Below are 144179 nucleotides of genomic sequence, written 5' to 3' on the forward strand. Positions count from 1 at the left end.
ACTGCCAAAAGCAATCTACAAATTCAATGCAATCCCCACCAAAATACTACCATCATTCTTCACAGAATTAGAAAAAAATTCTAAAATTCATATAGAACCAAGGAAGAGCCCGCATAGTCAAAGCAAGACTAAGCAAAAAGAACAAATCTGATACAAAAAGAACAAATCTGGAGGCATCAAATTACCTGATTTCAAAGTATACTATAAAGGCCATAGTCACCAAAACAACATGGTACTGGTATAAAAATAGACACGTAGACCAACAGAAGAGAATAGAGAACCCAGAAATAAACCCAAATATTTACAACCAACTGATCTTTGAAAAGGCAAACAAACACATAAAGTGGGGAAAGGACACCCTTTTCAATAAAAGGTGCTGGGATAATTGGCTAGCCACATGTAGGAGAATGAAACCGTACCCTAATTTCTCACCTTATACAAAAGTCAACTCAAAATGGATTAAGGACTTAAATCTAAGACCTGAAATTATAAAAATTCTAGAAGAAAACATTGAGAAATCCTTCTAGATATTGGCTTAGGTACGGATTTCATGACCAAGAACCCAAAAGCAAATGCAATATAAACAAAGTTAAATAGCTGAGACTTAATTAAACTAAAGAGCTTTTGCACGGCAAAAGGAAGAGTCAGCAGAGTAAGCAGACAACCCACAGAGTGGGAGAAAATCTTCGCAATCTATACATCTGACAAAGGAATAATATCCAGAATCTACAAGGAAATCAAACAAATCAGTAAGAAAAAAACAAACAATCCCATCAAAAAATGGGTGAAGGACATGAATAGACAATTCTCAAAAGAAGATATACAGATGGTCAACAAACATACGAAAAAATGCTCAACATCATTAATGATCAGGGAAATGCAAATCAAAACCACAATGCGATACCACCCTACTCCTGCAAGAACAGCCATAATAAAAAAAATCAAAAAACAGTACATGTTGGCATGGATGTGGTGATCAGGCAACACTTCTACACTGCTGGTCGGACTGTAAACTAGTATCGCCACTATGGAAAACAGTGTGGAGATTCCTTAAAGAACTAAAAGCAGATCTACCATTTGATCCAGCAATCCTGCTACTGGGTATCTATCCAGAGGAAAATAAGTCATTATGCGAAAAAGATGCTTGCACACGCATGTTAGTAGCAGCACAATTCGCAATTGCAAAATCATGGAATGAACCCAAATGCCCATCAATCAACGAGTGGATAAAGAAACTTATCCATAAGGAAAATCAGTGCGTTTTAAGCCACCAAGTTTGGAATGATTTTTGACGTAGTAATAATGCTAAAATAAAAGGTTTGTAATATATAGGAATCCTATTAATGTTTGTGCTATTATTTTTTTCTGGTTAACCTCAACCATCCTCTCTCCCCAAACCTAAGATAGAAAAACTAAAAGGTGAAAAGAAATCTGATTCTTAGCAATACATGAATTTTGCATAAAATCTATTACCATGTGAAAAAATATTTCTTTAACAATAATATATTGAGAGGCAGAAGTTTCTATTTCTGCTAATTTGCGTATGCATAGATATATCTATACCTATATATTTAAATCAATACCTGTATACAGATCTATATTGATAGATGAATACATAATTATTTTCTTACTTCAGTTTTGCGCTTTTGTTCTATAATCAGGATAAAATAGTGATAACTTTTAAATGATTGAATTAAAGTATGTTCCTGTATTTAATAGTAGTTTAACAACTTAGGCAGCATAAATATATTTTCTTATAACAATAAGCATCAATAGGAAGGTAGACACACAAATCTCTAACTCTGAATTTTATAGTATGTAAGCCCATGATTTTTCTGTCCAGATAGAATAAAATTTAGAATGAACATCTTCCTTTCACCAAAGCATGGCACATCTGCATCTTTTAAAACAGGTAGTTCTCTAAGTTCTTTGTAAACACTCACTGAGAGTATTCAGATCACCCAGGAATCCATCTAAGAACCAATAGCAGGGCTAGAAGCACTGGGTGTTCCAATCACTGTTCTGAGAACCTCTCATTTGCATGCCTACTAATAGTGACCTCGTATTTTCATTTTTCAACTAGTTTTGACTATTTTTATTATTTATTTATTTATTTATTTTTATTTACTAATTTTTTGAGACAGAGTCTCGCTCTGTCACCCAGGCTGGAGTGCAATGGCACAACCTAGGCTCATTGTAACCTCCATCTCCCGGGTTCAAACAACTCTCCCACCTCAGCCTCCTGAGTAGCTGGGATTACAGGCATGTGCCACCACACCCAGCTAATATTTGTATTTTTGTAGAGACGGAGTTTTACCACGTTGGCCAAGCTGGTCTTGAACTCATGATCTCACGTGATCTGCCCGCCTCGGCCTCCCAAAGTGCTGGGATTACAGGCATGGGCCACTGCGCCTGGCCTGATTTTTAAGAATAAAGGCTATGATCATTACTGAGACTGTCCCTTCCAAATAGCATTGCCATTGTGCTTTACTTAATGTAAAAAATAGAAATAAAATTCAAGTGGATAGAGATTTTGGATTTTGAGTTACTCAAGTCAAGATTCCATGGGCCAATTGCAGTGGCTCTGTGGGTCTAGGTTAAAAAAACATAAAACAAAAACTAAAAGACTCCAAAGTTCTTCAGCTTTTCCAATTGCTTAGGTCACTCGTGGTCATTAATGCTCACCAAGGTGTCCTTTCTGATTCACCATTCTTTCTAAGGTTCAACAAAGATCCTTGTGTTATTTGCAGGATCTCTGTCTCTCAATCTTTTGCTTTCTTGTTCAAGACAGCAAGTTTACCCATGTTTCCTGCAACCTGCTGTTCACCAAATTCAAAGCCTATCTTCATACTACTACCATATCCATTATCTGAAATGATTCCTGAACTCATTTTCCAATTAGCTCTAGCAATTAAGTCTCAAGGTCTCTGAGAGCAGAGATCTATAGACCCAAAAGAAATATTTCTGAGTGAATATTTTTGCAATGAGATTAGGAGGAAAAAAGACTTAAATATAAAAACTTTTAGGCCCATACTTGAAAATACCAACAATCTCCTTATAAGATTTTCAGCTGTCTGAAATAGTAATAGTATGCATTTTTTTTACTTCTTGTAATGCTTTCTTTCTTTTTAACTTTTAAATTCAGGGGAACATGTGCAGGATGGGCAAGTTGCTACATAGGTAAATGTATGGTATACAGATTATTTCATCACCCAGGTATTAAGCCTCATATCCATTAGTTACTTTTCCTGATCCTCTCCTTCCATCCTCCTCCCTCTGGTAGGCCCCAGTGTGTGCTGTTCACCTCTATGTGCCCATGTGTTCTCATCATTTAGCTCCCACTTGTAAAAGGGAGCATGCAGTTTTTGTTTTTCTGTTCCTGAGTTAGTTTGTTAAGGATAATGGCCTCCAGCTCTATGTCCCTGCAAAGGACGTAATCTCATTCTTCTTTATGGCTACATAGTATTCCACAGTGTATATGTACCACATTTTCTTCATGCAGTTCTATTATTGATGGGCATTTAGGTTGATTCCATGTCTTTGCTATTGTGAATAGTGCTGCAATTAACATACACGTGCATGTATCTTTATAATAGAATGATTGATATTCCTTTGGGTATATACTCAGTAATGGGATTGCTGGTTCCCCAGCAATGATAGTTCTGCCTTTAGCTCTTTGAGGAATCACCACACTGTCTTCCACAATGGTTGAACTAATGTATACTCCTACCAACAGTGTAAAAGCATTTCTTTTTCTCCACAACCTTGTCAACATCTGTTATTTTTTGAATTTTTAATTATAACAATTCTGAATGGTGTGAGATGGTATCTCATTTGCATTTCTCTAATGACCAGTGATGTTGAGCTTTTTTTCATGATTTTTGGCCCCATGTATGTCTTTTGAGAAGTGTCTTTTTATGCCCTTTGCCACTTTTTAGCAGGTTTGTTTGTTTTCTTCTTATACATTTGTTTAAGTTACTTATAAATGCTGGGTATTAGACCTTTGTGAGATGCATGGATTGCAAAAATTTTCCTCTCGTTTTGTAGGTTGTCTGTTTACTCTGTTGATAGTTTCTTTTGCTGTGTAGAAGCTCTTCAGTTTAATTAGATTCCATTTGTCAATTTTATTTTAAATTCCAAGGCACACTGGTGTTCCTTCAGGGCTACACAAAATTATTTGTTCTCGTTTTGCAATTATCTGATTTATCAACTTTTTCGCTGGATGCCCAGAATTACTGTGGACCATAGCAAATACGCAAAGTCATTAAATTCCTGATTTCTTCCTGATACCGCATTATGGTGTCTCCTTGCTGATGGAGAGTAACAGTTTGCTCAGTCCGAGATTCTACTGCACTGACATAATCTCATCATCTTTCAAGGGGACATTTAGCTTCAACAGTATTTCTCGACTGTGTAGCTCATTTCCTCATCAGCAGTAGCCATTGAGTCTCCAAGTCTCTGTTAGCCGAGATCCGTAGCCCCGCAAAAAAAAAATGGTTTTATGTGTCTTGACATTTCCCCAATGAGAAAAGAAAAACCTAAATGTGCAAATTTTTAGGCACATAGTTACATTTACTCATTTAGTTAAACCTATTCTATCACTGTATTATAAACAGTTAGAAGTGTTGCTTTTACTCATTCTCATATTTCCTAAAGCCATTTACTTAAACACATGGTATGTATATCATATGTATATTTGACATCAATATACTTTTCACTCTTGAAACACTTGTCTAATGCAGTTTTCCAGAGCACATTTGTCAAGTTGCTTGAGATAGAACACAAGCTATATTTACTTATGTTTTATGTTTTGCCTGGAAATTTTATCTCAGACCACCAGTGCCTATTTGCTTAACCTTAGGATATTTATTTTTTTCCTTGTCAAGTGAGTACACATAATCACAACAAAATAACTTCAACATTATTTTATTAAAGAGTTCTTTGGATGCCTTGTAATGTTTAATGCTCACAGTTTTAAATTCGTAGCCCTAAAAATAGCTGCTAAATCTTTGTTAAATATTGTTATTGCTATAATTTTCTTCTCTTCCTTCTCCTCCTCTTCATCTTGGTCTTTTCACTTTCTTATGTTCTTTTCAATCATTTTCTTTTTTTCTCTTCCATCCTCTTCCTTTCCTATTTCCTCTTAATAAATGGTGTTGGGTGGTTCTGGGTCAGGGAAACTTCTGAGGTTGCTGTTAAGATGTCAGCCAGGGCTGTAGTCCTCTCAAAATCACCTAAAACTGGCTCATGTGATAGTTGCAGACTTGAGGCATTTGCCATCTCAACCCCTCAAGAGAGCTACCTTGTGACAGCTGCTCTCCTCCAGAAAAAATAAGAAATGACACCCCCAATGAAAGCCACAGGTTTTTTGGTCTTTTTTTTTTTTTTTTTTTCTTTATAACATAATCTCAGAGCAGATACCTCTGAGATTTGGCCTGTTCTGTTCATTGGAAGAGAGTTCTTCAATTCAGCTCATGCTAAAGAAAAAGGGATTCCACAGGGAGTGGACACCCTGAGACAGGGGTCAGTGATCACCATCTTACAGGCTGCCATGGTCACCACCTGCAAACCTAGGGAAACTTGGGAGAGCAGCAAGCCAAAATAACAAGTATTTGCATCAAAAACCAAAAAGTAATCCCTTGAAGTAATTTCAGTAGTTGAAGCTAGAAACAGATAAAGGCACATACAGTGGTGACTAAGTAAACCTTTCATTTCTACCAAAATGATGAATCAACTCAAAGAATATCCTTATGTATTTGTTATAGTTGTAAGAATGTCGCAGAGGTGTTTAAAATACCAAAGTGTTCTCCATTACCAAAGTTATATGACTGAAATTAGGTTACCTGTAGGTTTTTTGTTTGTTTGTTTTAGTTTTTCTAGTAAATTTTGTTATTGTGAATGTTGCTGTCAGCTGTATTTTGACCAGTATCTTAGGGTGTTGTGGTAGACGTAGTACTGACTGTTTCTGGGATATGTTTCTGCTCTCAGTATAATACTGAGCCAACAGAGAAGACCTACATGTCCTGTGGTGCCTGATCCATCATGGAAGGTAAGATTGTAGATAGCTGCTGTCTCTCTTTTTGGTAAAGACTTTGCTACGCTAACTAATAATCTGAGTTATAATAGTCCAATGAGAACACAAGAGCCCTAGTACGTCACGAATCGGCTTGATTTTCTTGAGTTTCCCCAGCTTGTTGTCCTGTGGTAGCCCCACCCTAGAAATCCGAGGCCAGCTCCCACACGCTGTTTGAGTCAGACTCCATTCCAGGCAGACGAAAGCAGCCGATGTTGGAGAACAAGGCAAGCCAGGTCTTGTGAAGTCAAATGCAGAGAGGTAAGAGAGGTGGAGAGAAAGACGTAGCACCTTAGCACAATAGGCATGCGGCTAGCCAGCCTGTACTCCATTGGTTTCCAGGCTCCGAGACCAGGCGGGACATGTAACACCAGCCATTCCTCTTCCCAACCCTGTGTTCAACTCCCAAGTGCCTGCAGTCACAGAGCAAGGAGCCACGGCTTGTGAGGTTCCATTCCCACACACCGTTCTGTGAGTTAGAAAGAGAAGGCCAGGCGTGGTGGCTCACGCCTGTTATCCCAGCACTTTGGGAGGCTGAGGTGGGCGGATCACGAGGTCAAGAAATGGAGACCATCCTGGCCACCATGGAGAAACCCTGTCTTTACTAAAAATACAAAACATTAGCTGGGTGTGGTGGTACACACCTGCAGTCCCAGCTACTCGGGAGGCTGAGACAGGAGAATGACTTGAACCTGGGAAGTGGAAGTTGCAGTGAGCCGAGATTGTGCCACTGCATTCCAGCCTGGTGACAGAGCGAGACTCCATCAAAAAAAAGAAAAGAAAAAAAAAAAAAAAAAGAAAAAGAAGGAGAAAGAGCAAGGTGAGGAGAGAATGCATTGATATCCTCCTGGGAGGGGCAAGAGAAGTTTACATGAGACCTTCTGTCCTCTGGAATGATGTAACAATGACCTTTGGTGTTTTTTGCTCAGTCAGTGCCAATTTCCCTGAACCAAAGTGTTTGAAAGAGGCCCATAAAGGCTTTTTACTTCTAAAATAGCTTGTCAAAGAATAGACTTTGATGGAGGAATCAGTGATATGTCCAAGCTTAAGATGATGCAAATGTAATCATCTGAATTGAATCAGAGTCATCACCAAAGGAAAGTGGCTCATTTTGTGGTCAGTATCATATTTCCAATAATATCAGTTGGGTTTTACCCATCTTCACTGGAAACAGCACACAATAACAGATAGTCTATAGGAGGTTGTCCTGCAGTGACCTTGATGGCTGAGAATAATTGTCCAAAGCAGCACAACAGATTTGGAGGAGACCTGGCGAATGAGCCCAAGTCTCAAGAATCCTAGAATACTCAAATCACTTATCTCTGCTGCAAGCAAATGTAACCAGATTGCTGCAGTGGTTCAACTATGATTTTCCAGAGTCTTAGCATCCTGGCTGCTACAAGCAAAGTGAGGACATAACAGGGGAGGTGAGGAGGAGGCTTCATTCCGTATCGTTTTTATATAACTCAATCCTTGGGTTCTCTTGATATACACCAAGCATATTTTAAACTTTCCCTGGCTTACTTTCCAATTAAAGTCATTGTTAGTTTTAGAGTAATCTCATTTGAAAATCAAAGATCTAGAGTCATCACCCACTATTCTGGGCCATTCATTGGTAAAAATCTAACCCTTTTTAAACAAATTTATCATAAATTCTTCATGATGTTGGTTGTACTAAATAAAATTCACTATGAGTAAAATCTGAATTTTCTCTGTAGGTGCTTCCTTCATTCACTCACTAATTCATCCATCCATCTATCCAATCCATCCATCTATACTTACACAACCCATCCATCCATCCATCTATCCATCCATCCATCCATCCATCATCCATCCATCCACCCACTCATTCAATCATTATTCCATTCACCTATCCACTCATCCATCCACATGTCTACCCATCTACCCATCCATCCACCTACCCACCTATCCATCCATCCTTCCACCCATGCATCTATCCACCCATCCATCCACGCACCCACCCATCCACCCACCCATCCACCTACCTACCTATTTATCCATCCATCCATCCATCCACCCATCTATCCACCCTTTCATTTATTCATTCACAAGCACCTACCATGTGCCAGGCTTTGTTCTAAGACCTGGGGATCCCATGGTGAATGTGATTCACTTCCCTGCCCTCATCATGGTCACATACAATGAAGGATTCAAACAGTGTGCAAGAAAACAAACAAACACGATTTTTGGTTATGATAAAATGCTATGAAGATAATAAATGGGTGATTTAATGGAGGGAGACTGGAATGGGAGTGACAGAGCTACCTGAGATGAGTCAGGGAGGGCTCCCCAGATGAAGACCAGGGGGTGCTGTCCTCTAAGGAGGGAAGGTGCAAAGCAGACAGGCCAAGAGCAGGAGCTGCAGGCACAGGACCGAGTGAGGGAAAGTCCTAAGGCAAGAATAAGCTTAGCTAATTTCAGAAACAAAATGGGCATAGGTAGATGGTATGTGTATTTGCTGCCTGAACACATTTCAAAAAGTTTATAGGTCAGGTTTGAAGCATTTAAATTCAAAAATAATCAATGAATATACACAGCATTTGAAGGTGATTTTGTGTGTGTTATTTTTATTTCTAGTAAGTTTTACCTGATCAATGTAAGGAATGCATGAAGATTCACTGATGCCATAGGAAGATCAATTTATATCACAAAAGCAGTTAGGCATTTCTACATCTGTTATTCTGCCAGGAATTCCCCCAAGTACAACTTTTGCTTGACAGTCTTTCCTGAAACCATCTGAAATCATGAGTCAGTATGCACCAGTTGTATTTAAGACCAAAGGCTTAATGTATCCACATCTGGGGTAGGAGTCAGATGTAAAGGAAGCCCAACATTGCCTTGGAAGTTGTATAGGATAAGTAGATGCTAACATTCACTTTCTTGCCTCAGTGGCTGTGGTTCTTCTCACCTCTACTACTGTAACTAGAAGCTTAATATTCACTTTCATTCTTTGAAAAGGTGATAGTGTTTCTTCCCATCCAATAATGGAACTTTCCACTAGATTGGTAACACAATTCAATTTTTAAGCCAAGCTAAGCCTGGTTTTGTCTTAACAATTGGGTTATTTAGCTTGACTCCTATAGAAAACCAAGCTCTTTCATGATGGGATGTGCAGCTGTGAATAGTACAACGTGGATGAATGTAATTATGGGATTTGTTAAGTTTGGTGAAAAGAAAGTGGGTTGGAAGGCTGCCATGTTTATCTATGGAAAGAAAAAAAGGAAACATGTACAAATGATATATTAGAGGTTTAAAAAAGGCTCAGACATGCAAGGAAATTTGAACATTGACTAGATATTTGATGATATTTATATTTTTAATTCCATTTGTGAATGATTATAGTATTACAGTCATATTTTAAGAGTCCTCATTTTTTAACATGCATGAAAAAATTTACATATTCTATGAAAAATACCTCTCAGTGGGGCTTTTTTTAACCTTTGTAAAGTCTTCTGATCATGTTTTGTTTCCAAATTTTGTTCTGTTTGTATTGTTTGTTGTTGTCATTGTTGGTAATACACCGACCTAACCACCATGATATTTGGAATTCAACTCAGAATTTCCACAATCATAGAGAGAGGTCGTATTCATAATGCTTTATTCCTAAACGATTGAAAATTTCTCCTTCAAGAATTTGCTAGTATTTTGACATTTAGCCAAGAGTTTTCTTCTAAATCTACAGCAATGGACTCTTTTCATGTCTAGATTTGAATCCCATGTACAAGAGAAGCTTCCAAATGTGTTGTTTGGCCACAATGAAGAATCCTTATTGAAAGATCCCTTGAATGGCATAATTGAATAGACGTAATTGCAAAGCTCTGCGCCATGTAAAATTGTAAATAGCACTGACAAAATAATTTATGCTCATTTATGATACAGTAGCACATTATGGCTCCAATTTTCATTTCCTTCATTAGCTAAGCTCATTTGTTTCTCTGGTAGACATTCCTTTTGTCTTATCTACAGTCCTTTTCCCAGAGAAATACTTGTGCATGTAGATGAGAAGAACTGAGCATAAGAGGGTGCTGATGACAGGGGATGTAGGCACCGTATAACCTAAACAGACATTGACACCACATCAAAAGAGGGACAGGTACTGTAGAACAATGACAGGTAAATATTGACTTAGAATAGTGCCTATTGCTGCTTTGGTTTCAGGAATGTCTTATAATGAATGAATAAAGTGGGTCACCACTACAATTACAGCAATAATGATAATGAGTTCAATAATAACATGAAAGAACAAGAAGCTTGCAATCAAGTCCCATATTCCTTGTGGGTGTGTTTAAGGAAACGTCATGTCATAGATTTGTTTTACTTTAATCACTTCCCTTATCATCTAGTTTATTACTTCTCTCCACCTTGTGTCAGGTTAGAAACCATCACTTCCCTCTGTCGCCCATCCTTAGCTGCAATATTCCTTCTTTATCTTGAGCAGCGGGAGATCTCTTTTCTTTCCACTTGTTCCAGCTGGAGACCATGACACAGAAGCCTCTCACTTTCTGGGATTGTTGGCATAAAACTGAACCCCTTTCCCACTTTACTTGTTCAACCTAGAGGGAGGCTGAAGAACTGTGGAGCTGGCAGGATGCTTGCAGTATTTATTCTCCTTTTTCCAACTAGCAAGGTTAATATGTGAACATTGTAGTCATGTGTGACTTACTTGTAAGGTTCCTGGATTCTCTGTGTTTGGCCAGGTGAGAAGTGGCCCTGGTCCTCTATACCAGTGGGTCCAAAGAAAATCTGTACTTATCGAGTACAATGTAAAGGATAATTTTACTAAAGGCCCAACCATGTCTACTAAACCAGCAATAGGAGTAATAAAATTGCTCTGCTTGTCATATTTTAATATAAATATGCCTCTACTTTTGTTTCAGTTGGTTCCAAACTCAGAGAGGAATGAGGTAGGGTTAACTGTTGCCCTCCTAAAACCCAAAAATGAACAGTAACATTATATTAAAAGGGTGGGCTGTTGGCTAAATATGGTTTTTTAAAGTATATTAAGACAGAGAACCTCATTAAGGTGTGTGGTGTCATGTTAATGGCACAGACATGTTTTGTTCATCCTCACATTTAAAACATGCGGTATTTAGTTGGTGGGTCTCAACGTTTTGTCTGAAAATTTTATCAGTTAAGAATAGTGTTCATTTGAAGTACAGGCTAAAATATAGCTGCTTAGATGAGAGAGAGGTTTGTTTCTCTCTCATGAAAACATCTTAAGAAAGGGGTCTGAGGCTGGAATAGTGGTTTGGACCTAAAGGTCATCAGGAACCCGGGCTTCTTCCAGATTGTTGCTCTGCTCTTGATCTCCATTCCTCTTCATCTCGTTAGCAAGATGGCAGCATCAGCTGCAGACACCATGTCTACATTAAAGCATATAGGAGAAGACAAATAAAAAACCTAGGTTGCCATCCATAGGAGGAGCATGTCCTTGCTATGCTTTGGAAGTTGTCATATGACACTTCTACTTTCATCTAGAATTTAGTTAGTCACCTGACATTCCCTTGACCCAAGGTGTGCTGGGTAATGTACACATTATTCTGGACAGCTACCTATGAAGTCAAAAAACACAAATTCTATTCTTATGGGGGAAATGCATAGGGAGAAAACGAGTAGTCTCTTCCATAGGAAATACAGTTGCCTTTAAATGGTGAAGACTAACATTTAATATACCTGCAATTCTGAGCTCAGGTCAAGGTGTGCCATGTGGTCTGTGGCAGTGTAGGTGCATGATGGCACATTTTCAACACCGCAGCCAACTGTATGTTTGTTCAGATGGTAACAAAGACATTGAATAGAAGCAAATGCACCTGAACTTCAGTGGCAAAACTTCTAAGTACCCTGCGGAGCCTCAGTTTCCTTCTTTCTAAAACCAGCATAATATTATGTAACATTGTGATTATAATATTTGCCATGCCTACTTTCAAAGGTGTTATAAGAATCAAATGGCCAGGCTTAGTGGCTCACTCGTATAATCCCAGCACTTTGGGAGGTGAGGCGGGTGGACCATCTGAGGTCAGGAGTTCAAAACCAGCCTGGCCAATATGGTAAAACCCCATCTCTACTAAAAATACAAAAATTAGCCAGGTGTGGTGGTGGGCACCTGTAATCCCAGCTACTCAGGAGGCTGAGACAGGAGAATCGCTTGAACCTGGTATGCAGAGGTTGCAGTGAGTGGAGATCGTGCCACTACACTCCATCCTGGGCAACAGAGTAAGACTCCGTCTTGAAAACAAAACAAAACAAAAAAGAATCAAATGAGAGACCATATAGAAAGCAAATAGCAGGTATCAAAATGAAAACCTGTGTGATTTTACTTTGCATGCCATACTAGGAGTCCCCAGTCCATTGGGTATTTGAGACTCACATAACATAATGTGTCGTAAGTACTTAGAACAGGGGCTGGGAAAGAGGAGGCACTCATTGTATGGGACTCGTCTTTAGGATGTTAAATAGAACCTTTTACCTGTAAATTAATTGGTTAGTTGATATAAAGTTGGTATCTTTTAGATAAAATAAAGAATATACATGTCTAGGACTATAAGATGTGGGGGAATTGAGATAAAATTTAAATCCACTGATTCCAACCATGTCCTCCATCAATTTTCCCCATTCTTCCACATAGTGTATCACCAGGACCCTGCCTCCCTACCTGATGGGTATTCGCTTGGTTGATATCCTGGGATGAGTTCATCATTTGTACCTCACACTATATTGTCTCTGACAGGAACCATTAAAGAGAAAGACTTTTTGTTTTACATTGAACGATCTGAAGAGCCATTTTAAAGTAAAATCAAATAATGGCATTTTTATAACCAGGGTAAATTTCTTTGCCTTTTCCGTCTTGTCAAATGCAGTGTCCCTATTCGTGGATGCTTATTGTTTAGACTCAGGTAGATTAGATTTCCTCATTTTCCCTCTTCCTAAAGCCACGGGTGCTGATACCTGCTCAAAAAGATAACAACAATAACAAAGTGTAGTTGAGTTTGTGCAAAATTAGAGACACTGGAATGCTGAGTTCTTGTAGAATCAAAGTTGAGAAAAAACTCTGGAGCAAAAAATAATGCATCATTTAAGTGGATCCTTTCCAGTATCATGGAGGAAAAATCACTACTGTTTCTCATTTAAGTAGATCATAATATTGACCATCTCATGGGGGTTTTGTGAAGATTCTATGAAATCGTATTGGCACACAGTTCCTGTTGAGTAAATGTTGAATATTCCTATGGGAAACAATGGGCTTTAGTGACGGTTCTCAGATGTCCTTGGATGGAGGAATTGGATGACAGTTTTTCCTGCAGTCAGGGGACTCCAAGGGTGAGCAGCTTCCCACCTGGGCCCTGGTCTTAGGAAACTTTACCCTAGGCTCATGTCGGGGGTGCAGGTAGGAAAAAAGCCTCTAAAGGGGCTGGGTTATCTTTGCCAAATGGGAATGTATTTCCAGTATTCACAAATCTTCTAACGTTTCACAGAAAGCTAGATATTGCTATTTTTTGTAAAATATTTTATTTTTACATGTTGGATATTAATTTTAAATTTTTAAACATTCTGCAAGGCAAATGCAGTGTGTTTGCAAACAGCGTTGGGCCAGATAACCACCAGTTCACTCACTGCCTTTGCTCTGAAAGAATACAGTCTATCCCCAGGGATGCTGTTTCGTAGGAGAATCTCAAAGCAAATGAATGTAAAAAATATTGCTTATATTTTTGTCAGCACATGTAAAATGGAATCTTGGTGGAATAAATGGAATTTGGAGAATGCATGATACTATCCCTACAGGGTTGAGTAGCATAGAGTTTGGAGAGGGTCAGCTTCAGTTATAGTCTGGTTTCTATTGTTATATCCAGTTACTGAATTTACCTCTCTAAATTCAGTATTTTGTCTGTGAAACAGGGATGAGAATGCTCCCCGCACACAGAAGCATGCACTCACCTACACACATTAGGCTTTTGTGAGGATCTCGTCAGTGATGCAGGTTAAATCTTTAGATCATGAGCCAAACCCAGTGAACTCCTAGAAAAGGCAGCTGCTTCCTTCGTTCAGTCCTAGCTGCTGCTACCCTTCATTCAGCTCAAGAAAAACAGCCTTTATTTAACTGAGACTGGCTTGTGAGCAAGACTACTCTTGGGAGCACATTAATTTGTATTTGCTCAGATTTGGGGTTTCTTTAAAGTCCAGTGGAACACAGGTCCAATTGGCACTGGTTTTTATGTATTCATGATGTGCACTCCTTAGTAATTCCCTGCAAGAGACATATGTGTTATGTGGGTTTTCAAGCTATACTTATTTGCAAGTTAAAACGGCAGAGAACTTTATAGTTTCGGGACTGGTGGGAACTGGCTCATTTAAGAAAATCTATGATGAGAGAGGTCTCCTTCTGTCTGTTTCCCTGACATTATAGCCTTGCATCTATTGTTTATTTTTCTATTTATTATATTCATTGGCACAAAGATGCAGCCACACCAGGGGGAGAACATGCTAGTAGGAATTAGAGTGGGGTTAGCTTTCCCCACCCTATGCTTTTCCAATCCCTGGATAACATTTTCCCCCTTTTCCGCTGTAAATGCTTACTTCAAATATTATTTTGATGTACTTTCCCCCAAAAAACCCTTTCATAGGCGTAGTTATGGAATCTTAGATTCATGGACTGGAAATTGATACAGAAATTTTGTCGCTGGTTCTCTGGGGAAATAGCTCATGCTGTTACTCCTGAATCCTAAGTAGCTGCCTTATCACTTGGCTTGGAATGCTAGGAGAAAGAGCTTGCAAAGAGCCATTTCAGCCACTGAGTTTCCTCCTCTTTCTTTATAGATGAGGGAGGGAAGCCTTCCCAAAGTGGGTTGCATTTTTCCCAATGCATAACGAATTTGCAATTGAAATTTAAGAGAACGTACATCTTTTGTAAAATACTAAAACCTTTTATTGTCATGAAAGTAAATTTTATCATAGAAACACTTAAAGACACAGTAAAAGCAGAAGGTAGGGAAAGGACTCAACTAAATCTATTGACAGTGAACATTAGTCCATTTCCTTAATTTCCCCCTGTACATTTTAATTGTATCCTATTCATGTTGGCATATAGATTTGAATTCTGCTCCTTTTGGTCAGTATTAAGTATAAACATTTTTTGTCTTATGATTCCATATTCTTTATAAACACATTCATGATGTCGCAAATACTTCATCTGTAGACTTGCCATAATTAAGCAGGGTCTTAGTTTGATATCTTGGGATGGTTTCTGATCATTACTATTATACACAACCGTAATAGTAATAACCAACATTATGGAGCATTTGCCAATGTCAGCCATTGTGTTCAGGGTTTCATGTGCATTATTGCATGGATTTCTCAATAGCAGCTGAGACAGTTTCTATTGTCATCCCCATGGGCAAATGAGGTCACCGAGGCCGAAAGAACGTATTTAATGAGCCCAAGGGCCAATGGCTCACACGTGTTAGAGGCAGGATTGGGTGGTTGGAGTTTTCCGGTTTTTTCTGTGTTTGGATTCATGACCAGAATAACAATGTGGAGCCCTGCCTAGATTTAGGCGCATGACAAAGCAGGTGGAGCACCCAAAGTGCGGCTGGATTTCCAGAGACTGACCTTCTCTCTTGCCTGAATGAACCAACAGAAGTGATGTTCTTAATGGAACAGGTGCTTCCTCAGATCAGTTGGTTTTTTCCTCCTTGTTACTTAGGCAGCTCCTGTTTCTGTCAGAAAGTTGGGGGTCTCATTTTAGGACCCAGAGGAATGTGCAATTTCTATTTCTTTTTGGGAGGCTTGGGGGTAGAGCGGCGTTAGGTAGAGTTTGGGGTTGTCTCTGAAACGTCTCAGAGGACTGACTACACAAATACTCTTCCACAGAGAGATCAGTAGAGGCCACACCAGCCCAGAAGTCCTGAGATTGAAGGTTTAGTCTGAGCTCCACCTTGTGGTAGCTGTGGGTATGCAGGAACGTCCGTCCGTACTCACCTCAATTTCCTCATCTCTTAATTAAGGAGGGGAGTGTTTTCTCTTCCTGTGTCCTAGGAAGAGAGTATCTCGAGAACCAGTGGGAGAATTATGATGTCCTGTTTGTTTCTTCCTATCTGGGTCCAATTTCTCCTTCTGATAAGAACCCCCAGCTTTCCTCTGAAGATGAACTTTTTCCTCACAGTCTATGTCGTTCCAATGGGGCTGAGTCGACTCTGTGGCTCTCTGTCCATGACATTTCTGAAGCCAAGAAAAAATACACACCCTCAATAACGGCTTCAGATATGTATCTGTGATCCAGGCCAGATCTCTCAGAGCAATGTTTGAGGATGAGGTAATCACAAAGCAATCCAAAATTGAGCACACTTCCCAGCCTGTTCCATGGAGCGTGTTCCATTTATAGGCCATCAGTCCCTCATGTCTCTGTCATGGTGTATACAGCTCTCTCTGGCTGCCCGGGCTGCCACTTTCCATCTTCATCCCTGCGTAATCATCTGTGTTGACATGTGTTGCGTTTACCTGCTCAGCATCCATCCTCCCCTCCACCCCAACCCTGTCTGATGTACTAACTTCCTGGGGCTGTCAATCAACGTGCCCAATGCTCTCTTGGCAGAGGGGTAAGGGAGCAATCTAGGACATGCACATACTCTCCTCAGCAACATAAATCTTGAGTTGGAAAGGCTGAAACCAGTTGGAGCTGCTTTATCCATTTGTTGCTGTGGCAACAAATACGTCCTCTTAGCTCCTGTTCAGTTTCTGTATTTCCCAAAGCCTGCTTTTTCTCTTTACCTTTGATGCTGTAATCAATATTATTTTTCTTTCAGTAGAATTCTATTCTGGGGTAAGATAACCAAATTTGTTTCAAAGAAAAATTGCACTCAACCTTTCCCTTCTCTACATTCTTGATACTCTTTGCTTCTTTCCTTCTCATAGAACTTAGCCATCCTTCTCTTTATCTCCTATTCCATTCTCTCCAGTCAGCTTTATGAGAAGACCCCAATAGTACATTGCTATTGCTGTTTATTTGAAGATTCCTCTTTCCATAAGCTGGGATGTCTTTGAGCATCTGACTGCCTGATAACCTTTAAGACCCAGTGCTGATGTCTGCGCTGGACATGAGAAGGAACCAAATATTATTGAATGGGAGTTGCCCTTTAATTAGTTGGTAAAGCAGCAAGTGAAAACTAATTAGGCAGGTAAGTGAGGGAGAGCTGTCCCAGATCAATTGCCCATGTGTTCTTTTTGTTTTCGTTTTCTTTTGTTTTGTTTTGTTTGGTTTGGTTTGTTTGTTTGGTTGGTTTTTGAGACAGCATTTCACTCTGTCACCCAGGCTGGAGTGCAGTGGCACGATCTTGGCTCACTACAACTTCTGCCTCCCAGGTTTAAGCAATTCTCCTGCGTCAGTCTCCTGAGTAGCTGAGATTGCAGGCATGTGCCGCCACGCTCAGTTAATTTTGCGTTTTTAGTGGAGACAGGGTTTCGCCCTATTGGCCAGGCTGGTCTTGAATTCCTGATCTTAAGTGATCTGCCCACCTCAGCCCCCCAAAGTGCTGGGATTACAAGTGTGAGCCACCACACCTGACCTAATTGCCCGTATGTTCTTGATCCTATTCTAAACAACACTCGAATCAAAAGCCTAAGTTAAGTGAGTTCAGATGAAAACACACAGACCCACAAAAATCTGAATTATTATCTTCAAGTCATAACTAATTTTCACTTTTCTGTATATTGTTCTTTTTTTAAAAAAGAAGATACAGAGGCGTGTGTATGGAAGGAAATTCTTGAAAAGGTAAACCAATTAACCTTTACCAGGAAGCTAGTACAAAGAGAAGGGGTGGTAAAACGACATCATTTGTAAAGATCAGATTTCTCGCTCCTGCCAAAAATATGCCTACGAATGCCAGGAGACAGACTACATTTACTCTACCTTGTAATCTACAGGTAACTTCTTAATGAAAAGCTAACTTTTTCTTGTCACCTTGTTATTCTTGCTTTCACATTTTTGGTTAATTGTGGGTTATCTGGGCTACACATATAAAGAAAAAATATATCTTTACTTATATTAGTCTTTTTAAATATGGAACTTTTCAAACATGCATGAAGATAGAAAGAATGAAATAACTAATCTCCCTGTACTTCTTGAAGATTTTCCACAATTAGGCTGGGTACAGTGGCTCATGCCTGTAATCCCAGCACTTTGGGAGGCCCAGGCAGGCAGATCACCTGAGGTCAGAAGTTTCAGACCAGCCTGGCCAACATGGCGAAACCCCGTCCCTATTAAAATTACAAAGATTAGCCAGGCATGGCGGCACATGCCTGTATTCCCAGCTACTCAGAAGGCTGAGGCAGGAGAACCACCTGAACCGGGGAGGCGGAAGTTGTAGTGAGTTGAGGTCAGGCCACTGCGCTCCAGACTGGAAGATAGAACAAGACTCCATCTCAAAAAAAAAAAAAAAAAAAAAAAGATTTTCCACAATTATCAATATTTTGTTTCATTTGTTTTATCACCACTAATACTTGTCATTATTATCACCAACAAAGCAAGATTATTATTTTTTAAGTTCCCAGACCTCAAGTAATTTTATCTGTAAATATGGTGGTATGTATTGCTAATAGAGAACCTTTTTAAGTAACTAAGATACATGATCGTACATAATGCAATCATAGTCAGCAATATTCATTTCATATTGCTCAATACCAATCTATCTTCACACTTCTCTTCTACCTTAAAAATGTCTGCCTAGAGTTCATTTAAATTAAGGTCCAAACAAAGCCAGATGCAGTTGTTTTCTTTGGTAGGTGTGTTCCATAAATCTTTTCTAAGTTTTTTCAGTTTCTTGTACTTTTCCTCTTTATCTATGCCATTTATTTGTTTTCATATAAAAATGATTTTCCAATAGATTTTTCAGATTCTACGTTGGGCTGCGTGCAGAAATGAGTCAGCATAGCAGGATGGAGACTACTCTCCACAGAAAAGTGTTCTTGCAAGTCGGCCCTTGGTTGATGTCTAGGAATTTGGATTTTGGGAATGTGCCTGCCATTCCATGGTAAGACTAGCTCACTATGCCTGGACTGTTCAAAAAATATGATTTATTCTGAACACCTGCTTTTCTTTCGGGAGTCTGGCATTTTGGTATGTGCCTGGCAAAAGATCTTTATGTGACCAGCTCCCAGAAAACCTTGGGTGCCGAGTTTTTTAACGGGCTTCCCTGGGCAGAAACACGGCCTACCTGTTGCTATATTTTCATAATTGGGGGAAGAATGGATTCTGAGAGCCTCATAAGAGGGAGAGAGCACGGAAGCTGACCTGGAGATTCTGCAGGCCCTGCCAGTGTCTTTGACCCCTGGAATCCAGTGTGTATTCCTATCACATCCCTGTTATAAATCTTAGTCATGAACACAACTGTATGCTAGCCCTATGAAACTTTCTAGGAAAACTCCAGAGGGAGGGTGGTCTTGAAGGCCCTCCACAGAAGTCGATGATGTTATCATGGCCTCTCCAACACATTCTTACATCCCCTTGTTTCTGTAAACTGGATTTGTTAAATACTGAGGCTCAGTTGTATTGGAGGGAGGAGTAGATTAGAAGTGGGCTTGTACTTCTTTTATTTCATGATCTCAGGAGGCAGATAATAGCAAGTCATCTTCCCTCCAATTATGTTCTGATTGATCAGTAGAGGGAAGCATAGAGTCATTTTGTCATGGTTTTAAAGAAGTCGAAATATGTGTAGATGGGTGTGTGGGAAGCTGGTGAGGCTGGACCAGTTATCGAGTTCTTGACTTTCCGTTCCAAACCCATCCGTTTTGATTCCCTCTGTAACACTGGGGCTGAACTTTGTAAACATTGCCCATTTGTTAACCGGAACAACTTACAAAAGAATTGTGCTTCTTCTCCTGATCCCAATACTCTCCTTCTTATTCCCATAAGGAAGTAGTCACCAGGAAACTCTCTTCCAATGGGCAGCTTCTTTGCCAGAATGCGTGGGGCTTCAATAGTACATCCGTCCAATAAGTTTTGCTGGTGCCCCAGTGGATGGTTTCTTGCTGGCCAGGCCCAGCCTGTTGTACCTCACCAAACCTCTCCACCTGGGTTCAGAGCCACATCCCTTCCAAAGAGTCTGATCTCAAACTTGGAGACGGCCCTTTCCCAAGTCTCTTCTCTCTTTGGCAGGCCCCTTCAGTCCCAGAGGTAGTGCCTGCTCCCCACGTCTGTGACTGCCGTATCCTTCAGATCGCTTTTTACCCTTCTTAGGACATGACCCTCTTTTACATGCACGCTTTCTACGTGATATGCAGCCCCGCCCCTTCCCTAACATGAGGAAAAACAGGCTTCAAGTCATTGCATCATAATAACAGTTGCATTAGTTACTCCTCAAATGTAGTCAGGGTCCCACTGACTATTCTGTTACCTGAAAGCTAAATTGTGTAACAATAGCTTATAATTTGTATGTAAAGTAATAAAGGGAAGGAGAAAAAGACAATAAAAATTATTATTTATAAAAAACAAACACACATAACAAGGAAAGAGAAAATATGCAAAAGCATAGAACGCTCATTTCTGCTTATATATACATGTGCATTATTTTCTTAGGATCCATTCCATATTTCCACACTTCTCTTGCTCTCAGCCAAGAAAATCAATTAGTCAAGATTCCTTATTGGTAGACTAACTCAAGCCTTCATTTCTAAAGAATCTGAATCTTCAATAGTCCTACTTTTGATTGTTGCTTTGATTTTCACTAAAAATTAATATAATGATTTTCATTTTTTCATTGACAGATAAAATGGTTTGTATTTTCTGTGTACACTATGATGCTCTGAAGTACATATACATTGTGGAATGGCTCAATCCAGCTAATTCGCATATTCATTAGCTCTCATAGTGCTCATTTTTGTGGTTAAAACACTTTACTCTCTTAGCATTTTTCAAGAATACAATATATGATTAACTCTCATTGTCATGTGCAACGGACATCATTCACTTATTCCTCCTGCCTAACTGAAATTTTGTATCCTTTGAACAACACCTCCCTAGCTCCCTCCCAGGATCCTTGCTCTGATCTGTCCATCTTTACTACTGAGCACAGAAGCACCAGGAGACATCAGGATCAATAAATCACTGGGTTCCAGTGAGTCCTCCTTGCTCCGTGTACTAAACACGAACCCAATCTCCTTTTGGTAATTTGGTAATTTCCACCCCCAGCCAGCAGAGGCGCTCTTTTCTTGCCTATTTGTTTAGGGATGGCTGTCTCATCCTTCAATTCAGTAAAACCATTGTTGAGTCCTCTGCTGGGCCAAGACATTGTCTTATGGCCTTTGCAATTTTATGATTACAACCCAGATTATTTCAGAAATTTTTTCAGAGTGAGCTTATTGCAAATTTCATGCACTGCATTTTATTTTGTTCATTGGCTTATTTCAGTTCTGAAACTGGCCAATGCAATTAGCATTGTTCTTAAATAGGAGCACATTTGGACAACTTTGAAAGGCCAGTCTCCTACACCTAAGCCAGCAGTGCCTGTTTTCAGCAATGCATATGCAAAACAGGCAATGTTTCCCTAGAGCAGGGTCTGCCTTCCTGAGGGCCCTGGCTTTCAAACTACTGCTCACTCTGTGTCAGTGGCACAAAATCAGTTTAATGGATTGGAACCAGGTATTAAAAAACAGAATAGGCTGAAACAGAACAGCATAGAGAATAGAGTAAGAAATGTCAGAGCACATTATAGGTAGTAAGGGTGTATACAAATTTATGAAACTTCTCTTTGAGTTTTGAATGTGTATGATCACATACTACATCATTAACATAAAATGTAATTCTTGCTGTGGGTTATGCTACAAAAGTGAAGTTCACTTTTCTACAACTTATACTATGAAATGGCTAGTGCTTACACCTAAATGCAGAGAACAACCTTGTATGGGTAATACAGTGATGTTAATTTAAAAGAAACACTCATCCATAGGTTTCAGCTTTAATTTAAAAAAAGATAACCATAATAACACACAAAACTCACACTCATGTACATATAATTACTATCTCCCAGGCCACATTCTTAGTGTGCCTTACTACAGACTTATTCTTCACTATCTCAGTGAATCACCACCTATCCCCTTGGAATCGACATTATTATTATCCTCATTTTTCAAATGAGGAAACTGAATCGCAGAAAGGTAAAGTAATTTCCTGAAGGTTGCACATTTAGGAAGAACCGGAGCTAGAATTCAAACACAAACAGGCAGCCTATGTTTCCCTGAATCTATTGGCGTTTCTTACCTGGTCATCTGGAGAAGAGAGATGAATGGGAATTTGTTTCATAATCCTATTTGCATAAAGCCAATTTATTTCTTAAGTGATAGGCAGTTAGTCTTGGAGTAAGGAGGGTGATATCATGTTTAAATTGAGCAGCAGCTAGCTCCAAAATTGTGGCAGCATCAGTAAGAACTCTGATATTGTTTGTGAGTCTAGTAGAGAAGTGTGGTGAGTGATTAGCAATGTCTGCCATGGGCACAGAATGAGATAATGGCACACATGCCACCAAGTAAGTGTCCTGCAGTGTTTCTCTGAAGCACTGTGGCCTAGGCCTAGGTTCTAGTTCCTGAAGAAACAGAAGTGAACAAAAAAGACAAATGAACGTTCCTATGCAGGAAAGACAATAAAGATAGATAATAAAATGAATACTTGAATACACACACCATTTTAGGTAGTCACTTTGGATACTAAGAAGGAAAGAAAAGCAGTGCAAAGAAAAAGAGATGGCACAGAGGTAGGCAGTGACCCACTAAGGTATCAGGGGAGCCATCTCTGCATCTCTGCAGAAGGGATGTTTACTGGGACAGAGGAGAGAGTGAGCCCACAGATAGCTGCAAAAAGAGCATCTGAGGCAGAAGAAATAGCAGAGGAACATGCCACTTCCTTGGCTACCTCAAGGAATAGGCAAGACCTGTCCTAAGCTTTTCGGCCTTCTAGATATAATTTTAAATTGTACAAAAAGCTCAGAAGCATAGGCATGAGCATGCTAGAAGAATTTGTAGAGAAGCAAGTGTCTTTTATTTTGGACTTTTTAAAAAAAATTATTTATTTTGAAATAGAGTGTTGCTCTGTCATCCAGGCTGCAGTGCAGTGGTGTGACCCAGGCTGCAGCCTTCACCTCCCAGGCTCAGGTGATCCTCTCACTTCAGCCTCCCAAGTAGCTGGGAGTCATGGGCTCATGCCACCACACCTGGCTAATTTTGTTTTATTTTTTTTTTAGAGACGAAGTCTCAGTATGTTGCCCAGGCTGGTCTCAAACTCCTGGGTTCAAGCAGTCCTTCCACCTCGGCCTCCTAAGGTTGCTGGGATCATAGACATGAGTCACTTTGTACATTTCAAAGTTTTTTTTTATTTTATTTTTTATTTTTATTTTATTTTATTTTTTTTTTTTGAGACGGAGTCTCGCTCTGTCACCCAGGCTGGAGTGCAGTGGCGCGATCTCGGCTCACTGCAAGCTCCGCCTCCTGGGTTTACGCCATTCTCCTGCCTCAGCCTCCTGAGTAGCTGGGACTACAGGCGCCCGCCACCGCGCCCGGCTAATTTTTTTTTTGTATTTTTAGTAGAGATGGGGTTTCACCGTGGTCTCGATCTCCTGACCTTGTGATCCGCCCGCCTCGGCCTCCCAAAGTGCTGGGATTACAGGCGTGAGCCACCGCGCCCGGCCAAAGTTTTTTTTTAAAGTAATTTATGAGAGGCACATAAACGAAAAATATCAAAATACTTTATAAATTGTGTAAGTATTGTCTCAGTTAATAACACATTTGAGGTCCTTCAAATGGACCTCAAAATGGAATTCAAAATAACACATTTGAATTCCTTCTAGGTCTTCATGATGTGCCTGCTAAGAAGATATTTGCTCATTTCTCTGTGGCAACCAGAACCAATTTCAGAATAAGGTCATTTTTAAAATGTAAAGAAATTATACATTATACGACACCCCATCCAATTTGGTTCTACGTTCCAATGACCTAGTTAAGTTTTTCTCAGCTGGGAATGATTTCTTCCCACAGAAGACATTTGGTAATGTATGGGGACTACTGAGGTTATCCCAATTAGAGAATGGTACTGACCTCTAGCCGGCAGAGGCCAGGATGCTGCTAAAAATCCTACAGTGCACAAGAAAGACCCTATGACAAGGAAGTATCTGACTTATAATGTCAATATATCAAGGGCTGAAATGCCCTGATTTAGGTAGAAAGCACTGTTAACAAGTGGACACTGAATCCCTTCTCTCTGCTCTGACTTTCTACAGTTGCCATGGAGACCAGGTGATACATGGATGCAAATTCAGTGGCTGTGCAGAAGTTTCAAGGTCAGGGCAAGGGAAAAGACAGACAGTAAATGAGACTGCAGAGGCAACACTAACAAGCAAGGTTCTGCAAGGGCTGAACATCACATTCATCACACTTTGGAGTTTGCCCTCGGAGATCCCCCTCCTGGAGCAGGGGAATTCCTGATCTATTAACTTCTGTGTCAGTATCCTGAACCGGAGGACCGGCTTCTTTTCCCTTCTTCTCCATACTCAAGAAAACACCTTCATGAGAGAGCTGGCTGCAAAATCCCTTCCAAGAGATCATGGGTCATCACAGTCAGAGACATGTCAAAGCACAGGCAGTGCAGGCTGGGTGGAAATGTGGTTTGGAAATTCAGAAGGAGTTTACCACTTGGATAACAGATGCATTGTGTCATTTCTTCTGGTGGTCATTTTGACATCGAAGCAATCATCTTGAATTTTGCTATTTCTTTCTAATTTTAATTCCCTTCTATTTGGCTTTATTATTAATCCTGAGAAGGCTTTTCTTTTTTTTTTTTTTTCAAAAAAGACAAATATTTGGTATTGATCATCTTACCAAGGAGAACAGAAGAGTATGGCCATGTTACCTGAGAGTTATTAATGCTATTGCAGCATAGGATGGAACAATTGAGGCTTCATTTGTGCGGGGAGCGATTTCAGTCTTCTTCAAAGCTGATCTCTCTCTCTCTGGGGTGTGTGTGTGTGTGTGTGTGTGTGTGTGTGTGTGTGTATCTAATACCAGGATCTCATTTTATCTGTAATTGAAACGTAAACTAATGCACTAATATTAGTCTATCACCTATCGAGAAAAAGAGAGTCTTCAGTGATCAGAAATCAACTTAATACACTCTAAGTCCTTTTAACATCTTACACCACTTAAACCACACAGGCACATGCATGGGGTGAGTGTAAAAACAAACGGACACGTCATAGAAGACAGTTCGCAATTTTATCAGAAGTCTTAAAATATATTTACACTATGAATTCGTGTTTCACTGCGAAGAATATATCCTAAGAAAGTAATTTCAATGCTGCAGTTAACTGTTGCTTCTGCCTGCCCTGGAAAGGTTGTTCCTTCCGCTACTGGCACCCAAATTCCCTCTGGGAATGTCTCTCGTGCCCACTCTCCCCCCATGCGTTTATGTGGGGCTGGTGCCCTCCTCTGCTTAGAGAGCAGTCCCAGTGTCAGGTCTAAGGAATTAGTGAATGTCATTGTTTTGCACTGTAATCTGTTCAAAGCTCTAGGCCAGGCATGTCCCAGAACATTAATAGAACTGTGGAAATAAGAAGGTCTCTTGTTAATCACATGTATTGCTGGAAGGATATGAGCTTGAAAAGGTAGGGTACCACCACACGGACAGAACCTAACTAAGAAGGTATCTGTCACAGAAAACAGTAGGGCTGAGCATGTGAACCTAGAACGGACGCCTGGCCTCTCTCACCATCGGTTAGAATCTTGGCTTGAGGAAGACAGAGCTTCTGTGTGCACTGCTGTGTCTCTGCTACCAAGAATGTCATTTGGGAGATGCTCATAAATTGTGGGATAAAGACTTTGGGGAACAAACTCCTGATGAGGGCCCTCGAGTACCTCCATGAAGCCATTCCTAAAGCCAATGTACTTCTTTCCAGTCACGACATTTAACACATTCTTGTTGTGTGGGTGTGTGTTTGTTTTCTGGCTTAAGGCAGCTTGAATTGGGTTCATAACAAATAAACATTTCTAATACAAGAGATGTCTGCACAGGGGTTTATTCACGATACTCGTCTCACAGTTTGCTCTGGACTGTGTGTATTTTGTATTTCGCTAGCTGGTGAGGATGAACGTGAGACAGCCAAGTAGAAAGGGCTCCCCGAAAGAACCTCGGTCCGGCCTGAACACTGGGAGGCTGCGCGCTGGGGTGCGGGCTCGGGAAGTTTGCGTCCTTTGCAGGAGGGAGGAGCCTGGCCTCTCCTGTTCTGGGGTGAAACTGGGGATTCCGTCTGTGAGGCAGGCAACCGGCTAGCAGAACTCTCGCTTTGCTGAGAGTCCCTGTTTTCCTTTTTTATTTTTTCTTTTCACCCAATCAATTTTATTTTTCTCACCTTTCAAGGTGTCTGCAAGCCTAATCTTTCACGGCCGTGTGAGAAGAACCTGGCTTTTAGCTGAACTAAAAAGAAAGGCCTACTACAAATGGGGTCACTGTTACAGAGAGATGCTCTTAGATTCCATGCATTTAATGAGCAAGAAGTTTAGTCTTGTGTAGGTTGGTCTACCCATACATTTCCTAGAACCCCTAAAGGGGCTTATGGATATCACCTTAATCACCTTACAGTTCTCTGAGACGTCTTGAGATTTTACATCCTAGGTCCAGTTTTTCTGTAGGTCCAGGGGATCAACAGCCCCTTTATGCCTTGGGCCAGCATTTCACAATATCCCCCTAAGTCCACCTCCCTGTGAATCTGCGAAGTGAGTGTGTGTTACCAAATCTGTAACATAACCGAAATAAGGCTCAGCTCATATCCAGCCAGGAAATCTGTTTACATTTACAGTGATAGAAAATAGCATCAACATAATGCCCAACAATAGATTTAATAAGAACTTTTTTTTTTTGAGGTGGAGTTTTCCTCTTGTTGCCCAGGCAGGAGTGCAGTGGCACGATCTCAGCTCACTGCAACCTCTGCCTTTTGAGTTCAAGCGATTCTCCTGCCTCAGCCTCCTGAGTAGCTGGATTACAGGCCCCACCACCATGCCTGGTTAACTTTGTATTTTTAGTAGAAATGGAATTTCACCATGTTGGCCAGGCTGGTCTCGAACTCCTGACCTCAAGTGATCCACCCACCTCAGTCTCTCAAAGTGCTGGGATTACAGGCATGAGCCACTGCTCCCGGCACATCCAATAGTTTATCATACAGTTATTAAAACCAAGTTCATTTAATGCACTCACTTAACAAATATTTTTTGTGTCCTGTTCCCAGATTCCCAAGCTGGCCCTGGGAGACAATGGTTTAAACAAATGTCTACCTCGCCTCTGAGCAACTGATACTTGCTTTCCAGTGGGAGAGGTGGATAATAAACAAGTCAATAAGCTAAATAATTACAAACTATAGTAACTCTATAAAGAAAAGGGAGCTGTGATAAGAAGTAGAAAAGATAAAGCCTATTTTCTCTAGGGGTAATCAGGGAAGGTCTCTCAGAGGAGGTATTGACTCTGAGACTTAAAAAAAAAGGAGGAACCAGCCATGCATAGCAAAAGAAAGTCCTCGTGCGCTCAGGGAACCAACCAGTTCTGTGCAGCTGGCATGTCGTGAGTCACAGGAAAACAGTACGAGATAGAACTGAGGTGGAGGTGAGGAAGGAATAGTCTTCCTGGTTCCTTTCCACCCCAGTAAGGAAGCATGATTTATGGTTGCTTATTTTCATGAGAATATATCACTGAAGAATAAGTAAAGAAAAATATATTACATGCATGCAAAAAATGCATTATCATTCATGGATAGAAATAAATGTTGGTGGCCGGGCATGGTGGCTCAAGCCTGTAATCCCAGCACTTTGGGAGGCCGAGGCGGGTGGATCACGAGGTCAGGAGATCGAGACTATCCTGGCTAACATGGTGAAACCCCGTCTCTACTAAAAACACAAAAAACTAGCCGGGCGTGGTGGCGGGCGCCTGTAGTCTCAGCTACTTGGGAGGCTGAGGCGGGAGAATGGCGTGAACCCGGGAGGCGGAGCTTGCAGTGAGCCGAGATCACGCCACTGCACTCCAGCCTAGGAGACACAGCGAGACTCTGTCTCAAAAAAAAAAAAAATAAATAAAATAATAAATAAATGTTGGTAAGGAATACTTCAAATATTCAAGAATATAATGGGTTTATGAGTGATCTTTTTGTTACTTCTTTTCGCCTATCTACGAGGGACATATGTAAAAAGAAAAAGACCCATAGTTTAAACACAATGACACTGTAGAAAACTTAACAGATGCCTGCGTGTAATGTGGTTGGCAAACACTGATGACTCGGCATGTGAGGCACAGGCAAATCCTAATGGAGGGCTGCTCACCATCCAGAGAAGCGGACCTGTCATTGCTGCTCTCCCGTTAACATGTGAGGTCATGTGCACAGATCCTCAAAGATGACTCTTTAATGGGATGTGGGCACCATGATATATAATTCTACAATATTCATACCGTGGCTCATATGCCATTTGAAAGCTGGCAGAAATAAACCCTTGAGAACTGACATGGCATCTCCCTAGACCCCAGAAATTTTGTCACAGGAAATATTTTGATTGTGTTAATCACTATTGAATTGCCCATTCCCTGCCTTCCAATCAGCCCTTGTTTAAAGCTTATTTTCTGTGCCAATCAAAGATTTCTTTCAGATAATCATAAGAACTCTTCTTTGGGAGCTAACAAATGTACTCATTGGGTTTCACTGTCTACACCTCCAAGGGAATGCTGGAAGACATGATGCGTATCCTAATGCTACTCACTTTATAGCTGTACTCAGATAAATGTGAATTTGGTTTCAATCTTCAAATGCATTGTCTGACATGAGTTGTGTAGACCACTGCTCCATGATTACATTCGGGGAGATTCAGAGGTTCGTGACTGTGTCTAAGCCAAAAGTAGTGGCAGTATGTCATGTGAAATAAAAGTGAGTAAAAGATTACATAACGGAAAATATGAAAAGTGAATTTCTCCAGGGTATGCCTTCAAGATTGCAGCCAACCACATCTCCCAACAGGAGAAACTAAAAGCACACAGACAAAATATTTTTAAGCTTTTTTTTCTTTTTTTTTTCTGACAGAGTCTCACTCTGTTGCCAGGCTGGAGTACAGTGGTGTGGTCTCAGCTCACTGCAACCTCCGCCTCCTGGGTTCAGGCGATTCTCCTGCCTCAGCCCCTCCAGTAGCTGGGACTACAGGCGTGCACCACCACACCCAGCTAGTTTTTGTATTTTTAGTAGAGATGGGGTTTCACCATGTTGGCCAGAATGGTCTCTATCTCCTGACCTCGTGATTCGCCTGCCTCAGCCTCCCAAAGTGCTGGGATTACAGGTGTGAGCCACCGCACCTGGCCTAAGCTACCTTTTTCAAGACATTGGAGAGCCCTAAGGGGAGGAGGCCATGAGCGACAAAGACCTCGGTATAAAGGAGCCCGGTTGGTGTCAGCTGCTGTTTTTCACAACCTTTATCCATTTAGGCAGTTACCAGCTTCAGTGTGATGGGGTGGGGGACTGGGAATCTCATCAGAAATCCTAGCATAAAACAGAAGCCAGGTAGCATTCTCAGCAGCCTCACAAGGACAAGGAAATAAAAATTGGAGTTCATGGTCATCAAGGTAACTCGAACTTTAAAGGCTAAGGTCTAAGAGAAATGGGAAAAACAGAAATGAACTCAGAGAGTCTTCTCAACTGAAGGCATTTGAGAATGCCTTATTTTCACAGTGAAAGAAGCAAAGAACCTGCAGAGAAACGTCATTAAATGGCTGAAAAGCTAAACATAGCTTTCAGCAGTCTCATAGTTTCAGGGAGATGAAAATTACAGTTAATGGTTGTCTTGATTTATGACAAGAGTGACACCATAGTACAGTGGCGGAAAGAATCATTCTTTGGATGTATGGTGCTGGATCAAATGAATATTCATACAGACAAAAAATGAATCTCAAGACTTATCTAAAAGTTATACACAAAACTCTAAATTGCCTGCACTTCTAGAAGTTACAGATAAAATGATAATCCTTCTAGAAAGGATAGGAGAATCTCTTTGTGACATTGGGTCAGATGAACATTTTCTAATTAGTTCATGGAAAGTAAAAAACTTCAAGGAAAAAATCAATTTAGCTACATTAAATTGGAGAGTCTTACTTAACAAACACCAATAATTAGCTTGACTATGGTCATTTCACAATGCACATGTATATCAAAATATCACGCGGCACACATAAAATATACCAGTTTTTGTTTGTTGATAATACCTCAATATAACTGTTGGAATAAAAACACTGGTAGGAAAAGGCAACCTGTAGAAACACTATAAATATATTTTTTTAAAAGATGAGATTCAATAGAAACGCTGGGAAATTTTGGAACAAGCATTTCATACAAAGAAAAAAAAAACACACATCCAAATAATCACTGAAAGTCAGCATAGCAGCTAATTCTGGGTGTGGCGGTGTCTTACCGGGTTGAAAAGGGGTCTTTTTGGGGGGCCAGTAGTATAGTAATTCTTAATTTTGATGTTAGTTATACAAGCATATTAACTTTAAAACATTGCTGAGTTCTACACCTATGATTTGTGCCTTTTTCTTTATATCAACTGTATATGTAATTTCATTTAAAATTATTTACTTAAATTTTACTTTAAAAAAGAGTAGGAACACTTCCACTTCCAACCAACATAGAGTAATGAGAGCTGCTTTTACCCATCCACCTGATACAGACCAAAAAAAACCTAGAAGTAAAAATATTTGAAACAATAGATTGTAAGACATTGAACGTTAGCCAACAAGGGACGCTAATCCCTGAGGAATGGAAGACAAACTAGATGGATATTACAATGCTTCTAGTTTACGGCCTCAAGAGAGTATTCTTGCTGTGGTACAGGGAAAAAGAAAGCTCTTTGATTTGAGGACTCTGAGAGACCAGCAGACCAGAATCAAGAGGACATCATACTGAAGAAGAGAGAGCAGCGCTCTCTGAGAGAGAGAAAGAACCCCCACATTCTTCAGAGGAGCCTCAGTTAACATGAAACAGAATTCCGGTCAGCAGAGGAATGTGAGGAACCCCCTGAAGCCAGAGGAAAGAAATACTTGAAAGAATTTGTGGTAACCACATTCAGGGCCAAGTGCAGTTGTTGTTCTCACCAGCAAGAATGGAAAGCCTCATGCTTCAAGTATTACACACAGTGCGGAATGAATCTCACTCAAGAAGGGGCGAATCATTAGACCTACAATGGCCACTATTCAAGTTGCAACTAAAACATTGTAAAGTAAGTTCTAAAACTGACAAACTATTTTCATAAAATATAATGGCATCCCAGAACAAAAGCCAGGATTATTTCTAGTAATGCCAAAAAACAAAAATAACCTCACCCAACTAGGTAAACTGTAGTGTCTCGCATCTGATCCAAATGTGTTAAGGCATGGAAATAAGCACACAGATATGCCTCATGATAAGGAAGAAAACCAATCAGTCAGAAGCAAACAAAAGAGAACTGACACAGACGTTAGAATTATTAGACAAATACATGAATGAAGTTATTATAACTGCATTTCATATGTTCCAAGACGTAAAGAAGGCTATCCCCTTTCTTTTCCTCTCTCCCCCACATAAACACTGACACGCTCACACACATACAGACAGAAATGCTCCTCAACTTACAACAGAGTTGTGTCCAGATAAACTCAACATGAGTCATAAGCAAAAAATGCATTTAATACACCCAGCCTATGGAACATCATAGCTTAGCTTAGTCTACTTCATACATACTCATAACACTTACTTTAGCCTTCTGTTGGGCAAGGTTATCTCACACAAAGCCTATTTTATAATATGGTGTTCAATATCTCATGTAATTTGTTGAATACCACACTGAAAGTGGAAAACTGTATTGTGTGAGTATTCAAAGTATGACTTCTACTGCATAAACATTGCTTTTGCACCAGAGTTCAGTTAAAAAATAAAATCCTAAGTTGAAACATTGTAAGTCCAAAACTGTCTGTATATGTACATGCATTTATATATACTTACATGCATATATGTTGAAATATACATATCTACATATGTGATGAATAGATACAAATGTTTTAACATGTAGAAAATCCTATCTCTCCCAATTAAAACTTCTAGAGATAAAAACCACAATGTCGGAGATGGAAAATACCCCGGGTAGGCATAACAACAGACTAAGCATCACAGAATAAGAACTGTGAACACAAAACTGTAACAGTAGAATGACTTTATCCAAAATGAAACAAAGAAAAAAAAAAAGAGAAAACAGAGAAATAAGAAGAGCATCAGTGAGCAGCAAAACAATCCCAGTCACCTAATATTTGAGTAACTGAGGTTCCAAAAGGAGAAGATGAAGAGGGGGTGACAGAAAAAAAAAGATTTGAGGATATAGTGACTAATTTTTTTTTCACCTAGTTTTATCAAAACTAGAGATCCAACAGGCTCCATAAACCCAACCCAAAGCCCAAGAAGCATAAAGAAAAATACACAAAAGCACGTCATAATCAAATCCGCCAAACCCAGGGATAAAATCTTAAGAGCAGTCAGGAAAAGAAGTGTTTGATACAGAGTAACAAAATAATGATGAGAACCATTTCTTGTCAGAAACAAGCTAAGCAAGAGGAGAGTTGGATAGCATGCTTTAAAAACTGAAAAAAAAAAAAAATGGTTCATCTATTCGACAATTGTCTATCCCCAGAAAAATATGTTAAAAGTAAAGGCAAAATAAAGATTTTTTTACACAAAAGATGGATAAAAGGATTTATCAGCGACAGACCCACACTACAAGGAATATTAATAGAACTCCTTTAGGCAAAAATAAAATGATTTCATAAGGAGATATCGATGTCCACAAAGAAATAAACAATTCTAGAAATGATAATTGCATGGATAACTGCATAAGATTTTTTTCTCATTTCTTATTATAAAACTCTTTAAAAGATAATTGACTATTGAAACAAATACAAAAACAATGTAATGTGAGTGTTATGTAAAAGCTTGGCAACAATTGCCAAAGGTTTAGAAGCAGAAATAGAAGTACACTATTTTGGTTTCTTATACTTATGCAGAGTAGTATAAATCACTCTAAAGTATGCTGTGATTGCCTTTGCCACGCCATGGATATAACTGTAGATCATCACATTAAATGAAATAACTCAGAAACGGAGAGTCAAATACAGCATGTTTTCACTTACAGGTGGGAGCTAAAAAATGTGTGCATGGACATACAGAGTGGAAAAATGGATACCAGAGAATCCAAAGGGAAGGGAGGCTGGGAGGGGAATAAGGGATGAGAAATTACTTAATGGATATCATGTACACTATTCAAGTGATGGCTACACTAAAAGCCCACACTTCACCACTGTGCAATATATCTGTGTAACAAAACTGCACTTATACCCCTTAAATCTATTGAAAAAAACTATACTGTGATGTTACAGTTGTATAATTTAAACTCTGAAGAATGAATCATAATAACAAAACAAACATTTAATCAGCAAACATAGAATATAAAATGGAATAATAAAATATTCAATTAATCCAAAAGAAGGCAGGAGAAGAGGAAAAGAGGAAGAAAGAATATTTGAGGAAACTATAATATAAATAGTAAGATGATAGATTTAATTCTAAACATATCCGTAACTATATTACATGTAAATGTATAAATACTCCAATTAAGAAGGCAGATTTTTTTAAATATAAAAGCAAAGCTCAACTATGAAGCCCACTTTAGTATAAAGAAACATATAGGTTAACATTAAAATTATGGGAAAAAAAACATGCTAACACTGAACAAAGGAAAAGTAAAATTGATGCATTAATATCTCATGAAGTAAATTTTAGAGCAAAGAATATTGTCATAGATAAAGTTGATTTCACAATGATAAAATAGTCGATATATTGAAAGGCTATAATAATCTTCAATATTTACACTCCTATTAACAGAACTTGAAAATATATGAAGCAAAAGCTGATAGAACTGCTAGAAGCAGACAAACCTACAATTATAATCAGAGATTTCAGTATTCCTCCCCAAAATTCATAGGTCTAATGGAAAAATCTGTGAGAATATAATATACTTGAACAATACTAATAATGAACCTGACCTAATTGACCTTCATAGAATAATCCACCAAAGAAGAGCAGAATACAGTTTTTTCAACTGCACATTGAATAATCACCAAGTTAAACCACATCCTGTGCAATAATACAGTATTACTGACTGAAACTTGTATTTTTATTTTATGTTTATTTTATGTTTTATTACATTTCAGTAATACAAAATACATGTTGTGACCACACAGGAATTAAAATTGTAATCAATAACAGATTTCAGGAAAATTTTCAAATTTTTCAGAAATTAAATATGCAGTTTTAGATTTCTATGGGTCAAAGAAGACATTAAAAGGAAAATTAGGAAGAATTTTGAAATGAATGAAAATCTTAACACAATATCAAAGACTGCAGGATGTCAATGACCCAGAATTTGGGAGGGGATGTTTAAATACCTGTATCAGAAAAGAAGAAAAGCCCCTCGGTGACTTCAGCTTCCGTCTTAAGCAACCAGAAAAAACGAATGAAGCTCAAAGTAGGCAGAAGAAAGAATATGTTTTTTAAAGAGCTCAGAGAAGATGTCGATGAAATGGAAACCAGGGAAAAAAGAGGGAAATTAATCTGAAAGCTTGTTTTTAAAGGATATAAAAACTACTGATAAATACCTTTCACACTGATCAAGAAAAAAAAGGCACAAAAATTCATAATACCAGTGAGCAGAGAGATGGCATCATGACACATTCTAAAGACGCTAAAATGCTAATAACAACATTATGAACAGTTATGTAGCAGTAAATTTGAAAATATATATAGAAAAAATCTTGAAAAACAAAACTACTGAAGCTCAAGTGAAGAATGAAGAGCTATCTTAAACAGCTGTATATCTAATAAGGAAATTTGCATTATTCGTTTAAAAAGTTCTTTAAAGAAAATTCCAGTTCCAGATGGTTTCACCGTTGAATTCTACCAAGTAGTTAAGAAAGACACAACACTAATTTTATAAATTCACTTCAAAACATTGAAAAAAGAAACTATGAGGCCAACATGGCCAGGATACAAAAACCAGACAAAACTTTACAAGAAAAGAAACCTAAGGACCGATATCCTTCATGAACATAAATATAACAATTCTAAACAAAATTTTAGCAAATTGAATCTAACAGTGTAAAAAATCATAATACCTCCAGATCCAGTGTTGTTCATCTTAGGATTGTCTAGTTGTTTTAAAATTTATATATTCATCAATTCTTTACTTCATATCAACAAACTTAAAATGCAAAGCCATAAGATAATCTCACTAGATGTTAAAAAGCATTTGGCAAAATTCAGCATTCATTCCTGATTAAAATATAAATAAATAAACTTCTAACCAAACTAATCATCAAGAAAAATCACTGCAATCTGTAAGAGGCATCTACTGAAAACCAGCAGTTGGCATCGTTCTTACTGGTCAAGTTTGAGTGCTTTCCTCATGAAATCAAGAACAAGACAAAAATGCCTGCTTAGATCACTTGTGTTCAACATTGTACTGGAAGTTCTTTTTTTTTTTTTTTTTTTTTTTTGAGGTGGAGTCTCGCTCTGTCGCCCAGGCTGTAGTGCGGTGGCGCCATCTTGGCTCACTGCAAGCTCCGCCTCCCGGGTTCACGCCAGTCTCCTGCCTCAGCCTCCCGAGTAGCTGGGACTACAGGCGCCGCCACACCCGGCTAATTTTTTGTATTTTTAGTAGAGACGGGGTTTCACCGTGTTAGCCAGGATGGTCTCGATCCCCTGACCTCGTGATCCGCCCGCCTCGGCCTCCCAAAGTGCTGGGATTACAGGCGTGAGCCACCGCGCCCGGCCTGTACTGGAAGTTCTAAAAAGTGCAATAAAGCAATTAAAAGAAATAAAAGGCACCCAGCTAGAATGGGATTAGGAAAACTGCCTTCCTTTATACACCATATAGAGAGTGGAAAAAGTCCGTGGAAATCCAATCAACTGTATCGTAAACCGACCGGAACTGCTTAGAACACTTGCAGGGTCCAAGCACAAGATTCAGCAAAATCAAACTACAAAAATCCTTTCAAAAAACAGTCAGATATCCACATTGAAATTCAAAGATACTACATACTTTCAAAGAACAATCAGACATCCAAATTGAAATTCCATGTATAATGCATAAAAAATGTAAAATACTTAGGGATAAATAATAAAAATGGGAAAGACCTACCCTGAAAACGATAAGACTTTGCTGGGAAAATTATAAAGAAAGAGATACATCATGTTCATAGGTGAGAACTCTCAATATTGTTAACATGTTGGTTTTTCCCAAAACAATTTATGATTCAATGAAGTCCCAATCAAAATCCATGAAGACATTTTAAATAGACATTGACAAACTGATTTCAAAATTTATATGGAAAGGCAAAAGACCTAGCATAGCCACAACAATATTGAAAAAAAAGAACAAAATTAGTACTAATCAAAATCATAACACACTTTTTGTATAAATCACAACTAAAGAGAATAAAAATGCAAGCCACAGACTGGGTGAAAACATTTGCAATCATAAATTTGACAAGAAGTTTGTATCTAGAATATTAAGAACTCTCAAAATTCAAGAAGAAAAAAATGATATGAGTGAAAAATGGGAGGAAGATTTGAACAGGTGCTTCACCAACATAGATATATGGAAAGCAGACACACAAATAAGTATTCCACACTATTAGCCATTAGAAAAATGAAAATTAGAACCACAGAGAGAGATTACTACACATCTATTTAAATAGCTAAAGTTAAAAAGACGAATGGGCCCAGACATGGTGGCTCACGCCTGTAATCCCAACACTTTGGGAGGCCCAGGCGGGCGGATCACCTAATGTCAGGAGTTCGAGACCAGCCTGGCCAACATGGTGAAACCCCTGTCTCTACTAAACATATAAAAATTAGCCGGGCATTGTGGAGAGCGCCTGCAATCTCAGCTACTCGGGAAGTTGAGGCAGGAGAATCACTTGAATCCAGGAGATGGAAGTTGCAGTGAGCCCAGATCGTGCCACTGTACTTCACCCTGGGCCATAGAGTGAGACTCCATCTCAAAAAAAATAAAAACAAAAATAAAAATGAAAAGACTAATGGCAGGAATGTGAAAGAAATACTCCACAACGACTTTGGAATACAAGTACTTCGGCAATTTCTTTGAGTTAAACATATGCCTATCATATGATGCAACCATCCTAGGTATTCGCCCAAAATAAATGAAAAGACATATCCATAGAAGCTGGCACATGGATTTTCACTGAAGCCTTATTTGTGAATAGCCCCAAATTGGAAGCCAACCAAGTGTCCCTTAACAGGTTAACGGATGTACAGAGAGTGGTATCTTCATACAATGAATACTAATCAATAATAAAAAGAAACAAAACATTATTAAATATTACAAAATAGCTGAAGTGTAAAATAGCCATGCTGAGTAAAAGAATCCAGGCTGGGTGTGGTGGTTTACCCTTGTAATCCCAGTGCTTTGGGAAGTCAAGGCAGGAGGATGGCTTGAGGCTAGGAGTTTGAGACCAGCCTCAGCAGCATAGTGAGACCTTGTCTCCACAAAAAATAAATTAAAAAAAATTCAAATTAGACAGCTGTGGTGGCACATACCTGCAGTCCTAGCTACTCGGGAGGCTGAGGTGGGTGGATCACTTGAGCCCAGGAGTTCAAGATTGCAGTGAGCTATGATTGCACCACTACACTCCAGCCTGGGCAGCACAGCAAGATCCTGTCTAAAAAAAAAAGAAAAATCCAGACCAAAAAAATTGTACAGATTCTATTATTTCCTTAAATGATGTTTGAGAAAAATGCAACTTCATTTATAGTCACAGGAGGCAGAGGAGGGGTTGTCTGAGGAGGGTGGTATAGAAGGGTGTGAGGGAGGGATTACAAATCAAGGTGAAAAATCTTTCTGACCAGTCTCTACTAAAAATGCAAAAATTAGACAGATGTAGTGGTGCATGCCTGTAATCTCAGCTGCTAGAGAGGCTGAGGCAGGAGAATCGCTTGAACCCAGGAGGCAGAGGTTGCAGTGAGCCAAAATTGCACCATTGCACCCCAGCCTGGGCAACAAGAGAAAAACTGCATCTCAAAAGAAAATTCTTTTTGAGAAGATGGATGGGCTCATTGTCTTGATTGAAGGGAGTTTTTCACAGGTGCATACGTATAGCAAAACTTATGAAATTGCACACTTTCAATGTGCACAGCTTATTGTATGTTAATCATAATTCAGTAAAGCTGTTAAAAAATACTTGTCCACAATTTATTTGCCACTTTTTCTGTTAACAAACAAGATGTAATAGAAAAGTATATGCAAATACCTGTGAGTCACCAGTGTTGTGGTTCCCCAAACTTTGGAAATCTTCTTTTATATTTCTTTTGTTGGTGGGAGAGGAAGCTTATTTGTTTCCTTCCTGGGCCCTGGAATAAAATACGTTGTTGTCTGTGAAAGATACATGAACTCAGTACTACCAAATTTAGCAACCATCATCAATAACATCTCTGAAATCACAGTTTTCTGTGCTAATTGTATGATCTTCAACACTCATTAAAATAAATTCTTATTTTTTCATAGTCTACTCTAGTTCCTAAAAATCATCTTTGCATTACCAGTTTGATGTTCTTTATGGAACATGGTCAGAGCTTAATGTCCATGGCGTAGTGTGTGTCTCCATCTCATTTTCCTTCTTCTCTTACCTCACCTGCTATATTTTCTCCAAATATGGTGGTAATTTCAAAAAACGTGGGTTTGTTTCTTAATTTTGACTTTTTAATATTCCAGTGGAAGGCCGGATGCGGTGGCTTACTCTTGTAATCCCAACATTTTGGGAGGCTGAGGCGGGCGGATCACCTGAGGCCAGGAGTTCGAGACCAGCCTGGCCAACATGGTGAAACCCCTTCTCTACTAAAAATATAAAAACTAATCAGGCATGGTGGTGAGCGCATGTAATCCCAGCTACTAGGGAAACTGAGGCAGGAGTATCCCTCGAACCTGGAGGCAGAAGTTGCAGTGAACTGAGACCAAGCTATTGCATGCCAGCCTGGGCAAAAGAGCAAAACTCCGTCTCTTAAAAAAAAAAAAAAAAAAAAAATTCCAGTGGAGATTGTGCTTCTAAAACTCTATCTAAAGATGATCTAGGCTGCCTTGCTAGTAGAGTTCTAATTTGTGTCTGCAAGTGAACGTCAGGTGCGTGAGGTTTAAAAGGTAAAAAGCAGGGAAGGCATTTGTCTCCAGTGGCAGGTGCAGAAGTGCATGTGGGCATTGCTGGATGGTGAGCATGAGGTGGTGCCACAGTTTCCTGACTTCCTCCTGGGCATCAGCCACTTGGGTGCGAACATAATTCGCAAGATTTCCATCAGCCTTTCTGACTGCCTGCTCAGTCCTCCCCTGGTTGAATCAACCTTTAATTCTCTACATGAAATAATCCCTGCTAAAAGCATCTAATGACTTCAGATTTTTTTCTGAATCAGTTAGTGTTTTCATATTTGGTTGGTTGGTTTCGTCTTTTAAGTCACTAAACTTTCTGGGATTTCTTAAATTGTGGTAAAATATACATAACATAAAAATTTACTTTTTTTTTTTTTTGAGACGGAGTCTCGCTTTGTCACCCAGGCTGGAGTGCAGTGGTGCGATCTCGGCTCACTGCGTGCTCCACCTCCTGGGTTCACACCATTCTCCTGCCTCAGCCTCCTAAGTAGCTGGGACTACAGACACCTGCCACCATGCCTGGCTAATTTTTTATATTTTTATTAGAGACGGGGTTTCACCATGTTAGCCCGGATGGTCCTGATCTCCTGACCTCGTGATCCGCCCGCCTCAGCCTCCGAAAGTGCTGGAATTACAGAAGTGAGCCACCGTGCTTGGCCAAAAATTTACTCTCTTAATCATTGCTAAGTGTACAGTGCATTCACACTGTTGTGTAATTGATCTCCAGAACTATTTTCATCTTGCAAAACCAAATGCTATTCCTATCTCCCCTTCCCCCAGCAAGCACCATTCTCCTTTTTGTCTCTATGGATTTGACCATTATATGTACCCCATATAAGAAGAATTATACAATATTTGTCTTTTGTGATTGGTGTATTTCACTTAGTATGATGTTTGAACCAGTTGTATTTTGTCATATTTAATATATGGAACCTTGGCCTGAAGAATAAAGCAAGTGTTTGATTTTGTTGATATAAAATAGATTCCTTTCCTAGAATTCTACGTAGTTCTACCCATGCAAAAATATTCAAATGCTTTGTTTCTTACTTCCTCTGCAGTTTTCTACTACCCTGATTTTTAGTGCATCCAAGGGGCTGATGATAGCTAAGGATAATATGCCAGAGAACCTCTGCCGACTGGCAAGCCCCGGGAAACCTCTCCTTGTTGTGTTAAGTCTCCGAAATCAGGCACTCTTACCCATGCTGAGTGTTATCTAGACATAATTTCTCTCTAAATTCTATTACTGGCCTTTGGCTGCAGACAAATAAGTTAATTCACATCCATGTCAATAACTCAGTCACACTAAAATTGAATCAATGAATATAATTAGGACTCCAAGTATGCTGTAATTTGGCAATGATGGTACTCATAGTGAGGTGGTGAGATTAATCACTGGGTGTCGTAAATGAAATGTGCTGGTTCACAAAGAATCCAGCACAATTTCCCTGGCTAGGATGAAGGTTGGCAGTCGTGGGTTTTCCTGGACAGTGTCGGGCCTATACACTCTGGGGGAGCCTGAGTGCGCTACCGTGAAAAGATGCAAGCGTGAAGAATGTTCTCCATCACCTGGAGATTCAGGGTCAAATGAGTCAGTGTTCTCTTTTGGCTGCCCAGGTTTTGGGGAGTGCTAAATGTCTTTACCAGCCCAGGAAACCTGTGGTCCCCCAACTATCCAGTACAATGGAGGAAAATTCGAAATGAAAATACCTCATGCAAACTCGAAAGCTCATCCATGAAAAACTAACAACTTGTTCTGCACATGAATCTTCTGAATTTGGTTTTCTGGTTTACAAACCCACAGCAGATCAGAAATAGCAAGTTACAAAATGAAACAGAGCAAAGTATACATGAAATGACAATGGGCAATGAGGAAACTCTGGAAAATAACACAAACACAGCAGACGTGGGACCTCCAAGAACATCTCCGTTTGGGTCATTAAATTAGGAGCAAATAGCTCTACAGACTGCAGCAGGTCTTATGTTTATCTACAAATTTCACCACCACACACACCACACGCTTACAAACATAAGCAGGTCTTATGTTTATCTACAAATTAAGAAACATGTTCATAATTACGATGTTCAGGTGCCCTGAAGAGACTGATAATCCTTGTAGTTTATGGAGTCAAGGGATGCAATAATATGTTTAAGCACAGTTCTATCTCCCACACATATTAACGGGCTCATACATGGTTCTTAATATGTATCAGGCATTATTATCTAGCATTTGACGGTGCTCGTTTCAGACAAAGAAAATGAGGCTCAGAGAAATTAACTAACTTTCTTAAATCACGGGGTCATTAAGTAATGAAGCATGAATTCAAACCCCAGCAGCCAAGCCCCAACCCTGCTTTTAAGTACCACAACACATAGCTCACTTGTGACACTTCCAGATAGCCAGAAGCTTTCTTCTATTGGAAACACATCCTACTACCCTCTAGAATAAAATTATTGGAAATACGTCTTTAAAAGGAAACTGACTAATGTAACTCTGTGGAGCCTGGGGGAGCCTGTGCTATTCTCATTAAGCACGAGTATTAGTGAGTTGATTTCAAAGTTTATTAAATGAGTAAGTGTGGGAAACAAATTAGGAAAGAAACTATTCAGAGGAATAAAAATGACAGAAACAGAAGTTTTAAGTTTATAATGTCCTCATGTTACAAAGCATGTGTCTGTAGGCTGATACAGGTCCAAATATATTGAATTCCTATGGACTGATGGTTTTGCACACACATTAGATCTCTTTTGGAAAGAATAAATGCATACATTTGATAAAGAAGTTTGGTAGTAGTAAAAGAGATTGTGCTGTTGAGTGCAGGTGATTGTCACATTCTGTGGTATAAAGATAACCAGCTATGGAGTAGAGGGCTGGATTTGATTGCTGTCTCTACTATTTGTAAGCTCTTTGACTTTGTGCAAGTTAACTCCTTGTATCTTTCATTTTCTTATCTGCAAGACTGGGAAAATAGTAATATGTGCTTGCCAAGTTATGAGGGAGGATTAAATGAATTGGTCTTCATGTATTTCTTAAGACATGGTACTAGATCGGAGCTGGCAAGCTCTTTTCTGTAAAAGGTCAGACTTTGAAATATTTGCAACATTTCTGGCTACCAGGACAGAACTGCAGCCACTGAATTACAGAAGTCTTTTCTTTTCGTGGGAAAATAGCCATACAACCTACAGAAATTAATGAGCACAGTTGTGTTACAATGAATCTTCATTTACAAAAACAAGCTGTGGGTCAGACTTGACCTCAGGACTGTGGTTTGCTGACTGCTTCACAAGATAAATGAGGGTTAATATCATCAAAGGATTTTGATGAGAAGTCATTGGCATACTATATGAAAAGTATGTGGTACAGTATCTTGCCCGTGAAAGGTGTTTAGCAAATGATAGTTATTATTGTAAGGCAGATACTTCATATGTAACCTAGAAAATTACATATGGCTTTCCAATCATCAGACCCTCTGTCCTAGCTTCTTAATTTTCATCAAGGAAGGTTAAGAGACAAGGTTAACTTAGCTAAGAAGTAACTATGTGCAAGAGTAAATGTAAGCAAAATGACAGAATTTGGTTACAGTTCCAAGATTCCTAGTTCAAAACAGAATGGGAAGAAAGGCTAATTTTCTCCTGATTTGGCCTTCCCTGACCTCGCAATATGTCCCCAGAAGGCTGTAGACCCTTTCTCCTTTATAAAACATTAAATGTGACTACCTTATATTAGTAACAGGTGTATTAATGGAGGTGCCGATGGCAGTCAGGAACAGGCTGAATGACATGAATTCTTCCCTTCATAAATGGGCATCTTTCCATGAAAGCACAACATCATTTGTTGAATGTCAAGTAGACTAGAATTTCAGACCTGGAAACATTTGCCTTGAAGCCTCAAAATAATTGAATACTGTAATGGCTCAGCACCTGGCTTAAAGTTATAATACCAAGATTTACATTATTCTTAGCCACAGGCATATTTTTCACCAGCTTTTAACAACCCACCTTCTTTTCCCCTTCCCTCCCACACAATAACTGGGATGACTTGTCTAGATCTTAGGCAAAAATTCACTTAGCACATCAGCTCCTGGAAACAAATGCACTTAACCAGAAAAATAGGGACATCAACCAGCAAAGATGCATCCTCATTTCATAGAGCTTGAAATTACTATAATCTGTAAAGTACAGTGAGAAGAAGAAGTTCACCTGCCTGCACATCAGTCATTGATTCTCCATTTGACTTGGAGGGACTCTGAGGGACCGACCCGAGCCTGAGAAGAGGCAAGATTCCCCTTCAAGGACACACTGGGAACTTACGGACCTCTTTCTCCATGGTGCAGAGCACAGAGGTAATTACATAATTGTCTGTTCAATTACTTTATTCAAGAATCACAATCTCAAATTCCATAAGCCACCAGAGAAATGGCATCAATGAATGAAGCAGTTCATTTTAGGGACTTCAATTAACGGAAAGGGGTGTGTCCCAATAAAGACTCATACAGTCAACTGTTTCCATGCTGGCATACCCCACTGTTAATTGATTTCCCACATTTTCAAGGCAGCAGGAAATGTCATTTTTAATACTTTTATTTTTGGCTTTACGGAATTACTGCAAAGATAGTACAAAGTTCCTGTAAATCCAATGGGGATACCCAGTGCCCCTATCATTGACATCTTACATTAGGATAGTATATTATTATTAATTATTATATATTAGTATAGTATTATACATTAGTATAGTGTTATACATATGCATAGTATGTGTGATATACATTATTCATTGCTATTAGTGCTACTAATAATTATTATACATTAGTATGTATAACAATATATATTAATAATATATATTATACATATGTATAGTATTACACATTGGTATTAGTATTAGCAATAATTACTATATGTTAGTATGGTATATTATTAGTATGGTGTAGTTATTATTATTAACTGAAGCCCATATTTTAACCAAAAGTATAAATGGTAAATGTTCTGGTATTTAAATATTGATCACCGTGATAGGCAGAATAATTGATTCCCTCAAAGATGTCCCAAATACATAGGCAGAATAATTGTTCTCCAAACATTTCAAAGGCTTTCTAATCTTTGGAACCTATGAATAGGCTACCTTACATGGCAAAAGAGACTGTGAAGATGTGACTGAGATAAGGGTTAAGCTAATGGAGAGACTGGGAGCTTGTCCTGGACTATTCTGGCGGACCCATGGGAATCACACATGTCCTATTAGAAGGAGGCAGGAGGGTCAGAGTAAAAGGAGCTGTGATGAAGGCAGCAGAGATAGGACTGATGTGGCCATGAGCAAAGGAACACTGGAAGCTTCCGGAAAAGGAAAATGGTCACGAGATGGATTATACCTGAGAGCCTCAGAAGAAATTGAACCTTGAAGATACCTTCAAGGGATAATGATGGTGATGATTCTCTTGCTAGTCCAAAATTATCTTTGTTCAGATTTCAAATCATGAGGCACATGTCCCAGGGGCCCAACCTAGACAAAAGAAAAGCTTTGTCGATAAAGTCTTATTAAGAGAAATCAGAATAGGCCATTGAGGATTTTTCTTTAGACCCTTGAAATTGAACAGACTGACAATACACTCTGAAACGGTGCTCTCTCTGCTTGCATAATTTTCAAAAGCATAGTCACCCCATCTGTAATGACACTTCACCTGCAAACCCAGTAAGACCCATTTTAGATTTCTGAACTGGAGGATAATACATGAGTGCTGTTGTAAGACTATGCTAGTGGTAATTTGTTGCAGCAGCAAAAGGAGCTAATACAGGCATCAATTCAATGAGAAAGAAATACTCTGTTCCATCAAACAGAGACTCATCTACTAGGCCCCCATTGTGCAGAGGGTGCATGTCTGCTGTGTGACACTAGTCTTAAAGGGGACCGAGACTGTGCCCCCTCTGTATCTCAGACCTTAAAACAGCACTTGACACAGAGAAAAGACTCATTATATATGGATTAAAGTAATGCTTTTTAGCCCTTGAAGAACTGCTATATCAATGGTTGTCTTTGATATGCTATGCATTCTTTATTCTTCTTTGGCAAGAAGTGTGAGAAATATCAACTCTATTTATCTCTGTCCACTTAGGGCTCCTGAAGTACTTATCCTTATTTCCAAGCAACTTTAAGTATGTCTTTGGTTTCTTATTATGGAACAAAATGAGATACATACTTAACGGTTTGCAGATTAAGTATCATTGCAGATGGGGTGACTATGCTTTTGAAAATTATGCAAGCAGAGAGATCACGGTTTCAGAGTGCATTGTCGGTCTTTCACTTTCAAGGGTCTAAAGAAAAAAAAAACTCATTGGCCTGTTTTGATTTCTCTTAATAAGACTTTAATTGTGAAGCTTTTCTTTTGTTCGGGTTGGGCCCCTGGGATAAGCGCCTCATGACTTGAAATCTGAACGAAGATAATGTTGGACTAACAAGAGATTCATCAACATCATTATTCTTTAAAACTCTGCAAAGCCCAGTGTGTTTGCACCATTAGACTTCAGTTTTCCTCTGCAAAGAGAAATCAAAGGCGATATGAGAAGACCACACACACACACACACACACACACACACACACACACACACAAAGCACAGAAATGGGAATCTCAGGATCAATGCATTATTTTTTTCCCAGAGAGGTTCTGATGGGAGAAAGGGCTTTTCTGCATCTCTTTCCCTACATCTTGCCCCTCCTGCCCACCCCTGTCCTTTCCCCCTGCACAAACACATTGTAGACCCAGCCATTGGACACCACTGCCTGTGTTTTCCCTGTTTCCTCTTTGACACCTGAACCCTGGCAAGGAAGGCATAGCCTATGCCATCCTGGGTAATTATAGTTTGAACACTTTTCCCCCCAAGTCTCATGTTGAAATGTGATCCCCAATGTTGGAGGTGGGGTCTGGAGGGAGGTGCTTGAATCATGGCGGCAGATCCCTCATGAATGGCTTGGCGCCATTCCTTTGGAGATGAGTGAGTTCACAGAAGAGCTGATTGTTGAAAAAAGCCTGGTCTCCTCTCACTCTCTCACTGTCTCGCTCCTTCTCTCTCTTGCTCCCAGCCTCCCCATGTGATGCACTGGCTCCCCTTAGCCTTCCACCATGATTGTAAGCTTCCTGAGGCCCTCACCAGAAGCAAATACGGGCACTATGCTTTGTGTACAGCCTGCAAAACTGTGAGGCAAATAAACATCTTTTCGTTATAAATTAGCCAGTCTCAGACATTCCTTTTTAGTAACGTAAAAATGGCTTAACACTCTAAGCCTGTTTTGAGCACATTCCATTGAGGTCTGCTCACAGGTGATTGTCTCCTCCACAAACCCCTGTGATCTGTGCTGTTGCTGTTGGTGCATCCCTCTCATGATGTCGCTGCTGTGGACACAGCCTGCGCCCCCTCCCCAGAGTTATATTTCCATAGACCTTGCTCTTCCTATATTTTCCAGAAGCAACTCAGTTGGGGTGTGGCCAAGAAGGGTGACAATCACAGAAATGATTTCTCTCTTCTACCTCCTTCAGGAAAATCTGGGCTCCAAAATCTGCTTCTACTGATACCTGGCTGTGGCCAAGGTCTTTCCACCCCTCCAAGGCCTCCATTTTTTTATCTTCATAAGACAGAACGATCCAACCTGCCTATCAGTATTGTGAGTGTATCACGGCTCCCCTGAAGTCCTGCAAGTTCTTGACTGCAGGTTCCCAGGAAATGGCAGATGTGACTAGCAATGATTCATTCATTGTTTCATTAGTCAAGCCAGCTTCCCTGATGATCTACTGGGTGCAGGACTCTGGCATGGCAGGCTGTGCATTCTGCCCGTGCCCAGTGCACATTTCAGCCCTGTCTTTTGCTGCCTAGGTGAGCTGGGCTGAATTACAGATCCTTTGCACTTCAGTTTTCTCCCTTCTGAAATAAGTGCTACAGTGGCATTGCCCTCAGAATTGTTTTGCAAGGAAATCAAGGAGTGTCTTGCATAATGTGTGCAAGACACATAATTGGCCCTAGAAAATTTTAGATAATAATAATGCCACTATTACATTTATCGAAGGGCTCAGACAGTGTGAGTCCCGAGCTGTGTGTTAACCACTGCAATTATTGCTAGTAATGATGTTATTTTAAACTTGTTTAATTATTCCTATATGTACACAGTAGTGCACCCTTATTTGGGGTTTAACTTACACTGGATTTAATTACCAAAGTTCAAAAATAGTAAGGTATTTTGAGATAGAGAGAAACCACATTCATAAAACTTGTGTTACAGTATATTGTTATAATTGTTCTACTTTACTATTAATTATTATTGTTAGTCTGTTATTGTGCTTAATTTATACTTTTATGATTTTAATTTTTTGTAGAGATAGGGTCCTACTATGTTGCCCAGGCTGGTCTTGAACTCCTGGCCTTAAGCAATCTTCTTGCCTCTGCCTCCCAAAGCACTGGAATCACAGACAAAAACCACCATAAACAACTTCCTAATTTATAAATTAAACTTTATCATAGTTATATATTAGGAAAAAACATAATCTATGTAAGGTTTACACTATCTGCAGTTTCACACATACACCGAGGGTCCTGCACTGTATCTTCTGCAGATAAGGGGGAATGACTGTATACACATATATGTGCTTCTATGTGACTATACACATTTAGATGCAGGAGTAGGTGCAGGTGGATACAGGTACGGGGTATACACAGATAGACATAGAGATGTGTTTTTCCTCTTCAAAGAGCAAGGACTTAGGAGAAAACAGAACTAACAAACTGGAACATAGATTTGAGGAACTTGCCCAGAACACAGAGAGACAAAGCCCTGAAAAATATTCTACAGAAGATAAGAGACATGAAGGATAAAATAGGCAGGTGTTCCATACGACGGGAGAAGAATGAAGAGGAGCAGCATTTGAAGAGCTGAATCTAAGCATCATCTAAAGTTCATTTTTGTGAAATGCACCTTCAGATTCAAGAATTTACATCAAAACCCCAAGCAGAAGTTTTCTAAGCCCGTGTCTAGATAGCACTTGGTGAGTAAATTCAAGCAAACTTTAAAAATACAAAATAGTGGCCAGGCGCAGTGGCTCATGCCTTAATCCCAGCACTTTGGGAGGCTGAGGCAGGCAGATCACGAGGTCAGGAGTTCAAGACCAGCCTGGCCAGCATGGTGAAACCCTGTCTCAATAAAAATACAAAAAATTAGCCAGGCATGGTGGCATGTGCCAGCTACTTGGGAGGATGAGGCAGGAGAATTGCTTCAATCCAAGATGCTGAGGTTGCAGTGAACCGAGATCTCACCACTGCACTCCAGCCTGGGCGACAGAGCGAGACTATGTCATATATATATGTGTGTGTGTGTGTGTGTGTGTGTGTGTGTGTGTGTGTGTGTATGTGTGTGAAAATAATAAAAATTATGATAAATTTAATGATGATTAAATTTAAAAATATTAAAAATCAAATGATGCTAAAATTTCAAGTAATAATAATATATAATTCTAACAATTTGGCATTGGATATTTTGTTTATGGTGGTTAAGTACATATAATTTGAAATTACGTTACAGTGCCCTAATATTTAGATTTAAAAAAAATCAAGCACACTACAAAAGTCACTTAAAGATAAAATTATATATGTCCTTTTCAGGGACATGGATGGAATTGGAAGCCATTATCCTCAGCAAACTAACGCAGAAACAGAAAACCAAACACCGCGTGTTCTCACTTAAAAGTGGAAGCTGAAAAGATGAGAACACATAGACACATGAAGAATAACAACACATACCGGGTCTTGTTGGAGGGGGAGAGTAGCGGGAGGGAGAGCATCAGGAAGAATAGTGAGCGGATGCTGGGCGTAATACCTCGGTGATGGAATGATCTGGGCAGCAAACCACCACGACACACGTTTACCCATGTAACAAACCTGCACATCCTGCACATGTACCCCAGAACTTAAAATAAAAGTTGAAGAAAAAAATACAATGATATAGACAGAATACAAGAGAACTAATGGAAAAAGTATGTACAATAAATGCCAACCAGGGAAAACCGGGTAAGGTTTCATTAAATGTCAGAGAAATAGTATTCTAGGCAAAAATGTTCTGGATACAAATAGAATACTAAATAATGACATAAGAAACAACCTACGAGTTTGTGAGAAATCTAAAATTGGAAGTAACTAAGAACACAATTTAAATGTAAGTTGCTGTATGTACTGTCAGAAATATAAGGTGAATTTAACAAATAATTTTAGGAGTAAGAAGGTTTATCATACCTTACTTGGAAGCTGATGTGCCAAACAGATATAAATGAGGAGGAAAAGCAATAGATGAGCAAATTTTAACTAAAGGACTTATTTAAATGAAAGAATATGCATTTCCTCTAAACACAAAATATCATTTCTAATGATATAAAAAATCTTTAAACAATTAATATAAAACAAAACACTTTTTTGAGCAGTTGATTTCATCCATATAGATTCTTTTTATTTATTTATTTATCTAATTTGTATTTTAAGTTCAGGGGTGCATGTGCAGGTTTATTATATAAGTAAACTTGTATCATGGGGGTTTGTTGCATAGACTATTTTATAATCACACAGGTATTAAGCCTAGCAGCCATTAGCTGTTTTTCCCGACTCCCTCCCTCCTCCCATCCTTCACCCTTTAGTAGGCCAGAGTGTGTTGTTCCCCTCTATGAAGACGTTTTTTGTTGTTTTTTGTTTTTGAGACAGGGTCTCACTCTGTCACCCAGGCTGGAGTGCAGTGGCACAACATTGGCTCATTGCAGCCTCCACCTGCTGGGCTCAGGTGATCCCCCCACCTCAGCCTCCCAAGTGGCTGGGATTGCAGGGCCATGTCATCACACCTGGCTAATTCTGTATTTTTTGTAGAGATGGGGTTTTGGTATATTGCCCAAACTGGTCTCGAACTCCTGGGCTCAAGTGACCCCCCGCCTCAAACCTCCCAAAGTGCTGAAAACACATTTTTAAACCAGAAAAATATTAAAAGCAAACCAAATCTTCATAGATTTGGGATTTATGTAAAACAAGAAACTCTAATACAAATGAGAAACATTTAGAGTTGAACCACAATGAAAACAAGGTCTACAGATCCTGGCACAGGCGCGGAAATGATGTGTAGAAGACACATCACCATATATGTGTTCTGGAAGTGAGAATTTTAGAAAATAGAACAAAAGAGTAACAGTGAGTAGAGTAAAGAAAGCAATTAGAAATAGAGAAATTAGTTCAAAGGAAATCACAGGAGCCATTGAAAGAACCAGTAAAACCAACATGGAATCTTCAAAGAAACCAAGGAAACGGCAAAACCATTTGAATGATCGATCGAAAGAAACAGTGTGTGTGTATGTGTGTGTGCATGTGTGCATGTGCTGTGCGTGTGTGTTTAATAAAGGTAAAGACAAGAGAAGAGACAGCCATAGATAAATTATCGTCTTTGGAGAAGATCAGAGATACTTTTCCTCCTCATTCTTGAACTTCTTTCTCAGCTTCAGTAAGAATGGTGACTCTCTTGCAGGGCATGTGGGAAGGAATTAAACTTCAGTTTTGTTCAGCCTTTCTAAAAAACAAATAAGTAACCGCTGTATGAGAGACAAAGCTAATAAAATGTGTGGCATTATGAAACGATTGAGATCACATCTGATATGAGGAAAGGAATTAATTGTTAGAAAAATATGCGAACAATGGCCTTTGCAAACTTATCTCTACTGTAAGAACCTATAAAAACAAGGGTAATGGTGTCAGAACTTCTGAGCCAGCATTAATGAGTTTCCTATTTTTTGTTTTTGTTTTTGAGACAGAGTTTCACTCTCGTTGCCCAGGCTGGAATGCAATGGCGTGATCTCAGCTCACTGCTACCTCTGCCTCACGGGTTCAAGCAATTCTCCTGCCTCAGCCTCCCAAGTAGCTGGGACTAAAGGCACCTGCCACCATGCCCAGCTAATATTTGTATTTTTAGTAGAGATGGGGTTTCACCATGTTGGCCAGGCTGGTTTCGAACTCCTTACCTCAGATGATCCACCCACCTCAGCCTCCCAAAGTGCTGGGATTACAGGTGTGAGCCACCGCACTCAGCCTATTAATGAGTTTCTGACAGAAAATTTGTCTTGCAACCAAATCAGGTTGTGTGTGGACTTCCCCTTCTTGGTGACCTTCCTACGCTCACGTGAACCTGCATGTGCTCTGGTGCCCACACTCTGCCCTTTATGTATTAGTAGGAGCACAGCTTTCATGGTAGAGATAAAGATTGAAGAAGAAGGGATTAGCAAGACTTGAATGAAAAGAATTTGGTAGTAAGAATAATTTGTAAAATATCCTATCTGATCATTTTTACAGTATCAAATTTGGTCCATTTGCTGTTATGTGCAGAGGCTATACAGAAGTTTGTTTTTCTGAACAAGAAGGATTTATAAAAAAGTAATTAACATTTATAATAATATTGTTATTATTTTAAGTGCCCATTAGGCCAGATGTCTAAAAAATAGTTATAATTTATCTCCAATCTTTACAAAATCACAGCAAGGGAGATACTGTTATACCCATTTCACAGATGTAAAAGCTTGAGGCAGTCACTAGTTATAGCAGAGCCAGGATTCTCAGCCATGTCCCTCCAGAACTAAAGTCTAGCTCTTTAAAATTCATTGTTATCTTTCCAATTAGAGGGAAAAAATGTGTAGACTGACAGGTGACTTCTCAACCAAAATCATTGAAAGTATCTCAGCAAAAATATCCTTTAAGAATGATAGTGAAATAGACTTTTCAGACAAAGAGAAACTGTCTTTGTTACCAGAAGACCCACATTAAAGAAAATATCAAGGGTTGTTATTCAGGAAGAATGAAATAATCCCAAATCTTGGCCAAAGCACACACACACGCACACGCACACATACACACACACACACATACCCCCACCCCAAAACAACAATAACAAAAAGCCAAGACGGAATTAAATCATCAAAAAGGATGAATATGCAGAATGAATAATGACCACATAAAACAATAACACAAATACAAATTATCACGTGAGAAATTTAATGCACACATAAACAGAATTAACATGCATGGCAAAATGGCATTTAATTCAAAAAGTGCATAAATGAAGTTAAACAATTCTAAGATTTGTGCCTTTTCCTGGAAAAGAAGAAAAGCCACAATTAATGCAATCATTAATATTTCAATTATCCATATTGCTATCTTTATGATAATCACTTAGAAAGAGTAATATTATTTATAATTTCCTAATTCATAGGGAAAATATGTAAATAAACATTTTCTAATTTGGAATAAGAAAAGACAAAACAGACAAGACAAACAGAAAAACAAAAGCAGATTAAGCTGACAGCCCAAATATATTAAGAATTGCATTACATATAAGGAGGCTGAATCTAACAATTAAAACAGAAATAAGCATCTCTTTGGATTAAAATAAAATTATATTTATAGGAGATTCACTTAAAACAGAGACAGAGAAAGACTGAAAAAATTAGACCATGCAAGCTATACCGAAGAAAGATTTTGTGACCAGAAAAATATCTGACAAATTAGTCTTTAAGATAAAATGTACAACTAGAGATAAAGAGACTTCGTAAAAGTTTAAAGTCATTGAGAAAATAGAATGATTCTCAATGTGCTTGCACCTAAATAGTTTAGCCTCAAAAGGTGGTTATTTTGGGTGACATTGATTATATGCTTCTATATGTATTCTGCTTTATGTTTTTAAATCTATGTCTATTAGTCCGTTTTCACACTGCTGTAAAAATACTACCTGAGACTGGGTAATTTATGAAGGAAAGAGGCTTAATTGACTCACAGGTCCACATGGCTGGGGAGACCTCAGGAAACTTACACTCATGGCGGAAGGCGAAGGGGAAGCAAGGACTTTCTTCACATGGTGGCAGGAGAGAGACGTGTGAGTGCAGGAAAACTGCCATTTATAAAACCACCAGATCTCATGAGAACTCACTCACTATCATGAGAACAGCATGGGGGAAACCATCCTCATGATGCAATCACTTCCTTCCCTTGACACATGGGGATTACAATTTGAGATGACATTTAGGTAAGAACCCAGAGCCAAACCATATCACTGTTTTGTTTTGTTTTGTTTTGTTTTGTTTTGTTTTGAGACAGAGTCTTGCTCTCTCGCCCAGGCTGGAGTGCAGTGGCGCCATCTCAGCTCACTGCAAGCTCCGCCTCCTGGGTTTACGCCATTCTCCTGCCTCAGTCTCCCGAGTAGCTGGGACTACAGGCGCCGCCACCTCGCCCGGCTGGTTTTTTGTATTTTTAGTAAAGACGGGGTTTCACCATGTTCGCCAGGATGGTCTCGATCTCCTGACCTCGTGATCTGCCCACCTCGGCCTCCCAAAGTGCTGGGATTACAGGCGTGAGCCACCGGGTCTGGCCAATCACTGTATTTTTAATTGTTTACAATAAATGTATGAGGAACTGCTATAGGATTAAATAAGAAACTACTCATATTTGTTCAACATGCGATTAATCCCTAGCAAGCACTCAGTAAATGGTAACTGGGATCGTCACACATATCACCATCATCATTAACTTTTTTGTAATTGAAACAGAACAATGGTCAAATAGGAAAAAGTAGGAACTGGAGTCCTACAGAGCCAATTGTTTTTACTATAATTCATAAAAGCAAAGCGTGAGAGTCATTTGTCTCACCAGCATTTATAAGCCATCCTCCCTGAGACATTTAGGGCTCATCAGATGCAAGCCATGGAAGATACAAAAGTATAATCACTATTTAGTATTTCCATCACTCCTGTAGGCCCTGTCTTTGATCCATTTTGACTTAGTTGTGTTTCCAGAACTCCAAGTACCTGATCATATCTTGGGGTCACGTGAGGGAAACTTGGCCTTGAGGAAAGGGGCTTCACAGACAGGCTGTTTATTGTTACTCTCCCAGGGAATTCAGTCCGGAGCCCAGAGCCTGGGTTTCCGTGAGTAACTCCTGACATCTGCTGGCCAATGTGCTCCTGGCCTGTTCACTGCATGCTGAGAGCCAGAGAATGCTCACTCAGGACAGTATGTCTGTGTTGGATTTTTTTTTTTTTTTAATATTTAGAGAACTTTATTATAGTGTTTATCTCAAAAAAAGAATAAAAAATTCAATTATTAAAAGGCCAGGCATTCTCTAATTTTCATGAACTATAAGTAGAAATGATAAGGAAAATAAATGTCCAAACACGCAAATAACCATCAGGTTAAAGTAGGAATTAAAATCTCAATTACAAGCCATTTAGGAATTAACAAAAATGACACCGCATATCAAATTATAGAAAGGCAACAAAACTGCAACCAGAGGCTGACTCTTACGACTAAAAAACTGATGGATTTTTTTTTCTTGTGGTTACATTGGTAAATTCTTCGGTGGTAATTTCTGAGATTTTGGTGCACCTGTCACCTGTGCAGTGTACACTGCACCCAGTATGTAGTCTTGTATCCCTCACTCCACCTCCCAACATTCCCCAAGTCCCCAAAGTCCTTATGTCATTCTTATGCCTTTGCATCCTCATAGCTTAACTCCCACTTATAAGTGAGAACATGTAATGTTTGGTTTTCCATTCCTGAGTTACTTCACTTATGCATTTGAGAGAGCTCACAGTTCAATTCACCCTTCAGGCTTATGAGTCCAGAAGCTTTTGCACAGCCAAATTGAAAAAAAAATGACACTTATAAAGTGAGTGGAAGCCCTGATGGGAGATTTGCCTAAAGGGTAGGAGCCTGGATGTTGAAGTCTGTCTCATAAACCTATGCTCACCTCCTAGTGGTACATCTGTATCCCAGCTAAATAACACCTTTGTGCCTCAGTTTCCTTGTCTGTGAAATGGGGCTGAAAATATGACCTACATGATAAGATTATTATGGGATGGAAGTAGTTAAGGCATATATATATATATATATATATATATATCTATATGGTAGAACAGTTCCTTGAAAAGAACAATTTCTTAATATGTGAATGTTGTTATTAAACCCTAAAATTGTGACTCATACAATCTAATAAAGCTATTAATCAACCTAATTTACTGCACATTTATTTTAAAAATCCCTAAATTATGGGGGCTATTTCCATTCTGCCAGCACTGCAGGAAGCTGCAGATAGCTCTGGAAAAGAGTAAATGTGCTGTATATAACAACTTCTTTTATACCCTGCTTTTATTCTAAAATATGAGAAGGCCTGGGTGTAAGTATGGCTGAGAAGTCTTTTATTGTTACTATTAACGTGAAAATGAGCTTGTGTAATGCACTCTGATTGTGTCTAAATCATCCCAGCTCTTGGTCTGTTTCACATCGTCTCAGACAAAGAACACTGGGCCTTATCACATTAATAGGTATTAGTTGTGGTACAAAGAGCTTTTTTAGTGGATTAATTGAAACTCTCACTGTGCAAGCTTGAGGACCTCCGCTAGTGACATTGAACATGCACTCTTACAATTAATGTTAAAAACTAAATATTGTCATGGATCCCACTGCCAACATTTTGCTTAGGAAAGTCACCAGCCTGAGCCATTCTCATGTTAGAACTTGGAATCCCACAGATGGGCTGTACAGCATAAAGACTGAGGCATGGATCCTATACGCAAGCCAATGAGGTTTAGATGCTGGTTCTGCTAGCTACTAACTGTGTGACCTGGCGGGAGTCAGGGGTGCTCTCTGAGCATCAGTTTCTTCATCTGCAAAATGACAATTACAGAGAGTCCCTATCTCATTCAGTCACCGAGAGGACAAAGTGAACCAGCTTGTGTGTGAATGCACCCATCATAGAACCTGGCATGTAAAGAGTGCAAAGTAAGTGTTACTTGCTATTATTATTATTATTAGTTTATTAACTGGGTCCTCACAGGAAATACATGGTACACTCAAAATGGGATTGAATTTAATAAATTTAATAAAGATAGTAGTTAAATAGATTGGACAACATTAAATAAATGGGAGATGGCACTGCACCCAGGACCTAGCAACAGTGGGAAGCCATCACACGAACTCCATACCACTACCCCAACCCAAGGAACAAGAGGAGGGGACAGTTGCCACATCATACAGGAACTTTGGCATTAAGAAGGTCTTGACATCTGATGCCACGTAAGCTGTGGCCTCCGTAAAAGGAACACAGACAACGCCAAGTCACGGAGAGCAGGGAGAGAGGGAAGGTGATAAATCTCTTGACTTCTCTCTTCTTTTGACCCTGAAAACCCAGTGTCTGCAGTCAGAAAACTAACCAGAAGCCAGAGAGCAGACGGAGCCAGGTGATGCAATATGAAGAGGTCAGCCTACAGGTTAGAGGTCAGCCTACAGAGGTTAGAGTAGTGCAGGGTGCACTAGGGTTAGGAATAGATCTGGAGGGGAGACTGGCAAATATCAGTCCCCAAGGAGAGTGGTCTTGGGGCCATCTATATTATGCATGCAATCAGTATGAATAAACTGAGCAAATATTACCAATATAGCTGCATACCCCATTGCCAAGAAACACCAAGGGAACAAATATAACTGTGGAAGTGACTCAGTGCCTTCGAGTCTGGTTCTGGACTGCGAACAGGAAGAGTGATAATCCTAACAAAAACAACTGAATAAAAATAGTAACAGCAACTGGCATTTCTATAATACTTTGTAATTTTCAAGTTGCTTTCATGTATATAACCACATTTCAGCCTCGTAATAACTCTATTGGAAGGCAGGTATTTATTTCCATTTTAAAATGAGAAAATTGAGGATGAAGTGTTTAGTTGGCTGAGATCAAAATCCCTTGTGTAATTCTTGCTTAAATTTCCTAGAGGATGCATGAAAAATGTTGATATTACATGTTAGTGTTCAGGAATACAAGATGTGGAATTTACTTGGTTTACTCATGTGTTGTGAGGCTTGTAACGTGTCAAGCTCTGTTCTAGACACTGGGGATCCAGCAGTGACCAAAACAAAGTCCTGCCTATTTTTGAGCTGCAGTTACTTTGGAAGAGTCTGGAAGTCCTTCAAGAAGTTAAAAGAGTTATTTATGACCCAGAAGTCCCAATAGAAATGAAAACATATATCCACAAAAGACCTTGGACATAAATATTCATAGCAGAATTGTTCATGATTGCCAAAGTGTAGAAATAACCCAAATGCCTATCAGCTGAAAGATACATAAAGTCATATATCCACACTGAAATATTAGCAATAAAAAGGAGTGAAGTACTGATTTATACTACAGGAAAGAATCTTTAAATGATTACACTAAGTGAAAGAAGCTGGTCCCAAAAACTACTTATTATATGATTCCACTTATATGAAAGATCCAGATTACGCAAATCTAGAGAAAAATTAAGTAGATTAATGGTTATTTAGGGTAGGAGCAATGAGTGAATGAGAATATTGGGAGGGACAGTGATAGCAACAGGAGGCAGCCAAATGCCCAGACAGACAGAGGTGGGACCCTATGACCCCATCTCCAAGCCGAAGACAGTTGAAAACCTGAAAGCCAAGCTACAAGTTAATCCTTGGACTGGATTGAGAACTTGTCTTCCTGTTTGGCACACCTTCCTCTGATTCATGCCTGCTCTTCACGTATTTTACATATAGCTACCCTTGCCTAGTTGGTTTTCTACACTATCATGCCAACCTTTGGATGGTGTCTTCACTTTATAACCTTTTTTGCATACTCACAAACCAATCAGCACACACTCCCCATCCTGTGCCTATAAAGTCCCCAGACTGAGTCAGTATTGGAGAATATGACCTGACTTCAGGGAAGGAGATGGCCTGACTTCAGGGAAGATGACCTGCCCTTCCTGCCCCCTCTCCAGCTCCCCTCTCCATCTCCTCTCTCCACCGAGAGCTGTTTTCATCACTCAATAAATTCTCCACCTTCACCATCCTTAAATTGTCTGCATGACTTCATTCTTCTTGGATGTCAGACAAGAGTTCAGGACCACTGAGTGTGGGTACCCAGAAAGGCTGTCACACTAGCCCTTTGCCTTTGCTGGCAGAAGGCAACCACCCTACGGATGAGGCAAGGGGCCAGTGAGCTGCTGACATGCTGTGGACGTTGAACTAAAGGAGCTCTGTAACACCTCCTCTGGGGTTTCAGGATCATGGGCACCCTCACCTGGGAGCTGCCACATTTCCCTCAAGGCAACATGCCTGGACTGGCCCCAGGTCCCACTCAGAGCTTGCTCCTCTGTTGATGCCCAAAGCAGCCAGCCAGGTTCTGCAATCGCTCACTCACTTGTTCCCTTCTGCAGGGGGTTAAGCATGGCAGATTGAGTAGATGGGCATCCCTCCCACAAGTCTGGCAAAGGGGACTGAGAAAAATCCTGCATCAACAGCTAAATGATGTGGGGTTTCATTTTAGGGTAACCAAAATGTTCTAAAATTGGTCGTGTGGTAAATGCATAATTCTGTGGATACTAAAAGCCAATTGCCTGTACACCTTGAACGAGTGAACAGCATGTTATATGAATTGTATCTTTTTTTTTTTTTTCTTTAGACAGAGTCTGGCTCTGTCACCCAGGCTGAAGGGTAGTGGCACGATCTCAGCTCACCGCAACCTCTGCCTCCTGGGTTCAAACGATGCTCCTGCCTCTCAGCCTCCCAAGTAACTGGGATTATAGGCATGCACCACCACACCCAGCAAATTTTTGTATTTTTAGTAGAGACTGAATTATATCTTAATAAGGCTTTTCTTTTCAATGCACCACCCCTTGAAGTCTGAGATTTTTATCTAGTGAGATGTTGAAACTTTTAGCCAAACTTCTCTTGGTAAACTTCTTATACTGTACTTGACCCAAAATATAATTGTGAAATATTTTGGATGTTCGTCCCCACCCGGATCTCATGTTGATTGTAATCCTCAGTGCTGGAGGTGGGGCCTGATAGGAGGTTTTTTGGGGTCATGGGTGTGAATCCCTCATGGCTTGGTGCTGTTTTCATGATCGTGAGTTCTCAGGAGATCTGTTCATTTAAAAGTGTATGGCACCTCCCCCTGCCAACTCTCTCTCTTGCTGCTTTCACCATGTGAAACGCTGCTCCCACTTCACCTTCTGCCATGATTGCAAGCGTCCGGAGGCCTCCACAGATGCTGACGCCAGAGCTATGCTTCCTGTACAGCCTGCAGAAGGGTGAGACAATTAAACCTCTTTTCTTTATAAATTACCCAATCTTGGGTATTTCTTTATAGCAATGCAAGAATGGCCTAATACAAATTGGATTAGAATTTTTACATAAGCAATCACCTTGGATGTCCTGCTGAGCTGTATCTTTCTGGAGGCATTTATGAGAAAAACTGAACACACACACATATTCCTAGACCTGATTCTTCCTCCAACTTTACATCAATTTCAAATTAATAGAACTATGATTTGTTCAGATGATTAGGAACCTTTGCAGGAAAACAACTTCCTGAGCAATGCATGTTCCTTCTGATATTTTCATCAGCCTCATTTCCAAAGAAAAGGTGCCTATTCTTTTCATGTGCTCTTCACTTTGTTTTATTTCATTCTTTGATGCTAAAAGTTAAAGCGTCTTCAACTTTTGTGCCGATTTCTTTGTAGATTGTATCACTCGCCTTGCTTAGAGATAAAACACACCTGTATCTCTGGCCTTGGGAAAATCTGAAAGCTCAGGGCTGCTCCCCAGAGCTAAGCTTTTATGGGCACATCTGCCTTTCACTGTCTTGGAAGATCATACTCAGGCCACCATGTCCCCCAGTCATAGGGGTTGCATCCTAATGCCTACAAATAGCCCTACTGGATCCTCTTCCTTTGGGGGGTTTGGGATAAGAAGATGGGCATTTGCTCTCCCTTGGGAGGGAATAGAGGTAACAGCACAATTGATTTTTCAAAGATAATCCACCTCCAGGAATCTTTCTTCCTCATCTCTCAAAGCTTCTAAAGTCTTAAAGCAAATAAAATATTTCAATAATTGTGAAAAAAGTATTTTTAAAAAATCCATGCATAGCAGATTCAGCATATTATTTCAAAATTTCTCATCTTTCTTGACACCTGGTTGGAACCCGAGTTTGGCATCATTGTGTGCATCTGTTTCTGCATGTTGGTCTGTCTGTGCAGCTGGGAACAGGGAGTACAGACTGCGGGTGGGTTTCTGTGAGGGTCTGTGTGAGCATAGGGTCCATAGACTGTGGAGAGACTTAGGAAAGGCGGAAATGTTCCTTTTCGATTCCCCATCAAGAGGGAACCTGTCAAATCCAGGGCAGTTAATAAAATCCATCAAGTTGGAAGTTCTCCTTCAAAAGCCATGGAAATGTGAGTGAAGTATCTGTCTCATCCTCAGGGCATGGAAATATCTGTCTCATCCTCAGGGCAGTCCATCCTATATGATCTCATTATGCTGGACTCACAAGCCCTGTGTCCACTGCCAGAGAAAGAGGTCCTGAGGAGCAACAAAGGTGTTCTAGTTCTTCACATTCTATTTCCTTCAGCCTCTACTTGGGGCCTAGCCCAGGAATAAATGCACAGTGGATACAGAGAGTGGAATAATAGCTTTGCATGAATATATTCATCCAGAAAAAAAGAAAGATACCATAATCAATGAACTAAATGTTCATGCCATGGTGTTATTTTTAAAAACCAGCAAGTCACAGAAAGTAAATTCTCTTGAAAGTAGAAAATACTGAAGGAAGAAAATAAGGACAGAAATATGTGAAATAGAAATAAAATATACAATAGAAAAACATCATCAAATGTAAAAGATATTTCAGTGAGAAGACTAATTAAATTGATTTGAATCTAGGAAGACTGATGAAGGAAAGTAAGATAATGAATAAATTGCAAATATTGACAATGAAGATAGGGCATCATTAAAGCTCCTATGTACATTTAAAAGAATAAATTTATAATATAAACAATATTATTTTTAAAGAAAGAAATTCAGGTAACAAATTCCAAGAAAAATACTGAGAATATATAATGAATTTGATACAAGAAGGAGAAAATTGGAATATATCTGTGTTTAATAAATGAACTGCATGAATTTTTCTTAGAGCCTTATCTAAGCTAGCCCTAATTCCCTACTTATCTTCTATTATCCAGTTTTATTTTTATAGCAGTTATCACTACCTAAAATTATATCATCTTCTATATATCTACTGCCTGTCTCCTTTCACAAAAGTATAACTCTTTTTAGAGTCTTGAGACATTTTGGATATGCTTTATTGTTGATTTTAGGCAGTGGAGAAATCAGTTATATTTTTTATGGGCAGATAGTCTATTATATTTTTTAAATCTCCAGACTATGTGTTTATGTCATTATATTTATTATAAACATTTGTTTAAAAGTATTTTATTTTGATCCTATTGAAAAACTAAGTAATAGGGGATGAGAGTCCTCTCTGTCTTGATCAACTCCACAATCCTGGTATCTAAAGTAAGACTGACTCACATTAAGTACTCAAAAATATGTTTAAAGAAACAAAGGCATACAGGAAGAAATAAATTTATTCATATTATAAATAATTTCACCATCTGAGAAATTTTTATGGCAGGAAATCTTGTTACCAGTGTACAGTGGTGACCACAAATAGAGAAATGAGAAAATTTCCACCCAAAGAGGTGACTTTCAGAGATTATTTCTTCTCCCTGTCTTCTACATTTCTTGAAGTTTCCTTCCAAAATATTCTCTTGTAAATTTTCAAATATATTTGATTTTTTAATACTTCATTATTGGGTGAACTCCAGTATTTCAACATAGGCTCCTTTCTACTTTCCCTAAGTGTTGGCTGGTCTGAGAAATAAAGGGAAAGAGTACAAAAGAGAGAAATGTTAAAGCTGGGTGTCCGGGGCAGACGTCACATGTCGGCAGGTTCTGTGATGCCCCCTGAGCCATAAAATCAGCAAGTTTTTATTAGCAACTTTCAAAAGGGGAGGGAGTGTACGAATAGGGTGTGGGTCACAGAGATCACATGCTTCAAGGGCAACAAAAGATCACAAGGCAGAAGGTCAGGGCAAGATCACAAGGTCAGGGCGAAACTAGAATTACTAATGAAGTTCCATGTTCTGCTGTGCACACATTGTCGTTGATAAACATCTTAACAGGGTTCAAGAGCAGAGAACAGGTCTGACTAGAATTCGCCAGGCAGGAATTTCCTAATCCTAGCAAGCCTGGGGGCGCTGCAGGAGGCCAGGGCGTGTTTCATCCCTTATTTGCAACTGCATAAGGCAGACACCCCCCAGAGTGGCCAGAGGCACCCCCTCGACGGGAATGCATTCTTTTCCCAGGGCTGTTAATTATTAATATTCCTTACTGGGGAAAGAATTCAGCGATACTTCTCTTACCCATTTTCGGTAATAAGAGAAATATGGCTGTGTTCTGCCCGACCCACAGGCAGCCAGACTTTAAGGTTATCTCCCTTGTTCCCTGAAAATCACTGTTACCCTGTTCTTAAGGTGCCCAGATTTCATATTGTTCAAACACACATGCTTTACGAACAATCTGTGCAGTTAACACAATCATCACAGGGTCCTGAGGCGACATTCATCCTCAGCTTACGAAGATGACGGGATTAAGAGATTAAAGACAGGCATAGGAAATTATAAGAGTATTGATTGGGGAAGTGATAAATGTCCATAAAATCTTCACAATTTATGTTCTTCTGTCATGGCTTCAGCAGGTCCTTCCGTTTGGGGTCCCTGACTTCCTGCAACATTTCATGACATTAAGCCCCTTTCTCACCAGACTACTTGTGTCTCTAAGTCTGTCTCCTCTGTCAGGAATTCCTGGGGGTCCCGGTGAAAAGGGTCCTCACCAGCATCCCCCTGGCCTGTGAACCCATAGGATCAACAGTCAGAAGGTGACAGATGGAAGATGTGGCTTCCTGAGCTCTCCTGTAGGGCTGCATTTCATAAAGTCACAGGGGAAGGCTGCTAACATTGAAACGTTTTAGTATCTATTCTGGACTGTGGTTCTCAGAATTCAGGACCAAAGTTGGGCGCTGTGTGTCAAGATATCTGCATAGAAAAGCCATCCTGGCGTTCAATGAGGAAAGAAGAGAAATTAGCAAAAATATACAGTCAGGTCTTAGTATTAAGAATCGTATTTTCTCCCTGCAAAGGCTACCTGAGAATATCCAGAGACTACAGAGGTCATCAAGTTGACGCATCAATGTTTACATGTAAGTCATTCAAGATGTATCTCACTAGTTTGTGAATACTATACCCCTACCCTTTTGTCTCTATTGTGCTTTAGAAATATTTCCAATAAACCAATTTATAAAGGAGGGACCATAGGAGGAAAAGGCCAACCCTTCAGCACTGCATTCCATTTTTGGCCATACTCCTAGAAATTATAATTATAACCCAAAACAACAATCCACTCATTAACAATCTGCAAATAACATGCAGTTCAGGATGAAGTTTCTAAATTGCCTTCAGCCAGAGGACTCTCCAAACCACTTCATTGTCACGATCAACATGGAAAATCAACTTTCAGAGCAGTCTGAAGAACGTGCATATTCTTCTTCTAAATATCGTGAATATTTAAATATTGTATTGAATATCCTAATAGCATATTTTGAAGGTTTGTTTTTCTGGAATACATTTAAGTATAGAGAGTTTCATGATTTAGTCATAAACACTAAAAGAAAACAATTATAGCACTTGTCAAATAAATACATAGAACAATTATACTAGTGGTTCACCAATCCCACACTGAGGAGCCTTTTTTTTTTTTTTTTTTTTTTTTTTTGAGGCAGAGTTTTGCTCTTGTTGCCCAGGCTGGAGTGCAATGGCGCAATCTCAGTTCACTGCAACCTCCGCCTCCCAGGTTCAAGCCATTCTCCTGCCTCAGCCTCCTGAATAGCTGGGATTACAGGCATACACCACCATGCCCCGTTAATTTTATATTTTTAGTAAAGATGGGGTTTCTCCATGTTGGTCAGGCTGGTCTTGAACTCCCGACCTCAGGTGATCCACCCACCTCGGCCTCCCGAGAAGCCTTTTAATTAGGAGAAGAAGCAGGCAAAAGTTGGTCTCCTGCCCTCCTTTAACTCCCCATCTCATGAATTAGATTTTGTTTCATGAGGGCACCAAAGAACTCTCATCTCAGTCCTTTCTTCATCAAGGGCTAACCTTGTTTTAGGGACTTAGTAGAGGCATGCTAAGATTACAGACTCTGAAGTCAAAGTGCTCTAAGTTCAAACATCAGCTCTTGTACTACTTAAGATCTTTCTAAATTCAGCCGATCGCGGTGGCTCATGCCTGTAATCCCAGGACTTTAGGAAGCTGAGACGGGCAAACCACTTGAGGCCAGGAGTTTGAGACCAGCCTGGCCAACATGGTGAAACCCTGTCTTTCCTGAAAATACAAAAATTAGCTAGGCATGGTGGTGCACACATGTAATCCCAGCTACTTGGGTGGCTGAGGCACTAGAATTGCTTGAACCTGGGAGGTGGAGGTTGCAGTAAGATGAGATTGTGCCACTGCACTCCACCATGGGCAAGAGAGCGAGACTCTGTCTCAAAATAAATAAATATATCCATACAATTCACGTTACCTCCTAACTATTCCATTTCCTCATCTGTAAAAGAGGCATTGAACATATTGTAGAGTGTAATTAGATTACAATAAAATAATGTGGGCGGATAAAAGCTCAGTATATTCAAAAACTTACTATTTTTGTTTGTCTCCGCAATTCATGAAATTAGGAGCAAGTAAGTTTTGGGCTGCGATTTGGCTGTATGCTGTCTTATTGGGAAATGCCTGAAACATTTTTAAAGTATTTTATTGTTGGTTTTAGAAAGTGAGGAAATCAGATTTTTTTTATGGGCAGATATTCCACAATATTTTTTAAATCTCTAAACTATGTGCTTATGTTATTGTATTTATTACAAATATTTATTTTTAAATATTTTGTCTTTATTATTTTGACAAATTAAGTAATAAATGAAGAATCTCACTGGATTTACTGGGGATGGGAACTGAGCATGGGGGGTTACTGAGAAGAGCTGCAATTTACTACACACGACTGACACTGTCCACTGGTCAACAGCCACACAAAGGCTCCTCTACACATGCCACCATGCCCTCCTTACCGCTGGCTCAGAAAGCCTGCTTCTACGAATCTGCTACTATTTATTATATTATTGTTTTATTGCTTGAAGAACAGAAATTGGAAAGCCCTAACTGAAATAGATAACTAGGGAAGCATGACTTTCCCTTGTGTGTCCAGAAGCACCAGGTATAAAGTACACAGGACACAATCAGGGGTTAAATGAGAAAGAGACATGTTAGATTTGGTGGTTTGACATGGAGTACTGAGCTGTCACGAAGATAACGGTGGATTAGATGCAGCATCATTGTGTTCTGAGAAAGTGATCAGATGGATCAGGCCTGTGAGAGGAGAAATCTCTGGGCAGATCCTGTTTAAGTCTGGAATTATTCATTGTCCAACCAGAAATTCCAGGTCCTGCTAACAATATGCTGCCTTCATGGATATCCAGAAGCCAAGTGGAAAGGAACTCATTTGCATTTAAATTAAATTTGTATAAATATTTTAGTAAAAATAAATAGAGGCAACCTCAGTCTTGCCTAGAGTTGTTCCTCTTTGGCAGGAGAGGGAATAGAAATTGCCTATGTTATTGTGAGCCCTCTCCAGGTACCCAGAGAAGGGCAAGGGGACCCAACCTCTGAAGTAATGCATTTTCCACTGAACTACATTGTGAGATAGAATGAATTCAGACTTTCCTTTCCTCTACTTTTTCAAACCAGAATGAAAGATAACCCTATATATTTTCTAGAAATTTCTCAAAATTCTAGAAATGACCTCAGTTAGAACAGAGTGAAATGTGGATCTAATTAAATTCAAGAGATGAGGAGGTGGAGGCAGACTACAACAAGAATCAGCAATTCAGTTTGCAGTTGAAGCCACCGACTAAGTGCCTGTTCCTGGAACACCAAGCTCATTTCCACTATCTGCTCACAAAAGGACAGGAGTGTTCTAACGTAGCAGAAAGAAAGCTTAACTTCCAGTTAGGGAGTGAGAATTTCGACAGGAGGGTGGAGGAAGTCTAGGGTGGGGTCTTGGTCAGGGAGACCCTCTCTGGAATGGCTGTAACAGGGTCTAACCAGGACAGACAGTAAATCTGGTGATTGACAGCTTCCAGATGAGCGGGACCTAAAGGATTTCCAGCCCAGAGGTGTGAGCTTAGGGCTGCCAAGGGTGCAGATGCAGGGCCAGGGCAGCCTCACTCACATCTGCAGCCGTCCATTCCCATGAATTCTATGTAAATGGAGCCCCCCGGAGTTGTGCTAGGTGTGGGCGAGGTCCCTGTTGGAAACTGAACATGGCATAGTCTGGCAATTTTGTCTGAGACGGTGGCAGTTAAATATCTTCTTCAACCTTCCTTCCAGCTCTGTACAATCAATACTTCTCAATTTCCTAAATTCTAAGTACTCAACTTTCCCCATAAACTGGATCTTCAATCACTACATCTTGACTTAAAAGATTCCCTTTAACAGGGAAAATGTGTGTTCCCGTTATTGATGGAAAAAGTCAAATTCTATAATATATTTTAAAAGGTTCATTCTGAGGCAAATATGAGTGACCACAGCTGGCTCAAGGCATAGTCTCAAGAGTTCCTGAGAATATGTGCCCAAGGTGATTGGGTTATAGCTTGGTTTTATACTATACATTTTAGGGAGACATAAGACATCGGTCACTACATGTACGGTTTACATCGGTTTGGTCCAGAAAGGCAGGACCACTCAAAGTGGGGACCTGAGGGTCATAGGTGGATTCAAAGATTTTCTGATTGGCAACTGGTTGAAACAGTTATTATCTAAAGACCTGGAATTATTACAAAGGAGTGTCTGACTTAAGATAAGGGGTTCTGGAGACCAAGGTTCTTTTTTTTTTTTTTTTTTTTTTTTTTTTTGAGGGTTCTGGAGAGTGCAGTGGAGACCAAGGTTCTTATTATGTGGATGAAGACTCATAGTTGGTTATGCTTTAAGGCAATAGATGGCAAATGTTTCCTATCCAGACCTTTAAAATGTTCCGGACCCTCTGGAAAAGACCTAGTAAAGAAAGAGAATTTGCTACAGAATGCAAGTATCCCTCACAAGAGACAACTGTGCAGGACCATTCTAAAGCATGGCAAAGAAATACATTTTGGTGTAAAATACTTTGATTTCCCTCAGAGCCTGCTATCTGTCATGTGATATATGAAGGTCCGGTTGGAATTTGGTAACTTGTTGTTACAGAGAGTCTGCTCTATCAGTCTTGAGATCTCTGTTTTAATGTTAATGCTGGTCAATTGTACCTGAACTTCAAAGGGAGGAAGGTATAATGAGGTATGTCCAACCCACCGCCCCCCACTCATGGCCTGAACTAATTTGTTTTTTGTTTTTTGTTTTTTTGAGACAGACTCTCACTCTGTTGCCCAGACTGGAGTGCAGTGGCCCGATCTCAGCTCACTGCAAGCTCCGCCTCCCGGGTTTACGCCATTCTTCTGTCTCAGCCTCGCAAGTAACTGGGACTACAGGTGGCCTGAAGTAGTTTTGCAGGTTTCTTTGGAATCCCCTTGGCCAAGAGGGAGCCCTTCCAGTTGGTTGGGTGCTTAGAATTTTATTTTCAGTTTTCACCCCTCATGTTTGTTCATATTGAGGTCTATTTCTCAAATATGTAGATGCTCCTGAAAGTCAAATGATAGGAATATGGCAAATAGCTATGCATTTGATGAGGTGGTGTTTCAGATGGCATGAATTTTTCAAAGTTTCCATGTAGAGGAAATGGCTAGCAATGTGAATCTTCATGTTTCCATTTTGAAATGAAGATATGTGCCTGTCATATACTGGAAAATCAATAAAATTCTGTTGAATAAATGTTGTAGAAAGAGGTTTATAAACATTCAGAGGAAAGCTGAATTTTCATGAAATGATCCCTATTTCAGTTCCAAGGGCTTTATGTATTAAAAAATATCAAATATTCTTCTATTTTTTTTCCGTTACAGCGCTCACAAATGCATGTGTGTTCTGAGAATCAAAGGGTCAGCCTTGGACACATCTGGCATATCAAGTAAAGGATTTCTCTGTAATTTTTGAAGAGATCTGGTATAATGTGTGCTCAAATGTTCTGAAGTGTTCATGAATCACTTAACTTGTGACTGACTCTAGAACTGTTTGTTATGTTTTCCATGAAAAGTGTTGTTTACACACACAGAATCTACTGCCTGCTCAAGCCTGCCTAGCTAAGCCATAATGTTTTCCAGGGATTCACTTCTCACCATTACAGCCTTGGACGGGGCAGGTCTGCTTGACCCTGGAGTATTCTAGTTCCCTTGCAATCGCTGTTCAGGAATGTATAGACCTATGACCTTACTAAGATGAACAAGATATAAGGAGAATTTTACTAGGGGAATTCTAGTAAAAAGCTTTGCTCTTCTAAAAAAAGAGATGTAGGAAGCTAACTGCTGCCTTCTTTATGAGGAGCCTCCTACCTCATTTGATGGCACTTGGAATTTCAGGTGCTACCTTACCACTAGTCTAAGCGAGACACCATTCTGAGGATGGCTGTGCAGAAAGATGAATGGAACCTTGGACAAGCTGACATTGCTGAACTGTTGACTTTGCCAACTTAGCAACCCCACTCCCTGCTGCTGGATCTTTGGGCTTTCTAAGAGAGAGAATAAGATCCTTCATTGCAGAAGTCTGATGAGCCAGGATTTTCTGTAGCTACAGCTGAAAACATTGAAAAGATACAACTTATTTGTAAATGGCCATGTTTTACAGAAAACTAATTGTATTAGAAAAATTCATTTTCTCCTCAGAAGATCATGAACTTCTTGAGGGCAGATATTGTATTTTGTGATTCACTGATGCTCAGAACCAGGCACAGTGAGTCCTTGTGATGCTGTTTTGTTTAGTTTTGTTTTCATTAAATTTTGGGATAACTCGTGGTATTCTTAAGGCCGCCTCTTCAAGTATGCTATAGCAATTTTCTCTGCTTTGCACTCTGAAGACCATACAGGTGAATAAGATTTGAATATATCCCCAAATAACTTTAAATATAGTAGAAGAGGCAGATGTACACACAAGGTATAATCCATGGAAAAATAGGAAATAGGAAGACCATTATGATATTTTCTATCAAGCAGAATTGAGTTTTTCGGCAAATAACCATGAAATGAATCATAATGGCTTAAACATTAGAGATTGCTTTTCCTCATGTGACAGAATTTCTAGAGGTTACTGGAGTTAGTACAGGAGTTTAGAGGAATCAAGAGAATGTTTTGGAATCCTTTGGCTTTTTCCTTATCATTGAAAAGTGACCGCTGTATCTCATGCCATCCCATCCTAATCAACACAAAAATATCTAGAAGAGATGATGCCAGCCATATCTCTCCTATTATCCATAAAAGTTTGGCAAGAAATGCCTCACAGTGATTTATACATAGACTTGTAGTTTAACTTAGGTCAAACAATCACTCTCATCTTTAAAGATGACCTGAGAAAAGGAGAATAAGTCTGTCAGTCACCTTCAGTTAGCCTTACCACTGCCCGAACAAAGAACGGGCAATTTTAAGCTTGAGAAGTAAAAGAGACTGAGAAAATAGACAGCTATTAGAGAACGCCACCTACCTGATGTATGACATTGAGCTGGAGCCTGGAAATAGTTGAGGCTAGAGAGGAAGGTAGAACGAGATTATGAGGCTGTGGCTGGGCTGAATAGCTTTGTCTATTCTCCAAGAGCAAAGGGGAAGAACATGGTCCCATGATGGTACACCCTGGGCACACTCAAAGACTGTGAGAAGGAAAGAGGAATTAATTTCATTTAAACATGATCACTTGACAAGATGTCCACACTATATCTACAATAGGTTTTATATGTTTTGTCTTGGAACTTGTCTTGGACATTTAGGTATTGAAAACACTAAGATGAAGAAGACAGAGAATTGCTTCATGCTTTTATTTCCCCCCACACCCTCCAAAAGGAAGTTGTTTAACAAAGTTGCTCGCCTCTGGAGGAATAAATTGTAAATGGGATTTAAGTTTTCATTAGTAGCGTATGATTGGGTAGCTGTGTAGAGGTAAAGAACTTCAAGTTTAACCAGGACATTATCTGAATTTCCCAAAATATCAATTTTAAACATAACTCACTGTTACTAATGTTTGAAAATGCAACTTCACAAATTAATTGGGATATAATTCATAGACTACATAACTGTGCATTTAAAGGGTACAATTAAATGGTTTTATTAGGTTCACAGCTACCAGCAAAATCTGATTTTAGAACATTTTCACCCCGCAAAAAGAAGCACTGTGCCCATTGCCAGCCACTCCCATGACCCTCCGTCTCCACCCTCCAGGTGCTAAGTAATGACTAATTTACATTTTGTCTCTACAGTTTTGCCTGTTCTTAACATTTCATACAAATAGAATCACATAACATATGATGATCTCTTGGGACAGGATCCTCTCATTTACCATGATGTTGTTAAGGTTCATCCTTGCTGTAGGATGCATCAGTAATTCTTTTTTTTTAATGGATGAATGTTATGCTGTTGTTTAGATAGACCATAGTTTGTTTATGCATTCAAGTGGAGAGACATTTGGGTGGTTTTCATTCCATGATTGTTATGACTATATTGCTCTGAAAATTCTTGTACAAGCTTTTGTGTGCACACATTTTCATCTTTCTTAAGCGCATACCTAGGTGTGGAATTGCTGGGTCATTTAGTAACTATGTTTAGCTTTTTGAAGAACATTCAACTCTTTTCTAAAGTGGTTGCACTATTTTATATTCTCACCAGAAATTATGAAGCTTTCCATTTCTCCACATCCTCATCAACATTAGTTATTACTTGTCTTTTAATTGTAGCCACCCTAGTGGTTGTGAAGTATAACCTTACTGTGGTTTTGATTTGCATTTCCCTAATGGCTAACGATGTTGAGCATCTCTTCCTTTGCTAATTGTCCATCTGTGTACTTTTTAAAGAGAGAAATATCTTTTCAAATACTTTGTTGGAGAATGACATTCACTGGGGCAGGAGGCAGGGGTGAATGAGGCTAGAGATGGAAAGAGCTACACCCACATCTGAGCTTGATAGGATCTGTCATGTTTTGTCCATTTCAAGTATTCTCACTGGTGACTTACACTCTAGAAATTATTGAGGACCCCAAAGATGTTTTGTTTCTATACCTCAGGTGCATCTATATTTAATACATTATTATAACAATATTATATGATTATACTAATATATAACATTATTAATACAATATTAAACATTGAGATATTCAAAGTATTCATTATTTCATTTAAAACTAACAAAAACAAACCTATTAAAAGTGAATATACATAAAATATTTTTATGAAAATTACATTTTTCAAAAGAAAATTACTCTGAGGATACCAGCATCATACTATATTTTTGCAATTATGCATAATGTTTTCTTTAATAGAAGACAGCAGGATTCTCATCTCTGCTTCTGCATTCCATCTGAGACAAGATGTTTGAATTGAAGCAAATGAGAAACATTAAAAAAAATGAAGTAAATAAAGAAGCTATGGCTTCACCCCAGTACATTGTTGTTAGGAGAAACAGCGGCAAATCCAGGAAACTAAAGGAAAATCAGTGTTGCTAGAGAGAGATACGGAACTGGAGCTGGAGAGGGAGGTAGGACAAGACTTTGAGGCTGTAGCTGGGCTGAATGGCTTTGTCTATTCTCCAAGAGCAAAGGGAAGAACGTGGCCCCATGACAGTGCATTTTGGGCAAATGAGACTCCTGAACTGGGGACCTTGAAACAGGAGGGCCCACATTACCAGCTGTGTAGGAAGCCTGGAATGAGGTGAGGCTGGAGAGGGAGGTAGGACAAGACTTTGAGGCTGTAGCTGGGCTGAATGGCTTTGTCTATTCTCCAAGAGCAAAGGGAAGAATGTGGCTCCATGACAGCATGTTTGGGCAAATGAGACTTCTGAACTGGGGACCTTGAAACAGGAGGGCCCACATTACCAGCCATGTAGGAAGCATCTGTTCAGTGGCAGAATGCAAAGAGGATGGTAGGGGGGCACTGCCTCCCCGTGTAACCGTAATAGGTCCCTACCCAACACATGCAGCAAGTCAACACCTGGAGGCATGGGGTTGCAGCAGAGAAAGGGCTTTAATCATAAGGCCACCAAAGGAGGACGTGGGAGGAAACCTCAAATCCGTCTCTGCCAGGAATTTGGGGCTAGGGTTTGAAGAGATTTGGAGTGGGCTGAAGGGTAGAAATTGTTGATTGGTTGAAGAATGTAGGGCAAAGCCATGGGCCGGGGAGGGGAAGAAGCTATATTCTCATGCTGATCTCATTCTTCTGTGGGGGGTCTACACACTAGTTGCTAGAATTTGGGGTCTGAAAAACATCCTAAGCAATCTGTAAACAGAAGCCCCATGAGCTGACTGTCAGACGTCCTGTCGACAGGAGCAATGGGAATGCAAGTCAATCCTTCAACGGTCTAATGACCCTGTGTCCAAACTCCTGTCTGTAGGAGCAACAGGAAAGCACCAGGTGAGGACCTGGTGCTACTGGGCTTCTAGCAACAAGGAAGGGGCCAGAGTACAGCCTGAGGCATCCTTACCTGTAACTCTATTTCTGTCCAAAACCTTGTATGCAATTCTTATCAATCCTAGGGGGATGGCTTCACCCAGGGCCTGGCATGGGAAAGGCTGCTGAGGTCAATAGTGACAGCAGTGGCAGCCCTGGCAGTGGAGGAAGTCACCATGGGTGACTGAGAGGTGTCTCTTTCCAAGTTCTGTGCTGAGTGCACATTGCAGTTTGGTTTTTTTGCAGGAAGGAGATTCTGAAATTGAGTTTAGCATGCAAGACATTTATTTGGGAGTGTCCTTGATATAAACAGGGGGAGAAAAGGGGGAGAAAGCTGGCAAAGCAGGATGTTCTGCTGGGAGGTGGTCCCGGAGGCCTCAGCACATTCTGTTTGTGCTCAGGAGCCCACATGGCCTGTCAGAGCTGTGCTGCATGGGGTCAGGCATTTACTCCTCAGCAATGGTAACCACCCAAGGGGTCCACCTTGCCCACTGCCTAAACACAGTGGATTCATCAAGACAGAGGAATTGCAATAGAGAAAGAGTAATTCACACAGGGCCAGCTGTACGGAAGACCTGAGTTTTATTATTACTCAAATCAGTATCCCTGAGCATTTAGGGAGTAGAGTTTTTAAGGACATCTTGGTGGTTTGGAGGAAGCCAGTGAGCCAGGAGTGTTGATTGGTCAGGGATGAAATCACAGTGAGCCAGGAGTGCTGATTGGTCAGGGATGAAATCACAGTGAGCCAGGAGTGCTGATTGGTCAGGGATGAAATCACAGGGAGTCCGAGCTGTCTTCTTGGGCTGAGTCAGTTCCTCGGTGGGGGTCACAAGATCAGGTGAGCCAGTTGATCAGTCTGGGTGGTGCCAGCTGATCCATCAAGTGCAGGGTCTGCAAAATGTCTCAAGCACTGACATTAGGGGCAGCTTAGGGAGGGTCTGAATCTTGTAGCCTCCAGTTGCATGACTCCTAAACCATAATTTCTAATCTTGTGGCTAATGTTAGTCCTACAAAGGCAACGCAGTCCCCAGGCAAGAAGGAGGTCTGCTTTGGGAAAGGGCTGTTTCCATCTTTGTTTAAACTATAAACTTTGTTTAAACTATATAAAACTATGTCCTTGTTTAAACTATATAAAACTATATCCTTGTTTAAACTATAAACCAAGTTTCTCCCAAAGTTAGTTCAGCCTAGGTCTAGGAATGAACAAGGACAGCTTGGAGGTTAGAAGCAAGATGGAGTCAGTTAAGTTAGATCTCTTTCACTGTCTCAGTCATAATTTTGCAAAGGCGGTTTCACAATTATTACTATTATTGACTGTGAGCCACCCCTAAAAGGGCATGACCTTGGTGGGAAAGATTTTCTTCGCTGGCAACAATGCAGACGAGATTTGAGAGCTGTCTTCTGGTCATTTGTGACCTAAAGCTGAGCTGCACGTGTGGGATCAGGTGGTCTCGGGTCCACATGCCCCTGTCACCTTGGTGTTTTAAATACTTCATCTCATTCGCTCTTCATATCAACCGTACGAAGCAGTGACTTTATTTTCCCCTTTGACAGGTGAAGAAACAGACTCAGAATAGTCCTTGAGCTTGCCACTGGGAAGTGAAAATCAATTGCTTGAATAAATGTAAGGACTCAGGTAAGAGGCATGGGTACAGACCGAGACAGCCCTAATGTCCCTCTTGGTTTAACTCTTCTTGCTGCCTCCAGGTCCCTGGTTTCCCTATTCTTAGAGCATTTACTTTAGAAGACTTGCCACTGGGGCTCTTTCTCTGCCCCTTGGAGATGCAAATCTGTTCCAAATCCTCCTGCCAGAGTTAAAAACCTGGCCCGTCTTTCTCAAGGACCTGGGAGCCATTCCTTTGAAATATAGTCATCCAGGAACACGGGCTGCCCTCTCTCTCTGTCTCTGTGGGAGAGAAGGAGCCTAACTTCAGCGGGAATCTTGCTCCAAGTGTTAAAACTCCCTCTTGTCGTAAAGATACGAGAAAGTTCACTTTTCCTTTGGGGAAAGTCCATTCACCAAGAAGGATGGCCTACAATTCCCTGACCCCAGGTCTTCACACACACACACACAGACACACACACACACTTTCTTCAGAGGAGCTGTGCTCAAACTGAGTTCTGGTCTCTTTACCGTATTGCAGTAGCCTTGAACGAAGCCTTCCATAACTCTGCCCAGTGCAATTCAGTTTTGACGGTTCCGTTCAAAATCGTGGGCTGGAAGATACGCTGGAATCAGGTTTAGAAACTCTAATGCATAGGTGAATGAGATAGGCAAGGAGAATTTGGCCATATACAAGATGGAATGGGGAAGATGCTGGAAGGTGGAGACCCCACTAGGGGAGTGAATAGCGTCTCCCCAAAATTACTTCTGACACCCAACTCCTGGCACCTATGAGCCTTATTTTGGAACTAGGATTTTTGCAGGTGTAATTGAGCTAAAGATCTTGAGATCATACCATCCTTGATTTAGGGTGGGCCCTAAATCTAAATATTGGTGTCCTTATAAAATAAAGCAGGGGAAGATTTGAGACACAGGGATGGAGGCCTGTGAAGACAGAGGTGGAGACGAGAGCGCAGCTGCCACCAGCCGAGGCAGGAAGACCTGGAGGCAGGACAGGCAAGGGAGGATCCTCCCCTAGAGCCTTCAGAGAGAGTGTGACTCTGCCGGCCAAACTTCCGGCTTCCTGTACTGTGAGAGAATCAACCTGTATTGTTTCAGGCTGTTAAGTTTGTTGCGTCTGCCTCAGGAAATGAAGGCACCCATCTAAAAGCTCCATGGTCGTTACTCTGAAGAAATGTGTTAGTAGATCCCTTAGATTTGCCAAAAAGTGCCAGAAGTCTGTCATTTGTTGTCAGATCCTTTTATTTTTAATTTTATTTTTTTAATTCTTAATTTTTACTTTTTATATTTTATTATTTGTTTATTTATTTTGAGACAGAGTCTCACTCCGTCAACCAGGCTGGAGTGCAGTGGCAGGATCTCAGCTCACTGCAGTCTCTGCCTCCCAGGCTCAAGTGATGCTCCCACCTCAACCTCCTGAGTGGCTGAGACCACAGGCACTCTCCGCCACAACAGGCTAATTTTTTGTATTTTTGGTAGAGAGGGGATTTCACTATGTTGCCCAGGCTGGGCTCCACAATCTACTTACCTCAGCCTTCCAAAGTGCTGGGTTACAGGCTTGGGCCATCACACCTGGCCTTAGATCCTTTTATTTTTTATTTATTTATTTATTTATTTATTTATTGAGTCTGAGTCTCGCTCTGTCGCCCAGGCTGGAGTGCGGTGGCCGGATCTCAGCTCACTGCAAGCTCCGCCTCCCGGGTTCACGCCATTCTCCTGCCTCAGCCTCCCGAGTAGCTGGGACTACAGGCGCCCGCCACCTCGCCCGGCTAGTTTTTTGCATTTTTTTTGGTAGAGACGGGGTTTCACCGTGTTAGCCAGGATGGTCTCCATCTCCTGACCTCGTGATCCGCCCGTCTCGGCCTCCCAAAGTGCTGGGATTACAGGCTTGAGCCACCGCGCCCGGCCGATCCTTTTATTTTTAAATGTCAACAAACAACTGATGTTTTTTCCTCAGTTCTTTGCAGGCCAGCATGTAAGGGGGAAAGCAGGTAAGAAATAAGCCTCCGGGGGCAGGCACAGGCTCCAAGTACCACATTAAGAACCTAGATTTGATTTCGAATTTGAGCTGCATTGAATTGTTTCAGGTGAGTGGTGAGTTCTGCCTGATGGGGTGACAGTTGTTGGTCCTGAATATGTTTACTGTCCTCCTAATTCAAGGTCAGAGGGAGCATCTTTCTTTTTCTTTTTTTTTTTTTTTTAAGACGGAGTCTCGCTGTGTCGCCCAGGCTGGAGTGCAGTGGTGCAATCTCGGCTCACCGCAAGTCTGGCCTCCCGGGTTCACGCCATTCTCCTGCCTAAGCCTGCTGAGTAGCTGGGACTACAGGCGCCCGCCAACAAGCCCGGCTAATTTTTTTTTTGTATTTTTATTAGAGACGGGATTTCACTGTGTTAGCCAGGGTGGTCTCAATCTCCTGACCTTGTGGTCCACCTGTCTCAGCCTCCCAGAACGCTGGGATTACAGGTGTGAGCCACAACGTCCGGCAGGAGCATCGTTTGCTACTTAAGACGTGGACCTGTGTCTCAGCCTAGAAGTGTGAAAGAATGAACCTGGATAGTTGAGTAGAAGGCACATCACACAAAACACTGAAACTGCCTTTGCAAAAGAGCAGTGAGAGAAGTCTTGTATGGCTGACTCCATCTTGCCTCAAGCCTCGCAGGCCAGCTATCTTCACTCATTCCGGAGCACAGGCCAAGCTAACCATGGGAGGAATTTATAGTTTAACTGAGAGCAAGGATGATTAATAGTGCCTTCCTAAAACTAATTCCTCCTTGCTCAGGGACCAAGAACTGATGAAAGGCCTGAAGATGAGGATCATGGGAGGAGTCTGAATTCTGCTAAAATGTAGGCATCGTTTCTATCATCCTTACTACTCAGGAGTCATGTGGTCAGAGGTCACAAGATTTGAGCCGCCCCCAATTGCTCCTATGGATAACTTAGCTACTATAGAGCCTAAAATTGGTCTCTCAAGATGTTTTTCAGACCTTTGCATTCTGGCAATCAACTGACCTCACCTGGACTCATGAGTCATGACTGAACCCGTCCTGTGGCCCCACCTGGAGATAAACTCAGCACACAAGGATCATTTTCCCACACTTCTATGATTTCATATCCAACCAATCAATGGCACCCATTTTCTAGCCTCCTGTTCACCAAAGCATCTTTGAAAAATCCTAACCTCTAAGCCTCTGGGAAGACTGATTCGAGTAATAACTCTGTTCCCTGCATGGCTGGCCTAGTGTCAATTAAACTCTTTCTTTACTGCAATACCATGGTCTCAGCGAATTGGTTTTGTCTGTGCAATGGGCAGAAAGAACCTGTCTGGTGAGCATCTCCACACATTCAGGAATTGTCTATCTAAGACAATGGAGTTATCTTCACCCTCAACAAATGTCTCAACTCTGTGACATTTTAAGCAAATCTTAACTTTGACTTATGAATTCAAGAAGGAAAAAAAAAGTAAGAAACTGTGATTGTAATAGTTCCTCTGGATGTCCTCCCTACTGGAGACAGGCTCCCTTGCTGTTGTGTGGTCACTGTTCTCATTAACCTAATGAAATCTACACTTGCAAATGAAGTCCTGGGGTCCGGACTAAATGTTCACAGTCTGGCCACATGCTAATATTTCATGTGCTAGCCCGTATCTTTAAATAGACTTATGGAAATGTTTTAAATGATATAACAGAATAAAAATCAAGCTTAACTTAAAGATGAGTCTTTTTTTTTCTATATGAGGAAATAAAGCAATTGAACATTTCTTTGCACTTTATGTTAAATTAAATCCTAACATGTATAGAAAAAAGAAAAAATGCACTCTGATGATGAAGGAACTGAGTGCCAGGGTTTTTTTTTTTTTTTTTTTTTTTTTTTTTCCTGAGACAGAGTCTCACTCTGTCGCCCAGGCTGGAGTGCAGTGGTGGTGTGATCTCGGCTCACTGCAACCTCTGCCTCCTGGGTTCAAGTGATTCTCCTGCCTCAGCCTCCCGAGTAGCTGGGACTACAGGCAAGTGCCACCATGCCTGTGTTAGCCAGGATGGTCTCGATCTCCAGCCAGTGTCATTTTAGTGAATGAAAACAGTGAATCAAAACCCACAAAAAAACATTTTTGGCAATCAATTGGTTTTTATTGTATTTGAAGATAATCTCAGCCATTTGCTTTGCATTGGAATTCACTTTGTTTTGACCTGTTTTGCTAACAAATCAGACATTCAGTTTTGCGCACCCCAGGGGCAGGCAGCACATCTGTTTTATAAACCGGTGTCTACCCATTGCTTTGCAGAATACCAGACATGGGTGCTCCAATCCATGTAGTGTTGAGGCAGTGAAGTTTGTGTTCCAGGGACTTCAGAATTCCTGAATATACTGGTGTTGATAAAAGGGGATGAGATGAAGTAGAACGATCGTAAACTTAGAGGTTGGTAACATGTGTCCTAGCCCCTTGTCTGTGGTAAATCTCAGGAAAACAGTATGCCCTTCTTGGGTTTCATTATCTCATCTGTAAATGAAACTGTTAGACAACGTCAGTACAGAGGACATGTGCTTTGGCTGGAATGTGAGATAATTTTAGGTGTTATCAATCTTAATGTTAAATAATATGGCCGGGTACAGTGGTTCATGCCTGTAATCCCAGCACTTTGGTAGGCTGAGGTGGATGGATCATGAGGTCAAGAGATCCAGACCTTCCTGGCTAACATGGTGAAACCTCATCTCTACTAAAAATACAAAAATTAGAGCACACCTGTAATCCCGGCTACTCGGGAGGCTGAGACAGGAGAATTGCTTGAACCCGGGAGGCGGAGGTTGCAGTGAGCTGAGGTCGTGCCATTGCACTCCAGCCTGGTGACAGAGCAAGACTCCATCTCAAAAAAAAAAAAAAAAAAAAAAAAGTTAAATAATATTATGAGGAATAATTTCCCATTAGCATCTTCTTTTTTCCTTCTGGTGATACAGAAGGATCATCTTCTATTGTAATAGCATTTTTTTACACTTTTTGAGCTCCTATTTAAAAGAACAAATCCATGTTCAGAATTTTGGAGGTATGATTATGTAGGTAGAGCTCTATGAAATTGCTCATCTTTATTATATTTATTTTTGTGGCAAGATGTAGTCATTTTTTTCACTTAGAGTTCAAGAAAAGGTTCATTTTTAAATAGATGAATTTAAACGCAACAGTGTGTCAATTTATAGATAAATACTGAGAAATAGAATAGGTAGAACTTAGGAGTGGCAACATTTGCTGGTAGTGCATAAGTCAGTGATATTCATGGGATCCTGCAGGCTGGTGTGTCAGGACCTTTGTCATCTTAAAATTGGACCTCTCTGTCTACTGTGTATTCACCTTTCTTTCGAAAAGTGCTGTAGTTTTCTTGGAAGTGGAAAAATAAATATACCTAAACACACACACAAACAAAAACTGCATGGATCAATTTCTCTTGCAGGTAGACATCACCATGTGACTCAACAGCAGCCAATAAGATGGAAATAAAGGCTATGAAGTTATCGGATGGCATCTACAAGGAATACTTAGATGAGGAGGTGACTCTGGTGGCAATTGTTCTTTTGTCTTTCTCACCTTCCTTCTTGCCCTGTCTGGGATGCTGAAGTGATGGCTGGTATACAGATGACTTCTTGTGATGTTGAGATAAATGTGAGAATAAAAGTCAGCGATTACAGATGGCAGAGAAGAGAGAGAAAGATAGGATGTAGGTGGATATTGATGGAACTAAGTTTCTATTACACAAGTTCTACCACTAACCTCTGGACTTTATGATATGTGAGGGAGAAATAAACTCCTATTTTAGAAGAGATCTATGTTACTTGCAACTGAACGGAATGCCTAGTTGGCACATCCTATGTGCTCCAAACCTTCCTTAATTTCTTTGTGTGAGGCATACTTAGCCTTTACCCATTATTCTGTTCACATCCATTCACTCAAACGGCCTCCCAACTCTTTAGTAAAGAGTTTACTATAGTTTACTCTATTACCAAGGCAGATTCTGGAGCAAGCCCCACAAATCATAGATTGAATATCCACTCATCACAAGAGAGAGATTTGAAGATACTTCGGTCCAAACACATTTTAAATTTCCAGCATCTTTGGTGGATGTTCGTGGTGGTTGATAGGGCTTAAATGACTTGTGATTCAAGCTCCATATTACAATGTAATAGTGCAAAAGTTCGTGTTTTTTTTTTTTTTTAATTTATTTTACTTTAAGTTCTGGTATACATGTGTAGAACATGCAAGTTTGTTACATAGGTATACATGTGCCATGGTGGTTTGCTGCACCTATCAAACCGTCACCTAGGTTTTAAGCCCCACATGCATTAGGTATTTGACCTAATGCTCTCCCTCATCTTGCCCCCAGACCCCTGACAGGGCCCAGTGTGTGATGTTCCCCTCCCTGTGTCCATGTGATCTCATTGTTCAACTCTCACTTATGAGTGAGAACATGCGGTGTTTCATTTTCTGTTCCTGTGTTAGTTTGCTGAGAACGATGGCTTCCAGCTTCATTCATGTCCCTGCAAAGGACACGAACTCACTATTTTTTATGGCTGCATAGTATTCCATGAGTCTGGATTTGGTTATAGATAGAGCTGGATGTGCCTTAGCTATATCTAATGGGTTTTGACATGTTATATCAATTTATTACTGCTTTTGTAAATGAATATATTAAGAAGAAAAATTACAAATGACCCTTTCTTTACAAACTTTTAGGATAAGCAAGTTCAGTTATTAAAAAATGGATGTTTGCAACATACAGAGTAATTCTTTTCAGGAAATTAAAAATGATTAAAAATTATAATCATTTTGATCCCATTCAGATATTACATATTTAACTGTGAGATAATTCTCAGAGATAAATGTCAACTTTTAAAAAATGTTAAATAAATTAAATCAAAATGTCCACTCTAAAATAAATAAATTAGCTCCAATTATTTCTTCTTTTTAAATTTTTCCTTATAGTTGTAAAAATAAAGTGAATGTTTTGGCTTGTTTCCTCATTAAAGTTTGACTTTTCCAGTCACCAGTGTTTTGTTCTTTCTTACAAATGGTTATGTGCCTGGAATGAGAACATTACCCTGTAGGGCATTTGGTGGTGGAAATCCTTCCAATGAGGGAGCAAGCAGGATGCCAGCTTAGAATGATTATAGAGGCAACAAACTCAAATGTTAATAGGTGTTGAAGAAAGGAGTGTGAGTGGGTTTGGAGTGTTGATCATAAGGCAATAGGGAGTGGTGAGGACTGTGGCAAACAGGGGAGCTTCTGCTCTGCCTAATGTAGGGCACCCGGGACACAACTTCAGAGGCTTCTTTTTTTGTGACATCTTTCAATATGTAGGGAAAAGTGAAAAAAAAATCTTGTTTTTTAAACTCTGTCATAACAGCAACATAAAATACAGTTCTGTGACCTATATCCAATCTGTGTGTCTGTACGGGACTCGGTGACCTCAGTCCCTTAGGACTAGTGAATTATCAGAGATGTCAGGAAAGAACAGGCTGGGTACAAGTGGAAGTTGACTTCTCATCTCAGAAGAATAAAAAAGACAAAGAGATGAGATCCCATCTTTCAATGTACCTTCCGTCTTTGAAGTGAGTCTAATAGCTGGAATAGAGAATGAGTTAAAGCTAATAAAAGTTAGAATGTTATTAATCCAATTTTAATTGTTACCAGAAAATAATGCCATTCTTAGTTATCACCAACCTTCCAATATAAGAATATTTCTCCTAATTTTCTTCCTCTCTGCCCTTCACTAAACATAAATCCAGAACCATGAAAGTCAATTCCTTCTCCCTGGCACTGCTACTCATGACCCATATTAAGTATTCAAGTCTTCTAAATTATTTTACTCTCCATACAAAGAAAATAGCATTAGTATTTATAAGTGAAGACAACTCCAAATATAAATGACAGAACTCTAACTCAACTTAACCATAAAGATGTGTCTTTTTTCACCTAAGAAGAAGTCAAGTAGGAATGCCTTTGGGGGAAGTTGATCCAAGGGCTAAATATTGTACCCAAGGCCCCAAGTTCTTTCCATCTCCCCAATCCTTTATTCTTGGTGATGAGTTTGTCCTCACAAGGGCTGCAGATGGCTGTAGCAATCCTAAGTGTCTCATTCAGACATAATAGCAGGCACAAGAAATGACTGTTTCATCCTGTGTCTCTGTCTTAGGAATCTGGACCTTTCTCTCCCGGGTACCCACAAACAGAACTTCCTTGTCATTGGCCAAAATTGGGTCACATAACCCTTTCCACCCTCACTGGAAATGAGGACAGAATTAGCCCATCCCTCAAGTTGGAGTGAATTCAGATTCTCCTGGGGTAAATGCTATATGTAGAAAGAGTAGATGTCTTAACCAAATCATAACTGAGGACAACAGTTGGTGGATAGGTAACCAAGGTGTGCATAGGATTATTATCACAATTTTGGGTTCTATCTTCTAGCCTCCTGTTTTCCAGTTTTTATAAGCCAACCAGATTGACTATGCCAGCTCATTCTTGTTTCTTGATTTCACTTAAAACAAGACAACCTAGAGATTCTACTTGAAGCCAAACAATAGCAACATAAAAGAAAAGTACTGAAAAATAAGCCTTGCAAAAATCCAAAACGCTGACAACACCAAATGCTGCTGAGGAGGTGGAGAAACAGGAAGTCTCATTCATTGTTGATGGGATGCAAAATAGTACATTCACCTTGGAAGACAGTCTTGCAGTCTCAAAAAACTAAACACACACTTACCATACAATCTAGCATTCACGATCCTTAGAATTTACCCAAAGAAACTGAAAACCTGTGTCCACACAAAAACTTACTCATGAATGCTTATAGCAGCTTTATTCATAATTAACAAAATTTGGGATGTCTTTCAATAAGTAATGGATAAGTAAACAGATATATCTGAACAATAGGATATTATTTAGCTTTACAAAGACATGAGCTATCAAGCCCTGAAAAGCTACCAAAGAACTTTAAATGCGTATTACCAAAAGAAACCAATCACAAAAGGCTACAATCCATTTGATTCCAACTATGTAACTTTCTAGAAAAGGCAAATTAAAAAGATAAGAGGTTTCCAGGGACTGGGAAAATGTAGAGGTAATTGTATGGAGCACAGAAGACTTTCAGAGCAGAGAAACTACTCTGTGTGGTAATATAATGGAGGGTACAAGTCATTATATACTTGTCAAAACCCCTAGAATGTACAACACCAATGGTTACTGACATAAGCTGTGGACTTTGGGTGATAAGGATGTATCATCAATTGTAGCAAATGTACCACAATCGTAACAAACAATTATAGGGATGTTGATAGTCCAGGAGGCGGTATCCGTGCATGGGTTGGAGCAGGAGGTATGCAGGAGCTTTCTGTCCATTCCCTCATTGGGCTCTGAATTTAAAATGGCCCTAAAAATAAAGTATTTTTAATTTTTTTTACTCTGACTTTTATTTTAACTTTTATTTTAAGTTCAGTGGTACATGTGCAAATTTATCATATAGGTAAACCTGTGTCACAGGAGTTGGTTGTACAGACTATTTCATTTGGTACGCCTGTTTCACCTAGGTATTAAGCCTAGCACCCATTAGTTATTCTTCCTGGTCCTCTCCCTCCTTCCACCCTCCACCCTCTGGTAGGACCCTGTGGCTGTTGTTTCCCTCTATGTGTCCATGTGTTCTCATTATTTAGCTCCCATTTATAAGTGAGAACATATTGTCTTTGGTTTTCAGTTTCTGTGTTAGTTTGCTAAGGATAATGGCCTCCAGATCCATCCGTGTTCCTGCAAAGGACACAATCCTGCTCCTGTTTATGACTGCATAGTACTGCATGGTATATATGTACATTTCCTTATCTAGTCTACCATCGATGGGCATCTCGGTTGATTCCATGTCTTTGCTGTTGTGAGCAGTGCTGCAATGAACATTAGCATGTGTGTGTCTTTAAGATTAGAATAATTTATATTCTTTTGGATATATACTCAGGAATGGGACTGCCAGCTAGAATGGTGGTTCTGTTTTTAGGTCTTTGAGGAGTTGCCACACTGTTTTCCACGACGGGTGAAGTAATTTACACTCCCACCAACAGTGTTTAAGTGTTCTTCTGTCTGCAATCTCACCAGCACCTGCTACTTAAAAATCATGTTCTTCAGCCATCACATTTCTAAAGGCAAAAACTGAGGCCCAGCTTAACAGGAGTGAATGGGTCAGAGGAGACTCCAGTCTCATTCTAAGTGCCCTGAGTACATGGATGTCCACTGCAAACTGGAAGAAAACTGCTGGGAAGTTTGCTTCCTTCCACTGGGAGGAAGAGGTTATGATAATGCCCTTCCACCTATGCCTGTTACTTGTATTTCTGATCCAGATAAAAGCATGACATTAAAAATGGATTTGTGGGGAATTTGTGTTTCGAATCATCAACTGATTTTTTCCTTGGTATTTCTTCTTAGTCTTCGCTCTTTTTCACATTTGTGAGGTCAATTCAGCTAGCATTCATGGCACTGGAGAAGAGACGATATGCCAAAGAAAAACCTCCTGGGTATTAAAATTCTGAATTCTAAAGTAACTCAGAACATATAATTTAAAAATTGATAAAGTTGAGGAAGGTTTCCTGCCTTCAAGACCAGGCAAGATACAGAAAAAAAAGAGGACCTGAAGGAAAGTTTGGTTACCTAGTAACATTTGTCTCAGTCTTGACTTTGGAAGTCACTGCGGGTGGGATTTCTGAACTGATGGAGGATAACATTCAGGCATCTAATAGCAAGGATACTTATAAAAAGTAATATAAGTAACCAAAATAAAAAAGAGAAATGTATCTTTTCTCTATACTTGAGCTTGTAGATTGACATTTGTACCTCTACAGGACCAAAGAAATTTAAGTTGAGTCTTCTTATATCCCTGCCAAAGAAGAAAAAAACGACTGTAAATGTTGAAGTCCTTAAAAGTCTGGACATGATCAGATGCCTCTAAATTGGTTATCATAGAGACAAATAAGACAATAGGCAACCTTTTCCACTATTTCCTTTAATTAGATTACATTAACCTTCCCATTTCACCATCGCCTGCTGATTCGCATACACTAGAAGCCTACAGTGGTAAAAGCAATGTCATGATAATAAAGCAAAAGGAAAATCTTGCCAATATCTGGATGTGGGACCCTAAGCCAATTACTGTCCTCTCTGATCCTCAGTCCTGTTACCCACAAAAGTAGAGTGTGGGCTGATATAGATCAACTTTTAGTTTCTTTTGGGTTAATTGTGCAATTTTATGGTTTCAAGTGAATCATTTGGAATGTGTTCTGAGCTTGAATTTATATTTATTTTTGCAACTCCATAGTAATTTTCTATAATTTCTCACAATTAATTTTATTTGACATGTGGAAAAACTTTGGTATATCCTAAACTTTAGATATTATGTTGCTATGGATCAATCCCTGGATTGAAATTCATTTTTTTAAACCTAAAACTTGAATATGGAAGATAAAGTAGTCTCTGAAAAAAATAGAGCCCTCAGCTCTTTGGGAGGCTGAGGTGGGAGAATCACTTGAACCCAGGTGTTTGAGAACAGCCTGAGCAACAAGGCAAGACCCTGTCTCTATTTTTTAAAAATGCAAAAATTAGCTGGGTGTTGTAGTGCTGTGCAACTGTAGTCCCAGCTACTCGGGAGGCTGAGGTGGGAGGATCACTTGAGCCCAGAAAGTCAAAGCTGTAGTCAGCCCTGATCATGCCACTGCACTCCAGCCTGGGTGACAGAGTGAGACCCTGTCTCAAAAAAAAGAAAAAAACAAAACAAAAAACAGAAGAATCATCTGAATATTCACTAGATTTGTCCTGGAAGTGTTGAAGAACCATGTTGGACAAGAGAAGACTACAAGAAACAAAGGCTGTGAAATACAGCAAGAGTGGATGAGAGCTGGGTCATTTTTCAGGGGTTTTTCTCAAGGTTGGAGCCCCTTCATGTTCTTGGTGATGGCAGTCTTGACCCTTTCCTGCTGCAGGTGCTGAGTCTGCACTTAAAATGGCCTTTTCCTTCCAAACAGAACTAACAGAACAGCAGGGAGTGTCCAGACAGGGACAAGGAGCACCTGGGTTCTTTGTGTATCTATATGAGTACAAGTAAAACAAACCACCCAGCAAAGTAGACAGGTTTAAGAGGCAAAAAGACTGAAATAACCTCTTTTCATATCAAAAGGAAATAAATAATCCTTTTTTGTATCTTAATTAACACTGTACTTTTTAATGCAGCATCTGTTTAATAGACTTTTTTAGCCTTCCCAAGAGACAAACAGGATTAAAACCATAGTCTGGCACAAGCGATGTAGGTTAGAATTTGCTCCCTGAGGAATGATCTAGACAGCTTCAGAGTTTAGTCATCAGCCTACTTCGGTGCTCAGTAAATCACAGAGCCTAGGCTAAATCTTGCCCGCTACCTATTTTTGTTAATTCAGTTTTTCTTGGAACACAAACACACTCGTTTCCATATCATCTATGACTCTGAAGTAGCAAAGCTTAGTGTTTGCATCAGAGACCACATGGCCTGCAAACCTACAATATTTACTATTAGATCCTTTACCAAAGATGTAGGCTGACCCCTAGCTCACACGTTTATGAGCACTGATGCACAGCAAATGAATGTCACATTTTTATTCCTAAATAAATTCCTACAAGGTGAGTGGTTCAGTAACAATTCTGGCTGAATAGCATCATGATGGGCAAGTGTATTTCTACTAAAACCAGTGGGCCTAGAAGTCCCACACATCTTTGTCCCTGGGAGGAAGTACTGTGTGGATAGAGCCATACCCCACAGATGCCAGCCTGGCAGGATTTTCTTAGAGTATCAGGTAGTTGAAAAATAAATAAATAACTCGTTCGTTGCCGCTCTTTGGCAATATGTTTCTTTCAATTTGCCCACATAGCAAGAACTTCTCAAGGGACAGCCGTATGATGATGTGCTTAGAAGCATCTCGCCCACCTATGCAGAGTTGAAGAGTGTCCCCCAAGAATTCCCATTCTTCCTGGAACCTGAGGATGTGACTTTATTTGGAAATAGGGTCATTGGGTCATTACAGATATGATTAGTTCAAACGTGTTATATTGCAATAAGGTGAACCCTTGGTCTCATATGTCTGGTGTCCTCTTGAGAACAGGAAGGCACAGAGACAGACATGCACAGGAGGAAAATGATATGAATGGAGACACATGGGGACAAGGCCGAGTGATGACAGAGGCAGAGATTTGAGTGATACATCCACTAGGCAAGGAATGCCAAGCACTATCAACAGCACCAGAAGCTAAGAGAAGGGCATGAAACAGATTCTGCCTTAGATCATACAGAGGGTGCACAGCCCTATTGATACCTTGATTTCAGACTTCTGGTCTCCAGAACTATAAGAGAATGACCTTATGTTGTTTTAGGCCACCCTGTTGGTTGCACTTTGCTGAGATGACCGTAGGACACTAATATGAACTCCATACAACAGCTTACATCTCTGATGGGCATCAGTGCCTGTAATAATTTTCTATTGCTACTATACCAAATTATCCCAAATGTAGCAGTTAAAAATATTGCACACTTACTATCTCACAGTAGGTTAGAAGTCCAACATAGGTCTCACTGGGCTAAAATCAAGGAGCTCGCAGGGATGCAGTTTAACTTGTGGATTCTAGGACAGAATTCAATTTCTTGCCTTTTCTAGCATCTAGAGGTCACCCACATTCATTGGCCTCTGGCCCTCCTCCTCCATCTTCAAAGCCAGCAACTGTAAATTAACATAAGTACTGCTTTTTTTTTTTTTTTTGGCTGGTCAAGTGAAGCAGCAGAAGTGGAGAAGGAACATGAGGCCTCCTTATGTGGCCGTCTCTCAAATCGGCCTTCTGCACTCAAAGTGCCCTCCATGCACAGCTGAAGTGTCCTTCAGTTTAAAAACTCATCACTTTGGGTGGCCGAGGTGGGCAGATCACGAGGTCAGGAGTTCAAGACCAGCCTGGCCAACATAGTAAAACCCCGTCTCTATTAAAAATACAAAAAATTAGCCGGGCATGGTGGTGGGCACCTGTAATTCCAGCCACTCGAGAGGCTGAGGCAGGATAATTGCTTGAACCCACTAGATGGAGGTTGCAGTGAGTGGAGATTGAGATCTTGCCATTGCACTCCAGCCTGGGTGACAGAGCAAGACTCTGTCAAGAAAAGACAAACAAACAACAACAAAAAACTCATGTGATTAGACTGCACTCCCCTCAATAAACAGGATCATTTCCCTATCTGAAGGTTCTGAACCTTAATCACATCTGTAGAGTTCCTTTTGACAGGTAAGACAATATATTCATTTTCTGCAGAGTTAGATCCAGGTAAGTTTGAGGGACTATTATTCTGCCTACCACATCCTCTCCATAGATTGTCCTATCCCTCATGGTGTCTGACTTCCTCCAAGAACTCCAAAGGAAAGGGATTAAACTTTTTATTTCTTCACTCCTGGATGCTCCTTGGTCCTCATGCAAATCTGCCCACTGTGTCCCCGGAAGAATTCCAACTACATATTTCAGGGAAACCAAATAAATGTCTCCTTCCACTTCTACTAAAATATGCGTATGAGAGCTGCAAGGAACTTTTCTTAAAAGCCTTTGACATCTCCCCTTTTCGCCTTCCTTCTCCTACCTTTCTCATCTAGCTAACCTGAAGCAGGTGTGATGGTTACTTCCAGCCACTGTCGTGGACCAAGGGAAGGCAGAGCTCTGCCTAGTGTTAGGGAGGGAGAATGTCTGAAGGAGTCTGATCCTGATGTCCTTTAGGCTGTCATACCTGACCTGTGTGGCATCCATCAGGACTTTTATTATATTAGAGCCAAATACAGTTTTATCTTATTTAAACCACTCTTTGTTTTAAATCTGTCTATTAATAGGAAGCCAAACTAATCCTATCTGATACAAGAAAGAGAAGAGAATTCCAAGAAAGCCATCTTCATTGGCCAATAATTTTCACTTAGCAAGATAGGTCACAGTAATTCATCTTTCCTGGAGTATTCCAAATAAAGCATAAATTTAGGAATAAAACTACTGTGAATGAGGATTCAAATTAGTAATGGAGTGACATTTTGTGTCAATTTTTGTCAAATATATGTCCTAAGGCATTGTTTCATTAGCTAGCTATCTAAATGAGTGAGAATATCTGTACTTACATCTGATTTATCGTGGTCCTATGGGCAGCTGTTACTTTTGGAGAATCTGCTTAGAAGACAAATTAAAAAATTAAAACTAAAGTCTGTTCACACTTAAGAGTCTAAGGTTCCTGGCATTTGTCAGTGCTGTCCTTGGCTTTGCTGCTGGGAAGTGGATAGGAGAGAAGCCACATGCAAGGGCCAGGACAACCGTAGACTAGGACGGGCCAGGAGAGTGGAGCTGGAATGAGGACAAGCAGGAGGTCACTGGGTTTTCAAGACCCAAGTCTGGGAGGTGGTAACATTACCCCATGTTTGAGACCAATTGGGGCAGAGACAGGATCACTCAGGGGTGGGGGAGATGATAGTTAAAGGAGCAAAGGGTGAGAGGAAATGATCAAACTCTTGCTCCAATGTGTGACAGTTAAGTTTAGTCCACACAACCACCTCTAAGGATTAGGTGGGGTCAACCCATTTTACAAATGAGGAATCAGAGGCTGAGAGCTGAATGCATTTGTCAGTCACACAGGTAGTGAGTTGTGAGGCCAAAGGATGAATTGAGGTCGTTTTAACAGCAGAGATTGGGTTCTCTTCACGATATTGGTAACGAGGGACCAGGTTTGACTGAGGATATCATCTGCCTCCTTCTAGTGTTGGAGTTGGATCTTGGGGCAGCTGTCCTCAAACTGCTCTGCACAGGAAACCTGTCCCGGCAGTGGACTGTGTTCATGTGACCACCAGTCATGCTCCAACTCATTACCAAGCTCAGGTTCAAGAGTGTGCCTGAAAACCCATTTTCCTGAACAGGTCTGTCATTTCAAAAGTTGGAAAGTTATACACACACACACACACACGCGCGCGCGCGCGCGCGCACACACACACACACACGCACACACGCACACACGCACACACACACACGCACACACGCGCGCACACACACACGCACACGCACGCGCACACACACGCACGCGCACACGCACACGCACACACGCGCACACGCACACGCACACACACGCACACACACACACACACACACACTTTTTTTATCTACTCATCTGTGGGTTCAGGATCCAGGTTGTTCCCACATCTTCCCTACTGCGAATAATGTTGCAATAACATGGGGATCTCTTTGAGGTTCCAATTCAGTTTATGGGAAGAATCCGTCCCAGACTCTGATACACAGCATTGTACCTATAGATAACGATGCTGTATTTTACACCTAAAATCTATTAAGAGGGTAGATCTCATTTTAAGTGTTCTTGCCACAATAAAAGAGGAAATAGTGTTTTTAAAAAATCTATATCTAAACAGTCACATTAATCTATTTCTGGTTGTCCAAAAGCAGCTCTTTTCTGTCTTATGTTCAACCCACGTGTCTGAGAAGGCCAAGGCACCTGTACTTCAGATCATCCAGGTTGTTAAACTTGGTCAAGCATTTTCTTTACTTTATTTGAAAATACAGGGTGCCATTCTGTCACTTAGGCTGGAGTGCAGCAGCGGGATCATAGCTCACTGCAGCCTCAAGCCCCTGGGCTTAGGCAATTCCGCCTCAGCCCCTAAATAGCTAGAATTCCAGGTAGAGCTGCAACACCCAGCTAATTTTCTTTATTTTCTTATTTTTTGTAGGGACAGCATCTACCTATGTTGCCCAGGCTGGTCTCGAACTCTTGGCCTCAAGCAATCCTCTTGCCTCAGCCTCCCAAAACATTGGCATTACAAGCGAGAGCCACCACACCTGACCCATCAAGTGTTTTCCGTGGAATGTGAGGGTAAGACAAAAAAACTTCTGTACACAACTTGCATATATTAAACATGACCAATTACCAGGCCTTCCGCCAAGAATTTTCGCATGTCTCCTTATTTAATCTTCTCACCCTACCAGGTAGTTATTACTATAATTTTATTGATGGAAAAATAGGTGTTGAAGATGTTTAATGACTGACCAGAGCCACATGGTGGGGACTGATTGGGAAAAGGGTTTTTGTGACACACACATCTATGTTTTCAATGCTCTAATATGAAGACAGAGGCAACTGTTCAATGAGGGGAGAAATCCCAGGCATTATGCAAAAATGACAGTGACATTTTTCAGAGAGATAAGTCTATAAAATTTTGTTCAGTGACACCGTAAAGGAGTTTTGGGAAAACTGAAAATTACAAGCCTTGCTCCATTTCCTTAAATTCAATGTTGGCTAGAAAGTAGCGCAGAAGCCAACAGCAAGATGTTTCAGGTAATTGTTTTGTTTAGGGTCCCGTGGACTCAAGGGCTTGGTGGGGAAAATACTTCCCAACGTGGTATAGAGATAAGGAGTATGCTAGTGAATATTTATATACCAGCTATCATGACATTTAAGTTGAATCTTGACCTGATGTATATATCATACATATGCATCATAAAATTGAGATTAATGTATATCATTTACGGAGAAGGGCAAAGAGGTTTCCTGGATATGAAAAGATTTGTTTTAACAGCTACAGGATCACTGCCTTATAATATTGAGACCATAAGTATTTGTGAAGATGCCTCCTATTAAAAAATACATCTGATCCCTTATGAAATAACACGTGCTCCACGAGAAACTAGCTTAACCTTCAACACTGTGATCATTAACTGGCAGCCTGTGACCTCCCCGAGTTTGTTCTGCAACTCCAATATTGCAGAAGTTATCTGACTTCACTTACAAGGCAGGAAGTCACACAACTCACTGTCGTGACTTTCCCCTGTAGCTCACAGGTAAGTCCCTTGCAAACCCAGCCCACGCATTTCCAAAAAGCAATACAAGTGTGTGTTTTCTCCATGATTCTCTTTACACAGAGAAGACAATACCATCCCGCATCTTGCAGTTCCCGTCATCACTTTCCATTCACCACGGGCTGCTAGTTGCAGGGATGCAGTAATACTTGGGAGAAAACTTCAAATGTGAACCACAGAAAAGAGTGCGCAAGAGTGCAACCTGTTTGTTGAGCTTTTTGCATAAAATGTTGTACTGGGAATATAAAGGCAGAGAGAGTCTATAGAAAGAATTTACTGCAAGTGATTTTTTAACCAGAGGGAAATTGAATGTTATGTTATGGCTCCCTCACTCCATTTAAGTGTATACGGTGCACATTGTAAGATGCCACAGATAAACCACCTGCCTCCACGAGGACTTTTGTTCATTGTAAACAATGTTTGTTTCATAACTCACAGTGCCCTCTACCCAGGGGCTTCCCAGTACTTCTTCCCACCAGGTTCACGAGGAGAAGCTGGTGAAGATGGCTGTTTTGGTACATTGCATGAGGCCAAATGACTGAAGATTCAACAAAAGACCTCACAATAGTTCTTCAGAAGCCATTTTCTTTCACCCAAGCTATTGCTGGGATGGCGAGGGTTTCATTATTTTTCTCAATATAAATCAGAAGGTTTAAAGAGCTCTTAAAAAGAACTATGTGCACTTTCTGTGCTGAAGTTGTTTCTGCATTTATACCACCTTGACCTCCAGTTCTCATTCTTGGGAAAACAAGGATGTTTTCCAGAAATAGTAACTGATACTATGTACAAGGAGTTTACAGAACTATGCTATGAGCAGGTGGCACATTATTCTATTCTCAAAGATTCAATTCACTGGACGAACCCTGGTGCAAAACTCATTTTTAATGAAACGTCTTTTGAAAAATGATAACTGGAACAAAAACATGATCAGCATCTCCCTTCAATAACTGTCTATGACCGCACTAAATCATAATTGCATTTGAAAAGCGAAAATTTAAAAAATGCTTTGTGTGAAGAAGAAAAATAAAAGTTACTGGGATGTAGATGGGCAAAGACACCCGAATTAAAGATGCTCATCTTTCACTAATCAATACATTTTTGCATAAGAAGTTTATCTTACTAGTTTGGACAAACATAACTCAAGTATTTTACGTAATCATGGCAACGATTGGGCTATGACAGTTTAATGTTATTTTGCAAAGCCATAATTTTGCTGGGGCTCAGATGAGCGCAATTTGCATGGTTGTTTTCTTAACTTCTTAATCATAGACCATCTCTGAGACCAGTATCCACATACCAGCGTTTCACATGCAGCTGTAGAGTGTTACTGGCTTCCACCTAAGAATCCTCCTTCCTCCAATTTCCAGTAAATGCTCCAAGAACAAGACCAAAGAGTCCCAGCAATGGACAATAGATACAGAGTCTACCTGTAAATGTGTTTCCTTTACCTTTACGCTCATCTCACCTGAGCAGAATCATGTAAGAGAATCACATGGTATGAAGATTCTCTTATGCGGATTTCTGAGGATTCTCTTATGCGGATTTCTATGCAAAAAATTTGCATGTTTTGGGAGCTAGGCTTTTTAATTATTTTTAATTATTCTTGATTTCCATAATGAATGTGATTTCAGAGACACAAATCAAAAGAGAAATGAAGTAACCCACATGAGGTTGACAGATGCTCCAAGGAAACCAGAGAAGAAGCTCTGCTTTAACTAAAAGTCACTGATCCAGGAGTCCCCTGCATTTATCAGATTCTAAAAACCATTGTTTTCCCATTATACCCCACTGCCTCTTTTTTTACCAGTAGGAAGTAGAATCCTTTCCTTAAAGATGTGAAAAGTATGTAGGGAAAAAAAAAAGTATGAGTTTTAAGAGTTGCTTTACTGAGAATTAAGACAGAGAAAATAGTTTGTAAGTGAATACATAATAGTATGAGGTATTGTGTTTGGTTGAAAATAACATCAATCTCTACATCAGTGGCATAAATATGTGGAGGAGTTCAGTCTTCTCGTCAAATGAGGCAGTTTCTGGTTGTTGATGTGGCTCAATGTCGCCATCAAGAGGCCAGTATTCAACTCTCTGTAGCCTCAATCAATATCAGCATGTGACGTTTTGTCCTCATGGTCATAAAATGGCTCCTCTGTCTCCAGGCATCACAGCTACATCCCAAGAAAGAAAAAGGGTGGTATATGAAAAAAAAAAAAAAAAAAACTTCACTCAAAAGGGTTTTGGGTTATGTTGTTGTTGTTGTTGTTGTTGTTTTGCAGCAGACAGAGAGGACAGATATCTCTTCTAAGTATTTCCATTTTGCTGTCACTGGGGATCATTGGTTCAAGGTGAATCACATGGTGACTCAGAGTTACAAGAAAACCTGTAAAGTATTTTGTTGTTGCTTATGCTGTTTTTGGTTTTGGCTTTTCAGCCTCTATAATAGAAGAAAAGTGGAAAGAAAAAATGAATAATGATTCTGATGTGCTCAATCCAAATTGTCTTCCATAAGTCTTGAATCATGAAATTAGAGATACTTCTAGGATCTTGAGATAGTGAATTAAAATTCTTAATTTTTGTACAGACTGAATTTGATTTCAAGTAAGTTTAGACACTATCTCAAATACTGATTTTAATAAATGAGAGTGTTTTTAAAAATGTTTCTTTATCTACTCTACTTCCTACTGTCATTTTATACTTATTTATTTCACAAATACATTGCATGATCCAGGAAGGAAAGAGTGTTGTATTACACAACTTTTCATCCACTAAAAAAATGTATCATTACCATAGTGGCTGTCCTGGAGCAGATATTTAATAAATGTTTGAGTGTCTGATTGAAAAAATAAAAATAAAAACACATGGGGTTTATACTGAATGCATATATTCACTAAAATCAGCATATGATAATTAGAAGACAGGGTTGAATAAATGTTGGCAAATATGAGCCAGCTTCCCAAAGGTAATAAAGTAAGGTAGGAAAAAAAGATGCATAAGAAGAACTGCTAGTCTCAGTGAGCATTGGCCATTTCAGCACCATTTAAAAATAAATGAAGAAGTTCTGCTTCTGGCCAACATGGACTAAGAGGGATCCACTGTTAAAAAATATGAAACAAGAGCTGGAAAGACACTGGGCACCAGGTATAAACAGTGATCCCAGAGATATGGAAACAAGCATATGAACCCTGTGATTGCCCCAGCTTGCTGCCCTTAGAGTGTCCCCAGTTTGCAGCATGTGAGGGGAAACTGAGGTAGAACCTGGAAAAGTCTCTGAGCTGAAGAGACAGAGCTGGTGGCTGAGGAAGCCTGAGGAATCTGGAGCTGATGTGGAAGGGTACGAAGCGAGGAGAGGACCCTGAAGATCTGGAAAGGGCCTCCAGGAATGTTGAGTGGATTGCCGGTCTGCACGTGTGTGGAGAACCTTCCTCTATCTGAAGAAAGAACCATTCAAAAGGATGACGGGGAGCAGTGCCTGGTGTTCACTCAAGGGTGAAAACAGTACCTGTTCCCAACACTCAGACCAGAAAACTTGATAATCCATGGGGCATTGAGTACAGTGCTAAAGAAGGTCTTGTTTCAATAGTAGGAAAGAATTAGCTCTAGACTGAGTGTATTAGTCCGTTTTCATGCTGCTGATAAAGATATACCCAAGACTGAGCAATTTAATGGGCATTTATGGTTCCACATGACTGGGGAAGCCTCACAATCCTGGCGGAAGGCAGGAGGAGCAAGTCACATCCTATGTGGATGGCAGCAGACAAAGAGAGAAATTGGGCAGGGAAACTCCCCCTTATAATACCGTCAGATCTCATGAGACTTATTTGCTATCATGAGAACAGCATGGGAAAGACCTGCCCCCATGATTCAATTACCTGCCATCAGGTTCCTCACACAACACCTGAGAATTCAAGATGAGATTTGGGTGGGGACACAGCCAAATCGTATCATTCTGCCCCTGGTCCCTCCCAAATCTCATCCTCACATGTCAAAACCAATCATGGCTTCCCAACAGTGCTCCAAAGTCTTAACTCATTTCAGCATTAACTCAGAAATCCACAGCCCTAAGTTTCATCTGAGATAAGGTAAGTCCCTTCTATCTATAAGCCTGTAAAATCACAAGCAAATTAGTTACTTCTTAGATACAGTGGGGGTACAATCATTGGATAAATACAGCCATTGAAAATGGCCAAAACAAAGGGGCTAGAGCCCCATGCAAATCTGAAATCCAGTGGGGCAGTCAAATATTAAAGCTCCAAAATGACTTCCTTTGACTCCATATCTCACATCCAGGTCATGCTGATGCAAGAAGTAGGTTCCTGTAGTCAGGAAGCTCTGCCCCTGTGGCTTTGCAGGGTGCAGCTTCCTTCCTGGCTGCTTTCATGGGCTGGCATTGAGTGTCTGTGGCTTTTCTAGGCAAATGGTGCAGGTGCAAACTGTGGGTGAATCTACCATTCTGGGGTCTTGAGGATGGTGGCCCTCTTCTCACAATTCCATTAGGCAATGTCCCAATAGAGACTCTGTGTGAGGACTCTGACCCCACATTTCCCTTATGCACTGCCCTAGCAGAGGTTCTCCATGAGTGCCCCACCCCTGCAGCAAACTTCTTTCTGTACATCCAGGCATTTCCATACATCCTCTGGAATCTAGGCAGAGGTTCCCAAACCCCAATTCTTGACTTCTGTGTACTTGCAGGCTCAACTCCATGTAGAAGCTGCCAAGGCCTGGGGCCTACACCCTCTGAAGCCACAGCTCAAGTTCTACATTGGCCCCTTCCAGTCACTGCTAGAGTGGTTGGGATGCAGGACACCAAGTCCCTATGCTGCACATAGCATGAGGACCTGGGCCCATGAAACCATTTTCTCCTAGGCCTCTGGGCCTGTGATGGGAGGGGCTACTGTGAAGACCTCTGACATGCCCTGGAGACATTTTTGCCATTGTCTTGGGGATTATCATTTGGCTCCTCGTTACTTATACAAATTTCTGTAGTGGACTTGAATTTATCCTCAGAAAATGGGGAGTTTTTCTTTTCTATCACATTGTCAGGCTTCAAATATTCCAAATTTTATGCTGTTTCCGTTATAAAACTGAATGCCTTTAACAGCACCCAAGTCACCTCTTGAATGCTTTGCTGCTTAGAAATTTCTTCTGCCAGATACCCTAAATCATCTCTCTCAAGTTCAAAGTTCCATAAATCTCTAGGGTGAGGGCAAAATTCCACCAGTCTCTTGGCTAAAACATAACAAGATTCACCTTTGCTCCAGTTCCCAACAAGTTCCTCATCTTCATCTGAGACCACCTCAGCCTGGACTTTATTGTCCATATCACTATCAAGCTTTAGGTTAAAGCCATTCGCTAGGGAGTTTCACATTTTCCCACATTTTTCTGTCTTCTTCTGAGCCTTCCAAATTGTTCCAACCTCTCCTGTTACCCAGTTCCAAAGTCATTTCCACATTTTCAGGTATCTTTTCAGCAGTGCCCCACTCCTGGTACCAATTTACTGTATTAGTCCATTTTCATAGTGCTGATAAAGACATACCTGAGACTGGGCAATTTACAAAAGAAAGAGGTTTAACTAGACTTACAGTTCCATGTGGCTGCGGAAGCCTCACAATCATGGCAGAAGGCAAAGAGGAACAAGTCATGTCTTACATAGAAGGCAGCAGGCAAAGAGGGAGATTGGGTAGGGAAACTCCCCCTTATAATACCATCAGATCTCATGAGACTTATTCACTATCATGAGAATAGCATGGGAAAGACCTGCCCCCATGATTCATATGCCTCCCACCGGGTCCCTCCCACAACACGTGGGAATTCAAGATGAGATTTGAGCAGGAACACAGGCAAACCATATCACTGAGTATTGCTTTGGTCCCACCTAAAAAACCATAAAGGCAAGACCCAAAGGAATCACATTTTTTCTAAAAAACTTAATTGAATCCCAGAACAATATTCAAAATGTGCCAGAATATAAAAACAGCACTCAAGCAAAGCAAAATGTTTAACAGCTGGCATTCAAACAAAGACTACCAGGCATGAAAAAAAGACAGAAACTCACCATTCATCATGAGGAAAATAATCAGTCAACACAGGCTTCAACTGACCCAGAGTTAGGATTAGCAAAGAAGAGCATTGAAACATATATTATAAACCTATATGTCCAAAAAGTTAAATAGAGACATGAAATATGTTTAAAAAGACAAATTGGACTTTCCAAGATGGAAACTCCAAGTGCCTGAGATACTGAGATAAAATACACACACATACATATACACGCAGACACATATACACACATACACAAACACACACATATACACACACACTCACACACACATATGCTGGAAGGGGTTAATGTTGATTAGACATTGCAAAAGAAAAGATCACTGAATTTTAATGCATAACAATATAAAATACCCAAAATGGAACATTGAGAGAAAAAGAATCCCTCCCCCTACCCGCCCAAAATGGAAAGAGCATTAGTGAGCTGTGGAACAACTTAAAGCAACTTAGTATAAGAAGAGAGACGAAAAGTAAATATTTGAAGAAATAATGGCCAAATGCTCTTCCAACTTAATGAAAACTAAAAACCCACCAATCCAGGAAGCACAACCGACTCCTACATTCCACGTGATCCTATTTCATCTTTATCCAGCACAGTGGGAAGCGTTGTAGACAATCAATCAACTGGTGAGTGAAATTACATTGTTGCACATGAAAATATACGGCAATGTGGGTTTATAGAGGTTCATTTTAGATAAACTACCTTTTATTATTTTTTAAATTTACTCTTATTTATAGAAGTTGTCCACGCTTTAACACCAAATATCACAATAAACAGCTACTCGGGTGAGAAAATGTTTATGTTGATAAGAAAATTCACCACGGAATAACTGGTTGCAAACTCCCTGAAGAGCTTATGGCTTTCTTTGGTGTGTGGAAATGCATACATGATGTGGACTCCAGCAGAAGACAACAACCAACTCTGACTTCATTAACATATGATCTTAGTCACATCGCCAATCTTATTTAAATGTACGATTCAAGATGGCTACTTGAATATTTAATTTCAGGCAAAATGTAAAGGCAACAGAGTTAGGTCTTAAAAGTACGGGCTTTGTAGGCAGACTAGCTTAGTTCTAATTCCAGCTCTGACATTAGCTGTTTAGTCTTGGGTGATTTATTCAGACTCTCTATACCTCAGCTTCCTTCTGTAAACTGGGATTAAAAATGTTAACTTTTATAAGGAAGAGATGTAAATATTGTAAAACGCATTAATAACATGTATTAAAAGTTGAATTATTTTTAAAAAGCCCATTTCATCGGTGTCTGCCATTATATGCCTATTTCAATATTAAATCAATTCCTTTGTATTATCACATCACAGGTTTTTTTTTTCCTCCTTTACACCTGACGTTTCAAAGGCAGGAAGTTGTCTATACTTCTCCTTTCTCATTGAGACTGTTGGTAGTAAAGCTTCTTGACTGGGAGATAAGCACATATACTTTAGCCCTTTTAAAAATAAGACGTTTATTTTAAATGGGGCAACATGCCTAAATTTCTCTTTGACAACATCCTCACCCTGACTCAAATGCCACTCTGTCAGTAAGGATGTTAACCATGCCTCTACGCTTGTGATGTTTTATCTATTTCTATCCTTAGCCACTCAAAAAAAAATTTCTTTTTTATTGAGGCATAATGTATATGCAATAAAATCTATCTTTTTAGCGTGCATTTCTGAGTTTTGACAGATGCACATAGTTATGTAATTACCGCTGCAGTCAAAACACAGAATCATCTCATTACCCAAAGAAATACTGCACACTTCTTTGTCTGCTGCATCTGGGGGAGTCATTCACTCTCCAGATCCCTAGGTCTTACACAGGGGTCAGATCTCCTCTCCTATAATTATGCCCCCTCCAGAAGGCCATAGAAATGAAGACATATGGTGCGGAGCCTGCTTTTACTTATTATAATGAATTTCAGATATATCTATGTTTTTATATGTTATTCATCATTCATTCCTTTGATGTGTGGTAAACACCAGAAAATGTGTTCAGCATAACTAGCCATTATTGAAATGCTGATTAAAACTACAATGAGATAGCACATTAAAACAATCCGCATTACCAAGAATGGACGAAGAAACAGAGCAGCTAGAACACTTACACAATGCCTGTGGGAACAGCAATTGAAAGAGCCACTTTGGAAAAATGTCCAAAAATTTCTTACAGGGTTAAACACGCACTTACCATGTGACCAAGCAATTCCACTTTTTAGTATTTATTCAAATGCAATAAAAACTTATGTTCACACAAAAACCTGTACATTAATGGTCGTGTGGATATTTCTTTATAACCCCCCCAAACTGGAAGCAAACCAAATACTCTTCAACTGATAAATGATAAAAAAAAAAAAAGTTCATGCATTTATACAATGGCAACTACTCAGGAACAAAAATGATGTACTAGATATTTCATTTGTGTTTTTGTTTATTGTTTGCCTCTGCCACACACAGTAGAATGCAACTTACAAGGTGGCAGGTATTGATTTATGCATTCACTATTGTGGGCTATTTTATCTAGTATAGTACCTGGCATCATGTGTTTGACACTGAATGATAATGTGTTTAAAAAAATGAATTCATTATAGACTCTACAACAGGCTAGGGAAACAGGGGCAGAGATCTACAGCTGGAAAATGCCCAAATTACACCCAAGCTGTTGCAAGGCAGACACTCCTATTGCCATCATTAGCACTGGTATGGTGGTTCCTACTGCCACCGTAGAGCACAGCACACTCACCCAAGTACACCTGCTGCTGCTGCAGCCCCTGAAAGTCAGGGGTCCCTCACCCCCACTCCTGCCAAATGGATTCCAATCAGCACATCCCACTTCATATCACCATCTTCCCTATCAATGACTTCCACAGGTTGTCTTAAGAGTAAAATCTGGAATCTTTTTCTGACAATACCTTGAAGAACAAAAATGTCCATGAAGTAGGAAATTTTCCAAACTTAACAACTATGTTAACATATATTGGATGTTAAACATAGAATTATCATACGACCCATCAGTTTCACTCCTAGGTATACACCCCAAAAATGAAAACAGATGTTCAGGAAAAAGTGAACTTGCATGTGCATAGCAGCATGATTCACAATTTTTTAAAAAAAGGAAAAAGCACAAATATCCATCAATTGGTGAATGGGTATAGAAAAGTGGCATATCCAAAATTGACAAATGGGATCTCATTAAACTAAAGAGCTTCTGCACAGCAAAAGAAACTACCATCAGAGTGAACAGGCAACCTACAGAATGGGAGAAAATTTTTGCAATCTACTCATCTGACAAAGGGCTAATATCCAGAACCTACAAAGAACTCAAACAAATTTACAAGAAAAAAACAAACAACCCCATCAAAAAGCGGGCAAAGGATATGAACAGACATTTCTCAAAAGAAGACATTCATACAGCCAACAGACACATGAAAAAATGCTCATCATCACTGGCCATCAGAGAAATGCAAATCAAAATCACAATGAGATACCATCTCACACCAGTTAGAATGGCGATCATTAAAAAGTCAGGAAACAACAGGTGCTGGAGAGGATGCGGAGAAATAGGAACACTTTTACACTGTTGGTGGGATTGTAAACTAGTTCAACCATTATGGAAAACAGTGTGGCGATTCCTCAAGGATCTAGAACTAGATGTACCATATGACCCAGCCATCCCATTACTGGGTATATACCCAAAGGATCATAAATTATGCTGCTATAAAGACACATGCACACGTATGTTTATTGCAGCACTATTCACAATAGCAAAGACTTGGAATCAACCCAAATGTCCATCAGTGACAGATTGGATTAAGAAAATGTGGCACATATACACCATGGAATACTATGCAGCCATAAAAAAGGATGAGTTTGTGTCCTTTGTAGGGACATGGATGCAGCTGGAAACCATCATTCTTAGCAAACTATCACAAGAACAGAAAACCAAACACCGCATGTTCTCACTCATAGGTGGGAACTGAACAATGAGATCACTTGGACTCAGGAAGGGGAACATCACACACAGGGGCCTATCATGGGGAGGGGGGAGGGGGGAGGGATTGCATTGGGAGTTATACCTGATGTAAATGACGAGTTGATGGGTGCAGCACACCAACATGGCACAAGTATACATATGTAACAAACCTGCACGTTATGCACATGTACCCTACAACTTAAAGTATAATAATAATAAATAAATTAAAAAAAAAAAAAAAGAAAAGTGGCATATCCATAAAATGGAATATTATTTAGCCACAAAAAGGAATGAAGCATGCTACATTTCACAATGGGGATGAACCTTGAAAACACTGCTCAGTGAAAGAAGCCATCACAAAAGGCCATCTATTGTATGATATTGTTTATAGGAAAAGCTGAGATTAGGCAAATACATCGAAAGTAAATTAGTGATTGTCAGGACATGAGAGGAAATAGTGAATTCTAAAGGAGCAAGAGGTTTCCCTTGGGGATGATAAAACTATTCTACAACTAGATAGAGGTGATGATTGCATAACACTGTAAATGTTCTTCATGCCACTGAATTGTATGCTTTAAATGACTAATTTTATGTTATGTAAATTTCACTCAATAAAAAATGCAAAAAAAAAAATTGTGTGGCCACAAAGTCTAACAAATATCTCCTACATAGGATAAACTCTGCTGAATAAATTGGCCCATCAGCCTGATGATTTTATACTTCTGCTTTAAAATAGCACTTTGTGTAAATATCAGTCGCCTTAGGGGTGAGACCATTTCTGAAAAGACTCCTGGTGGTAAAAAAAAAGTCCTGGTCCTTTTAGAAAATGCATATTTCCCGATGGTTTAATAATTTCTTTCCCTCCAACACCGAGGCCAGGCTCCCGTCCTCCATCCTGATGTAGGATCACTGGCTTTCCCTGCAGGGCAATATCCTGTGGCTCTTATTCCACTTGTAACTTGATAGTATTCTTCTCCTCTGACTCTGTTTCCACTCCATTTTAGCAGGTACTAAAAGTACACATTGTAGATATCTTTTTGTTGTTGTAAATTCAACCAAGCTTTCATTTTATTTGCAAGCAAATTCTGCATCAACTGGGCAAAGTTGACACTAGCACAAGTAACTTAAAATCCTTTTAAGAGTGGCCCACTCCAATGCCTGATGAAGTGAACAAGGTGAATGATATGGTTATGCTTTGTGTCCCCACCCAAATCTCGTCTTAAATTGTAGCTCCCATCATCCCCACGTGTCATGGGAGGGACCCAGTGGGAGGTAATTGAATCATGGGGGTGGGTTTTCCCATGCAGTTCTCCTGATAATGACTAAGTCTCATGAGATCTGATTGTTTTATAAATGGGAGTTCCCCTGCACAAGCTCTTTCTTACCTGCAACCATTTAAGATGTGACTTTTCTCCTCCTTGATCTTCTGCCGTGACTGTGAGGCCTCCCCAGCTATGTGGGAGTGTGAGTTCATTCAACCTCTTTCCTTTATGATTATCCAGTTTGGGGCATATCTTTATTAGCAACATGAGAACAGACTAATACAGTGAAGAATCAGGGAAACTATTTAGGCCTGTGGAGAACTGGGAGCCCCTGTAGGGGAGGAAGGTTGTGACTCTGCTCCCACTGATCTTGCCCTGTGAGAACATGGGCCAAGGGGCAGGGGTGAGGACTGAAATAGAGATGTTCATGTGGAAGTCATAAGAGGTTGCACAAATATATACCGACATGTATCCACCATTAGAGCACCACACAGAATTTCTATGGGGTAACCAATTAAATATAAATTTAAACACTGAGCACCATAAGAAAAAACCCACTGTAGAACAAATTCAATCTGAAAACTATCCATTAGCTGACTCTGGAATACACAGTAATATTTTATTAGAGAATCCTAATCCTTTTCTTTTCTCTTTTCTTTTTTCTTTTCTTTTCCCTTCTCTCTTCATCTTTCATTTGCTATTCTTTTTTAGTAGATTGTATGTTTAGAGCAGTTTTAAGTTTACTGCAAAATTGAGAGGAAGGTACCGAGATTTCCCATATACCCTCCACCCTGACACATACATCAGCCTCCCCTATATCAACATCAGCCACCAGAGTGGTCCATTTGTTACAATGGATGAACCCACATTGACACATCATTATCACCCAAAGTTGCAGTACATGTTAGAGTTCACTCTTGGTTTAAGTTCTCTGGGTTTGTACAAATGCATACTGACATGCATCCACCACTGTAGTATATCACAGAGTAGTTTCACTGTCCCACATAGTTTGTTTTTGAGCTTACTGTGTCATTAGACTGAACAAAGCTCTTTTCTTCCCCCTACTCAGTGTCGTTATGTTTCTGGCACTTTCTAGTTACTTTTAGAGTTATGGAGTTCTGTGTTCATTTAAATCTGTTTCACTCTTTCACAGACAAATCTGTAAAATCCTATTTTGCCACCTTAGTTGCAAACAGGTCACGTTTAGTTTAAATGGATTAGTTTAAAATGCTGCTCATAAAATAACTTATTTTTCATATTTTGTTTTAATAGTACAAGAAATGATGTGATTTTAAGGTTTGTAATGAAGTGTAGACAACTTATAGAGTAAAACTTGAGGAGATATTCTTCCCATAGGAAGTCTTTACTGAAATGCTATTGAATTAAATAAGTCTAAATATGATTCTGCTTCACTACTGAGTGTTCGTTCACTATCATTTTCATGCAGAAGTTGGAATTTTGTTATATAATATCTGATATTACAAATAGGTTTGCAAGCCATAGTTTTGAAATGTTTTTTATTTCTTAAAAAGTCCTGTTTTTCACATTTTTGGATGAAATCCCCCAGTTCTTCAGAGTTGAAACTATTATTGAGAACAAGCAGAGAACATTTCAAAGAGCAAATATATTCTAGCTGTGAAATACTGTGAAAATAGGGAGTCTGGTAAACTGCATTTGACATTAACTTTTCAGCTTCTCATTTAGTGTTAGAAACCTCAATTTCTTCTAGTTGAATGAAAAACATAGAATTCTTTTTTTTTTAATTTTCTTTTTATTTCCATAGATTTTTGGGGAATGGGTGGTATTTGGTTACATGAGTAAGTTCTTTATTGGTGATATGTAAGATTTTGGTGCACCCATCACCCAAGCAGTATACACTGTACCCAATTTGTAGTCTTCTATCCTTCACCCCCTCCCACCCTTTCTCCCAAGTCCCCAAAGTCCATTGTGTCATTCTTATGCCTTTGCATCCATATAGCTTAGCTCCCACTTATGAGTAAGAACATACGATGTTTGATTTTCCATTCCTGAGTTACTTCACATAGAACAATGGTCTCCAATTCCATTCAGGTTGCTGTGAATGCCATTATTCTGTTCCTTTTTACAGCTGAATAGTGTTCTGTGGTGTATATGTATCACAATTTCTTTATGGGCATTTGGGCTGGTTCCATAGTTTTGCAATTGCTAATTGTGCTGCTATAAACATGCATATGCAAGTATCTTTTTTGTATAATGACTTCCTTCCCTGTGGGTAGATGCCCAGTAGTGGGACTGCTAGATCAAATGGTAATTCTACTTTTAGTTCTTTAAGTGGTATAGAATCACGGTTTTGATTTGCATTTCCCTGGTCATTAGTGATGTTGAGCATTTTTTCATATATTCATGGGCCATTTGTATATCTTCTTTTGAGAATTGTCTATTCATTTCCTTAGCCCATTTTTTGATGGGATTTTTTTCTTTTCTTGATAATTTGTTTGATTTCCTTGTAGATTCTGGATATTAGTCCTTTGTGAGATGCATAGATTGTGAAGATTTTCTCCTACTCTGTGGGTTGTCTGTTTACTCTGCTGATGGTTTCTTTTGCTGTGCAGAAACTTTTTAGCTTAATTAAGTCCCACCTATTTATCATTGTTTTTGTTGCATTTGCTTTGCGGTTCTTGGTCATGAAGTCTTTGCCAAAGCCAATGTCTAGCAGGGTTTTTCCAAGGAGGTGGCAGACCTCAACAAGGAAAACTACAAAACACAGCTGAAACAAGTCACAGACACTACAATCAAATGGAAACACATCCCATGCTCATGGATGGGTAGACTCAATATTGTGAAAATGACCATACTGTCTAAAGCAATCTACAAATTCAATGCAAATCCCATCAAAATACCACCATCATTCTTCACAGAACTAGAAAATGAATCCTAAAATTCCTATGGAACCAAAACAGAGCCCAAATAGCCAAATCAAGACTAAGCAAAAAGAGCAAATCTGGAGGCATCACATTACCTGACTTCGAACTATACTCTAAGGCCATAGTCACCAAAACAGCATGGTACTGGTATAAAAGTAGGCACATAGACTAATGGAATGGAATAGAGAACCCATAAATAAAGCTAAATACTTGCATCCAATTGACCTTTAACAAAGCAAAGGAAAACATAAAGTGGGAAAAGGACACCCTATTCCACAAAGGGTGCTGGGATAATTGGCTAGCCACATGTGGAAGAATGAAACTGGATCCTCATCTCTCATCTTACACAAAAATTAACTAAAGATGGATCAAGGACTTAAATCTAAGACCCGAAACTATAAAAATTCTAGAAGATAACATCAGAATTCTTAAATGGGTATCATAATTCCCAACTCTTTTTTCCCCCTCTTCTGAGGTGACTGATGAAGTTCTACTGACTGTTTAATACTACAGAAAGCTGTTGGGTGGACAGGCTGCAGGGATACTGACTCAGTTACCTGGAATCATCCTAGACCTATTATTTACTTCATTCTCACATTCCATCCAGAGACAAAGCACATCCACTTTACCTAACAACAACTGCACAAGCTGAAAACTTCGGTGGACTTGATGCTAAGGTCCTCACCAAAGTTAATGATTCTCCCTGTTGTGCACTCTTCTTGGCTACTCATGTTCGTCTCTGTGAAACACTTTTGCTTTCCCCTTCTCAGGTCATTGCCCATGGCTCAACATTAGCATATTCTTCTCATCCTCACCTCTCCAGCCCCATCACCCTTGGAGCTCCCTGAACCCCCTCCACCCCTAATTCCAGTGGGCCTGGCTCTCTTCTCTCTCTCTCTCTTTGCAAACTGCCCCATTGACATGGGTGGCTGCAGTCTCGCCCTCTTCCCTTCTCACTATGCTTACTGTCTCTTCAAGCCTCTTCCTCCTCTCCAAGTCTCTCCTCTTCTTTCCCTGTCCCATCTCTCTCTCGATGGCTACATTCATTCCCACAGCCACCCTCCCTGCCATCCTGGCTCACAGTAGTGTAGGCTGTTCTCTCTTTTCTCAGACTCTTTCCTCCAGAGCATCAGCCCATCACCAGGACACTGAGAGGAAACAAGGTAAAGGAAAGGGAGACACAAGGAGGAGGACAAGGGTCAGTCTGGGGACAGAAGAGCAACATCCACTCTGGAGTTGGCCAGGTGAGTGAGACACTCCCCATTCCCCACCTGCATTCCTGCTAACAACTCCTGAGGGAGGCAGTGAAGAGTCAGACCTCTGTAATCACCATCTCCTTTCACTTTTTTCACTTTTCACTTTCTGCTCCTGGTGGCCAGATTCCATGCCTGTCTTGTTTATCATCGTATCCCCAATACTCAGCACAAAGCCTGGGGCACAGCAGGCCATCTACAAATGCCAGCTTAGGAGATGAGTGAATGGAGATGCCATGCTCTTGCTTACAGACAGGGAAACAGGGATCTTGACATTGCAAGTGAGAGGTGAGGCCAGTTGGACTTCCTGGGTGGAGTGGGGACTTGGGGAACTCTCCTGTCTTACAAGAGGTTTGTAAAACACACCAATCAGTGCTCTGTAAAACACATCAGTCAGCAGGATTCTAAAAGTAGCCAATTGCGAGGAGGATTGAAAAAAGGGCATTCTGACAGGACAGAAACGGAACATGGGAGGGGGCAATAAGGGAATAAAAGCTGGCCACCCCAGCCAGCAGTGGCAAACCGCTCAGGTCCACTTCCACTCTGTGGAAGCTTTGTCCTTTCACTCTTCACAATAAACCTTGCTACCACTCACTCCCTGGGTCCATGCCATCTTTAAGAGCTGTAACACTCACCATGAAGGTCTGCGGTTTCATTCTTGAAGTCGGCGAGACCACGAACCCACCAGCAGGAACCATCTCTGGACACATCTTGGGTGCTCATCTGGGATCTCGCCACATGGTGAGTACCATCAGACCGCTTTCGCTTGCTATTCTGTTCTGTTTTTCCTTAGAATTCAGGGGCTAAACACCAGGCACCTGACGGCAAATTGAAAGTGACTAGCGTGGCTGCTGAACTAAAGACTCAGGTGTCAGGCTTTCTGGGAGAGGGCTCTCCAACAACCCCCAACTCTTCAGAGTCAGAAGCGTTGGTTTGCCTGGAACCAACTTCAGTTTTCCTGCACTTCTGGGTTGAGCCAAGTCTTGACAGAGAGGAAAGACATTCAGCTCCGGGGTCCCGACAGAAAGTTGGTTGACCCTGCAGCCATGAGCAGAGCGCTCAAAAGTTACGTCACCCAAGTGAGACTCATCCATCTATCCTATCTATCCTGACCCTTGCCTCCTGGGTCCTAATGCCTGTCAAACAAATTTCCTCCTGTCCCTCTTCCCGGAGGCTAGTCCTGCTTCTAAAAACCACTCCCTGTTCCTGGTGCTCTTCTAGTTTTGCTTATAAGGATGATTTCTAATATAAGTTTCGAGACTCTGTTTCCTTCTTTAGGCACTAGGGTCCACCAATCAGAAAGACATAATTTTTGCCCGAAGCCTATAAAGGAGGGACTATCTGGAATTTTAGGATCCCTCCTTAGACTAGTAGGCATAACAAAGGCTATTCCCGCAGCTAGGATATGAGGAGCCTCAGAAATTATAGACTCCAAAATTTGGGGGATATCTTTCCTATTCATATGATGAGAAATGAGGACAAAAGGATCAGTCTTCCAACTCTAGAGATCCCGTCCCTCCTTCAAGGTATGGCCCTCCCCTCCATTTTGAGGCTTATCGTATTTATAGGACAAGGGTAAGACCCCAACACCAACAGGAGAAAACACTTAGGATTCCAACTAACAGGTTTTAGAGAATGTGTCAGTAAGGGCCACTAAATCCGACCTTTCTTGGTCTTCTTGTGGTCTAAGAAGTAAGGCAAGGGTGCAGGTTTTTTGAGAATGCATCAGTAAGGGCCACTCAATCCGACCTTCCTCAGTCCTCTCTGTGGTCTAGGAGGAAAACTAGTGTTTCCGCTGCTGCTTCGGTGAGTGCAACTATTGTGAACAGCAGGGGCCAGGAACCATTGTGGGTTCTTGGTGGGGGGAGGGGAGAAGAAAGAAAAAAAAACAGACCAAAACCATGGGCGTTTTTTTCTTTCAGATGAGGAACACTCAGGCATCAACAAACTCACCCTTGAAATGGCATCCTAAGCCACTGGGACCAATTTGACCCACAAACCCTAAAAAAGAAGCAGCTTGTTTTTTTCTGCACTATGGTCTGGCCCCAATATTCTCTCTCTGATGGGGAAAAATGGCCACCTGAGGAAAGTGTAAATTACAATACTATCCTGCAACTTGACCTTTTCTGTAAGAGGGAAGGCAAATGGAGTGAAATACCTTAGGTCCAAGCTTTCTTTTCATTGAAGGATAATCCACAACTATGCAAAGCTTGTCATCTACATTCCATAGAAGGACCTCTCAGTTTACCCTATATCCTAGCCTCCCTACAGCTCCCCTTCCTATTAATGATAAGGCTCCTCCTCCTCTAATCTCCTCCACCCAGAAGGAAACAAGCAAAGAAATCTCCAAGGGATCACAAACCCTCCCCAGGTTATCAGTTATGCTCCCTTTGAGCTGTAGGGGGAGGGGAATTTGGCCCAATCCCAGTACATGTCCCCTTCTCCCTCTCTGATTTAAAGCAGATCAAGGTAGACCTGGGGAAGTTTTCAGATGATCCTGATAGGTACATAGATGTCCTACAGGGTCTAGGGCAAACCTTCGGCCTCACTTGGAGAGATGTCATGCTATTGTTAGATCAAACCCTGGTCTTTAATGAAAAGAATGCGGCTTTAGCTGCAGCCCGAGAATTTGGAGATACCTGGTATCTTAGTTAAGTAAATAATAGAATGACAGCTGAAGAAAGGGACAAATTCCCTACCGGTCAGCAAGCCATCCCCAGTATGGATCCCCACTGGGACCTAGACTCAGATCATGGGGACTGGAGTTGCAAACATCTGTTGACCTGTGTTCTAGAAGGACTAAGGAGAATTAGGAAAAAGTCCATGAATTATTCAATGACGTCCACCATAACTCAGGAAAAGGGAGAAAATACTTCTGCCTTCCTCAAGCAGCTATGGGAGGCCTTAAGAAAATATACTTCCCTGTCACCCAGCTCTCTTGAGGGTCAATTGATCCTCAAAGATAAGTTTATTACCCAATCAGCCACAGATAACAGGAGAAAGCTCCAAAAGCTAGCCCTGGGCCCTGAACAAAATTTGGAGGCATTATTAAACCTGGCAACCTCGGTGTTCTATAATAGGGACCAAGAGGAACAGGCCAAAAAGGAAAAGTGAGATAAGAGAAAGGCCACAGCCCTAGTCATGGCCCTTATACGAACAAACCTTGGTGGTTCAGAGAGGAGAGAAAACAGAGCAAGCCAATCACCTAGTAGGGCTTGTTATCAGTGTGGTTTGCAAGGATGCTTTAAAAAGCATTGTCCAATGAGAAACAAGCCTCCCCCCCACCCATGTCCACCATGCCAAGACAATCACTAGAAGGCACACTGCCCCAGAGGACAAAAATTCTCTGGGCCAGAAGCCCCCAACCAGATGATCCAACAACCGGACTGAGGGTGCAGGGGGCAAGTGCCAGCTCATGTCATTACCCTCACTGAGCTCCAGGTAAGTTTAACCATTGAGGGCCAGGAAATTGCCTTCCTCCTGGACACTGGCACGGCTTTCTCAGTGTTAATCTCCTGCCCCAGACAGCTGTCCTCAAGGTTGGTTATCATCCAAGGAATCCTGGGACAGCCTGTAACCAGAAATTTATCCTGGTGGGATAACCAGGAATTTATCCCACCTCCTCAGTTGTAATTGGGAGACTTTGCTCTTTTCACATGCCTTTGTTCTTATGCCTGAAAGTCCCACACCATTATTAGTGAGGGATATATTAGCCAAAGCTGGAGCCATTATCCACATAAATTTGGGGAACAAGTTACCCATCTGTTGTCCCCTACTTGAGGAGGGAATCAACCCTGAAGTCTGGGCACTGGAAGGACAAATTGGAAGAGAAAAAATGCCCGCCCAGTCCAAATCTGGCCAAAAGATCCCACCACTTTTCCTTATCAGAGGCAATATCCCTTAAGGCCTGAAGCTCATAAAGGATTACAGGATATTTTTAGACATTAAAAGTTCAAGGCTTAGTAAGAAAATGGAGCAGTCCCTGCAATACTCCAATTCTAGGAGTACAAAAACCAAATGGTCAGTGGAGACTCATGCAAGATTTTAGACTCATCAATGAGGCAGTAATTCCTCTATATCCAACTGTACTCAACCCCTATACCCTGCTCTCTTAAATACCAGAGGAAGCAGAATGGTTCACTGTTCTGGACCTCAAGGATGCCTTCTTATGCATTCCCTTGCACTCTGACTCCCAGTTTCTCTTTGCCTTTGAGGATCCCACAGACCACATGCCCCAATTTATGTGGACGGTCTTGCCTCAAGGGTTTAGGGATCGCCCTCATCTGTTTGGTCAGGCACTGGCCCAAGATCTAGGCCACTTCTGAAGTCCAGGCACTCTGGTCCTTCAGTATGTGGATGATTTGCTTTTGACTACCAGTTCGGAAGCCTCATGCCAGCAGGCTACTCTAGATCTCTTGAACTTTCTAGCTAATCAAGGGTACAAGGTGTCTAAATCGAAGGCCCAGCTCTGCCTACAACAAGTCAAATATCTAGGCCTAATCTTAGCCAGAGGAACCAGGTTCCTCAGCAAAGAACGAATACAGCCTATGCTGGCTTATCCTTGCCCTAAGAGATTAAAACAGTTGTGGGGGTTCCTTGGGATCACCGACTTTTGCCGACTATGGATCCCCAGATATAGCGAGAGGGCCAGGCCACTCTATATTCTAATCAAGGAGATTCAGAGGACAAATATTCATCTAGTAGAATGGGAACCAGAGGCAGAAACAACATTCAAACCTTAAAGCAGGCCCTAGTACAAGCTCCAGCCTTAAGCCTTCCCACAGGACAAAACTTCTATTTATACATCACAGAGAAAGCAGCAATAGCTCTTGGAGTTCTTACTCAGACTTGTGGGACAACCCTCTAACCACTGGCATACCTAAGTAAGGAAATTGATGTAGTAGCAAAACACTAGCCTCACTGTTTACAGGTAATTGCAGCGGTGTCCATCTTAGTATCAGAGGCTATCGAAATAATACAAGGAAAGGATCTCACCATCTGGACTACTCATGATGTAAATGGCATACTAGATGCCAAAGGAAGTTTATATCTATCAGACAACCGCCTGCTTAGATACCAGGCGTTACTCTGTGAGGGACCAGTGCTTCAAATACACACGTGTGCGGCCCTCAACCCTGCTGCTTTTCTCCCAGAGGATGGGGAACCAATTGAGCATGACTGCCAACAAATTCTAGGCCAGACTTATGCCATCCGAGAGGACCTCTTAGAAGTCCCCTTAGCTAATCCTGACCTTACTCTATAAACCAATGGAAGTTCGTTTGTGGAGAGTGGGATACAAAGGGCAGGTTATGCCATAGTTAGTGGTGTAGCAGTACTTGAAAGTAAGCCTCTTCCCCCAGGGACAAGCACCCAGTTGGCAGAACTAGTGGTGCTTACCTGAGTCTTAGAACTGGAAAAGGAAAAAGAATAAATGTGTATACAGATAGCAAGTATGCTTATCTAATCCTACATGCTCATGCTGCAATATGGAAAGAAAGGGAGTTCCTACCCTCTGGGGGAACCCCCATTAAATACCACAGGGAAATCATGGAGTTATTGCACACAGTGCAAAAACCCAAGGAGGTGGCAACCTTACACTACCAAAGCCATCAGAAAGGTGAAGGAGAGAAGGCAGAGGGAAACTGTCAGGCAGACACTGAGGCCAAAATTGCTGCCAGGTGGAACCTCCCATTAGAAATACCTATGGAAAAATACCTATGGAACGACCCTTGGTATGGAACAACCCTCTCCAAGAGATTCAGCCCCATTATTCCCCGACCAAAACAGAATAGGGACTTTCACAGGGACATAGTTTTCTCCCCTCAGGGTGGTTAACGACAGAAGAGGGAAAGGTAATCATACACTAAGCCAGCCAGTGGAAAATACTTACCCTCCGCCAAACTTTTCATATGGGTATTGAGAACACTCATCCAATGGCCAAATACCTATTTACAGGGCCAAATCTCCTCCAGATCATCCGACAAGTAGTCAAAGCCTGTGAGGTGTGCCAAAGGAATAATCCCTTGGTTCATCATAAGGCCCTTCTGGGAGAATAAAGAAGAGGGCACTATCCCGAAGAGGACTGGACGTTAGACTTCACTCATATGCCTAATTCAAGGGGATTTCAATACTTGTTGATCTGTGTTGATACCTTTATAAATTGGATAGAAGCCTTCCCCTGCAAGACAAAGAAGGCTCAGGAAGTAGTTAAAGTCCTAATTCATGAAATAATTCCTAGATTTGGGCTTCCCCAAAGCTTACGGAGTAACAATGGTCCGACTTTTAAAGCCACAGTAACTCAGGGAATTTCCAAGGTGCTAGGGATACAATATCACCTTCACTGCTCCTGGAGGCCACAATCCTCAGGGAAGGTCGAGAAGGCAAATGAAACACTCAAGAGGCACTTAAGGAAACTAATGCAAGAAACTATGAAGGAAAAGACCTTTTACAACGTCTAAATATGCAATCACTAGCTGACTTCCCTATCTCTGATAAGACCAAAAATATCCTAACTAGATGTGCAGTCCAGCTTTTATGCTCTTACATTTCCAACTTCACCTATTACATGAACAATGAAAAGCCCATACACAGCTCTGTAACCACGAATACCATCTTCACTTTCCAAGCCCCTTTACACATCCAATACAACCTGGAATCAGGCCTGCCCCTGGGGCACCTACTATCCCATCAGTGTAATTATGCCCTACAACTTCAAGCCCCAACTGCTCATAGTAACTTCTGAGTCACCCAAAAAGCTCCATTCAGATGGCTTGTCCACTTCTTAGCATCCCCCAAAATCATCACCTTCTCCCTCCTTAACAAACAGTCTGGGTTTTTTAATGGTAAACATACTCCCTGCATGACCATTCACCCCTGGACCCCTGCAGCAGCGCCCTCACCACTAGTGCGTGCCTTCTTATCCCCTGTTTCAATCACTCTCTCGAATGGTTCTTAGTAGATACAAAACAGTTTTTTCTCCAATGGGAAAACAGAACACAGGGAACCACTCAGTTTGCTCCCAACACCCCTTTCCAGCCACTCACTGGAGCTACCTTGGCAAGTACTCTAGGAGTGTGGGAAAATGAAAAGAACAAATTCACACACCTTTTTAACATACACAACCGGTTCTGTCTACTCAGCCAAGCCATATTCTTCTTATGTGGAACTTCAACCCATATCTGCCTCCCCACCAACTGGACAGGCACCTGCACCTTAGTCTTCCTAAGTCCCAACATTGACACTGCCCCAGGAAATCAGACCCTATCAGTGCCCCTCAAAGCTCAAGTCCATTGGCGCAGGGTCATACCACTAATACCCCTACTTACAGGGTTAGGAATGGCCACTGCTATAGGAACCGGAATAGTCAGTTTATCTACTTCATGATCTTACTACCACACACTCTCAAAGGATTTCTCAGACAGTCTGGAAGAAATAACAGAATCTATCCTTACTCTACAATCCCAAGTAGACTCTTTGGCAGTGGTGACTCTCCAAAACTGCCGAGGCCTAGACCTCCTCACTGCTGAGAAAGGAGGACGCTGCCCCTTCCTAGGGGAAGAGCGTTGTTTTTACACTAACCAGTCAGGGATAGTACGAGATGCCACCTGGTGTTTACAGGAAAAGGCTTCTGAAATCAGATAATGCCTTTCAAACTCTTATACCAACCTCTGGAGTTGGGTGACATGGCTTCTTCCCTTTCTAGGTCCCATGACAATCCTCTTACTATTACTCGCCTTCGGGCCCTGTATTTTTAACCTCCCTGTCAAATTTGTTCCCTCCAGGATCGAGGCCATCAAGCTACAGATGGTCTTACAAATGGAACCCCAACTGAGCTCAACTCACAACTTCCACTGAGGACCCCTGGACCGACCCAATGGCCCTTTGGCTGGCCTAGAGAGTTCCCCTCTGGAGGACACTACAACTGCAGGGCCCCTTCTTCATCCCTATACAGCAGGAATTGGCTAGAGTGGTCATTGCCCAGCTCCCAATTGCAGTTGGGGTGTGCTGTGTAGAGGGGGGGATTGAAAGGTGAGGCCAGTCGGACTTTCTGGGTCGACTTGGGGAACTTTCCATTCTTACAAGAGGATTGTAAAACGTACCAATCAGTGCTCTGTAAAATGCACCAATCAGCAGGATTCTAAAAGTAGCCAATCACAGGGAGGACTGAAAAAAGGGCACTCTGATAGGACAGAACTGGAACATGGGAGGGGAGAATAAGGGAATAAAAGCTGGCCACCCCAGCCAGCAGTGGCAACCTGGGTCCCCTTCCTTGCTGTGGAAGTTTTGTCCTTTCGCTCTTCACAATAAACCTTGTTACCACCCACTCTTTGGGTTCGTGCCATCTTTAAGAGCTGTAACACTGACCACGAAGTTCCACAGCTTCATTCTTAAAGTCAGCAAGACCACGAACTGACTGGCAGGAACCAACTGTGGACACACAAGTGTGAAAGGAACAGCTGAGGCAGGAATGGCACCCTCATGATTCGCAACAGTGTGGTGCAGTGGCCACACCCTCTGACGTCTTGTCCTGGTCAAGCTAGACAGATTCACAGATGCAGTAAGATTTCACATATGTGTGTGACGTTAATATTTTTATGTTTCAGTGCACAGGGCATTGTATATATGTGAAATAGTTAATAAAAGTTAGCTGAATTATATGCAGTTGATGTAATTCCAGCATTTTCCATCTTATGAGACTTTCGGAAATCACTTAATTCAAGTCCTAGTTTTATAGATGGGGAAAATTAATCCAACATAAGTTAAGTTTTTGTTCAAGGTCATATGACTAATGTATAATTTTAAAATAATCCAAGCACCTTACTTGCTTAGGAAACAGATGTTTCATTTACATTCTTTTAAAAATGTTTTTGCTACATTGCATTTCTACATATTTATGGGGTCCATGTGAGATTCTGTTACATGCATAGAATGTGTAATGGTCAAGTCATGGTGTTCAGGGTATCCAACACCCAAGTGTCTATCATTTCTATACAATGAGTACATTTCAAGTCCTCTCTTCTAGGTATACAAATGGCAAAAAAACCTATGAAAACATGCTCCACATCACTAATCATCAGATAAATGCAAATTAAAACCACAATGAGATACGATCTCACACCAGTCAGAATGGCTATTATTAAAAAGTCAGGCCAGGCACGGTGGCTTACGCCTGTAATCCCAGCATTTCGGGAGGCCAGGATGGGTGGATCATCTGAGGTCAGGGGTTCAAGACCAGTCTGACCAACGCGGCGAAATCTTGTCTCAACCAAAAATACAAAAATTAGCTGGACGTGGTGGTGGGCACCTGTAATTCCAGATACTTGGGAGGCTGTGGTAGGAGAATAGCTTGAGCGCAGGAGGCGGAGGTTGCAGAGAGCTGAGATCATGCCACTGTACTGCAGTCTGGGCGATGGAGTGAGGCTCTGTCTCAAAACAAAAATAAATAATAAATAAAAAGTAAAAAAAAAAAAAACAGATGCTAGTGAGGCTGCGGAGAAAAGGCAACATTTACACACTGCTGATGGGAATGTAAATTAGTTCAGTCATTGTGGAAAGCAGTTTATAGATTTCTCAAGGAACTGAAAATAGAACTACCATTCCATCCAGCAATATCATTTCTGACTATATATCCAAAAGAAAACAAATTGTTCTGTCAAAAAGACACATGTACTCTCCTGTTAATGGCAACACTATACACGATAGCAAAGACATGGAACCAACCCAGGTGTCCATCAACAGTGGACTGGATAAAGAAAATATTCAGACAGGGAAACAGAAAACAACCATGTTTCCCAGAGGTGAATATACACCATGGAATTCTACTCAGCCATAAAAAAGGAAGAAATCATGCTCTTTTCAGCATCATGGATGCAGCTGGAGGCCGTTATCCTAAGCAAACTAATGCAGAAACAGAAAACCAAATATCCCATGTTCTCACTTATAAGTAGGAACTAAACATTGGGTACTCAGGGACATAAAAATGAGAACAACAGACACTGGGGACTACTGGAGGTGGGAAGAAGGAAGGGGAGAAAGGGTTAAAAACCTATTGGTTACCACACTCACTCCCTGAGTGACAGAATCATTTGTGACCCAAACCTCAGCCTCACAAAATATAACCGGGAAACAAACCTGCGCATGTACTTCCTGAATCTAAAATTAAAAAATCCAAATTAATCCAGTAAATTATAACAATGCTTAAAAAGTAAATTTGTATATATAACCCCCCACAAAAAAAGTCCTCTTTTCTACCTATTTTCAAAGATCCAGTCTATTGTTGCTTACTGTAGTCAACCTACTCTGCTATGAAGCATTAGAACTTATTCCTTCTGTCTATGGGGATTCATTCAGGATGGTGAGGAAAATTATAAGTCACAAACCTTCTTGAAAGGCCTGAAGGTTTTTGCAAAAGTCTCAGGATAAGGTTATGGCTGAAGGCAACCGAATCCTTACTTTGAGTAAATAGCCTAAAGTGGGTACAAGGGAAGGTAGTTTACCTAACTAGCTTGTTTACCCATGTGGTCCTTAGACTAACCTTTGATCTAGGTGAGTGCTTAATTGCTTTCTACTCGGGAAGCCAGCAATGTCAATTATCCTCCAGTGGTGTTTACTCACAACCTTTGTCAATTAATCTTTACTGAATAAATGCAAGTATCATTGACTGATCAAGGCCGCAGCTGCGTCTACGTGGCCCAGATGCTCAGCCAAACTGGCAAAGCAGAATATCTGTGTGTCAGTGTACTTTATTCATCTGTCGTTGGGTCAGGGTCTGCAGGACAGACCCCCACATCTATCTAACTGTATCATTTTACCCATTAACCAAACTCTCTTCATTCCCCAGCCCTCCCACCAGCACACCCCCTTTCTAGTCTCTGGTATCTATCATTGTGCTCCTCTACCTCTATGTGATCAATTTTTTAAGTGCCCACATATGAGAACATGCAATAAGATATTTTGATCCTCTGTCTTACAGACCATGAGCCTAAGGTGCTTTAAGGATGCCTGCGTGCAAGTATCCTTGAGATAAAGCTGTCTTCCTTCTGTCCCTCCCTGCTCAGGCAACACCTGTCTCCACCTTTGAGGACCACAGTGACCCCTGCTGTCTCCTTCCCACCCCCTATGCCCCCAGGTTTAAAAGGAGAGAAGTGTTCTGACCCCTGTGGGCATCCAGATGGGGAAAAGCAAATAACTTTTCCAAAGGGTCCTACAGGAGCAATTCTGAGTGAGCATAAAGTTATCACTTCATTCCAACTTGAGACAAAATGAAACATCAAATACCAGTGCATCAGAGAAATGTCTGGCCTAGAAAATACACACCACTGGAATTATTTTTCTTCCTTTTTTCCTTTTCTTGATAATGTATCTCACTGATAATACACCAGGAGAGAGAAACTGAATTAAGACGCTTTGTCACTCTTGGTTAATAGAGCATTCTTTTTCTACTTCACAGAACTAGCAATGAAAAGTTACCTGTTAGGAAACTTCTGCTATTTACCTAGTTAACTTGTGCTCAGTGCCATAGGAAATGTAAAAGCAAATGGCAGAGACTCTGCTCCCAACATTCTCACAGTCTACTAAGATGATTCTAGCAAGGATAACATCCACCTGGAGGCATGCTCCCTGCACATGGAGTCTTGTCTAAGCCCCTTCTAACGTTAATGCATTTTAGCATTATCACAATTACCTGAGGAAAATACTGTTTTAAAACTCCTTTTATAGATGCATAAAACCAATAACAAGAGATGTTAAATAGCACACATGAGGGCACACAAGTAATTTACAGAAACAATAGAACCCAACTATAGATACCTAAGATTCTGGGATTTCCGGCTTCATGCCCTACAGCTTCCATAATGACACATAGCAGAAGGAAGGAATGACAGCAGAATTCAGCAGAAGTTCACCTGAAGTTATCAGGAATAGGGAAAGTTGTCTTGGAAGCAGCTGGGTTTCTGTTAGCAATTGCAAGATGGGTGGGGGTTTGAATGTGCCTGAAGAGTACAGGGAGGTATCTCTTAGGTAGAAGAGACAGCGGAAGAGGAGGAGAAAAGTGGATGTGGAGACCTGCGCGTGGGTTGCAAACACCCTAAGTGTGGAATGCTAGGAAGGCCTCCAGGGTGGTCCCTCCCAGGCTATGAGGACAGGGACCATGATGCTGATGTGTGCCTGAGGGACTCTGAGGACTATAGACACCAAGGATTCTGCCCTGCTGGGAATAAACACATTAAAATAATTCATACAAGGATAAGGCAGGGCGCAGAGAGGAAAGTCATTTTGCTGAAACATCATTAAAACAGGTTATAGAAAAATGTTTATCATATCCTTAAAATAACTTAATCATGTAGGTAGTTTGTAATAAATGTTCCTAGTAAAAAAATCAATATGCTGCAGAGAAAGCCAATGCTCCTTGGGTCACCACTTCACTTCCCTGGACCCTGATGCAACTATCATGATCAATGTGATGTATAGCCTTCCAGATCTTCTCCCGAGATTTTACTAACATATTTATCCACGCATAGGAATTGGAGCATATAATGTTTTTGTTTTTTCTTCCTCTTTTCTTCCTTCCATACTGCATGGTCATTTAATAATGTACTTCAGCACTCAAAAATATGACTTAGGAGTTTTTTTCAACATCTGTATTTGTAGCTTTTTTTTTCCCCCCAGCTGCCTCAAAGTATTTCATGGAGATACAATGGTTTTGTTTTGTTTTTTTGAGACAGAGTCTCTCTCTGTCACCATGGCTGGAGGGCAATGGCACGATCACAGCTCACTGCAACCTCTGCCTCCCAGGTTCCAGCGTTTCTCCTGCCTCAGCCCCCCCGAGTAGCTGGGATTACAGGCGCCCACTGCCACACCCACCTAATTTTTGTATTTTTAGTAGAGACAGAGTTTCACCATGTTGGTCAGGCTGGTCTTGAACTCCTGACCTCAGGTGATATACTTGCCTTGGCCTCCCAAAGTGCTCACACTGTGCCCAGCCAAAGATATAAAAGTTTATCAGCCACTTCTGTCAGTGATAGACACTGGTTATTTCCAACTTTTCAGTTCTGCTAACAATCATGGAATGTGTTTCTGGGTTTCTCCATTATACATGCATGTGAGTTTTTCTCAAAGTATTAAAAGAGGTTGACTTGAAAGGCTAGAGGGCTTAACTATTAAACAATTTAATAGATACTACCGAATAGTTACTGTACTGTAACTACGCCAATTCAACTTCCACCAGCAGACAGTAATACCCCATAATTTCTCACACCTGGCCAAAATTTGCTGCTCTTGAATGGTTCATGATTTTAATTTGCTTTCTGTTGAGCGTTAGTGAATGCATTCGTCCATTTTCACGCTGCTGATAAAGACATACCCGAGACTGGGCAATTTACAAAAGAAAGAGGTTTAATTAGACTGACAGTTCCACGTGGCTGTGGAGGTCTCACCATCATGGCAGAGGGCAAAAGGCATTTCCTATATGGCGGCGGCAAGAGAGAAAGTGAGGAAGAAGCAAAAGAGGAAACCCTGATAAACCCATCAGATCTCATGAAACTTATTCACTATCATGAGAACAGCATGGGAAGGACCAGCCCCATGATTCAATTACCTCCCCCTGGGTTCTTCCCACAACATGCAGGAATTCAGGGAGACACAATTCAAGTTGAGATGTAGGTGCGGACACAGGCAAACCATATCAGTGAGTTCCATTATATTTTCATATTTAATGGCCATTTGCATGTCTCTTTCTGTAAATTGCCTGTACATTCTTTTTTGCCCTCACAGTTATCAAATGGATGGACTAGTATTATCTTAGGGTCATACAGTAGCTAAAACTATTGTGATATAAAACTATGTGAGAAATGGTCTTTGCGGGAAGCAGTAAGAAGACCCAAGCTGTCATTGTGATTAATATTTGATGGGCATTTGTTATGTGTGGAACATTCTGCAAACTGATTTATAGATGTGGGTCCCTGTGTTAATTCCAACAGCAGTCTTGTGAGGGAGATGCTACGATCTTCATAGTAGAGATGACAAAACTGAAGCTCAGAGACGTAAACCTGCTTGTCTAGGGGCAGGGTTGGGAAGCAGTAGAGATAGTATTAAAACCAGGGCCCTGGAGAAAATTTTTGCAATCTACTCATCTGACAAAGGGCTAATATCCAGAACCTACAAAGAACTCAATCAAATTTACAAGAAAAAAACAAACAACCCCATCAAAAAGTGGGCAAAGGATATGAACAGACACTTCTCAAAAGAGGACATTCATACAGCCAACAGACACATGAAAAAATGCTAATCATCACTGGCCATCAGAGAAATGCAAATCAAAATCACAATGAGATACCATCTCACACCAGTTAGAATGGCAGTCATTAAAAAGTCAGGAAACAACAGGTGCTGGAGAGGATGTGGAGAAATAGGAAAACTTTTACACTGTTGGTGGGATTGTAAACTAGTTCAACCATTGTGGAAAACAGTGTGGCGATTCCTCAAGGATCTAGAACTAGAAATAACATATGACCCAGCCATCCCATTACTGGGTATATACCCAAAGGATTATAAATCATGTTGCTATAAAGGCACATGCACACGTATGTTTATTGCAGCACTATTCACAATAGCAAAGACTTGGAACCAACCCAAATGTCCATCAGTGACAGACTGGTTTAAGAAAATGTGGCACATATACACCATGGAATACTATGCAGCCATAAAAAAGGATGAGTTTGTGTCCTTTGTAGGGACATGGATGCAGCTGGAAACCATCGTTCTCAGCAAACTATCCCAAGAACAGAAAACCAAACACCGCATGTTCTCACTCATAGGTGGGAACTGAACAATGAGATCACTTGGACATGGAAAGGTGAACATCACACACCGGGGCCTATTATGGGGAGGGGGAGGGGGGAGGGGTGGCATTGGGAGTTATAACTGATGTAAAGGACGAGTTGATGGGTGCTGACGAGTTGATGGGTGCAGCACACCAACATGGCACATGTATACATATGTAACAAACCTGCACATTGTACACATGTACCCTAGAACTTAAAGTATAATAAAAAATAAAAAAATAAAACCAGGGCCCTGCTCTTAACCTGACCTGTCTGCAATGCCCTTAGCAACCGAACTGGCACCAAGGGACTGGGGAATGAGCAGGGATAAAGTCTTTAATAATTATAATAAATTGTGCAATTAATACAAAAATTTGCCAGGCATGGTAGGTACATGCCTGTAGTCCTAGCTACTTGGGAGGCTAAGGTGGGAGGATCACTTGAGCCTGGGAGGCAGAGGTTGCAGTGAACTGAGAACGTGCCACTGCACTCCAACCTGGTTGACACAGTGAGACTCTGTCTCAAAAAAAAAAACATTGTATCTTTTCAATGATTTTTAACTTTTACGAAGTCTTCTTAACTCTAATTGCATGCTTTATTATTAAGACTACTTTGTCAAATATTTTTCTGGACACACAATCTTTCTTTGGTATTGTTTGCATGGTATAATTTTTCCAATCTTTAAGTGAGTTTCCTATAAATATCATTTCATTTTAATTCAAAGGGACATTTATTTTTGTTTAATCGTTAAATTCATTCTCCTTATATGTAATGCAATTCTTAATATATTTGGGCTGTCAACTTACCCTGCTGTTGTTTTTCTGTGTCTTGCCTGTTTTACCTTTTCTTATTTCAAATTAGAAAATGTTTACTTACATATTTTCTCTATGAATTGGGAAATTATAAATCATGTTACCACTCTTAAGTAATTACCATAGATTTCAATATGGATAATTGACATATTAAATGTTGTATTTATTGAGACTTTTCTTCTGTCTCAGAAAAACAAGAAATCATTGATTTAAGAAGCTGAAAGTTTTGCACTGGTTGCTTGACGTAACTTAAGATTCATTTTGTACTACATTGCACAAGAGTCAGAATACACCACCAATACATACCAGGTTAAAACTTGAGTTCAAACCCTAGCTCTATTACTCTCAAGCTGTGTGGCTTTGAGCAAATCGCTTGTCCTCTCTGAGCCTGTTAATACATAAATTAAATGAGAATAATATTTGCGCTTACTAATTCCAGGCATCTGTGCAGATGACAAAAAAAAATCACAGAATAAAGCATTGAACACATAGCCTCGTTGTGACATGCATCATCAGTGCTTGATGTGGTTGGCTGTGATCATTACACATCAACAACAGGTGAGGGGGTGTTTATGAAGCCCTCTGGGCTGCCTGCAGAAACCCACATCTGACTCCTGAGTGAAGAGAGGCTGCAGGTGAGAAGGGAATGATCCAAACGCTCGGATGTCACGAAGAATTTATCATTTCTGATCCCTTTCAGCCTGAGCACCAAAATGTCGTAAAATGTGAAGCTTCATTTTTAATCTTTGCCTCCACTAACCTCACTTCAGCTTCTCCGTAATACATCAGACAGGCTTCCTTGAGAAAAGGCAATCTATTTGCAGCCAGTCATGCCTGTCCCTCCTCGGATCCAGCTTTTGTCTCTCTCATGCAAAATCTCATGCCCTCAATTTCTAAAGCTCTAGCCATGGAAGGATTGCATGACTGGGTAAATTTTGTTCTTCTCCGCCACCCATCCCACAACAAAACCTGTAAATTTCTTTCAATCCCTTTGTTCCCAAAACTAACAGAGCCTTCATTTGGTAGTCTTAAAAGATGACATTTAAATCAGCAAGCACCCTAGGCATGAGATTCCTCCAGGAGCATGCCTCTCCTTCTGTCTCATTTCTGGTCAGGGAAAAACATGCCTCTCTCATGATCACACGCATGCATGCAAACACACACACACACACACATACATACACACACAAACACACACACAAACACACACACATACTACACAGACCTCTCACTGGTCGTCCCCTGCACCTGTTCTCTGCCATGCTGGCCTCTGCCCATCTTCCTGCAGCATACTTTGCTTCCACATGACCAGGCATGAACGTTAATGCATATTAGCTCATTCTGGCTCACCTGGGCTTGTTTTTTTCCCAGAAAAAGTAAGCCTAGCCACCCAGGCCATGACTAATAGCCTCTAGGAACATTCCTTTCTTTGGACATCAGAAGTGGCAGCAGGATAGAGAAGCCACCTCATGTCCTTTGCAGGATAATAGGGTCACTGCTGTACACCGAGTCCTCACTGTGCCCGTTCAGGAGCTTGGGGGATGTTACAGAGATTCTCTCATTTAATATTCACCACAACCCTGTCTCACAGGCAGCATATTTAGCTCACTTCCTCAGTTAACGTCGCGGTCAGCTGGAGGTGGAATTTGAACTCCAGCAGGCTAACCCACATGTGTGCAGTTTAGCCACAGCACCATTCTTAGATTAGCTGTCTCATAAAGAGATCCTGGGATGAGAATTGGGCTTTCTCGTGCCAGAATCATCAGTCACTGGCAGTGAGTCACTGTGGGGAGGGACTAAACTCCCAGGCCCTCGAGCCTTTCTACAACCCTTCCTGGTGACAGAATGTTGATGCAGTGGCCCGAAGGCACTCTTTATAGGAAAATAGCTGGGGCAGGCTTCAGAAGCCAAAGGGATCCAGGGAGAACTGAGCAAAGCACCAGATGTGATTCTCTCTGTAGAAGCTACTCTATTAAGGAAAGAAAAACCACCCTGAGGTGAATCTGACAACGTAAAGCACAACTCCTAGAGGCCCTTAGCTGGTGAACGCCGTGTGTCAGGAATCACAGCACCACCAACGCATGGTGCCACCAACGCAGGCCCAACACTGCGAGTAGGCTGACACCACGTGATGCAAGCTAATAAATGCCGGCAGTTTCACACTTTTGCTTGAGTAGTAAACAATTATTTTTAAATACAATCCCTATATGGATCCCGTATTGACACATATAGATGTAGAGGTATTGAGAGAAGAGAGAGAGACCTCCCCCCGTTCTATATTGTTTTATACTCAGTACCTGTTTTAAGAAGAAACAAGGAAGCAAAACCTAAGACAGGCAGCCTGGTACCAGGCACCAGACCCAAAACCAGGCCTGGGCCTGCCTGACCTTAGCCTGATAGTTAAAACTCAACCCATTACCTAGCAGCCAATGTTATCCATAGATTCCAGACACTGTATGGAAGGACATTGCGAAACTTCCTGTTCCGTTCCGTTTCACTCTTGATTAACGGTGCATGAAGGCCCTGTCGCATACCCTCTAGATTGCTCGATCAATCACGGCCCTTTCATGTAAAATCTTTAGTATTGTGAACCCTTAAAAGGGACAGAAACTGTGTACTCGAGAAGCTCAGATTTTGAGACGTTAGTCTGCCGATGCTTCCAGCTGATTAAAGCCACTTCCTTCACTACCTCAGTGTCTGTGGGGTGTTGTCCGCGGCTCGTCCTGCTGTAGTGTGTCTACGCGCACATGCATGCACACACCCCTGTCCGGATATCTCAGAGAAGCAACCTGCTACGGATAAAGGAGGAATGAGGGTCTCACATTAGAAGAAGAAGACCTTGCAGTTCTTTCCCCCACGCCCGGCCTCATTCCACTTGGCATATATCCAGTCACCCTCCTGGAACTGCTGGAATAGTCCCCCTATCTGTAGCTTCCTGATCACCTCCACTTCACACAGAAATAATTAATTTATCCCATATTTCTGCCTAGAGCTTTTCAAATATTATATTTAATTGTCTGTCTCAGGTATTGCAAGCCACCAACACGTTGGTTCAATCCAGCCCAAAACACCAGTTTTTAGAATTGAAACGATCAGTATTGCTGCATTATAAACATCTTTAAATCTTTTTTCTTTGCCCAGAATATTTTATAATTTTTTTTGCGGGCGGATCACGAGGTCAGGAGATCGAGACCATCCTGGCTAACACGGTGAAACCCCGTCTCTACTAAAAAAAATACAAAAAACTAGCCGGGCGAGGTGGTGGGAGCCTGTAGTCCCAGCTATTCGGGAGGCTGAGGCAGGAGAATGGCGTAAATCCGGGAGGCGGAGCTTGCAGTGAGCTGAGATCCGGCCACTGCACTCCAGCCCGGGCGACAGAGCGAGACTCCGTCTCAAAAACAAGAAAAAAAAAAAAAAAAGAAGGGCATATACTAGTTCGTGAACTACAAAGCCTCACCACTTTCTCCTGCCTTGTGTGTGTTCTATTCGTATCTTCTCATTATCTGCCCAAGGCCTGTGCACATTTAAATTTGCTGCTTCTCATGTACATATCAGTCTCACTTGTTAGGCTGAGAGTTTGGAAATAGGAAGGAGTTTTGTCCTGTTTGTGCTTTATGTCCTAGGTAATAAGCACAGTGGATGGATCTCAGCAGATATTCAATAGCTTTTGTATTTGAATTTTTAAATAATTTATCAGTGACTATAATTTTATTTACTGTTTCAATTATTACAGGTCTAGTAGCCTCTGACTGGGCTCTCTAAAATCCACCACGTGACAAATCTTGACAATGATGAATGCATTTCAATCCTCGCAGACTATATAAGTCAAAAATATTTAGTGTATGAGTGCCCAGAATGAGCTAGACTCAGAGATCACAATTTATGCCAACCAAATTCCCAGAAACTGTATAATGAACCAGGAAGGGCTTATATTCATTTGACACAAAGCATATAATTCATTGCAATTGTAGCAAAAGAATAAAACTGCTACTATGTCTCTTTGAATCTCACTTGAATACTTGAGTATTGTGTTTATAAACATGAGTGTGTGCATGTGTGTATCTGTAACCATGTATCTGTGTGTGTGTGTCTATATGAATGTGTTGTGGTGTGTGTGTGTGTGTGTGTGTGTGTGTCCAGAGGACGGGATTTGGGGATAGGAAAACAGAGATGATGGTGAAAAAATATTTTCAATGTTTACTTCTATTTATATATTTCTGACTTTCTTCTTTACAAAATTATAATGCTTGCTTAGTCTAAAAAAAAGTTCATTAATTAAAACAATACTTCTTTGTCCTACATTCATATCTAGAAAGTCTCTATATCCCATTTTTAGCCCATGAGCTTTGAAAGATAGAGACTAATATTAGAATTCACTAGTAGTTTTTAGAATTGAAGTAAGTATTGCTGCATCAGAAACATGTTTCGTTTTGTTGAGATGCAATTTTGCTCTTTTTTGCCCAGGCTGGAGTGCAGAAGCACAATCTCAGCTCACTGCAACCTCTGCCTCCCGGGTTCAAGCAATTCTCCCGCCTCAGCCTCCCAAGTAGCTGAGATTACAGGCGCATGCACCACACCCAGCTAATTGTGTATTTTTAGTAGAGATGGGGTTTCACCATGTTGGCCAGGCTGGTCTCAAACTCCTGACCTCAGGTGATCCTCCTCGGCCTCCCAAGTGCTGGGATTACAGGCGTGAGCCTCTGTGCCTGGCCATAAACATTTTTAAGACATGTTTGAAGAGGTCACAAAGATGATGTTCCTGACGGCCCGAGCTTGTCATTTATTTTGTATATTCTGTACACTTCTGTTTTTACAAAAGCTACGAAGCTCTTATATTGAGAGAGATAACTTTTATATGTGAAAATAACACTTGTGTGTCCTGTATCAATGAGTCAATGTAATCTCTGTCCCATTTTTAACACCACACACTTTAAAACATAAGAATCCAATATTGAGGTTTATTATCAGGTGCTGGTATTAGAATGATACATAATGCTGCGTCTTAAAACAGCTGTGAACTTTTTGTGTTGTTTTTGTGCAAGGTGGTGCTTCTGAGTACAGGGCGGGAACGACCCAGACTTCTGGGGTGCAGTTATCACAACACACCCTCCCAGCCCCTCCGGGTGGGGACCCCTGAGGCCGCTCTCCTCTGCCTCTGATCCTTCACACGGGTCTGCCCTGCCGGAAGGTCTAAACTGCACGCCACGTAAAGGAGAAACTCAGAGATCAGGCAAGAGTCCCAGTGTCCCCGAAGGAGAAGCCAGCCCAGTTATGTCCATTTTACATTGAATTAGCAACTTACCGAAGAACAATGTATTGGAAATAAAAGTTTGTCTAAGTTATTTAGAAATGAAAGACAGAAAACTGCATAATATAAATAATTTTGTGAAAAATGTAATTAACTCTGAGTTTCACATGCAAAATTGTTTAAAGCCCTTTACTTTTCTCTCTCTCTCTGCTCTTGAGGAAGATTATTTGATGTAGTCAATAATATCCCAAGAATTCTACTCTCCTAATTTTCTATTTAATGGGACTACCAGCTTCAGAATTGATGCTTTTTGTTATGTTGATTCTTTCAACCAAACTCCAAAGATAAAAGGTATTTTAGTTCAAAGAAATACGAAGTTCTTCTTTTAGTAAGCGGCGTATCACTGGCATATTTTCAGACATGTAGCATGAGAATGCCGCTCGAACCCTATTAAATGTTTCCCTATTTGTTTTCAAATCCCAATAAATCAGCCTTTGTTTTATTATTTATTTTTTTTTTTTTTTTTTTTTTTTTTTTTTTTTGAGATGGCGTCTCACTCTGTTGCCCAGGCAGGAGTGCAGTGGCATGATCTCCACTCACTGCAACCTCTGCCTCCCGGGTTCAAGCAATTCTCCTACCTCAGCCTCCAGGGGAGCTGGAATTATAGACGCCCACCACCATTCCCTGCTATTTTTTTGTATTTTTAGTAGAGATGGGTTTTCACCATGTTGGCCAGGCTGGTCTCAAACTCCTGACCTCAAGAGCTTCATCCGCCTTGGCCTCCTAAAGTGCTGGGATTACAGGTGTGAGCCACCGTGACTGGTCCCCATAAATCAGCCTTTGTGATCAGGTCTGGGGGTGTTTGTATGTGGAGAGAAACATATTTGCACAGGTCTACAGATGTAGGGCCTTTGAAGAAGCCAAATACCGGGTAGAATTTTGCTCACAAGAATACAGGAAAATTGACCAAAGGAGGATGAGTTCACTCCAGGTTTGTAAATCATGGTAAGTTCAGCCCTGGTCACATGCACTGTCACTGTGTTTTGTGGGTTGTTTCCAGCACCCGCCCCACAGCACTGCCTGTGGCCAACACAGCTGAGAAAGAAGGAGTGTAAGGGGCAGAGGGAAGGGCTGCAGCCAGCTTTGTCATTAACCCACCATTCTCTTGGTCATTCCCACAGGGTGGAAACCCAAGAGGCCCATGTTTGCTCGGCTGGAAGATGCACTAAATTTCTTTCCCTTAAATTCTGCTGAAACAGAATGTGAGTCCCGTGCCCTCAGCATGCCTGGGGATCACAATTTGGTTTAAAGTGAAACAACTGTGTCTCTTAAAGTCCCTGAAAATTCACACACGGCAAGCTAAGACAGCAGGTTTCAGGCAGGGCAGGCTTGCATCCAATCCTGGTGTTGGGCCCCCTGCCTGGTGTCTCTGCTTACTAGTCCCCAGTTTTCTTATTTATATTCATAGAGTACCAACACTGAGATAGCAAACGGCACTCAACTATAGAGGTGGGGCTTGGACACAGGACCATATTGAGGACTAGCTAACACAGGGCGGGGGTAGAAGAAGCTTTCCATAGGACATGTTCATCAGTGCGCCATGTCAGTTTACTGCTGCCATGGCAACACCTGGGAGTTATTGCCTCTTTCCATGGCAATGACCCACCCCTTTTAAAAGAAATTTCTGCATAATCTGCCCCTTTATTTGCATGTAATTAAAAGTGAATATAAATACGACTGCAGCACTGCCTCTGAGCTGCTGCTCTGGGTGCCCTACCTGTGGGGGAGCCCTGCTCTGCAAGGAGCAGTGCCTCTGCCACTGGTGTGCATGCCACTTCAATAAGAGCTGCTGTCTCACACCACCAGCTCACCCTTGACTTATTTCCTGGGTGAAGCCAAGAACCCTCCCAGACTAAGCCCCAATTTCAGGGCTCGCCTGCCCCGCATCACTACTGCCAGTGTGAAGGTTAACTGTGATCATGTCTGCAGACTTTATACCCTGTTATTAGAAAGTGCTCTATAAATGGCACCTGTTATTGTTGTGGTTTGCAGAATCACCATCTGCATTTGCTTAAAGTCATACACAGTATTTGAGGCATCATTAAAAATCTCATGCTATTTAGTTATTACTGACATCTGTAAATCTCCCATTTCACAGACAAGTAAACCTGGGGTCCAAGTCAAAGCTGTGCAGCCAACAATGACTACACTGAGCTCACGCGAGCTTTTCTGTTCTAAAATCACACTTACTGCATTGAATCAACCTCATGGGTAGGCTGAGACTCAGCTTTCCCAGACCAACGTGTCCACGTGTGTGTAAAACTGAAAAAACAAGGAGCAACAGGTAAAGAGAATCCTACTGGAAACAGTTGGAAATAAATTAATTTCCCTAAATCTCAGGGTAAACCTGAGCCCATCTTTCTCTCACCCCTCTGTCATTAGCAATTACATAGAGGCCAATTGTAAGAGCCACACAATGGTGGCTATAGCTTGGATACAAAGGGTAGATATGTTTTGTTTCATGCTGGCAGCATGTTTTTAACTTTCTATTGTTGAAAATGTCACACACATTCAAATGTAAAGAGAATAGTATCATAACCTCTAAAGTACCCACCATTCACCTTAAATCTTTATCAACTGCTACCCAGTGTCTTCATAGAATTTTCTCAAATCATATAATTGGCAGACATTTGATTTGAAAAGAGCAAAGCAACCTTGGCAATTATGTATTGGCTTCATGCAACTGCTTCATGCATTTATCTTATTCGTTTGGTTTCCAAAGGCATCTGAATTTCAGAGCTTAAGACTTCTTCAGATGCTTCTTGAGATACAAGGAATGGTTCCTAGTCTTGTGGAGCCTGTTATCAATTAGGTTTAAAATGTGAAAGCAAAATTAAAATAAGCCACAGACGGAGCTAACCTCTGTACTCATTGCATCACAGAAGACAACACCGTCACTCTGCCCCGGGTGGTCCACACGGACACAGTGGAGGAGACGACCCACGCTGGGCATTAGAAGAAGTAGAGTTTTGCAGCAACTGGGAGAGGTAGAGGCTCTCAGTGAGAAAGGCTGTGCTTAGCAGAGCACAGTGGGCAGAAGACATTACGCAGAGAGCCCTCAACCCACACAGCTCTAGTCCCAGCACTGCCAGGGTCTGGTTTCAGCAAAGAGCTCATTTTCCAAACCCTATGATCCCTAAGATCCCTAAGGTGACTCCACTTATGGGACTGGAATCCCAGTTCTCTACTCCACCTGTAGACACAATCACCAAGTCTTTTTTTTTTTTTTTTTTTTTTTTTTTGAGATGGAATCACCCAGGCTGGAGTACAGTGGTGCAATCTTGGTTCACTGCAACCTCTGCCTCCCAAGTTCCAGCAATTCACCTGCCTCAGCCTCCTGAGTAGCTGGGATTACAGGCATGTGCCACCTGGTTAATTTTTATATTTTTAGTAGTTTCATCATGTTGATCAGGCTGGTCTCGAACTCCCAACCTCAAGTGATCCACCCACCTCAACCTCTAAATGTGCTAGGACTAGAGGTGTGAGCCACGGCACCCAGCCTTACTGAGTCTTACTACTTCCATCTCCTTGGCCACCTCTCCAATCTACTTCCTGATCTCTACGCCACCTCCTTAACCTGAATTCAAGCTGCAACCATCTCTTCCATAAATTATTGCAATGGCTTTCCCACAGGACTCCCTGCCTCTACTCTTGAGCATGGCAGTCTTTCCTCCTTGCTGCAGGGTGGAATATATATCTGTATCATAGCCCTTCACCCTTAGAATGAAATGCATGCTCCTCTGTCTGGCTGCAGGTCTCCTTATGACCCAGCGTCCCAGCAATTCCATCAGAGGTCCTCTCTCTCAACACCACATGGGGAGCCTCCTGCTTTGTCTCCATTCTGAGCTTCTGCACAGGCTGTTCCTTCTGACGACCCTGCTTTTCTCTTGTCCCACACGCTCCAGTCTCTGCTGACAAGTCACCGATTCTGGGCTACCCAACCTAACTCCAGGGTGTGGAAGCCTCTGTGCTGTGTGCTTCTAGATCACCCTTCCATAACACCACATTTTCTCCTGTTACCCATTTCACTCTGTCTTTCACTGTAGCTTGTGAGCTCTTGAAAGGAAACAATGTCTGTCCCATTCACCATGATAAGCCAGTATTAAGGGTGATGCCTCATGAGGAATTGAATGAAGACGTAAATGAATGACCACAAATCAGTGTTTCTTCTATACTATGTTTCCTCTCTACCCAATCCAATGACTGTTTTTGGATTTTACATTTTTCTTTTATTGTTTCCAATTTTGACCATAAAAGATACCGTTTCATTTTCCAGACTCTGTTGAAATGTATGACTTTAACAGATTTGAAGAGCATACTCAAGAGTTCAGTTGATTTTTGGTAGATAATTATATCATTCTTTATTCATTCAATCTAGAAACTCATTTTTTCTTAGAAAGACCCCCGTTTTAGACAATCAAATTTACTTTTAAGCAAAAAATATAGAGTTGCTGGGTCATATAAATTATGTACAATTTAATTGAGCTCCTATAGAAAAAAAAAGAACACTAAAACCAAAATGTTAATAGTAGATGCTTCTGGGGTGAATTATAAAAGCAGAGTAATTTCACATCTTTTAAAACTTTTATGTTAGTGTAAAAGAATCTTTAAAGATGAGGTGTTATGGTTAGTTTAAAAATCCATCAACAAGAAAAACCTTTGCTACTTACTGCAAAATAACATGATGCAAAGTTTTATGAAGATGAAGAAGAAAAATCTATATTAATCTCAACAGATTTAGGGAAAAAACACATAAAATTAATCATTGTTATCATTCTTAGAAAACCAGAAGTCTACATTATTGATTATTTTTAAAATACCTGGAAAATGGAAGTGTTCTTAATTTGAAAGTTGGGGTTTGCAGCTACCTCCATGGACCAGGTGCCCCATGACCTGTTTCTGAACTAAAACATTTTTTTTTAACGTCAAATGGTTATGAAAGAACAAGAAGAAGAAGAAGGAGGAGGTGGAAAAGAAGAAGGGAAGGAGGTGATAAAAGAGAAGAATATGTGATAGAAATTACATGTGACCCACAAAGTCTAACATATTTGCTGCCTGGCCCTTTACGGAAAAAAATTTGCTGACTTCTGTGATAAAAGATATCTACAAATAATTACATCAAGTATTATACCTAATAGTCAGATGCCAAAATCTGTCTTCTGGAATACAGAAATAGCTTAAGCCTCCCGCTATCACCACTTCAATTCAACATTACACTAAGGGCCGAGTCAGTAAACAAAGCAAGACAAAATACATCCGTTTTATGGCTGCATAGTATTCCATGGTGTATATGTGCCACACTTTCTTTATCCACTCTATTATTGATGGGCATTTGAGTTGGTTCCAAGTCTTTGCTATTGTGCTGCAATAAACATATGTGTGCATGTGTCTTTATAGCAGAATGATTTATAATCCTTTGAGTATATGCCCAGTAATGGGATGGCTGAGTCAAATAGTATTTCTGGTTCTAGATCCTTGAGGAATCATCACACTGTCTTCCACAATGGATGTCCTTTGCAGGGACATGGATGAAGCTGGAAACCATCATTCTTAGCAAACTCACACAGGAACAGAAAACCAAACACCGCATGTTCTCACTCATAAGAGGGAGTTGAACAATGAGAACACACGGATGCAGGGAGGGGAACATCACACACCGGGGCCTGTTGATGGGTCAGGAGCTAAGGGAGGGATAGTATTAGGAGAAATACCTGAGATAGATGACAGGTTGATGGGTGCAGCAAACCACCATGGCACGTGTATACCTATGTAACAAACCTGCATGTTCGGCACATGTATCCCAGAACTTAAAGTATAATTTAAAAAAATTTTTTAAAAGAAAAGTTACAAGGAATGTAAAAGAAAAAATAAAGTTTCTATATTCTACAGAAATATATGCATGTATGTGTGTATTTATACATATATATTTATGCTATATAAAAATAATGTATAAAAATATAAAAATAATATATATGAAATACACAATATATATAAATTATATAAAAATATTTTATATAATTCATGTATAATTTATACATTATTTTATGTATAAAAATAATACAGCATGAATATATATGTATAAATATAAACATACATATATGCACACATGCATACAAATATATGAAAAATCTATAATAATCTACAGGAAAACTATTTGAATTAAAGAGTAAATTTGGCAAGTTTTCCAGTTATGAAATCAATGTAAAAAATCAATTATCTTTTCATTTAACAGCATTTTATATTCTACAGCAACAATGTACTATAAATGATTTTTTAATGCTATTTACAACATAATAAAAACAAATATCTAGGAATAAAAATGAAGATATGCAAGAACTTCACAATAAAAATAGTTTTTAAATTACTCAGCGATTCTTTAAAAATACATAAATTGGTATAAAATATTCATAGCTTGGGACAACTGATAGCGCAGATAAGTAAATGTCACCAAATTGATCGATAGAGTCAATGCGCACCCAATCGAAATCTCAAGAAAATTTTAAATTAGAATGTATGCACTGATTCTAAAATGTGTGTAGAAATATAAAAGGACAAGAATAACGAAAACCATCTTGAAGATGTAGTACAGAGTTAAGAAAAATATTCCCAGATCTCAAGACTTAGTTAATGTTGTACTAATTAAGACAGTGTGATACGTGTGCAGGATGAGACAAACCAATGAAACCAGGCAGAGAACCTAGACGCCTACTCACACGTAATGGCCACTCAATTTGTGATATTCTGTCAATGCAGAGAATTATGAAAAGGTGATTTTTTAATGATAAACGGTAGAGATTCCTAGATATTTTATGAGGAAAATTAATTCCATACACAATAAATAAAAATAGTTGTATTGTATGGATCTAAAGTGAATATTAAACCAATAAATGTTCTAGAAGTAAACATAAGATAATACCTTCATGCCTTTGGGATATGCCAAGATATCTTAAACAAGATACAAAAAGCAGTAACAATAAAGTTAAATAATTACAAACTTGACAATGTTAGAATCTAAAGAGAAATCATCAAGTTGGAGCAAGTACTTTCAATATACGTGTATTCATCAAATATCTCACATCCAAAACATAAAAAGAATTCTAAAATCAATAAGAAAATGACATAGAACCCAGTAGAAAAAAAAAAGAAAGAAATGTGAATTGTCACTTCACAAAAAGTATCCAAAATGTCATATAAATACATCTAAATGTGCATATTCTCGTTAATTACCAGGACAGTGAAAATTAAAACCTCAATGAGCTATCGTCACAAATTTTACTCGATGGCTAAAATTCAAAGGCTTGACAAGGTGATGTTTTCCTAAAGATACTGAGCAAGTCTCACAGCCATAAACTGACGGTAGGGATAAAATCTGTTTTGACTACTTTGGACAACTATTTTAGCAAGATCTCCTCAAGTTGAACCAATATACACCCCATGGTCAAGCAATTTCAGTGTTTGGACCATACTCAACAAAACTACATGACCACCAAGACATATACCAGGATACTCCTAGCAGCATTATTCAGGAGATCTGCACACCGAAAACAACTCAAGTGTCTCTCAACAACAGAATGGATAAATACATGTGAGTGGATTCACACAATGAGAAGCTATACATAATAAAGACGAATGAATGAAGGTCACACCCAGCCACCTGAAGGACTCTCCCAAATAAAATCTCCAGTATTGGACTCCACAAGGCAAATAGTTTATCCTCTGGAAATAATGGCTATCTTAAAGGAGGATGAGGCCAGTGATCACAGGGGGCTGCTGTGGCATGTTCTGGATGTTCCTCAATGTCTGTTTGCTGACCTTAGAAGTGATTACATAGATGTGCCTCTGCCCACTTTGTGGTAATTCAAGGCACGATGCACTAATGATCTCTGTGTGCATGTGTGTTTATTGTTTTAAGTTTTTGAACACACACAGCGATAATCAGTGAATTATACTACATTCAAGCAAAAGCTTTAAAGTGATAAATATATTATCTGCACCATAAAGCTAAAATAGTATTAAAATAATGGATGGAGCCCGGGCGCGGTGGCTCATGCCTGTAATCCCAGCACTTTGGGAGGCCAAGGCGGGTGGATCATGAGGTCAGGAGATCAAGACCATCCTGGCTAACACGGTGAAACCCCATCTCTACTAAAAATACAAAAAATTAGCTTGGCGTGGTGGTGGATGCCTGTAGGCCCAGCTACTCGGGGAGCTGAGGCAGGAGAATGGTGTGAACCTGGGAGGCGGAGCTTGCAGTGAGCCGAGATCGCACCACTGCACTCCAGCCTGAGCGACAGAGCGAGACTCCATGTCAAAATTAATAATAATAATAATAATAATAATAGAAGGGAAAACTGCTCCCAAGCCATTTCTCTGTATCCTAGGACCACTTCACAAATGCTCAAAGTTTTGTATTATTTACTATGAATTATGGAGTAATATTCTTCTAAAATAAATGTAGAGGAAAAGGGGATTCAGATAAAATCTCATCAGTCATGAGACACATTATTTTGAAGTGCTAGTGGCAACTGTATTCTTGTCTATGAAATCCGCATTGCATCACTCTCCAGCCTATATTTTAATGGATGAGAGTAAAATTAAAATGTATTATATATTTCACCATAAGCAGAGGGCATCTATAATTATGATTATTAACATATATTCATTTTCTTGAGTGTTTGTCTCCTGAAATAATCAAAATCACAAAATGATTCTGTTAAAGGACTACCTGATGTGTAGAAAACACATTTTGTTATTGATTCTGCAACATGCAGATATGTATTTGTTAAAAGATGGCATCCAATACATTGCTAAGGATTAAAAGAGTTTCTTTTTAGACCAGCAGGGTTGCTCATCAGGACACTGATGCAACGTGTCATGACCGACGTGAGTGATGGGGTCTCTGCGGCTGAGCCACATGACTCAGGTCAGTGAGCCTGCATGGATATAAATTTTTCATTATCCTGGAGCAAAATTAGGCACAGGCACGCCCACTCCATTCTTTTGTATTATAAAAATTAGTTTAGTTATTGAAAAAAGAAAAAGATGACATTTATAGAAAAGATGACTCAGCATAAATATGAAATGTTTTTCTAACAAGCTTTCACTTTTTCTAGAAAAAGAGACTTTTTCATTAGCCATAAGAAGGATACATATATCAGATATCTTAAGAATTTCATGCACAGCTGTTAAAAATTAATTGCTACGAGGATGTTTAGTGCCGAGAATAGTAAACATGTTCTATGCAAATAATTTCACATTATACATATAGATGATTATTTTCATTTTCCATAAACTATGAAAAATCACAATAAAAATGTCAAACTGTGGTAGGAAAAATTGATATTTGGGAAGCTGAGAGAGGGCATTTATGTTTATCTTTATTAACTCATATACCTGTTTATTGTCTAAGTTACTTTGCTTACAAGCTTTCATATTCTAATTGATTTCCCCATACTGTAAGCCATTTCCTTGAGCTTAGTCATATCTAATGGAGTTCCATTCTTGGCTTCATTCACCAATGTGCTTTGCAACAATGGAAGTTTGGTAACAAGAATTCCTCCCCATCCATCAGCAGCCACCCAAAGACCTCCTTTTCCAGTCAACTGTTCCTCACTGTTGCATCTCAAAGGGAGTCCTCCTTGTAACTGCTGTTAACACAGATCATTGCACTTGGCTTTATTCATGCCATGTAGGACAGAACGGAATTCTCAAACCAACGGTCACGTCTTCCCAAGACATCTACATTAGACAGGGTATATTTGTATCCCCGGGAGCCAAAGTCTACAGTTTGTGCAATGCTGTCCTGGTTTGAGTGTCCACTTGTTGCTGGAACAATTTTGAATATCAACACTAACAAAGATGCTGAAATAGTTAGATGTGTCTTTTATTCAAAGCAGTCAGTTATATATACCTACTATGTACCCATGAAAATGAAAAATATAAAATTTTTTAAAAGCAGCCACTAAACTATTCTAAATCACTGAGAACATACTTATAAAAGGAAAAGGCTAAGAGTTTAAGATAGTTCAAACTAACTAGGAAATTAAGAATGTAAAAGACAGCAACGGGTTACCATTTTATGCCCATCAGTTGGGGATACTGAGCAGGATGAATTAATTCCAAGAGTTAGTAAGGACATAATGTAATGGGATCCTTGCCACTGCTGGGGGCAAAATAAATCTGGCTCAGCCATTCTAAAGAGCAAATTAGTGGAACCATATTAAATTGTGAAAGTAAATACATACACACACACACACACGCACACACACACACACACATGTCCTTTTTCTGCAGTCCTGCTAGTGGTAAATAGCCCAGGGTCATTCTCACACTCGGCTGTGGGTAAACAACTCTAAGTGTTAGTGGGAAGATGGAAGCAACCGAATTCTCCATCAATCAGGAATGGGTGTGGACATAGCCATAGGTGCTTACCATGAAATGCCACGTAGCAAATAGAAGTAACAAACATAATATACATGGGACCACATAGATGCATTACATGTGGCCACATAGGTACATTTTAAAAATAAAATACTGGGAAACCCAAGGTAAACTTCAAAGTACTGAGAAGACTAGAGATTTGAGCCAATCACATTTCTTCCTCTTTCTCTCTAGCAGCAAACCAGAGTCTCTGATCATTTTGAATCGGGGGTGTGCATTTCTACCACATTTACAAAATTAGAATCAGAGTAGTTTCCATTTTCTCAATAACATAATAGAAGTTACAAAATAATAGATCAGTGCATTAAAATTCAAATGAAGATTGATGTCCAGTTTAGTATTCGCATATACGTGGTGTTTAATCAAATAGGGGGCAAGAATAAAGACATTTTCGGATATCCAAAACTCAGAAAGAAATGTCACACACCCAATCCCCAGCATCTAGTGCAGGAAGCACTTCACCAAACAGAGAAAGAGAGGACTCTGCCTACGGGAAACAGGGGATCCAGCCCCCGAGAGGCAGAAGGATGCCGGGGAGATGGTGAAGGGTTGAGCCTGGGGCAGTGGTGCTCAGGCCTGAGGCACCCAGCCAGGCTGGGGCAGCTCAGCAGAGCAGGAGGCTCCTTCAGGAAGCAAAGGTGGACAGAATAACAGATCGTTGTGGCCATGTGAGCAATAAGCATAGATATCTAAGCAAAATAAAAAGCCTAACAGTTATTAGCTCAAGGAAAAGCAGTAAAAGTCAAGAAAGCAAAAGGTGGTTCAGCTTAGGGCTTGTATGTTCGTAAATATTCACAGAATACTGATAGAAAAAAAATGCATGTTAGAGGAACTCAAGGCAGCACTACCATTCGACCCAACAATTCCATTATTGGGTATATACCCAAAGGATGTAAATCATTCTACCATAAAAACACATACATGCATACGTTCACTGCCGCACTATTCACAATGGCAAAAACATGGAATTAACTTAGATGCCCATCAGCAATAGAGTGGATAAAGAAAATGTAGTATATATACACCATGGAATACCAACAGACATGAGAAACAAATGAGAGCATGTCCTTTGCAGCAACATGGAGGGAGCTGGAGGCCATTACCCTAACGAGCAAATTAACACAGGAATGGAAAACTAAATGCCACATGTTCTCACTCCTAAGTGGGAGCAAAACATTGAATACACATGGACATGAAGGAGGGAGCAACAGACACTTGTGCCTACCTGAGGGTGAAGGGAGGATGATGAGGATCAAAAAACTACGTGTCGGGTACTATGCTTATCACCTGGGAGATGAAATAATCTGTACACAAACCCCCAGAACATGCAACTTACCTACATAACAAGCCTGCACGTGTACCCCTGAACCTAAAATAAAAGTTAAAAAAATGTATGTTAGAAACATTGTGGAAATGAGGGATGGGAAGGGTGCACACTGGGATGAGGGAAGTGAAAGAAAGCTTAAGGCACATCAGCAATATTAAAACTATGAGAGATTATAGCTGAAGCTAGTAAATAAGAACAGAAATAAGAAAAACATGGTGTTAAGCTAATTGAAGATAAATACCAAAACTCAGCTAGATGTGTTGAAAACAGCTCTGGGAAACGAATAATGGGAGGAGTGGATGAACAGAATTTGCTCCTTTTTGTGATGTTTTACAGATCTATGGGCCTGTTGATTCTTCAAAATGTAAAAGGTGATAACTTTGATGCAACTAAGAACAATGCAAAACAAATTAAAAAATAAGAAGAGTGTCAAATACAGAGTTCAATATGTGACTTGAAACACACACACACACCCATGCACGCACATACACTCCCATGCACGTACACACCAACACTGCAGACTTTATAAGGATATTTGTTCTGTTCAAGTTACAGCCAACACCTGTGCCTTAGAAGATGCCGGGAGGAAGAATCTAGGATTGGGGAGGAAAAGGAAACGCATGAATAGTACAGATTCCTACAGATCATGGGATAAATTGCACCATTAGATGAGAAAAATGATTAAGTATTTGCACCTGAGTCCGACTCTTCCCCAAATAAAAGACAGAAAGGAAAAGATAGCCACAAAAATAGAAATACGCTGTAGAAAATGGCAGAGCTTCTGAGAAATCCTGAAGACTGCCCTCCGGCACCCCAGCAGGTCCTGATTTGAGAAGCCCTGGCCTAAGAGGTAGCAACAGGGATTTCAACTGGGATTTGAATCCTTGACCTGTCAGACGTTGTCAGGTGACATTGGACGCCTGTCGAAGCCTTGGTTTGCTCATCCGTAAATAAGATCCACCTCCCAGGATTGTCTTAAGAGTTAAATGGGAAAACACAATAGATGGGCCTTGGGGACATTACGCTAAGTGAAAGAAGTCAGTCACAAAAAGGCAAATACTACAGGATTTGCAGGATTCGACATAGAAGGTAGCTAGTGCAATCACATTCACAGACAGAGAGGAGACACAGATTTTCAGTTCTGCAAGGTGACAAAGTTCTGAAAGTTTGTTGCACAGCAATGTGAATGTTGGTACTCTGGAGCTGTAGACTTCAAAATGATTATGACAGTAAATTTTATATTTATATGTGTCAGGAATATGGGGAACATGATAGATTTTTATGTCTAAAATAAAAATATATATATTCTGTTTAAATATTTGGAAGTATATTTATGTTATGTGTTTTGTTATTACAATTATGATTATTGTCATTTTAAAAAGAGACAATACACAGAATTGGCAAGGGGCAGTGGCTCACACGTATAATCCCAGCACTTTGGGTGGCCGAGATAGGTGGGTCACCTGAGATCAGGAGTTCGAGACCAGCCTGGTCCACATGGTGAAACCCCGTCTCTACTAAAAATACAAAAATTAGGCAGGTGTGGTGGCACACGCCTGTAATCCCAGCTACTCAGAGGCTGAGGCAGGAGAACTGCTAAAACCTGGGAGGTGGAGGTTGCAGTGAGCCGAGATTATGCCATTGGATTCCAGCCTGGGCAACAGAGTGAGACTCCATCTCGAAAAGAAAGAAAAAAGAGAGAGAGAGGGAGACAATACACAGAACAGATCCCAGCAAACAGCGAAGGATTCGTAACTGATTGCTTTTACCATTATTACATTGTGCTGTATGAGGAACTCTATTTATAGTGGGTTTTGGGTTTTCCAGAACAGAAGTTAAGCCTTTTGAGAAAAGCAGGTGTATTTAATCTCTTTTCTGCCTCTTCCCAATTCCCTGCGTATGAATGTTTAATTGTAACCGAATCTGGGCAACAAATTTAGATTAGAAATACAAAGACTATTTAAAAAAGAAAAGAAAAATACAGTCTCTGAGCCTAGATTAATGGGATTGGTGCTAGGGGGTTTCTGCTCAGAGAAAAGCAGCCCAGATTTAAGGGATCTTTCAATATTCACGAGAAAAGGATTGCAAACTGAAATGAGTACAAGGGCTTCTTTTCTTGGAATTAACAGTTCTTATAGCTGACCACGGGTGGACACAGGCACGAGACCCACCCCGCTTTAAGATAATCAGTAGGGCAAGCAAAGTGAGTTATCGCAGCGACACCATCTCAGCCTAGAGAGGAATGGACGTGGTGAGGCGGCGTCGCGCTGACAGAAGAGAGAAAATGACCCCCCCATATTGTTTTATACTCAGTACCTGTTTTAAGAAGAAACAAGGAAGCGAAATCAAAGGCAGGCAGCCCAGCGCCAGACACCAGACCCAAAACCAGACCCAGAACCAGGCCTGGGCCTGCCTGACCTAGCCTGATAGCTAAAATTCAACCCATGACCTAGTAACCCATGTTACCCACAGATTCCAGACACTGTATGGAAGGACACTGTGAAACTTCCTGTTCTGTTCCGTTTCACTCTGATTAACGGTGCATGCAGCCCCTGTCACATACCCCCTCGATTGCTCAATCAATCACGGCCCGTCCATGTAAAACCTTTAGTGCTGTGAGCCCTTAAAAGGGACAGAAATTGTGCACTCGAGAGGCTCGGATTTTGAGACGTTAGTCTGCTGATGCTTCCAGATGATTAAAAGCCACTTCCTTTCACTACCTCGGTGTCTGTGGGGTGTTGTCCGCGGCTCGTCCTGCTGCCGTGCATCTGGGCTCATGCCCAAGGCTCGTTGCCGCACCCTGAGGAAATAGAGGATGAGGACACGCACAAGGAGTGAGTTTAAGAGCAGAGGTTTAAGAGGCAAAAGAAAGAGAAAAGAGAAAAGCTCTCCTTCCTGCAGACGGAGAGGGGGTCTCGAGTGGGTCGTCCAGTTTCCAGGTGAAATGCACGGGGGTTTTTATAGACGATCTTGAAGAGGCAGTGTCTGGTTTACATAGTGCCCAATGATTGGTTGGACCAGGTGTGCCATTTACAAAGCGCACAAAGCAGCTGGCTGCCCCAGCCTCATCTCTTACTATGCAGACGGCGTCTCTACCTGGCTGGCGCCGTGTTGCCTGCTCCTTTGCTGCACACGTGGTTGACAAAGAAAAGCGAAGATGGAGCGTCCATGTTGAAGATGCCTGGCCCTCGGGTAGCCCTTTTCTATTGGCACGACTGCTGGCATTCCCCCGTGCCGGGTTTCAGGCTCCAGCTTCCTTGTCTACGTCTGCAGCCTCATTTTACAGACTGCTCTTCGTTGAAAAGAAATGATTTGGGGGTCTGCTTTTTGTTAAAAGGGAAACCTTACTGAGGACTATCTTACCCTCACTAAGTTCCTAAATAATTTCTTTGTAGCTCCTATATCAGTGGGGTGGGGGAACCAGCAGACCAGAGTCACGGGGTGCCTGAGGTGTGGAAAACAGGAACGGCAGCCCAGCTCCCACCCTGGGGCCCTGCAGGAATGCAGGCTGGTGCACCAAAACCTCAGATGCTCCAGGAGACAAAGGAAGTCTGGATATTTATGCAAAATCTTAAAATGTTAAAAAGACTTACTTGAAACTGTTTAA

The 144179-nt window shown here is 40.6% G+C and overlaps 1 long non-coding RNA gene across 1 annotated transcript; it reads right to left on the reverse strand.

Moving 5' to 3' along the window:
- Positions 1-11203: 11203 nt before the first annotated feature.
- On the reverse strand, positions 11204-98068 carry LOC126930978 (uncharacterized). Its single transcript, XR_007717748.1, has 3 exons — positions 98003-98068; positions 69962-70124; positions 11204-12319 (listed from the first exon to the last, which is right to left on the reverse strand). It is a non-coding gene; the product is annotated as an uncharacterized LOC126930978 (long non-coding RNA).
- Between the last annotated feature and the right edge of the window lie 46111 nt (positions 98069-144179).

Source organism: Macaca thibetana, chromosome 11 (genome assembly GCF_024542745.1).
Source record: "Macaca thibetana thibetana isolate TM-01 chromosome 11, ASM2454274v1, whole genome shotgun sequence".
Lineage (NCBI taxonomy): Eukaryota > Metazoa > Chordata > Mammalia > Primates > Cercopithecidae > Macaca > Macaca thibetana.